Source organism: Schistocerca piceifrons, unplaced genomic scaffold (genome assembly GCF_021461385.2).
Source record: "Schistocerca piceifrons isolate TAMUIC-IGC-003096 unplaced genomic scaffold, iqSchPice1.1 HiC_scaffold_2510, whole genome shotgun sequence".
Lineage (NCBI taxonomy): Eukaryota > Metazoa > Arthropoda > Insecta > Orthoptera > Acrididae > Schistocerca > Schistocerca piceifrons.
This window is the reverse complement of record NW_025728455.1, coordinates 1,520,251-1,642,146: the sequence shown is the minus strand read 5'-3', so window position 1 is coordinate 1,642,146 and position 121,896 is coordinate 1,520,251. Positions and strand designations below refer to the sequence as shown.

At 42.7% G+C, this 121,896-nt stretch overlaps 1 protein-coding gene across 1 annotated transcript; it reads right to left on the bottom strand.

Annotated features, from left to right (window-relative positions):
- Window positions 1-440: 440 nt before the first annotated feature.
- Window positions 441-98,376, bottom strand: LOC124743681. The gene is made up of 4 exons (XM_047248857.1): window positions 98,209-98,376; window positions 56,585-57,161; window positions 46,313-46,504; window positions 441-813 (listed from the first exon to the last, which is right to left on the bottom strand). The coding sequence occupies exons 2-4, from the start codon at window positions 57,148-57,150 to the stop codon at window positions 441-443; spliced, it is 1,131 nt and encodes a 376-aa protein (XP_047104813.1). The 5' UTR covers window positions 57,151-57,161; window positions 98,209-98,376.
- Between the last annotated feature and the right edge of the window lie 23,520 nt (window positions 98,377-121,896).

The window sequence follows — 121,896 nt, the reverse complement described above, 5'->3', positions numbered from 1 at the left end:
GAGCGAGAATTCCGGTGATAGAACTGATATAGCATTAATCTCGGTATGTTGCAAATTAGAATAGTCTGATGCAGCACCTTGCTGACTGGTATGAAATACTTTTCAGCGATCAGATATTATAGAGCAGTTGTGATTGTTCACAATGAACTGTTGACTTTTGCCAAGTTTAGTCTGGAAGTTTTACTCGGGACATTTTTCTTGAGAGAAGGATTGTCCGTTGTTACCTGAATTATTTTGCTGTTATCTGGCGTTGTCTCAGTTTTGCTACAGCATTGCTTAGAGTATTTGTGTGCTGTATGTTAGTTGAGGAGGCCTGAAATTAGTGAGTCACAATAGGATTGACTTTTTTGGATCTTTATTTAAAAAATTATGAATATTGCTCTCGTACAAACTCTTTCAGTTCATGTTTTTTTTGCACAGAGTTCGCTGGACTGTCTGCCTCATGACAGCATCTCCACCAGCCTCCTGTGGTTGTTGTGCCTGGCGAGGTCCAGCGCTGTCCGCCCATCATCAGTTGTGGCCCCCCTGTCGGCCCCCGCGACGAGCAGCGCAGCCGACACTTCTGTGTGGCCGTTGGCTGCCGCAAGATGCAGCGGCGTCCACCCACTCAGGTCATCCCTGGCGTCCACCGCCGCCCCCGCCCCCACCAGCAGCCCCGCCGCCACGACGTCTCCCTTGCGCGCTGCCCAGTGCAGGGCGGTCTGCCCCCACACGCCCCTCGCCCCCACGTCGGCCCCTGCGGCGATCAGCGCCCTCAGCTCCCCCACTGCCGCATGGACCAGCCTCCTGTCCCTCTCCTCTGCAGAGAGGCTCCTGCACAAAACACACAAACTGCCACTCTCTGCTACAAACACACAGCACACAGAATGGGGAAAACAGCCACACGAGGAAACAACTGTTGCGAATACAAATCTGTCCTGAAACAAACCTACCGTATTCCCCCTCCCACAGTACAAAACAGTGCACAATTGTGTGTATGTATTAAACTACAGTACATCTGTTCTATCACCCTCATAAGAAAATCTTCATTCATCGTCCATTACAAATAGCGTTATACAACCTCTGAAAGAATTTCATTACCACATTTTGTCTCACTCATTCCTTCAAGTCACTTCCTTCGCTCTCGGCACGCAACACGTAACCAGTCGCTCACCTCCACTACAGGACAGGCTTCTTGCAGCCAACACTGGTCTCTGTCTGCAGCTTCACTGTCAGAGGTCACACACAACAAGTATCCCGTCTCCTGGTTTTCAAACAGACACTTTCCTGGTATGCAGGCAAAAAAATTTCACTGCAGTTAACGGCAGTTTTCTTCATTCAGCCTCACCAAACACTGAAACTTTCTGACACACAGACAACAATTTATTCAAAACATGTGAGACAAACACCAACTCGGCAACACCACCCCCATAAAAAAACTGTGTGTGTGTGTGTATGTGTGTGTGTGTGTGTGTGTGTGTGTCTGTCTGCGACATTTTATGGCCTTATAGCATACGCACATGTATTTAACATGTGGTATCATGCTCAAAATCATGTGAACGATCTCAGTTGTCGTCCATCTTAATGTTTTTGCGGCGTTAGGACTGTCCCATAAAGTTTGTGGCGTGCAGCCGCATAAATTCAGTGGTTCGGTCCTCGGGTTTAAAAGGACGGACCAAGTGCGGCAGCGTCAGTCACTTCGGCTCACTCTGGGGATGGCGGGACGGTGTTCGGCCGAAATATTAGGAGAAGAGGCTGAATTTGTGCGGCTGCACGCCAGAAACTTTACGGAAAGATCTGAATTGTGTTTCGCCTGATTTGTAATCAGTCCTCATAACATTGTTCCTCTGCTCTCTTTTCGGTACAGTCTCTGCCTGTACAAAATGTTCACTGCATCAGGCCACAAGAGACAACTGCTCTGTGCGACCATCAGTTTAGATGCAAACTGACACTTCGATGATGCAAATACCAGGAAACGTGTTATTGTACATTACACAGCCATTACGCTTGCATATTCAAATGTATTGTAATAAATGAAACCTCAGAAAGCAGCATCCTCCTTTAAATGACACGACGAAAGTTTTCTCACTGCGCTACTATCCGGGAATACAATCTAACAAGTAAAGAAGAAATACCTCAGGTATGGTTTCAGTCACAAGTAACAAAGAGTGTCCAAGTTGAAACTTGAAATGATCTGCCATAAAGTTTTGTGTTTCCCGGAGATTCGAATGCAGCACTTAATAGGATGGTTAACTAAGCACAATGAAACTCCAGAAATCGTCATTTTTAACCAGGAATGGGATGACAAAGAAAAACCAGGAGACGAAAGTGTTTTGTGTTATGCGCGTTATGCGCACTCAAACTCAGTACCTATCGACACTGACCTGTAGTCACGCGTAGACGTTCTACACTGATTTACTTCATTAGCAGCGAAATGTGCGCATTTCTGTATTGTAAATACAATTATGAAAATTTTCTGCTGACTAGCAATCGAGCCCTGCACACAGTTGTTGACTACATACAAAGATACCTCGACTGTACTATTTTCTCTTTCACCAGTAGCTAGGAGTGGCATGTTTGAAACTGACATGACAGGACGAAAAGCTGCCCGTCTGACTTGGGACTCTAAACCAGTACCACCATTATTGTTAACAAAGCCCAGAGAATAGTTAAAATCATAATAATATCTCACATGTATTTTGGTGTGCATGTGTTGCAACTTAAAGTGACATGCCAGGATTCGAACCCAGGGATGTGTCTTTTGTGAACGTCTTTACGACTTTTCAGACAACCAGAGACAATGAAGCACTGGAAATTCATCATCTGAAAGTGATCAAACGTGACGAAAAGGGAGATCCGAGTTCGAATTCCAGTCCATCGTCAATATTTTCCACGTCTCAGGCTCGAATACAGTAAGAGTCAAGTGCGCTGCGGCCTTGTACAGCAATTGGCTCATTGATTTAAAAAAATATCGCTTAAGAAAGGTGACTGGTGACAGAGTTTCGACCCGGCGTGACTTCCGCCTCTGTCAGGGCCCAACCTGTAGCGACTCTCCTCCAGGCTACCAGAGGCGGGAGAGATGCTGCTTATGCTTGGTAAAAATGATTGCCGGATGTGAGAAACGAACCCAGACGTTCAGCATATGTAGCAAGAATCATTTCAACTTTTTCTTAACTAGCAACTATTGCCACGAATTAAAATTCATGCGAGTTGCGGTATTCGAGTCCACTACATGCAGACTACAAACTCGCGCCCTTAACCCCTTTTATTTCATTTAATTTTTTAACCATTCCGAGGTCTGGCCACGACGCCTCCCCCATACCTGTCACAGAGTCGCTGCGCTATTTTCGCGCATAATCTTTTTATTTTTTTCATTTCTAATTTTTTTTATTCTTAGCACTTCATCCGAAAGACCATGTTTGCACACAAACTAACTCAGCTGAGAGCGACGCCTTCCAAGCTCTGTGTTAACGATGGTTTGCTTTACGATTTATTTCTCAACATCTTGTAACTCGCCCAATGCCTCTGTTCCCGAGGCTCGTTTGGAAAGTTGGTCTTCTGCCATCCCTGAGCACTGCACGCGCTGGAAGCTCCGTGCTGCGATTCTTGATACAGCGGTTGGCGATGAATGTAACGCAGAACAGCAGAAATCAGTGCAGTCGCTTCTGGTTAAAAGGATTTTTGAAATACAGAATGAAGTAAAATAAAGTGTACTAAAAAGTAGCATGTGTTCTGTCGTGAGGACCAGCTTTTCCTCCGAGATTCCTTCAACACAAAATATAGTGCTTCTGACCTATGTATTTCAAATTAGATTTCTGTTTCCTTAAAAATAAATAAGGCAGTAAGAAACACCGTTTAACACAAAAGAGCTTAAGGACGATTCATTGCGATGTTCTTGCGTTCACGCCTTTTTCTATTCACTTTGTACACTGTTTCACGTAACTGTATGTACTGAAACATGTTGCGAAGTTCCTCTCGCAGTTTCCCGCCTCAGCGACGCACACGCCGCCCCGTGGCCCGCTTGTGCCCGGCGTGGGTGCGGCGACCCACCCAGCGCCAGCCCGTCTCGCTTCCCTCTGCTGGCAGGTGGTGCGTTGTCTGTCCTCTTAGCCAGTTTACAGCATTCCTTTATTCACACGGCACGTCGCTACGATTCAAAAAAATTGGAAGGCAAGGTACTGGGAGTAGAGTTCGTGTTATTGTGGCTAACAATTGTCTGATAACTCACCAGATGTCCTTCACTTGAGCACGTACGAACCTCGCCCGCTGTCAGGCCGTAGTTCTCTCACGTGCTGCCGACCACCCAGGTGGACTGCCTCAAGTTTCGCTTTCGTTGCTACTTTCCTGTTTACTGCCCTCTACCTACTTTTCACACTTGTTGGTAGGTGAGGGGTGCCAATGTTTGTCCAGATGGCCCTCCAGCTGTAGTGCGGCTACTTTTGTACAGTCACGTTTCCGCTTTTGCTTCTCATTAATTCCACGCACATGTTCTTGACTTTTACCATGTTCGACGGCCAACTCTGGTTTGAGTATAACTGAGTTGGAATCAAAATTGTTCAAAATGATGAAAGCCATTGGCGATGTGCCGTACATCTGTGGGTGGATTCAAGACAGTGGGAGTAATTTCGTCTGGTAAGTGCGGCGTGAGGGTCGTCTGTGTCTTCTTCCGCATGTCATGTGTTGAACACACGAATAAAGTTTCTCACTTTCTCCCAAAGTCGGTGAGATTTAATCCCCACCCCTGTTTCCGCCTGAGATGGTCCGTGTCAAACTTTATCTCAAAAATATTGCCACGAATTAGAAAATGATTCGTAGCTGACAGAAATCTTGCTGCTGTTTCACGTGGTATGGGTAAAACATGTGCCACGCAGTTGACTTTAGAGACCATCTACATACAGTATGCGCAAAGTGTTCCGTTTTGAGGTCGTTAACTCTTCTCGCCTTATATTCTTTGACTCCAACTGGCATGCTGGCAAGCACTTTCTTAGGGTTTGCAGCTGCAGTACGATTTACGTTAGACCTGTAGTCCAGAGGCAGAACTTGGACTGAGGTCTCGCATGTTTCGCAAAGATATTCCGCACCCCACATTCATGACGTGTGGTTTAGTGTTGCTTAGCTTTGAACCTGACGCAAGTTCGGATTTGCTGGTGACCTGCAGTGCCTTCTCCCAGTCGCTGTCGCCAACGATCACTACATCCACGTCACCTGTGTGTGGCCTACACACGATATTCTGGCGGTATGTGTGTGTGTGTGTGTGCGTGCAGCCCTCGTAGCTGTTTCTGCAGAGCGGCTAGCAGGGCCTCAGCGGCAGTGGCGAACGAGGCCCTCCACACAGGACCACCTCTCGTCGCACACAACTCTTGAGTGCGAGCTGCCTGGTTAGCTGACCACTCACTGATCATGACTTGCAAACTGCTGTTCCTCAACCTTATACCAATTACCTTGACAAAATATTGCAGAAAATACAGTACGGTCATTGTTTCAAGAAAGCACTGGTGACTCACCCTATCGAAAGCATTCCCAAAATCGAGCGACATTATGGCGCATTCGAGAGTGTGAACTTGTGCTGCAGCTAAAATGTCTCTATATTCACAGACACTTTGAATACTTGTTCTGTCTCTAGCCACCGTAGTTCGTTAGGGGCCAGTTACCTCATGCATTATCATTTTCACTCTCCAGGCAAGAACGCGCACCATTAATTTTGTAACCACCATTCAGGGCAGTAACTGATCTCAAGAGTCCCTTTAGTCAGCCATAGTGCCAGCAGTGCTAGTGTTTTGAATACAGTCCTTAGACAGGTAGTGCTTTTTTCATTGTTTTCTACAACAAGTGTCTACTAACCACAGTTCAGTCAACAGACAGCCGCCTTTAGTGAATTAGCAGTCTAGTTAAAAGTTGATTAACTCTCTACAGTAAATTGATTTCTTAGGACGGATAGGATGTGTGACTGCTGTGTACGGACGCAGGGGGAGCTGGCCACTGTTCGCGAACAGCTGAGCGTGTTGATGGCCGCGGTCAGCCGTCTTCAGGCTGCTGCATCGGAGTGTAGCTGCAGTGGGGAGTCTGGTGCGTCGCAAGGTACACCCCAGGTGTTACATGCTTCACACACTGTCCCTGCTGTCGAGACATCCTCGCGGGTACCGGGCGCGGTTCGGCCACCCTCTCCCCAAAGGGAGTAGCTGCGTTCCCGGCACACGAGGCGGAGGATCAATGTGGAGGCTGGCCGTGTGGCATCGCCCACTCTGCCTGTGAGTGGACATGTGGCCGCTCCTTCAGCAAGGTCCGAGCAGGCACACGGGGGGAGGGGTTTATTAGTTATTGGGAGCTCCAACGTTAGGCTGGTGATGGAGCCCCTTAGGGAAATAGCGAGAAGGTCGGGGAAGAAGGCCAGTGTTCACTGTCTGCTTGCCGGGGGGTCTCATCCGAGATGTGGAGGAGGCCCTGCCGGCGGCGATAGAGAGCACTGGGTGCACCCGACTGCAAATTGTTGCTCGTGTCGGCACCAATGACTCCTGCCGTCGGTTCAGAGGTCATCCTCAGTTCGTACAGGCGGTTGGCGGAATTGGTGAAGGCGGAAAGCCTCGCTCGCGGGGTGGAATCAGAGCTAACTATTTGTAGTATCGTTCCCAGAACCGATCGCGGTCCTCTGGTTTGGAGCCGAGTGGAAGGCTGAAACCAGAGGCTCAGACGATTCTGCGGAGATCTGTGGTGCAAATTTCTCGACCTCCGCTATCGGGTGGAGGAATGTAGGGCCCCAAGGAATAGGTCAGGCTTGAGGAAGCGGCTACAAGGGTAGCGGAGTACGTGTGGAGTGCACATGTGGGTTTTTTAGGTTAGAGAATTCCCTCCCTAGGCCCGACAAGACCCCTCTTGAGACGCGACAAGGTAGTAGTAGGCAAAACGCAACGGGGAATAACAATATTAATAAGCTATTAGTAAACTGCAGGAGCGTCTATACAAAGGTCCCGGAACTGCTCTAATTAATAAACGGTCACAATGCCCACATAGTACTAGGGACAGAAAGGTGGCTGAAACCGGATGTAACCAGTAATGAAATTCTAAACTCAGATAGGAATGTATACCGCAGAGACAGGCTGGACAGTGAAGGTGGAGGCGTGTTTATAGCGATAAGAAGTGAAATACTATCGAAGGAAATTGACGGAGATACGAAATGTGAAATAATTTGGGTGAAGGTCACGGTTAAAGCAGGCTCAGACATGGTAATTGGATGTCTCTATAGGCCTCCTGGCTCAGCAGTAGTTGTGGCTGAGCACCTGAAGGATAATTAGGAAAATATTTCGAGTAGATTTCCCCACCATGTTATAGTTCGGGGTGGAGATTTTAATTTGCCGGATAAAGACTGGGAGACTCAGACGTTCGTAACGGGTGGCAGGGACAAAGAATCCAGTGAAATTTTTTAAGTGCTTTATCTGAAAACTACCTTGAGCAGTTAAACAGAGAACCGACTCGTGGCGGTAACATTAGACCTTCTGGTGACAAACAGACCCGAACTATTTGAAACAGTTAACGCAGAACAGGGTTTCAACTATCAAACTCGTAACTGCATCGAGGATTTCAGAGGTAGATAGAAATATTAAAAAAAGGTAGGAAGATTTTTCTGTTTAGCGAAAGTGACAAAAAGCAGATTACAGAGTAGCTGACGGCTCAACACAAAAGTTTTGTCTCACATACAGATAGTGTTGAGGATCAGTGGACAAAGTTCAAAACCATCGTACAATATACGTTAGATGAGTATGTGCCAAGCAAGATCGTAAGAGATGGAAAAGAGCCACCGTGGTACAACAACCGAGTTAGAAAACTGCTGCGGAAACAAAGGGAACTTCACAGCAAACATAAATATAGCCAACGCCTTGCAGACAAACAAAAATTACGTGAAGCGAAATGTAATGTGAGGAGGGCCATGCAAGAGGCGTTCAATGAATTCGAAAGTGAAGTTCTATCTACTGACTTGGCAGAAAATCCTAAGAAATTTTGGTCAGCGGTAGATGGATCAAAACAAATTGTCCAGACACTCTGCGACCAAAATGGTACTGAAACAGAGGAGGACAGACTAAAGGCCGAAATACTAAGTCTCTTTTTCCAAACCTGTTTCACAAAGGAAGACTGCACTGTAGTTCCTTCTCTAGATTGTCGCACAGGTAACAAAATGGTAGATATCGAAATAGACGACAGAGGCAGAGAGGAACAATTAAAATCGCTCAAAAGAGGAAAGGCCGCTGGACCTGATGGGATACCAGTTCGATTTTACACAGAGTACGCGAAGGAACTTGCCCCCCTTCTTGCAGCGGTGTACTGTAGGTCTCTAGAAGAGCGTAGCGTTCCAAAGGATTGGAAAAGGGCACAGGTCATCCCCGTTTTCAAGAAGGGACGTCGAACAGATGTGCAGAACTATAGACCTATACCCCTAACGTCGATCAGTTGTAGAATTTTGGAACACGTATTACGTTCGAGTATAATGACTTTTCTGGAAACTAGAAGTCCACGAGACTCAAGAGGTTCCCACGTAGATGCCGTGTTTCTTGACTTCCGCAAGGCGTTCGATACAGATCACCACAGTCTTTTAATGAACAAAGAGCATATGGACTATCAGACCAATTGTGTGACTGGGTTGAAGAGTTCCTAGATAACAGAACACAGCATGTCATTCTGAATGGAGAGAAGTCTTTCGAAGTAAGAGTGATTTCAGGTTTGCCGCAGGGGAGTGTCTTAGGACAGTTGCTGTTCACAATATACATAAATGACCTTGTGGATGACATCGGAAGTTCACTGAGGCTTTTTGCGGATGATGCTGTGGTATATTGAGAGGTTGTAACAATGGAAAATTGTACTGAAATGCAGGAGGATCTGCGGCGAATTGACGCATGGTGTAGGGAATGGCAATTAAATCTCAATGTAGATAAGTGTAATGTGCTGCTAATACACAGAAAGAAAGATCCCATATTATTTAGCTACAATATAGCAGCTCAGGAACTGGAAGCAGTTAATTCCGTAAATTATCTGGGAGTACGCATTAGGAGTGATTTAAAATGGAAAGATCATATAAAGTTGATCGTCGGTAAAGCAGATGCCAGACAGATTCATTGGAAGAATCCTAAGGAAATGCAATCCGAAAACAAAGGAAGTAGGTTACAGTACGATTGTTCGCCCACTGCTCGAATACTGCTCAGCAGTGTGGGATCCGTACCAGATAGGGTTCATAGAAGAGAGAGAAGATCCAACGGAGAGCAGCGCGCTTCGTTACAGGATCATTTAGTAATCGTGAAAGCGTTACGGAGATGACAGATAAACTCCAGTGGAAGACTCTGCAAGAGAGACGCTCAGTAGTTCAGTACGGACTTTTGTCGGAGTTTCGAGAACACACCTTCACCGAGGAGTCAAACAGTATATTGCTCCCTCGTACGTCTCGTGAAGAGACCATGAGGATAAAATCAGAGAGATTAGAGCCCACACAGAGGCATACCGACAATCCTTCTTTCCACGAACAATACGAGACTGGAATAGAAGGCAGAACCGATAGAGGTACTCAAGGTATCCTCCGCCACACACCGTCAGGTGGCTTGCGGAGTATGGATGTAGATGTAGATTGTTTCTATTATTTGTGAGTTGTTCAACGTAGCATACTCTGTCGAGAGTATCGCTGTCTCCAATTCAGTTCCAGTTCCAGCATTAATTACAGCGACATACCCCAAGAGATCGTGTAGCGCAGTGGCCGTTAGTCCCTGATGTAGAATAACATCAGTGTCTGCCACGTACATGAAGTGTTTCAAGCTACATAATTCTGGTTGTTTAAAGCTGCAATCCTGTAAGTTTGACACGGGTTCGTAATGTACCACGTTTCATAGATTCGACTCTTTCATCGAATACACTCAGTACAAAACCTATTGACAAGTGTGACAGACGCATCCGCCTCCTGCCACTTGGGTCTGGGTGAGGTAACCGTTCGTTACCGGAGACTGACAGGTGCGCCTCTGGAAGCTGAACGAGTTTCTGCCGTTTCCCCATCTGCCGCCACCTCGTCCGCGCAGTTCTGCGATACCTCTGTGGGGAGCTGCGCTTGCGTCTCGCTGTACTTCCGCGGGGGCGGCGGCTGGTGTGTGGATGACAGGTCCAGGCTGAGTAGTGCGACTGGAACCTCCCTCCGCAGTTTCATTTAAGGCCGGTTCCCACTAGGGCTGCCGCGCGTCAAAACCGCGCGTCAGCGGCGTGGTTGCCATGGAAATTCTGGACTGCTTGTTGGACCTTTTCGCGCTTCAGTCGACCAGTTCGTGTCTGCTGTGCGGAGCTGACTCATACTAGCATCTCCCGACATTCACTAAGACACAAAGACTGCAGCGGAGAGCTGCGATAAGCTCTCAGACTCACCGCAGCTCTGAGCAGAGGTCCGCACGCGGCGGCCGCTGAAGGCAGCGGAATGTGCGCGTGTCTGGTTTGGAAATGACACGACAAAAATTCCTGTGGCGACTGGGAATCGAACCCTGCACATACCGTTCAACTACATGAAAAGAGACACTGACACTCTTTTTCACCACTAGCCAACAGCCTCTGACTAAATCGAAACCCATACTCATTGTTATTGTTGACAAAGTACGGAGAGGCGTCAAAAATCATAATTTGTCACATGAAATTTTGTGTGTCCTTCCTACAAAAGACAGACCAAGATTAGAACCCAGTCATGCATCTTTCGCCAAGACGGTAACGACTTTGGAATCGTGGGGAAACAACGGAACGGTGGAACTCTTTTTTTGTGGTAAGGTCTTATTGGACCCAACTGCTGAGATCATCGGTCCCTAAGCTTACACACTACATCATCTAACTTAAACTAACTTACGCTAAGGTCGACACACACGCCCATACCAGAGGGAAGACTCGAACCTCCGACGGGGGCAGCCGCGCAGACCGCAAGGAGAACGGTGGAAAGTATCAACACAAAGCCGTCAGACGTGACGAAAAGGGAGATCTGAGTTCGGATCTCAGTCCAGCACCGATATTTTCCACATCTCATGTCGAAATAAAATAAGAATCAGCTGCCCAGTGATCTTGCACGATCAGTGGCACATTCATCAAAAAACACTCTCGCGTAAAAAAGCTCACTGGTGACTGGCTTTCAACCTGGCATGATTAGGCCTCCGCCATGGCCCAACCTATAAGGACTCTCGCGCAACAAGTAGCAAAGTGACGTCTCTTATGTCCGTTTGGAACCACAGTGCAACACTACATTTTTCAAATGACATCAGAGTGTGTTTGTACTTCTTAAATTGATTGCCTTATGTGAGAACCTAGCCCCGACCATCACAAGAATCATTCCAAATGAACACCCGTCTGCACAGAGCATTGGTTCATGACTATGTCGTAATGGAGGCCTTTCCGCACTAATGGAAAATTCCGATTCCGTGGGGGTCGATTACAACCTGTTGGAAACGTTTCTCTGTTGGTCCACATCGACAGTCACTGGCCACCTTGGCTACCTGAGGCGTGCTCCTGACTTGGTTCTGTTACCGCCGAAATGAGATCACGCTCAGGGGCAGCTGCACGAACGGCCAACACGGTACAGTGCGCAGATTTCTGCAGGATGTGCCTCTCCACTTGCGGTTCTACGCTCACAGTATTTCGGGTCTATTCACAAATTTGTGTAAACCCCAAGACCAGATATCGAACATATTCTCCTCTTTGGTTTCGAAATTGCATTTCGTCTCGCATAATTGGATTCCTGCAGCATTTTATGGGGAGAGTACTGAAGTATGTAAGCAACCAGGGTAGATTATACCTAAAAAACTGCACAAGTTTCTGTCAAAACTTAAATCGTGTTTGCAGCTGCTAGTAACATAATTGGTTGGATGAAAACGTGCACTTTTGAAATGCAGCAAAAACAGCTGAAACTAGCCAATAATGTGGATTTAAAAACTTCGTTTCAAATAACTTCACTGCCTCAGCGAGGAAGATTAATAAAAGCCAAATTTCTTTAGCAAACTGACAAAAATAACTATTGTTCTGCAAGGCGATTAAGGTCCGACTGTCAGGAAGGTGGAAATAAAATAAAATCTGAAACTAACAACATATTTTAGTCTACTGTACTCTCATCAGTGTATTTTACTTCGCTTGATAGCTCGCGGCCACAGAAATCAATTTTGTTTTCGTTTGACGTGAGAGCAATAAACGAAGAGGAGACATCACAATCACTAAACGTAAACGCAGGTCACGTGGAGGTCAGCCACCTCCCCACCACAACTCACAAGGAGACGGCACGACCACGGGGTCGGGGATTTGTCCGAAATTTTGCGTGGACCCCTAACACCTCACGTGGTTAAAATATTAGAACGCACTACTCGGAAAATCCCGAGAAAAATCGATCCAAAGTTTCTCAGGTGCCTTATGAGTATAAAATGTTGGTCCAGTGCCGAGCCGCCGTTTCGCCTAGTCATTGTGGTATTATTTTGTGAATAGGAAATTTTCTACGAACTCCAGACTACATTCCATTCATCTGGCTGATTCCCCTTCGCGTACCACTTGCAACCTGATTGACAGAGATGAACATCAATTTGGCTGTGGAAATGCAGATAATATATGGTTGTCAATCAGAAAGAAATTAGCAACTATGCAGAGAAAACCGCCGTATTTGATAACGCCAACGTGCCTTTTATACCCGGCAAAAGAATTATACCCCACCTCAAAGAAAAATGCCGCCAACTGGTTGAAGGGACACGCGGTATTTTACCTGCTGTCCAGTAAAGAAAGGAGCAAAGGAGATTGTTGGACGTTAATCTCCGATCAGCATCACAAGCTACTACGCATAAATAATTACTATGATACATACGCCAACTTCCTCAGAAGAAGCGTCATGTGAACTCCATTTTCGATTATGCGATTCAGAACATGAAGAAACGAGAGACAATTTGATCTTTGAAAACCAAATACGATCAAGTGACGAACATCACTATCTGGTTTAGGCCTTGATTTCTTCTAAAATGTCAAGGAACCTGTAATTAATTTTCGTTTGTTTTATTACTTTTAAATGTTAGTTGATAATTATGTACTACTGTGGAATGTTATGACCAATTTTAAAAAATGGTTAGGGCTCGGACTCTTATGCCAGAGGCCTTGGGTTCTTTTTCTTCTGATTTTTTCTTTTGTTATTCCACCAATTATTCAAAAAGTTTCTCAAACTTACACTATTTTAGCTCAAGAATGTAAAGTTTTTCATTCTGAAAAATATTCGTGCTCGTTATTCTATTTCGTTTCATGGGGTTTCGAGATTTAGAGGGGCTTTGTAAGGGCCCCCTTGGGATTGTAACGGCCATCTGGGCATAGGACTGTGCGCGAGCCGTGAGAAGTAAACGGCAGTTTGTTTTTCGACTTCGTCGTGAACAGACATGCCCGTTTCAAATTTCGACGTGTTATTCCGATCCGCGGTTAAACACGTCGACTGAAGAAGTTGCTGGCTCATCTGGAATAGGAGAAGAAATTCCTGAAGAATCCGTTCATAGTGACCTATCAAAATTACGATTGAAGGGCGCAGTGATGTATTATGAAAAGCTGTCGACGGAAAATATTTTAATTGCATCGACATCTTCGGAAGAAATCTCTCACGATGCTATGTTAGTGGCCGGAGAACTTTATAATAATACACTGGAACTTTTGGGTGCAAAAACATTCGTAACTGAAGAGGAATTAATTCACGCTCAAGAGGATTGTGAAGAATGTGAGGAGAACGACCGACATTTCGAAGTGCCACAAAATGATTCGTCTCCAGACGAATATAAACCGTCACCGAAAAGATTTAAAAGTGACATGATTCCCTTTGCCCACAAAGTCGTGAATTTTGTGGAAGCAAGACAGCAATATCAGCAAGTTGCGACAAAAAATTTAAGGCAATGGACATTGGCTGCGGCTGCACAATTCGTCGATTTCAAATTCAAGGCGTCTGATCGATAGGTCACGGCATTTAAACAGAAGCACAGAATTTCACAACGCAAGCTCACGAAACTGGTTTCGAAAAAAGAGGCGGCGTCAATGGAGGCCATCCAGGCGTCTGCGGAGGCCTTTCGTCGGCAGACGTGCCGGTTAATCCCTCAATACCACGACGAGGATCATGCGATAAATACTGACCCAACAGGTAAATACATGTTTTGTGCGTACAAAATGTTTTTACCGATGTAAAATACAATTCAAATTTAATTATAGAAAAAGATATTTACATACACATTCGAATATTGTTTAATATTAAAAATACTATTGTTTTAGGATACCAATATCAATCTCACTGAAAAAGTAAGTAAAACAGTTTTCGTGAAAAAGTCGGATTTGAATGAAGTGACGCATTCGTACACCGCACAATATTCAATAACATTATCCGGAAAACTGCTCCCACATGTCTTCATATGCTTACAAGAAGCGACCGGTCATTTCGGACCTCGTATTCACTAATTAATAGATGGCTATGGCAATACTTATACGAACGTCATCGTAACATCATCGCAGTCCGGGAAAGGAACAACAGTTTTATACATGGATTTTCTCCGCAAATATATAAAATCTTTCGTCGGGGAGAGTAAATATTTACTTCTCATTGACTTGGGGAGTTCAAACGATTCCGGAGACATATGATGCAATTTTTCAAGATGACGAAAATATGCCAACTTGGTCTCTAAAAGTCATACCTCAAAAATGCATTTCTTTGGTGCAACCTTGTGATGTTTACGTTTACAGGCAAGTTAAAAATTTCGTAAAGCGCTTGCACAACTGCAGCGCATTGTAACAGGAGAATCGTGAAATAATTCCCGGGAAGATTGCATCAAAATTCATTCTATAATTCTCCATCAATCATCGTCACCAATATTCCGAGACATGATTCAGTATGACTGGTTTGCCTCAAAATTATCAGGAACATTTTCGTAAATGTTAATGGGGCATGTTTTTCTACGGATTTATTGCAAACGCCCGTTTTCATTTGTTTCGCAAGATGTCGCGAAAATTGCTTTGTTTTTACGATAATTGTCACTGCAGTTCTAGTTTATAATTATTATATGCATAAAAATTGAATTTTTCCCAATCGACTTTGTTATTCTGATAAAAAACCAATGTTTCTCCTCACATACTTTACAATGGAAAATGGAAAACCCACTGCCATGATTTGTGTTGTTGGACAAAAAGAAAGAAATGACAAATGAGGTGACAGATAATTGCAGTCATAAATTACAACATTCAAAGAATGAGGAATCATATTCAGTCTTTAGCAGTAGCACAATTTATTTAGCACCTTCACTGTCTCCTTCAGCTGGCGGCAGTTCAGCACGGCACATTTTCTTCTTCTGCAGCCTGAGGTTCCTCATCATTTCCCAGACCCAAACTAATCATTCAGCAAATCCTTGACGTGTGTTCCTTCCAGAGTAAATTACGTGGACAGAGGAGCAGTCCCGAACAGCGACATCGCAAAGTCCTTCACTGCCTTGTTATGTTTGTCAGTTCCAGCCTTCTAAACGCATCCTTGGGGAGTTCAAGATCTTCCTTCGTATCAGACACCAGATGTTTGCCGTCATATTCTTGTATCTGCTGTACTACTGATTTATTTTTCATGTGCGACTTGCAGGTGAGGTTGGGAACGTGAACTCAACCCATTCCCTCTCTACTAGGAATCCAGTTTCTATCCAATACCCATTCTTTTGAAAACAATTCGGAGCATGTTACCACATTTCTTATTGTGATTCTGATATTTCAGTATTTTCTCGAATTCATTTTCCATATTTTCATGTTTCCATCTTTCAGCTAAAATCGCCTTTGCTGTAACTTTTTTGGAGTTTAAAAGCTTTTTGCTGAGATAACTTAGTTACAGATTATACTCCCTAATGTGTTTTAGCTTAAAACCTATTTTTTGTATATTTATCGGCGGCTTAAGTGGTTCATGGTGTGGGTTCCTGTAGTCATGTCCTAGTTCATGAACCACGGGCAACGTACGAGTGGCCAAGTAAGTGGTCCCGACAGTCGGGATACCAGTTACTTTGGAATAAGGCTGGGCGTCTCGGACATATTCTGAGTCGTGGTCACCTTTGTGCTCATACGGAAAAGACTACCAAATCCACCGGTTAGTCCCTCAGCCGTCAGTGGTTAAACCCAATGGGACTCGGGGCAAGTAAGGCTAGCAACCTGCTTCCCTGGTACTTTAAATATGATGCTGGCAACAATCAGACCAAAATGCCTCGGACCTTTGGAGGTGACGGAGTCCCACCTCTAATTGACAAACCAGGGACTCCTAAGATACGACTCGGCAAACAAATGGTAATGAGATGGGGAGCTATTAATATCAATGGGGGCTACTCTGGGAAGAAGGTAGAGCTGGCAGAGGCTGCAAGTAAGATGGGGCTGGACGTTTTAGCTGTTAGTGACATTCGGGTAAGGGGTGAGAAAGAAGAGGAAGTGGGAGAATACAAGGTCTACCTGTCGGGAGTCAAAGCAGGAATAGCACAATGGGGTGTAGGGCTTTACATCAGGAAAGAAATGGAACCCAGCGTAGTTGCAATAAGGTATGTAAACGAACGACTGATGTGGATAGATTTGACAGTGTCTAGCAAGAAAATTAGGATTGTGTCGGTATATTCGCGTTGTGAAGGGGCAGATCAAGATAAGATGGATAGTTTTTATGAGGCACTCAGTGATGTAATTGTTAGAGTAAAGGACAAGGACAGTGTTCTGCTCATGGGTGATTCTAACGCTAGGATTGGAAACCGAACAGAAGGGTATGAAAAGGTTATGGGTAAATTTGGAGAGGATATGGAGGCCAACAGGAACGGGAAACAACTCTTGGATTTCTGTGCCAGTATGGGCTTAGTAATCACAAACTCCTTTTTTAAACATAAGAACATTCACCGGTATACTTGGGAAGGCAGGGGAACCAGATCTGTCATTGACTATATAATAACAGATCACGAATTCAGGAAGGCTGTGAGGGACACACGTGTATTCAGGGGATTCTTTGATGACACTGATCATTATTTAATCTGCAGTGAAATTGGGATTGTGAGGCCGAAAGTGCAGGAGGTCAGGTCCATATGTAGGAGGATAAGAGTGGAGAAACTTCAGGATAAGGAAATCAAGCAAAAGTACATAACAGCGATCTCAGAAAGGTACCAGTTAGTTGAATGTAGTCAATTACAGTCATTGGAAAAGGAATGGACAAGGTACAGGGACACAGTACTAGAAGTGGCTAAAGAATGTCTTGGAAAAGTAGTGTGTAAATGTAGCTTGGTGGAATGATACAGTCAAGGCAGCCTGTAAAAGGAAAAAGAAGGCGTATCAAAAATGGCTACATACCAGAACATAGGTAGACAGAGAAAATTATGTTGAAGAAAGAAACAAAGCCAAACATAATTGCAGCATCCAAGAAGAAATCGTGGGAAGACTTTGGAAACAGGTTGGAGACTATGGGTCAAGATGCTGGAAAACCATTCTGGAGTGTAATTAGCAGTCTTCGAAAGGGAGGTAAGAAGGAAATGACAAGTATTTTGGACAGGTCAGGAAAACTGCTGGTGAATCCTGTGGATGCCTTGGGCAGATGGAGGGAATATTTTGAAGAGTTGCTCAAATGCGATTAGTAATGTTTCAGATTTCGAGGTAGAATGGGAAAGGAATGATGATGGAAATAGGATCACATTTGAGGAAGTGGAAAAAATGGTCCATAGATTGCAGTGCAATAAAGCGGTTGGGATGGATGAAATTAAGTCGGAACTCATCAAATACAGTGGAATGTCAGGTCTTAAATGGCTACACAGGATAACTGAAATGGCCTGGGAGTTGGGACAGGTTCCATCAGACTGGACAAAAGCAGTAATCACACCAATCTTTAAACATGGAAACAGAAAATATTGTAACAACTACAGAGGTATCTCTTTAATCAGCGTTGTGGGTAAAATCTTCTCAGGTATTGTTGAAAGGAAAGTGCGAGTATTAGTTGAGAACCAATTGGATGAAAATCAGTGTGTGTTTAGGCCTCAGAGGTTGTCAGGACCAGATCTTTAGCTTACGGCAAATAATGGAGAAGTGTTATGAGTGGAACAGGGAATTGTATCTATCCTTTATAGATCTAGAAAAGGCATATGACCGGGTTCCTAGGAGGAAGTTATTGTCTGTTCTACAAGATTATGGAATAGGAGGCAAACTTTTGCAAGCAATTAAAGGTCTTTACATGGATAGTCAGGCAGCAGTTAGAGTTGACGGTAAATTGAGTTCATGGTTCAGAGTAGTTTCAGGGGTAAGACAAGGCTGCAACCTGTCTCCACTGTTGTTCATATTATTTATGGATCATATGTTGAAAACAATAGACTGGCTGGGTGAGATTAAGATATGTGAACACAAACAGTCTTGCATATGCGGATGACTTAGTTGCGATGGCAGATTCGATTGAAAGTTTGCAAAGTAATATTTCAGAGCTAGATCAGAAATGTAAGGACTATGGTATGAAGATTAGCATCTCCAAAACGAAAGTAATGTCAGTGGGAAAGAAATATAAACGGATTGAGTGCCAAATAGGAGGAACAAAGTTAGAACAGGTGGACGGTTTCAAGTACTTAGGATACATATTCTCACAGGATGGCAACATAGTGAAAGAACTGGAAGCGACGTGTAGCAAAGCTAATGCAGTGAGCGCTCAGCTAAGATCTACTCTCTTCTGCAAGAAGGAAGTCAGTACCGAGACTAAGTTATCTGTGCACCGTTCAATCTTTCGACCAACTTTGTTGTATGGGAGCGAAAGCTGGGTGGATTCGGGTTACCTTATCAACAAGGTTGAGGTTACGGATGTGAAAGTAGCTAGGATGATTGCAGGTACTAGTAGATGGGAACAATGGCAGGAGGGTGTCCACAATGAGGAAATCAAAGAAAAACTGGGAATGAACTCTATAGATGTAGCAGTCAGGGCGAACAGGCTTAGATGGTGGGGTCATGTTACACGCATGGGAGAAGCAAGGTTACCAAAGAGACTCATGGGTTCAGCAGTAGAGGGTAGGAGGAGTCGGGGCAGACCGAGGAGAAGGTACCTGGATTCGGTTAAGAATGATTTTGAAGTAATAGGTTTAACATCAGAAGAGGCACCAATGTTGGCACTGAATAGGGGATCATGGAGGAACTGTATAAGGGGGGCTATGCTCCAGACTGAACGCTGAAAGGCATAATCAGTCTTAAATGATGATGATGATGATGATCTATACTTTCTGGCCTGACAATGTCGTATAGTTTTGCTGTAGTGCACCCTGGATCATTACACATTATGCCCCATGTTCGTTTAACATACAATGCCATCGCTTTATACTTTATGTCAGACCCATTCCTCCATTGCTTGGATCCAAAACTGCTGTCTTCACCGGCACTCGAAACAATTCCCCTTTCCACAAGAACTTTGCTAAGGTGGACATGATCGCCTTCTCCACCATTGATGGGATGGGGAGAACCTGTGCTATGTAGTAGGCATTGGATAAAATATACGTGTTGATAAACAGTATTCTCTGGAACTGGTCTATACTACGTTGACAGTTTTCAATCAAAGCTCCCTTGATTTTTCTTGCCAGCTCCCGTCAAATTATTGCAATCATTTTTAAAAGGGGAGTTGTCAATGCTATTCCAAGAGCTTTGCATTCATTAACATGGTTCACCCACTCAATGCGCAAGTTAGCAAGCCGCTTTATATTTAGAAATTTACTTTTGTTTTCATTTACCCTCGGCACCTGATGCGGAACAGTATTTTGCAAGTACCATCTCTAGTTGCGTCACATCTGTTTGGTCTCTGATGATTACGCCTGCATCGTCAGCGTAAGCGCCTACCACGGTCATGGTAATGCCTGTCAGCCTGTGCTGTGGCTGTCTCAGGGGAGGTTCCAGCGATATAACGAACAGGAGCATGGATAAGGGGCTTCCTTGGGTAACACCCCTTTTTATTTCAATTAGTTGTGTCAGTTGACAGCTAACGGAGATTTGTGCAGTAACACCCATAGCCACGTTCTTGAGGATGTCGATGGTTTTTGGCAGGAAGTCCATTCGACGCATTGTCTCTATCAGGTATTTGTGATTAATTTGATCAAACGCGTTATGGAAGTCTATGAAAAGCGCGTTATGGAAGTCTATGAAAAGCAGTCCACATTTTATGTTACTTGCCTGCGCTAGCGCAATGACATCGCGATACAAAGCCGCAGTTTGTAAAATCGTCCTTCTGAAAGCACAAATCCGCTGTTGGTCTATGACGTCAGCGGTGCATGGTGTAAAGTGCTTGTTAATTTCTCGAGCTATAATTTTATAATCCGAATTTAAAAGCGAAATCGGCCGTAGGTTGTTTATTTTTTTCAACAACGAGACGTCTTAAGTCTCTTGAGTAAGTGAAGTTGTGGATTTGATCCTTTCGACTCAATACACAATTAAAATTTCCTCCTATTAAGTTGGAGGCGGTTTTTCCTCAGTAAAGAAGTTACGCTTTGATTAAAGAATGTGGCTCTTGCAGCTTTATTACTGCTGCCAGAAGAAGCATGTAAACTGACTATAGTGACTCCTGCTGCGTTTATTCGAATACCTCACCCCGATTCTAATTTATCAACGTTATGTACGGGGACAGGGACATGTCCCTCGACATGATGTCGAGGGACATGAAAGGGAAGCAGTGGTTGGGAAGGGAGTAAGACAGGGTTGTAGCCTCTCCCCGATGTTGTTCAATCTGTATATTGAGCAAGCAGTAAAGGAAACAAAAGAAAAATTCGGAGTAGGTATTAAAATTCATGGAGAAGAAGTAAAAACTTTGAGGTTCGCCGATGACATTGTAATTCTGTCAGAGACAGCAAAGGACTTGGAAGAGCAGTTGAACGGAAGGGACAGTGTCTTGAAGGGACGATATAAGATGAGCATCAACAAAAGCAAAACGAGGATAATGGAGTGTAGTCGAATCAAGTCAGGTGATGCTGAGGGAATTAGATTAGGAAATGAGACACTTAAAGTAGTAAAGGAGTTTTGCTATTTGGGGAGCAAAATAACTGATGATGGTCGAAGTAGAGAGGATATAAAATGTAGGCTGGCAATGGCAAGGAAAGCGTTTCTGAAGAAGAGAAATTTGTTAACATCCAGTATTGATATAAGTGTCGGGAAGTCATTTCTGAAAGTATTCGTATGGAGTGTAGCCATGTATGGAAGTGAAACATGGACGATAAATAGTTTGAACAAGAAGAGAGTAGAAGCTTTCGAAATGTGGTGCTACAGAAGAATGCTGAAGATTAGATGGGTAGATCACATAACTAATGAGGAAGTATTGAAGAGGATTGGGGAGAAGAGGAGTTTGTGGCACAACTTGACTAGAAGAAGGGATCGGTTGGTAGGACATGTTCTGAGGCATCAAGGGATCACCAATTTAGTATTGGAGGGCAGCGTGGAGGGTAAAAATCGTAGAGGGAGACCAAGAGATGAATACACTAAGCAGATTCAGAAGGATGTAGGTTGCAGTAGGTACTGGGAGATGAAAAAGCTTGCACAGGATAGAGTAGCATGGAGAGCTGCATCAAACCAGTCTCAGGACTGAAGACCACAACAACAGCATGTACGGGGATGCCTTCTCTAACTAAAATGGCCGTGCAACACTCGTTTCAGTGGAAATATTGTAAAAATCGACGTAACTGGACAAATTTAATTGTGGGAATACCACTTCCTGTAGGAGAGCAATATCCGTCGCTGACTCATACAGAAACTGTTTCAGAGCAGCTATTTTAACATCCGACTGTATCCTATTAATGTTTAGCGTGGTAATCATATATGACTAACATAGGGGAGTGACCTCTTTTCCCGCTAGTCTATCATTTGATGCCACTCCATGCCGGATACTTCCTGAGAATCTGACTGGAGACCACCGTCCCGGTTTGCATTAGAACCTTTCTTTATACTTTTCTTGCGATTTGCATTGAGTCTGGCCTCCACCGAATGTCTGCTCCGCCCACCCCCTGAGCAGTTCTCCACTGAGGGCGGTGTCGGTGGATCTGAGGGGCAGTCGTGTGCCACCATCTCGTCTCGTCTGCCAAAGGCGGCGCAGACGCAGTTTGCAAACGTTCTTCCAACGCCCCGTCACTTCTATGATCACTTTCGTTTGCTGTTTGTGTGTTATTGCTGTAAAACTCCGCTTCTTCGCCTTGGGATTTGGGCTGTGACGTCGCCTGTTGTTGACAATCACTCGCTACCTCGTCACGTTTGGTTTCAGTTGCATCTGCGAGTGAATCTGTCTGCATTGGTTGACGTACGGGTACTGCAGCGCGGGGCTGTGGCATCACGAAGACGAGCGCATTGCCATCTACCGGCGCGCCCAGCGCTACAGAGTGGGGCTGTGGTGTCACTTTGACCTGTTCGGGTGATGGTGGCGGGTTCGATTTGTCTACTGATGCACTTGAGTCAAGAGTTTGAATCTATGCTGACAATATTGTCTGAAACAGTAGTTCCCAGTACTGTTTTCTGAACGTCACCTACAGCTTTCAGCGACAGGCTGGTATCTTCTTCATCTGTGCTACTGCCGTTAAAAGTTCGACGTCTCTTGTTAGTGGCTATACTACTTTTTCCAGCCGGATTGTCTGCAGTGTCTTTCCTGAGTAAAGGTGGAAATGCTTCAAGAGTATTTTGTGGCCTTTCGTCCACATTTCCCGTAATGCTGGAAAGGTGACCGCCCGTCATTCATTTTCGGTCACAAGATCAGCCAGTGATAACCTTTTACGCTGTAGTAAATTATTCTGCAATACAAACACTTTTTTTGGACAGTTTTGCCGGAGTTGCCCACTTTCATATGTGACAAATCAAAGTCTGTCCATTGTATATAACGTGCGCTTTGTAGCCACAAACCAAAATATGAGATGGAATGTTCTGTTTGACATGCATATCGACAGAACAAATCTATGCTGGCTTGACCATCGTTCATTACAAATTTGCCTGATGTCACCTAATTTAGATAATACGTCTCTTAAGTAGCAGTTTTCTACCTCAGGGGGGAAATTAAATTCTCTGACTTGTTTATAATCAACATCAGCATTTGAAATGGTAACTCTACTCACCGAATTATCGCGATGGCGGAATTCGGCTATTCCTTCAAATTTCTGCAAAATCCGTTTCAGCACCAACGAGGAAAGCAGCTTCACAAAAAAGCAGTATTGCTCCAAGTTATAATAAGCAGTGTGCGTCTGGTCCGAAGTAACGCCAATAACGTCAACGATCCAGTCACGAGTTTCCAGTTAACTTGGCTGAACATTACGGCCTGCTTTGTCAAATCCAAATCTCGGGGTAAGCTTTCTGGGAAACGTGGTTGCCATGTCAGCAGTTAACAGCTCGGGAAAACAAGGAAACTAAAATGCTGCATCACCAGAATCAGTTTTACACAACACTGTAACGCAGAGACTGAACGTAAAGTCGTAAAACCCAAACAGAGGCGCCACAGCGCGCCCGCTCAGGACGGCCGCAAAAGCCGCTATTCTGCTATTCTGGTCCCAGACAAACGAAACTTTCGTGTAATTGCTTGTCGAAAGGCTATGAACGATAATGGACACCGCCCAAAGCACAACTGTCCGTATCCAAATATATTTTTAAATTATTTAGCAGTGCGAACCAAACTGCGATCTCTGTTTACGTTGCTACGCAGAGATACGATCTACGATACAGGGGTTCACTGATGTCGCTTTGAGTACTAAAAACTCAACGGAATTGCCCATTGCTCTGCTTCTTTCGATGCGTTGTATTTATATTTGACTTTTTTTCTTGGAAGGGTAATCGGAAGTTTGCGTCAATGACAGAGTTACCGCCACAATCTTATCTTTACGGATACAGACTAACATCGAATTTACTTGCGTTATTGCAGTGCCTGTGGTATTCCGAATTACGACGCAAAGTTCCTGTGCACCTCCGAAGGAACGGGCGAAGCGGCGACTACAGGTGCTATGAAATACGAGAAACGCTTCCGCAGTCGCGAATACGGACAACCGTCAGATGTACAGTGGAATGACGACAGGGAAAGTTTGTGTCGGACCGGGACTCGAAGCCGTGTTTCCCGCTTATCGCGACCGGTCGCAATATCGTATTTACTCACCGACATCAGGCAAACGACTTGCAGGTAAAATGTCTCACCTGTACAGATGTACGAGCACACGCTGTAGCCGCCGTAGTGCCTGTTCCACTGGAGACGCAAGCATATGCAGCGGAACTTCGCACTGTCATTCGGAATAACACGGGCTCTGCAGTGTCGTATTCAGTATATTGTACAACAAGTACGTTTAGATGAAACACCAGTTGTCTTAGTAATGTTACTGGAACCTGAATAAGCGTTACTAATCCGTACAAATATAAAAATACCAGTTATTGCTATTATATACGCGTGCCCTAATTGCTTTGTACATTAGCATTTCCAACGACAGAGTCCAATGTTATTTACACTAATGGGAAATGTCTAATTTTTCTGGAATGAAAAATTTTGTGAAGATAACATTAACAGCTATAAATTGTTTGCAGGCACGTGTTTGAGATGGACAGTGTTATGTAGAAATTGTCCCCACAAATCAAAATCTTTGACTGCAGCTGTGTCAAACAGAAGAAAAAATTAAATTTGGTAATGCAAGCGGCCAGTCCTACCTCGTACATTATGTTCGAACTTCGTCCTACGCAGTACTGTGAGTATGTACTAACTTTTGAGTTTTTTAGGTCCTTGCGGGAGAGTTTAAAATTCCAACTTTCCTCGGCGCTAGCGGCAACAATCATTCGCTGAGGTAGCGACAAAGGTCTGTGGGCTGCATTACACGGGGAATTAACGGAAAAGTCAACTCGGCTTCTCCATTAGTACCACGTGAATTTGTGATTAATGTCTGAACGTGCTCACAATCAGTAATGTGTCACTATTCAAGTATGGTGCTGGTTTCGTGATTTTGTAGATAGTGTGCTGGCTTTCTAGTGACATGGCGGAATGAAATGAAATGATCATTTGGCATTGTTGGGCGGGAGGCCCCACGCGTGGGAGTTCGGCCGCCGTATTGCAAATGCTTTTCAGTTGACGCCAATGATGATGACATGATGATGGACACACAACATCGTGTCGAGGCAGAGAACATCCCTGGCCTCGTCGAAAATCAAACCCGGGACTCCGAGCGCGGGAACCGAGAACACTGCGGCAAGACCACGAGCTGCTGACGCTTGGCGGAACACAGGCGGACGCCCGGGTTGCCGGTCATTCAGTGACAATGCATAACGCACCTAAGAAATGAATAATTTAAGCAGTGCTGCTGGAGCGAGGTTTGCCATCCAACAACATTATAAAGGGCGCGGAAGAAGAGTTTGACGAAAAGTGTAGGGTGGATGGACAGCATGAAACATAGGAATTTGAGTATAGCAACTGCGGGATCGCAACAGCTTATTTTCGGCGCTACCGGAGCATAATCTAAAACTGTCACGTGGACCTCTTTACTCAAAATAAAAGGTAATTCCCAGAAAATGTATGCATAAACACAGTCTTTGGACTAACCAGCTGTCACGATGAGAACAAGATAAACTGAAAGCATCACATTCACGTGTATCGTACTTTGGACTTCTTCAGAAATGAAAACAGTCACACGACCATGTGTCACGTATTAAAAAGGTCAAAGTGGAAATGAGTGTGCAGACATGCGGATGTGCTGATCATGTGCGCACATGTGCGGCAGCAAACGACAGTCACATCTGTTATTAGACGTGTGTCCTAAATGAACGGCGGCGGCTCCACTTCCCTGTTTATGTGGTACAAGCAAGACGGCAACACACCCAGTCCCGTTTACCCCTGGTGTCCAAAACCTTGACAGAAGTACTGAGAAATGGCAGGTACTGCGAAAAAGCAAAGGACTCGCCTCATGGCGAGTGGCGGACTGCAACGCATTCGCGTCTCTCTAGGCGGAGGGCCAATGTGGAGGCTGGCCTCGCCCGTTCGTCCTGTCAGTGGACAGGTGGCCGCTCCTTCAGCAGGGCCCGAGCAGGCACACGGGGGCAAAGGCTTGCTGGTTATTGGGAGCACCAACGTTAGGCGGGTGATGGAGCCCCTTAGGGAAGCAGCGTACAGGGCTGCAAAGAATTCCAACGTGCACTCTGTTTGTCTGCCGGGGGGCCTCATCCGAGATGTGGAGGCGGCCTTGCCTGTGGCTATCGAGCGCACGGGGCACAGTTGCCTGCAAGTAGTTGCTCACCAATGATGCCTGTCGCTCGGGTTCTGAGACGATCGTCAGTTCGTACGGGCAGCTGGCGGATTTGGTGAAGACCGCTGGCCTCGCACGCGGGGTGCAAGCAGAGCTCTCTATTTGCAGCATCGTTCCCAGAGTGGATTGGGGTCCATTTGTTTGCAGCCGAGTGGAGGGTCTCAACCAGAGGCTTCGTCGTCTGTGACGGTCTTGGCTGCAGATTTCTAGACTTCCACTTTTGGGTGGGGAATTTTAGGACGCCCCTAGATAGGTCAGGGGTGCACTACACAAAGGAAGCGGCTACTCGGGTAGCAGAGTACTTGTGGCATGCACATGGGTTTTGTTTAGGCTAGGCAGTAGTGCGAGGTGTCCTGATGAACGCTCACCAGTCGACGTGCAGGCAGAGAAATCAAGACGCGCTCTGTGTAAAGACACTTCAGCTATCAAGATATCAGCAGTAAGTTTTCAGAGTGTTCAGAATAAAGTTCCTGAATTTACTACCCTCCAGGAAGTGTGTGGCGCGCAAATTATTCTCGGGGTTGAGACCTGGCTAAACCCCAAGACAGAAAGTTCTGAAATATTTAGTGAGAGTTGGAACATGTATCGGAAAGACAGATTAGACACCATACTAGGTGGTGTCTTCAATGCAGTTGACAAAAATATTGTGTCTACTGAGGTCGAAGTAGAGTGTGATAGTGAAGTTACTGGACACGTTTAACAGGGCTAGGGGAAATAAAGTTAATTGTGGGGTGTTATTATCAGCCACCAGGTCCCACCGTGACAGTTCTAGAAATCATTCAAAGGGAGTCTACATTCTGTATCGCAGAAGTACCCGGATCATGCAATATTAGTCGGAGGCGACTTCAACCTACGTAGTATAGACTGGGATCTCTATGGATTCATTACAGGTGGTACAGACAAGCCGTCGCGTGAATTACTTTTCAACACATTATCCAAAAACTGTCTTGAGCAGCTGAATCGACAGCCAACGCGTAATGGAAATATTTTAGATCTGGTAGCCACAAACAGACCAGACCTTATCTATGGTGTCAGTGTTGAGACAGTGATTAGTGATCATGATGTTGTCATTACGACTATGGTTACGAAAGTTAAAAAGTCCCTCAAGAAGGCTAGCAGAGTATATTCTTACTAGAAAGAGCAGATAAGCAGTTGTTAGCATCCCACTTAGTAAATGAATCGACTTCATTGACTTCCGGTACGATGGACGTGGAAGTATTACGGGCAAATTTTAAACACATTATAAATCACGCATTGGACAAGTGTGTGCCGAAAATGTGGGTTACGGACGGGAAAGACCCACCGTGGTTTAACAGCGCAATTCGGAGAATGCTCAGGAAGCAAAGGCAGTTGCACTCACGGTGCAAGAAAGATCGGGAGAATGAGGACAGGCAAAAGTTATTAGAGATTCGCGCTGCTGTAAAAAGAGCAGTGCGCAAAGCATTCAACCACTACCACCGTCATACCTTAGCAAAAGATCTTGCTGAAAACCCAAGGAAATTCTGGTCTTACGTAAAACTGGTAAGCGTGTCGTAGGCTTCCATCCAGTTACTCACTGATCAGTCTGGCCTGACAACCGAAGACAGCAGAACGAAAGCTGAAATTTTAAATTTAGCATTTGAGAAATCTTTCACGCAGGAGGATCGTACAAACATACCACCGTTTGAGTCTCGTACAGATTCCCATATGGAGGACATAGTGATAGACATCCCTGGGGTTGCGAAGCAGCTGAATGGGTTGAAAATAAATAAATTGCCAGGTCCTGATGGGATTCCAATTCGGTTCTACAGAGAGTACTCTACTGCATTGGCTCCTTACTTAGCTTGCTTTTATCGCAAATCTCTTGCCCAACGTAAAGTCCCGGGCGACTGGAAAAAAGAGTAGGTGTCGCCTGTATGTAAGAAGGGTAGAAGGGCAGATCCTCAAAATTGCAGACCAATATCCATAAAGTCGGTTTATTGCAGGATTCTTGAACATATTCTCAGTTCGAATATAATGAATTTCCTTGAGACAGAGAAGTTGCTCTCCATGAATCAGCACGGCTTTAGAAAGCACCGCTCCTGCAAAACGCAACTTGCGCTTTTTTCACATGATATCATGCGAACCATAGATGAAGGGTATCAGACGGATGCCATATTCCTTGACTTTGGGAAAGCGTTTGTCTCGGTGCCCCACTGCAGACTCCTAACTAAGGTATGAGGATATGGGATTGGTTCCCAAGTATGTGAGTACCTCGAAGACTTCTTAAATAATAGAACCCAGTACATTGCCCTCGATGGTGAGTGTTCATTGGAGGTGAGGGTATCATCTGGAGTGCCCCAGTGAAATGTGGTAGGTCCGCTGTTGTTTTTTGTCTACATAAATGATCTTTTGGATAGGGTGGATAGCAATGTGTGTCTGTTTGCTGATGATGCTGTGGTGTACGGGGAGGTGTCGTCGTTGAGTGACTGTAGGAGGATACAAGAGGACTTGGACAGGATTTGTGTAAAGAATGGCAGCTAACTCGAAATATAGATAAATGTAAATTAATGCAGATGAATAGGAAAAAGAATCCTGTAATGTTTGAATACTCCATTAGTAGTGTAGCGCTTGACACAGTCATGTCGATTAAATATTTGGGCGTAACATTGCAGAGCGATATGAAGTGGGACAAGCATGTAATGGCAGTTGTGCAGATGGTCATCTTTGGTTGATTGGTAGAAATTTGGGAAGATGTGGTTCGTCTGTAAAGGAGATCACTTATAGAACGCTGGTGCGACTTATTCTTCAGTACTGCTCGAGCGTTTGGGATCCCTAACAGGTCGGATTGAGGGAGGACATAGAAGCAATTCAGAGGCAGGCTGCTAGATTTGTTACTGATAGGTTCGATCATCATGCGAGTGTTACGGAAATACTTCAGGAACTCGGGTGGGAGTCTCTAGAGGAAAGGGGGCGTTCTTTTCGTGAATCGCTACTGAGGAAATTTAGAGAACCAGCATTTGAGGCTGACTACAGTACAATTTTACTGCCGCCAACTTGTATTTCGCAGAAAGACCACAAAGATAAGATAAGAGAGATTAGGGCTCGTACAGAGGCATATAGGCAGTCATTTTTCCCTCGTTCTGTTTGAGAGTGGAACAGGGAGAGAAGATGCTAGTTGTGGTACGAGGTACCCTCCGCCACGCACCGTATGGTGGATTGCGGAGTATGTATGTAGATGTAGATCTATGTTCTCAGTTGTTTAAAAATGACTGGGTACTGCAATTCTTTTTTGTAGCCATTGGTGAAAACTCGGTGTGTGCTGTGCCACCGAATAATAGGCAGCCAACGTAAGTTTTCAATTGAAAGACACTACAATACGTATCACAAAGACGAGTGTAGTGTACTCAACAGTGAAGAACGGCAAGCAAAATTAAATGTCCTTAAGAAAGTGGATGAGACACATCAACTCGATTTTACAGTACGTCAGAGTAGCTGATACTTCTTAGTTTCTTGTGTTACATTTATGTCTATTTTACTGTATGCTGTACAATGAACTGTTTTCAATTTTCCAGAATGACAACCACACTATATCTTCACTGCAAGCAAGTTTTAAAATCGCATTAAGAATTGCGCAATCTGGGAAACCCTTTTAGGAAGGGGAGTTTGTGAAAGGGTGTCTCACTGATGCTGCAGAACTTTAGTGTCCCACGAACGTTAGCAGGTTTCAAGAAATCAGTCTATCCAAACAAACAGTGACAAAGACGTATCAGTGCTATGGCCGGCGATGTGCACAGGCAGCTAATAAATAAGGCAAAAGACTTTGTTGCTTTCTCTGTTATACTCGATGAAGCAACAGATCTTACAGATACAGCCCAAGTTGTGATATACATACGAGGTGTCGATAACGCACTTTGTGTAACAGAGGACGTTTTGGACTTAGTACCTTTGAAAGGGACTACTACATGTGCGGACTTACTCCAAGCTGTCGAGCAAGCGATTGATGGCGTAGGTATGGATTGAAATTTGTGAGTCTCAGTGACCACATATGGAGCACCATCAATGCAAGGCCATCGGAGAGGACTCATAGCACGGATGCGCCAAAAGCTAGGGCGCACAAATGGGACGTATGAAATTCACTGCATTCTGCATCGAGAGGCGCTTTGTGCAAAATCAGTAACATTAGCAAACGTCATGCAAATTATTGTGCATACTATAAACTACCTGAAGACACATGGGCATAAGCATCGCCAGTTTCGGCGGTTCTTGGAGGAATTAGGAGCGGAGTACGGCGACATAGCTTACTATACTGAAGTAGGCTGGATCAGTTGAGGTAAAATGCTGAAAATATTTTTTGATTTACGTTTGGTCATAGTAACATTCTTACATGAGAAGGGAAAAAGTGAACCTATGTTGGAAGACCCTTGTTGGATATCAGACCTTGCATTTCTTGTGGACATTACGTCTCACATGAACAGCCTGAACATTAGTTTGGAAGGTGAAAATAATTTCTGACATGTTGGAAAAAGTAAATGCCTTTGAAAGGAAGCTTGCGCTTTGGGAGCGCCAGCTAATGACAGAAAACACTGCACATTTCCCGACTCTTGGACTGGTCCATGAAAGTGCTAGATTTCAAGAATACATATCAATAATTGTAAAAATTAAGGAACAATTTCGAGCACAATTTGCAGATGATACGAGTTTGTCTCCTGCCATTGGCCTCTTTGCTCAACCGTTCTCGTCGTCAGTTGAAGATGCTCCGAATGTTCTACAGAGGGAACTGATCGACCTACAGTGCAATACAAGACTGAAGGACAAGTTCTTTGAAGTGGGAAGTTCAAAAGAATTCTACGAAAATTTTTCACAACAAGAATTTCCACGCCTGCACAAAGATGCCGCAAGACTTATGTCCATGTTTGGGTTGACATATGTTTGTGAAAGGTTTTTCTGGGTGATGAAAATGAATAAATCAAGGTTTCTGTCAAGCATAAGTGATGAAAATCTACACAACTGCTTGCGTTCGTCAATGAGCTAATCTTTTACGCCCGATATTAACTATATCATTCCTCATGACCAGTGATAAACGTGTTTGGATTTATTCCTTTCATAATTAAAAATTATTGTTTACTAACTGTGCATTATTGCATCATTCTGCTCCATGGTACATTATTATCAGGAAAATTGCTCATTAAACCGATTGTTCCAATGTATACTTACATTTAGGGTTTTTTTAATGTGTGAAGGGCTACGCTCAGCTGAAGTCGATAAACAATAACCTTCATCTAATTGTCTGTTATTATCCAGATTTTAGACGGAACTGATAATAGTATTGAAATAGCAGGTGATCGAGAGGTCTGCGGTTATCATTCTGTTCAGAGGTCAGTGAGACAGAAATTATGTGGGTGTAACTGAGGGCACCGAGAATTAGTTATAGGAAACCTTGCATTAGTTTAATGTTATTTGAAATCATGAATAAGGTTCGCTGGAAGTCGCTGACTGCTCTCTTTCTTAAATACTAGATCAAAAACATTACGCGTATTTGCGTGCCGTCAGCCAAGCTGCCTTAATAAAAACCCACGGTTGGTAACTGTATTACTTGTCTTACTGGGTTAAACTGGTAACGTAAAAGTAGACGTCTCAATGAGTAGACTGTGACAGTATTTTAAATGTTTTAATACGCAAAATACCTCCCCATGGTTTGCTTGCAAGCTGTGGAAAGAGCACTAGAATGCGCTGGTACAGAGTACCCCAGCAAGTGGATAAAGCGACATCTGTGCATAGAAACGTGCACTATATGAACGCTGGCGGCTGCGGCATGCACGCTGTGACCCGGAAGTTGCACATGTGCAGGAGCACCGCACGCGTGCAGAATTTCTGGCCGGCCCTGAGAAAGCGGAATTTATTACTATCTTAGAAAGCAACAGTAGATCATTTTCGGCTAACCCGGACTGGCTCAAAATTTTGGATACTGTATTGCAACTCTGGATCCATTCTTTGTGGAACCGTATTCGGTACCTTTTTCTAAAAAACAGGCCGTACAGAATGAAACAGATAAGATTATGGAATGAGGAGTGATATAACACAGTAACAGCGAATATATCAGTCCACTTATCATTGTAAACAAGGATGGAGGAGTACATGTGGCCATTGATGCACAAACTCTAAACAAAGTAAAAAGAGAGGTGCACAGGCCTGAAAATCTGGACAAAATGTTGCAAAAATTTCATAATGAGGTATTTAACCAGTTTCGACATGACTGCTGGCTATTGGCAAATCCCATTAAGTCCAGAATTGCATGAATATAAAGCAATCCTGTTTACCGGGAAATGTTATCGATACAAAGTCAGTGTTTATTAGAGCTCTGGACTTTGTGTTAGGGGAGGAGTTGAGTTCCAGGTTAACTATCTATGTAGATGATTTATTTATCTACAATGAAAACTGCAAAAAAAGCTCCAAATTGTTGCTCTTCAAGCAGGAGGCATCACTTTAAAATTATAGAAATGTGAACTTGTAAAATTAGAAATTAAATTCTTGAGCCATATAATTACTACTACCGGCATTAATAAGGACCTGGAGAAAGCTACGTGCCTTAGAAAAATTTCCCCCACCAAAAAATAGCAAACAGTTGTAAGCCTTTTTAGGTTGGTGTGGATTTTACAGAAAATTTGTTAAGGGGCAACCCTTCAATAATCCACATTTGAACAATCTATAAAAAGATTTAGTGCTTTTGTTTGGACAGATGAGAGTCGGCAGGATTGTGAATCTTTAAAGATTAAACTTTGACATGATAATGTTTTACATCACCCAGTACTGTCAGAGACTTCCAATATGAATACTGACAGTAGCATCTATTGGATTGGTATTGAAATTTTCCAGGAGATAAATGGTACAGGAAATTTAGCACATAGAACTATAGCTTTTGCCAGCAGGGCATTGACAGGAAACAAAAGGAACCATACCATATCAGAGGAGATAGCCTTGGCCATATTATGGGACCTAAAGAAATTTATAGGTTGGTGGGGTTTTACGATCTTCACACATTGACCACAAAGCTCAAACATTCCTTAAAGGTTGTTGCCTTCTAAATGGCAGGCTCACCCAATGGGCTTAATACCTGGAACAATTTCATTATGAAATCTGCTATGTAAAGGGTACAAAAAATTATGTGGCAATGAATTGTCCCAATGGTACTGATGTACCCAAGGAATGCAATGGAGATGGAACTTTCCAAATTAATTACATGAAGAAGATCAGGCAAAAATGAATCTGAACAGATTTGCAAAACCATGCGATATCATCAAAATGAGCAACCAAATTGGAAATCTGTATAAGTAAATTTTGATTTTTAAAAGTATCTTGTATAAGAGGAAAGGCTTCATTACTGAAGAATGGATGGTGTGTTGGCCTACCCAATTTGATACAGATGTCAGATTATTTTCACTAGCATTGGGCCAAAGGAGTGTCTAGATAAATTGGCTAGTGTTATAGTGATTGCCAATAGTACGAGTCGAAAGGTAACTGAACGTATTAGGTCTTGTGACATCTGCCAGATAGCTAAGGTAACCAATCGAACTAATCAAGGCCCAATGCAGAACACGTTACCTAAAGATACCATGGATTTACTGTCTGTGGACCTGTATGGACCCCTCCCCACAACTTCTGGTAATTGTAAATGTATTTTAGTGATTTCGGAAGTATTTTCTACATTTATAAAATTGTATCTCCTGAAAAAGGTGACAGCAATGTCAGTATTCGATAGGATGATTCAGTATTTGAGAACCATTGGAAAACCCAGTGCAGTACTGCCCAATAATGGCCCCAATTTAATTTCAAAACCTGGAAAGATGGAATGGAGCAGAATGGTGTAGAAACTAAATATATTAATGAAGACGTTGCCTCATGGGTTTACCGAGTTCACACCTGGGGAAATTCTGCTCAATACAAAGAGCAAATGTTTAAATGAGGAAAAACTAGAGTTCCCACCGTTTACAGATTTGGGATTAGCCCAGAAGAAAGAATTGGTAAAAGAAAAAACAAAGCCGAAACGAGATCTAAAACGAGCAACCTGAAGTTTTCCATGTTCAAAATTGGAGACTATGTTCTTCTGAAGACCCATGAATAATCAGGTGAACTTAACCACGAAATTTCTAAATTTATGTATATATAATGGGCCCCCGAAATTTCTAAATTTATGTATATATAATGGGCCATTCACAGTACAAGACACACCTCACAACAATGCCTACTATTTAATCTACCCAGAGTCAAAGAAGCTCCTTGATGTCCATAATGTAGTGGATCTCAAACTGTATGTACCTAGGAATGAATAAATGAAAAAATCATACCAGACTAAAAATGTGTATTATGCTGTAGATGAAATAATGTATCTATCTTATGAAGCTACGATACTGTATTTAACTGTAATTTATGTTCCTATAAAAATGTTACCTATGTAAAATTGCTGTTACTATCTTAGAAGTTTCAGATTCTAAAACCTGTTGTAAAATATGTGAAACCCTGTACTGAAAGGGCTACAAGCAAATGTTGCCAAATTGAAAAGAAATGTGGAATGCCTTAAATACAGAATGGGCAGCATAGAAGACTTGCCAAAGTGGGGAAAAAAAAACTGTTTATAATAGACTGCCAAAACCCAATATGGGCAGCCAATTGATTAATGTGATATGTAATTTGTTAATGTTGTCAAATGCAATGCAAGATGCTATTGCAGGTAGCAAAATTATTTTATTTTCATATCTATTAGTGTTGTATGTGTTTTGCTACAGTTTTCAAAGAGGGACTGTGTTTCAAATAAAGGCAGTAAGAAAAGAATAGTAGGTTCAGTTTAAATATGTTTGTTTATGTAAATATCGAAGAATGGACTACTATTATTAGAATCAGCATTGATAGTTTCCTCCTTTGTAAATTCAAAATCATGCTATAGGATGTGTTGCATGTACAATGTCAAATTGCTTGTGATATTTGTAGAGTGTATACTTTTATGTGTATACCTACATTTCTTAATGCTTACAAAATGCTACTCAATATTCTTGGCAATACAGATAAATTTTGCTTACTACTCAACTTACTGTTTCACAAAATGAGAGTCAGATGTGACAGGTGTACATAATTGAATAATGTTGCTTATGTCTTGTTTTGATAATGAAGTGTATAGTGGTTTAATGTGTTTTGCAATGTATTCTTCTCATGCTCAGCTCTGGATGAAGTGATTATTATTTTCGACTGCTTGATACCATTAAGGTGTTATTGATGTTTGCCTAGCAGGAATCTTCAGTGAACCATGGGGCATATGTAACATCCATTTTTGACCTACTTTGTATTGATATTTCTATTTGTAGAGTTGCTTATGTAGAGTGCTGTATCTGTCATATGCAGAGTGTTTTACCTGTCACGGAAATTCTTAGACAATGTATACATATTTCAGTTATGTGAACTTTTTGAACAATGTTCAATTTATGCTTATGAATGTAAATAACTCCCGGAATGATTATTATATAATGTACTGTAAATGACTTGGTCCATAGTTAGGGAATGCAGGGTTGAATGTAAAAAATGTGGGGAATCCCTGCAGCTACAGAAGTAGCCGGGCAGAATGGAAAAGGTGTCGTTGACGCAAGCGGCAACTCGTCCCTTGCGACGGCTAAGGAGTCTGGCTTGAGCAGTGCTGTGGTTAATATCTCGCTAGCAGTAGCAGAACATTGAAGTTCATATTTTTGGAGTATTGAGGCAGAGGAACTTAAGAGTGTTACATATGGACCTCAGATGCTGCATTTGGTGATACCATGTATAAAGGCATTGTTTTTGGCCCTGCAAAAATATAATTCAGAAGGTCTATAACACGGCGAGGCCAACAGTACTGCCACGACTACATCGCTGCCATGTTAACAGCCACTGCAAATCATGCCACCAGTGGCAGTGCCACCAGCCTTCCAGCAAAATGTTTATATTTGGCACTCTGTAAATGGACCAGGTATTTGTGAAATTTGGTTGATTTTAATAATAATCACGGTATTGCTAAAAGCTCTATCTTGCACCTGTGATTATCCCAAATCACAAACCTCACCAGGAATCCTATCCTAGTGAATTTAATTCCGAGTGAGCTAATTTATTATGAAAAGACTATTCAGCAGCCGTAAAAATAGTTGTGATTGCTTTCTAATGTGTGGAGTTATTGTGTTTCAAGTTCAGTTTAATAGTTTGAGAAATACTCCACTTCCAGTGCATTTTTAAATTGATTTGCATTACTTTTCTTAAATACTTTGCCTTACTTAAAAGCTGTCCAAAAATAGTAAAGTTGTTAGTTAAAAGAATAATAATAGTGATTAGAAGTGAAAAAGATTATTAATTGTTGCATTTATGCACTTTAATCAGACTTACAAAGTTTTATTACCGTTCATTCCATGAGAAGGTGTTTGAACTTTAATTTAATGGTGTTGGCATTTGCCCACCCAACTATATTTTGAGAAGGTTAAAAGACTACTTTTCAAAGCACACTTGTTATTTGAGGAGTTATAGTTTGTTGTGCTTCACTTAATGAATAAATTATTGATGAGAATACTCACCATTTTCCGTACACACTTGTGAAGATTTGTTAATGAGCGTGGCTCTTCAAACCATGAAACTTTGAGGCACTCATGTGCTAAACTAGTTAGTTAATGAAGCAAAGCAAAGGTACCTCCACAGCTAGTGTAGTTAGATTTCCATTCTGTTTAATTGCTTCAAACTGAGCTCAATAAAGAAATATTTACTGCATTAGCTACTTTAATGCAAGGTGGTTAATGTAAAGGTACAGAGACCCTGTACTAGCAATGATGTTATATGGTATGATCATAATAGACCTCTTGATTTAAATCAATCATTTCATGCTCTGCCCTGTTTAGTATTGCTATTAGTATCATGTGTGTTGGTGACTGGTTCTATTAACTGCTGCATCTAGTTCATTCAAGGCAGGGCTTCATTTCTAAACTTTTAGGTGCCGTAAGGCGCCCCCTTCTACCACTCCCCCCACTGGCCATGGAGAGAGACTTGTGATAAGACTTACAATGAGAAATTCTTTTTTAGAAAATATAGTTCTGAAAATTCAGGTTTTTAAACCATAATATCTTATAATCAAAAACATAACACCACAAGGTTCCACCACCTGCCGTACCAGTGTCACTTTGCTCCATAGTTCTGCTTCACACGTATTGGCACCAAGTCATACTCACGACATCACGTTTTCAAATGCTGCCAGCCACAACGTTCAAACAGTTTTTTGTAGCTGCTCTATGAACCTGTGTTCAGTATTCATCAACAAGGCATTTAGCAGTTAATGACTAAGATATTCCTGCTCCATCTGGGTCTAGTACAATTTCGATTTCCCACGTCTTCACGCAATGTTAATTCTGTGAGCATTTTGTATTATAGCAGCTGATCGTTGCGTCACGCCTGAGTTGATAACAATGCAAGATAAAGTTAAAACATTTCCCCCTCCCACTTCCTCACCCTGAGGCTGCCGTAATCTTTCTCCTCTCCTCTCGTCTCCTCTCCTCCCCACATGTTACACTGCCATGGGAAAAACCTATATGTAATGTTCTTCAGTCAGATTTTGTCATTTGAAACTTTCATGATAGTGAGTGAAAAAGAAATCACAAGTTTTATTTATACAGGTAATAAATAAATTCCCTTCTGAATGTAAAATGTAACTAATAGACGAAAAATATCTATGACTTAACTTTTACACTCGTAAAAAATTTAGTTGTTCCTATGTTACTAGCCAAAGAGAAAGGTCTTTACCATTTAATTAACATGAGACCCTACGTGTAAAAATTGAACTGAAAAAACACTATTGTTCCCAGAATGAGATTCCCACTCTGCGGCGGAGTGTGCGCTGATATGAAACTTCCTGGCAGATTAAAACTGTGTGCCGGACCGAGACTCGAACTCGGGACCTTTGCTTTTTGTGGGCAAGTGTTCTTTATGTTATAATATTCAGGAAATGATAAACTCGTCATAGAGATGGCAGATTTGTTCTTTTCCATAAGCCCATAGTGTCTTAACTGAGAAAAACATACTTCATGGGTAGCCACTGCAAACTGAATATTTATTTATTAAACCACAAAAAATCAAAAGGGACCTGTTATTATAAATGTTAACACATTTGCTGCAATCTGACCGAAAAATGTTTTACATGTAGAATACATCTTGTAGGAAAAGCAATCAATGCATTTGGCATTGGGAGAGAATTATTACAAAAATAAACATGCACTTATATTAAAATCAGCTTCACAGTGAAGTCGACCATTTCAGTCAAAGTCGCACTTATAACAATCATCCATCTTTGGCGAATATTTTACAAAAATGTCAAAGATTCTTGAGTTCCATTATAGCTCTGTTAAAATTACTTTTTCATTTCCAATAACATACTGTGTATATAAAAAAATTAGTTTGTACGTTAAACCATTATTTAAACAATTTTACTTCAGCGGGCTGCACGAAGATGTTATACTGTTTCAAACAGCAGTTGAAACTTCAAGAATCCCACATCTCAGTAGATTTTTAGCTCGATTTGCCGTTCAACAATTAAACCGCTAATGACCAATAAACTGAATCGGTGGGATTGAGTATTGATCTGTTAACTCATATATGATAAAATTACAAATGATTCCAAATCAAGAATATCACATTAATAATAAATTGTACCGAGCGTTAATTTTGAGATTACAGTTTTGTAGTTAGAAATATGAATTTCATTTCCCTTCACTCATAAAATAACAAGTCCTGTCAACATGCAGTATATATCTTTGACCTAAGGGTATACAACTTTGTTTAAATATTTCCCTTTAAATTTTATTACACTTTCAACATAGTGCATTAACTTAAAATGACAAACATCTGTTATCCTGACAAAAGTCAGTGGCATATGAGGAGTCAGTTTATACAGAATATACATTGTGTATTTATTGTTAAAAAGTACCTTTTTAGGATGTATTATTAACTGAACTCATAGTTTTAACTAAGTTCATACTCAGTGGCTCAAATAAAGGAAGAAAAAGTAAGCACTGTGAAATTATTTGAAACACAATCAATGGAGATGGATTACGAAAAACATTTCCATAATACAGAATTATCCTCATTATACACTTTATCACTTCGTGCTTTTGACTGTGTAGCAAGTGCAGAATGATATCCCCTCGCCATCCAAGACGCCCATTTTCATATCCAGCTACAGGTGGTCCCAGGAGTCTGATGCGTAATGAACTACAAACAGTGCAGATGTAGAGCGACGATCTCAGTGGTGTCATAATTAAGTTCATTGCAGAAATGCCACGTTCACACTCTGCAATCGACACTGCAATGCTGTTTATTATTGATACAAAATTTTTGAACATTGGTGGCTGTACAAGAACAGTTGGCACTTCTCCACTTAGTAGTGGTTTCAGACCCTATTTGTACTCCCTGAAGTCCTCCATTATTTCAGAGGGCTATTAATCTTAAATCTTTCACACATTCGAAAAATCTCATTTTCTCCATAAGTGATCGATATGTTTTTAGGCCACAATTTCAGGTGAATGGCCTTCATGTAGTTCATATCATCATCGTAGCTTTCAGATGCATTCACTGTTGATAGCAACCTGGATCACAAATTATTTGCCAAGCTGCGATTAAACTGTTCATCAGGAATCTTAGAAATAATTGTTCTTTGAGAAAGTTTAACACATTGAAAGTTCATATTTTCCAGTGCAATGTTAGCTACATTTGCATGTTGTCCCATTGCATCAAACAGACTTTCAAACATTTTTAATAAAAGTGTAATGTCGTCGTGAGCTTGAGCAAGGTTAACACTTGATCTTTGAAGCTGTAGGGATAGATCGGCCAACTCTTCTAAGGCATCAGAGATTACAGCTAGGTTGGAGACGAAAGTTGTAGATGACAATGTATTACAAAGCCCTTTGTAAGAAGACCGTTGTTTTGAGTCTCGTTTCGTGTCCTCTGATACTTCTAAAAAATGACTGTACAGAGCCATGCAATCTTTCCACACAGCTTTTACTGCCAATAAACTGGAGGCCACCCAACGAGTGTCAAAACACATGACCAATTTTTAAATTTCTAGCTCCAAACCTTTAGCAGCAACTGCCAACTCACTGCTGTTTTTCGGGGAGCAGCTGAAGATATTGCTAACTTTATCCATGAATATTTTAAAGTGATTAATTCCCACCACTTCTTCTATCGTGTCATGCATGGTGAGTTCTGAACGATGATTCAAACAATGCAAGATGAATAAGTTTGGAAACATCAGCTTTGCAAGGTCAGACTTTTTTCCTAACACGACAGAAGCTCCATCGCAAGTCAAAGCGATTAAATGGTCTTTCAAAAACTCACAGCCTAGTCCTAGTGATTCTAACTGCTTTAAAAGTTCTTTCAAGATATCAGATGCTGTTGTGTCATTTAGCCCAAAAAGTCGCAAAGAAATTGTCATGGCGTTTTCCCTTTTAACAATGTTCTGAACTAGACAATCAAAGCTTTTTTGTGTGAAAGTGAAGTGGCTTTATCCAAAAGAAGTGAAAATTTGGAGTCACTTTTTATTAAATTATTTATTAGATCTGATGTCATCTGGTCAGAAATATGAATCACTATATTAGATCAAGCAACATTTGAACATAGTATTCGGCCCATATCCAAACCAATTTTAATTTGGAGATCAATTTCTGTCTGAAACTCATTAAACAGTCTATTTAACTTTGCTTGCTTATAAGCTGTCCAAAAATACGCTCAGTAACAACTTTTTGTTCCTTTACTGTGGAAGCGACGGAGTTCTGAATGTGATATTTTTCTGCGTAGTCTGGATTTTGTTTGCTAAACCGTGAGCTTCAAATGTGCAGTGATCAAACAGTTTTTTCCTAAGAGACGTTATTTGATCATGTCCCACATGAGCTTACAGTTCCTAAAAGCCATTGCTCACTCAGTTTTAACCGTTTTGTTTTTTCAGCACCTAGTGTATATCTACAAACTTGGCCTTTTTTTAATAATCAACCACGGGTTTTTAGCTTTATAATCTGTACATTGTTCGACAGACCGACAATCTGGCTTTTCATCATCATTACAATTATCAATACTGTCTATAGATGTTTTGTCTGTATCCATATCCACCAACTTATAGAAATTTTCATTTTGCAACAATGACATAGGAGAAGGATTGTCTGCTTTGTTGTTTGCATCTTCTTCTCCAGCCACAGCTGACGTCATGGATTCTACATCTAAACTGTAGTTTTCATTGCCCTCACTAACGTTTTGTCTTTTAGGTTTAAAGAAGTCACTAATTTTTGTAGAGATATACATTACTATTAAACTCTCCTGTCCACTGAGTCACAATGTGTAAATAAACACTACGAACAAACCAAAACAATGCTGTCGGTTCTGAGCAGAACAACTGCACTGCAAGCGATTGACGTACAGAGAGTGATTGAGTAATATTGTTGAACGTGAATTCCTGAAGTGCCTGTTGGATTGTTTGTTGGCTTCTCTGTGAGGCAGCGATGGCTAACAAGGTAAACTGATTCAAATTGAAAAAGCCATAGACACGACCTGTCTGAATCGTGGACTAAAAAGACTGAATTCACATAGAAACATACAGACAGGCAACTGTAATGCGAGAACCACTTATGGGATTTACTTGTTTCTTTCTTTAACTCACAGATATATTCATTTACTATCTATTATTATATATTTAGCTACTTTAGGTAGCACAAGAAATAAGCTGTGGCTATAATTGTAAGTCAAGTCGCAAGAAACTGGGCTGCCGTCGTGCTCCTTACACTATTAGAGCAAAATCATTTGATTTTTTAATGAATTGTAGACCTCAAAAAGAACCACAAAAAGTCAGCAAGAGCATATGTTTGTCTTTCACAGTTGAGTCACACTCAATTTTTCTGCTTTGTGGGTGTTTAAACAGCTGACTTCAGAAGACAAAAATCATCATTATTCTTCAACCTTAATCTTTTATTTAGGTACATCTTTTTGAGCTCTACAGTTTGGTACTACATAACGTGATATAGTTCTTATGGATTATGTAATGTATTTCAAGAGAGCATGCTGGCAGAAAACATTTTTACTTCACATAGCTGATGACATTTAAACGGCTGAACAGACTTTCAGAAATATAGCTAAGAACCGTCCCCATTAAACCAGCTTTCAAATAAAAAAACGGCTTTAAAATTGGAACTTTCGTTTGAGAACTATGTTGGGGCAGACAGACAGACTTAAGGGTCAAACATATACATGTCCGTTCTGCATTGGGAGTTCAAATTTGCCCCCTGTGGGAGCTCCCCTCTACTGTATAGCGTCAACCATGTTCTAACGAGGGTGCGGGCAGATAAAGACAAAGGTCAAGAGTGCCGTGGGCAAAGGGACATATCGGGTCGCAAGGCTGCCAACTCTTAGTCATGTTTGCTCCATTCGTACATATGATTTTTAGCTGTGACGTAAATTACAACATGGAATAAAATGATTTCGTGAAAGCACATTATAAAGACGTTCACATTCAAACATGGCTTACATTATTTCTCATTAACACACATAACATGAGATGTTGCCTTGCTACTACATTGCCGAGGTTGTTGGCAGTCGTATACAAAAGGCAATATGCACCAATCACAACTTTAGAATGCACACACACACACACACACACACACACACACACTCTACCCCCTGCCCGTCACATCATGTTGGCGAGCCATTGTCATGTTCACTTGTGCTGGTGCAGCGGAAAATTACGGTTACGGTTTGATTTAATACACATGTACTACTTCAAATCTCCGGTACTGTACTGTTAAAAAAAAGGGGGGGGGGGGGGGAGAAAAGAGAGAATTAGAAGAAAGGGAGTTTCTGGGAGGTGCCAGAATGCATTGTGGCGAAAATTAAGCCCTGATTCAAGGTACATGTTGTTGTTAGGCATATGCTACAGTTTGCAATCTTATTGGCCATTTGTTTGACCTCCAAATTAGTATTACATTTATCTGCAAGGTTACGTTGCTCTGGTGTAATGTGAACAGATATAAAGAAACAGGTGTGTGTGTGTGTGTGTGTGTGTCAAGGAAGGTTAGGTTAGCCTTAGCACTGCCTTCTGCTTTATTACATTGTTTGACAAGAATTCCTAATTAGGCTGGCGACTGATATTAATACATAACTAATATGTAATTAATAAGACTTGCTTTTGTGCTGGAGAACATCTGTTCCTCACACAAATGTTAAGTGTTGGTTATACTCTGCTGGAGTGTTTTGGAAACGAATCCCAGTCTGTTTGTCCTGTTCCCATTAGGTTATATTGTGGTCACAACTTTCTCAAAAATTTCTCACAGCGGTTTAAGGTTAGCACTGATTGCCTTTTATGGTTGGCCACATTACCGCTAAAAGCAGTCCCTTTGGAGGGGCCCTCCTGCACAATTCCACCACATGTGGGTGGCTGACTTTCTGCAAGGCTGTGCCCTGTATTCTGTGACATTTGTATGGCTGCTTCGGTATCTTGGCATTTTCAGCTCTTCAGGAGGAAGGCAGAGCTTTAGTTGGTAAAGACATTTCCAGCTGGAGTACATCACAACCAGACACACACTCTAGAATCAGGTATTGAATTGTAAGGTGTATCCAGCAACAGATGTGCACTCGGAGCACAATTCAGGTATGATAATGAGTGAACTAAATTTTAAGAGAACTGTTATGAGAATTCAGTGTGTAAATAAATAGGATAGCGAAGTACCCAGGAATGGAATGGGAATTTTAACTTCTACAAGGCTCTAGACAACGTGATAATGAACGGCAATCAAGCGAGTATCCACATTTGTCTGCATAATCCGTGAGACAGGAGTCATAGCAACAGAATGCCAGAGAAACACCATCCAGATACTACAGAAGCAACCAAGCACTTGTAAGTGCAATAGCTAAACAGCTCATGAATAGAGCTTTTTGAAAAAATAACAACAACATGAAGAAGAATGGAAGACAAAGGTGATTATCTGTTTGAGGAAGATAAATTTGGAGTAAAGGATCCAGGGATAGTGGATGGAATGTGTAAGAAAAATCAAGGTATCTTTATTGGATTTGAAGATCTTTACATGACATTTGACAGCATGAAATAATGAAAGTGTGTGAAATTTTTTTAAAAGGTACATATAAGATATATTGAACAGCAGGTAACATAGAATATGTACAATAATCAACAAGAATTGGTATTCTGAATTAAAGATTGTTAAAGATAAGGATGCAGGTAATCTCCACACACGTTCAGATGAACACTGAAGAATCATTTGTGGAACTGAAGAAACTTATAGCAATTTAATTAAAACTGAAGTTGAAAAGGATATCATTGATAAAATTCATTGGTGATATTTCTGTGTTCACCAAAAGTCAGACTGAATCACCAGAATTGGTGAATGTAATAAACAGTTGAATGAGTGCCAAATCAGGATTAATGAATGGAAGAAAGAGGAAAGTATTGGGGTGTGGCAGAAGTAACATTGGTGGCAAAGTTTACAGAATTAAGGACCACACAGTAGACCACTTGTACGGACTCTGGTACATGTGATGCTAATTTACACTGAGGGTCAAAGCACGGTTGTTATAAGGAATAATGTAGCATGGAAAAACAGGAGATTCCCCGCAAAACAAAGTTACTAATAACAAAGATATGCCTTAATTTGTATTAGACATACCTGAATGTATGCTTGGAGCAGAGTACTGCATAAAAATTAATCATGGATTATGGAAAAAACAAGAGGGGAATCGGAGCATTGTAAATGCGGTGCTATTGACGGATGTTTAAACTAGGTGAACTCATAACAGAAGAACTATCGAACATCTCTGCAGAATAGGTGAGGATAGTGTGATATGTGGAAAACTGTGACAAGTACAAGGGTCAGCAGAGTAAGTTATATTTGAAGGCATCAGGGAATAACCGCTGTGGAACTAGAGGTGGTTGCTGAGGTTAAAAACTGTAGGGAAAGACAGAGATAGGAAGGCATGTAATTGTGGACTCTGGGAGCTCATGGCACTGCAAATCTGCTGCTCAGACAGACAGACACATTGTCAACAGAAGGCACAGTTTCCCCTTTGCATGTCTGTGGTTACCGAGACTGGCTGTTACAGCAGACTACAGTGGGGCAACCAAGGTGGTGCACAACCTGGCAAGCTGAGGCTCTGCTGGCGTTTGCTTCTGTTTGGTGATTGCCGAGTATATTTCTTGTTACTAACAGAAACTATAGCAAATTATTGGGTTCTTTCTCCTCTCTCATTCCTGACAAACACCAAAAATGGTCTCATAAATGTGTGTGTATGTGTGTGACCTCTGCTAGACCATTCCAATACATCTAAAGTAATAGACATTTATCTCATCTGACAGTTTTACACATTCAGTGCACTCATACTCTCCCCATCACTAAATTTTCTGGGCATGACATTGTCTGAATTATTGAAACTTCCTGGCAGATTAAAACTGTGTGCCGGACCGAGACTCGAACTCGGGACCTTTGCCTTTCGCGGGCAAGTGCTCTACCAATTGAGCTACCCAAGCACGACTCTCATTCTGGAAACATCCCCCAGGCTGTGGCTAAGCCGTGTCTCCGCAATATCCTTTCTTTCAGGAGTGCTAGTTCTGCAAGGTTCGCAGGAGAGCTTCTGTAATGTTTGGAGGGTACGAGCCGAGGTACTGGCAAAAGTAAAGCTGTGAGGACTGGGCTTGACTCGTGCTTGGGTAGCTCAGTTGGTAAAGCACTTGCCCACGAAAGGCAAAGGTCCCGAGTTCGAATCTCGGTCCAGCAGACAGTTTTAATGTGCCAGGAAGTTTCATATCAGCGCACACTCCGCTGCAGATTGAAAATCTCAGTCTGAATTATTGTTGGCATTGGTTTGCTGGTCTTGATGAATAAGACACTGAACTGTTGACAATAACTATTTTTCCTACCAACCTATTCTTAACTAACCTCTCTTCCATGGTACTATGATCTAGTCGTGGGGATACCACCTCTGATTGTATGTTTTGATTTTATTCCCAGTTCACTTTGCTGACCTTCATTAAATCTAGACTGAGCATTTACACTTTGCTTTTCAGTATTTATATCTTATCTACCATATAATGTTGTGTGCACACGCGTGTGCGTGTGTGTTTTGAGGGAACTCACCGCATTTGAGAGACTGTGGCCTCATCAGGTGGAGGAGTCGTGGGCTGCGCAGCAGCAGGTGTCTGGCGAGGTGCGCTGGCAGAGGTGGCGGTGGCAGCGGTGGTGGTGGTGGTGGTGGTGGTGGTGGTGGTTCTGGTTGTGGTTGTGGTGCTGGTGGTAGTGGTGGTCCTCAGCTCTGTAACGACTGGTGCACTGCACATACAGAGAGGCAGGGTGTGAGCTGGCTAGGCGTGTCCTCGTGGGGATGTGGAGGTGGCTCACTATGGCCAGCACTGCTGAGGGACCATCCACACAGGGGATAGGGCTCCAGTTAATACAAATGAATTACCAGTAAGCTAATAACAATCAGTTGTACCATCCGAGCTTTCCACGGCAGTCGCTCAACCCCGTACAACAGGTAGTTCAAATCTAAGTGCAGCCAGAAGGTACATACAACGCCCAATACTTGCACAAAACATAATTACAGAATTACTGGACAGGTTAGCTCAGGTGCTATCGCCATCAAAACTATCCAAACGGCCTGAATTCCACTCCACCTAAATTGTATGATGATGATGAAGTCCCATATTCCTTGACAGAGTGTAGGGGAACGACGAATGCCCCCACATAATGTTACTGTCTTGTAGTTCCTCTGATCTCTTTTCGATATGGGCATTTCACTCTACAAAATGATTACTAAAAGACCCCACTTGAAGCAACTGATTTGTAACACTGAGTCCACAATCAGACTAATATCACGATAATGTGAATATCGAAACCTGTTATAATTAGATGGCAGCTTGTAAACTCAAGTTTATTGCAATAAGTGACTTTTTGGAAACTAAGTTTCAACTTGAAATTAAGTGACGAAAACATTTGTATTAAGACTACCATCCAGGATTCCAACTGAGCACCTATTGTCTCTGTTAACTAAGTACAAAAGATCTTAAATATCATTTCAGCCACAGGTAAGCATGTGTGTATGTGTGCATGTTGGAATGTTGAAATGGCTTCGCATTGTGTTCGATGATTCAAACCTAGCAACTAATAGGATTGTTAACTAAGTGCAGTAATACATTACATATCCAAATATAGCAATATGAGAATCTGAACTGTCGAGAAAAAGTATTTTGTTCCTTTACTGGGACCTGAATCCACCACTTCTCATTGTTTTCTAACCACAAATACATGTTAAACATCTGCTTAGTTTAGCTGTAGCAGGATGTGCCCATATATATACTGGAAATAACCTAACAGAACATTCTGTGTAGGGTGGGAATCTATCCCCGCGTGCTGCATGCACCATCGTTGTTGACTGCACACAAGATGATGATGATTATCGAATTCTTTTTCGCCACTTGCTACGAGGTACGTGTTTTAACTTTTCAAGCAATCATTTAAAGTTTTGTGTGACAGACTTGAAATCGACACCAGCTGTCATAGTTGACAAGACATGCAGAGGTGATAAAAATCAAAATTGCTTTTCTCCTCTGGTTTTATGTGCACGACAATGAAAATCATTGCAGACAACCATGAATACAATGGATGCTAATAACGATGGACATATCCGTGGGAAGAACTTCGTAACACAAAAGAGCTTCATTACACCAGATGTGTACTGTTACATTCTGAGGACTCACATTAGCCTCTGATTTTACGTTTTTTTGTCAGGACCAAACATTTTTGTTTTATGAAGGTAAAGCCAAATAGTTCAAATGCCCATCCAACCATCCTGTTTTAAGTTTTCCTTTATTTTCTTAAACTAAGCAATGCAAATACTGTGACCTTTCCTTTGAAATGGCACTATCTATTTCCTTTCTAACATTTGAGAGCTGTAGATTCTACTTTGTCTCTAATGGTCTTGCAGTCGATGGGATGTTTGACAATTTCTTCTTTCTTTCTTCCTCAACATTTCCTATTGAATTAAAGTGCCGCATGATGGCTAATTGGTCACATTTCAAAACATTTGGCAGTAATCGATTGAGCCATACTGGTAAAACCAACCAACTGAAAATGAGAAAATTATTTCCTGACGTAATTTCTTTGACACACTTACCACGTACGTGCACAAAATAATACAACAAAACAAACATTTCCAGAATACAAAAGGACTCACAAGCTGAAAACTTACAAACGCACTCAACAAACACACACTGAGAACACCACACAGAAAAGAACCAGATGGTACACCATGACCTACACACATAAACTAACACACATAAGCAGAGCCAAAATAAAAAAAATACCACACACACACACACACACACACACACACACACACACACACACACACACACATACACAAACAGATGACATACTTCAATAATTACACTCGAAAGTTTGGCAATAACATTCGATCTTTGGTAAAAACATTTGACAGTCGGCAACAGAAACCAAAACATTGCATTGAAACAATCTTTCAGTTCATAGTGCTGTGGAGTGTGGGAAAAAACTGCAAATTGGCATTCATAAGAAGAACACCAAAAATGCAATGGAAGTGTAATATGTAAGAAATTGTCCACACAACCTGTAAGTACAGTTCAAAACATTACTACTTAATAGGAAATACCAACCACCAGACCTGTTTATAACCTATAGGCACAGTGACAAAAATGTAAATTAAATAGCTAACATATGTACATATTCCAGGCCACTGATAACGTCTTGCACAAAATAAACTCAAAACGCGTATGGCACTAAAATTGTGTTTTATTCAGTTGCTGTCAGATGGTCCATAAGTAAAAATTATCAATATACTGTGACGCACAAAATACTTCATGCACCATTTTCGAAGGTTTAAACAACAATCCTCATGACCTTCAAGAGTACAATATTCAATAAGTCACTCCATGAATACTTTATAGCTACAAATAAAAAATTATGATTGATAAATATACTTATTCCAACATGCATGACAACATGTCAGACAAAAGTCTATGATATTATGCATGAATCTACCTGTTTCAGTTAAATTATGGGTGGTCCTTTTAGGCTACATGCATCAATGTAGTATGCTACATGAGGAAAATTTATGGACTTTCTTACGCACTTGCACGGTACATTTTTAGGCCTCCTTTTTCCACATGGAATTTATATGGAGGGATTATCTGTGCTACATGAGCTACATTTACTAAAGACAAGCCTCGTCTTTGCCAAGATTGATGGTGTTAATAGTAACGGAAGAAATTATAATAATGCATCTCTTCTTTTAGTAAAATTATAAGCCTCTATCACAATAATAAAGAACTAGAAAATAATTAACGTTCCTTGACACAATGGCACACTACTGCAGTTATAAATGTGACAATGGAGAACATTCTGGAAGTTTGATTGATACTTGTTGCTGAGTTTGTTTTGTACGATCTAGTGTTGGTGTAACTTAAACTCTTACAAGATCACAGCAGCTCAGGTGGGAAAAAACACTTCCTGCAGAAATTTCTGTAGCCTACAATAATGCCAGTAGTGCAGCTGACAATTATGTGATTTTATTTCAGTGATTACAAAAACAACTCTAAAGTACATATTAGGTAGCTGAGGCAACTAGTGGCCATTGATATGGATTAACAAGGAAAAGAATGTTTTGTAAAGGCTGTAATGAACCTCCAGGGAAACAGAACGCTCATCCAGTGACGAGGAAAACAGTGGCACTGCATTGAAAGTAGTTTGGTGGTCTGTTAAAATTTCTCTACCTTCATTTGCTTAAGCTCTGTGTTCGAGTCACTGATCAGCCAAACACTTAACAAGTATTAACAGACCCTCTTTGCCTCCGGTGACTTCTGTTGAACAACATAAGGTTCCACTTTCCTTCCTAATCTACAATAAAGCCGACACTCCTTCACTACCTGCTGGAGGAGAGTCGGTGTATGTTGGACCATGACAGAGGCAGACGTCCGGCTAGTGGAAGCTCACCATTAACCTTTCTTGCACCAGAAATTTTACTTCATCCCTGAAACAATTGTCATGTAAAGTCACAGCACACTTATTTGAACTTGCAATGTTGAAAATGTTGGTGCTGAACTGGGAATCTAACTTGGATATCTCTTTCTGCCATTTTGAACATTTTTCGGACAATACAGTTCCATCGTTTTGTTGGGTCCCCAACATTCCATAGTTATCCAGGTTTCAATGAAATGGGAAGGTCTGGTTTTAAATACTGGTTGGGTACAAAAATTTTCGCTGTGTGATTTCAAGTTGTAGCATTCGCACTGCAAGTAATATGTGGAAAGCAATTATGATTTTTAGCATTTGTGCATGCAATGTCAACAATAACAATTCGTGCCAATTTTGACCCTGAAACAGGCAGAGAACTTTTTATCCTATCATTTCAGATTTATAAATTCCAGTCCTAGTGGCTGGTGGAAAAGTATTTGACAGGTGTATAGCCAGTGGTGATAGCATATACAGGGTTAAGAGTCCCAGTCAGCACAGAACTTTTCCTCGCATAATTTCTAGTTCAGACATGAGCATATCTCACTGGTGGTGAAATAAACCGACATTGTGTATCTATATGTGGCTAGAAAACAACATGATATATGCTGGGTTCGAAACGCAGCAGGGGAATACTTTGGTGTATAATCATTTCAGTTTCATCATCCCTCTAGCGGTGAAAAATTTCGATACATAAAATTATAACAGTTTATTGAGCTTCATTCACAATCCCTGCCCAAAACAAAACTTTATGCCCCATCATATCAAGTTTGAAAAAGTGCATATGATGTCACATGCAGTTACAATGATAGTTAAGATCTGTAGTGACTGGATTGGAGTCCTGGATCGCAGTCCAATACAAAAGCATGTAGTTTGAAGCTGAATCTTGCTTTTTGAAATCTCATTTATTGTAATTCACTTCAGTTTACAAGCACTGAGGACCGTCATCTCTGGTAAAGGGCTTTCTGATATTTACATTACTGTGGTATTGGTTTTCATATGGACGATAATAGACAAAGTGCAAGAAAGTTATGTGGCTGCATACAAACCAGGTGGAACGCAGTTCAGGAAATTTGGCTGCTTCTGAGCATGTTAACACATGCATATAAATTTGACAGGCACGACACTCGTCTGATTGTCAAACATTTCGTATTGTAATTAATGTGATACTTTGATCATCAGACATCGTTCAAAGCCTGTCTTAAAACTGGTCTTTGAAAGGTACAGCTACAAAATGGTTGACAGCGTGTTTCAAATTGAGCTGGAGAAGGAATTCAGTACAGCGGGCAGTAAGGCACGGTGAACCTCGTGATTTGACAACAGAAAGAGGCTGTGGTTGTGCAACAGTTACGTGTCATAACAGTATTACCACATTCGTCTAAATTTCATTCATTAAATATGGTTGACAGGAATTTAAGTATTTTTCAAGTGAGCATCCTCACTTTGTAAGCACACATGAAACCATGGGGTAGTTGAAGTAAGCTGTGTCATTCCCCAGTGATGGAAAAACACACACTAATGTGTGTGTGTGTGTGTGTGTGTGGGGGGGGGGGGGGGGTGATGAGCAATGTTTGTGATTGATGATGTAAGTTGTGCTGTGAACTTGCTACTGAAATAAAATTATGTTTTGTCCTCCACATACAGTAGGTGTGAATGGTAAATTCCGTAAGAATTTGATGTCTATCTAGAAGGGCTGGCATGGATACAAGGGGGAGTAGGATGAACATGGGATAGTGAGACATCCTCCCCAAAAAATGGGAAAACACTGTATCACTTCACTGTGTGAAGTGGACACTGTATGAAGTAAAAAATAATTCTGCTTACACGTGGTTTTATACATCTTATTTTAATTATTGTTAAAATCATAGGCACCTGTCGTGTATAAAATTTGAGTGTGACACTATGTATAATTTTGAGAGGTTGGGGGGGGGGGGGGGGTTGAGTGGAATCATTGAAAGACAGAGGCAGTTCCAGAACCAAACATTGTGTATCTGTCTGTAAGTGACACCCAATAGTGTGGGAAGTATGAGGCAGTGAACTAGGTGAAGATCACGACAAGAATCTATTATACATCATGAAGAGAATTTTTAAAATGTACACAAAGATTACTGCTAGTAAAAAGATTCCCATTAACAAAAATTTTTTCAAACATAAGAGCTTGAGTAATTTCACACAGCGTGCATAACGAGTTTGGAATAATATAATGTTTTAAATTTTTTTCAAGAATGTAAACAATTGTAATATGTTTGTTGTTTAAACAAGGAATGTTGATGTTAATCTTTATTGAATAAAAGAGAAAGACACTGAATGATTTACAACACTGGCTCTATGTTCATTACAATTGGTTCAGGGAATGCACAGTGTCATCTCGAACACAAGATTTCTGATATGTCAAATAGCACATAAAATACTACATCATCATCATCATCATCATCATCATCATCATCATCATCATCATCATCATCTAAGACTGATTATGCCTTTCAGTGTTCAGTCTGGAGCATAGCCCCCCTTATACAGTTCCTCCATGATCCCCTATTCAGTGCTAACATTGGTGCCTCTTCTGATGTTAAACCTATTACTTCAAAATCATTCTTAACCGAATCCAGGTACCTTCTCCTCGGTCTGCCCCGACTCCTCCTACCCTCTACTGCTGAATCCATGAGTCTCTTGGGTAACCTTGCTTCCCCCATGCGTGTAACATGACCCCACCATCTAAGCCTGTTCGCCCTGACTGCTACATCTATAGAGTTCATTCCCAGTTTTTCTTTGATTTCCTCATTGTGGACACCCTCCTGCCATTGTTCCCATCTACTAGTACCTGCAATCATCCTAGCTACTTTCACATCCGTAACCTCAACCTTGTTGATAAGGTAACCTGAATCCACCCAGCTTTCGCTCCCATACAACAAAGTTGGTCGAAAGATTGAACGGTGCACAGATAACATAGTCTTGGTACTGACTTCCTTCTTGCAGAAGAGAGTAGATCGTAGCTAAGCACTCACTGCATTAGCTTTGCTACATCTCGCTTCCAGTTCTTTCACTATGTTGCCATCCTGTGAGAATTGCATCCTAAGTACTTGAAACCGTCCACCTGTTCTAACTTTGTTCCTCCTATTTGGCACTCAATCCGTTTATATTTCTTTCCCACTGACACTTTCGTTTTGGAGATGCTAATCTTCATACCATAGTCCTTACATTTCTGATCTAGCTCTGAAATATTACTTTGCAAACTTTCAATCGAATCTGCCATCACAACTAAGTCATCCGCATATGCAAGACTGCTTATTTTGTGTTCACATATCTTAATCTCACCCAGCCAGTCTATTGTTTTCAACATATGATCCATAAATAATAAGAACAACAGTGGAGACAGGTTGCAGCCTTGTCCTACCCCTGAAACTACTCTGAACCATGAACCCAACGCCTCCTATTCCATAATCATGTAGAACAGACAATAACTTCCTCCTAGGAACCCGGTCATATGCCTTTTCTAGCTCTATAAAGCATAGATACAATTCCCTGTTCCACTCATAACACTTCTCCATTATTTGCCGTAAGCTAAAGATATCTGGTCCTGACAACCTCTAAGAGGCCTAAACCCACACTGATTTTCATCCAATTGCTCCTCAACTAATACTCGCACTTTCCTTTCAGCAATACCTGAGAAGATTTTACCCACAACGCTGATTAAAGAGATACCTCTGTAGTTGTTACAATCTTTTCTGTTTCCATGTTTAAAGATTGGTGTGATTACTACTTTTGTCCAGTCTGATGGAACCTGTCCCGACTCCCAGGCCATTTCAATTATCCTGTGTAGCCATTTAAGACCTGACATTCCACTGTATTTGATGAGTTCCGACTTAATTTCATCCACCCCAGCTGCTTTATTGCACTGCAATCTATTGACCATTTTCTCCACTTCCTCAAACGTGATCCTATTTCCATCATCATTCCTATCCCATTCTACCTCGAAATCTGAAACATTACTGATCGTATTTTCACCTACATTGAGCAACTCTTCAAAATATTCCCTCCATCTGCCCAAGGCATCCACAGGATTCACCAGCAGTTTTCCTGACCTGTCCAAAATACTTGTCATTTCCTTCTTAGCTTCCTTTCAAAGACTGCTAATTACACTCCAGAATGGTTTTCCAGCAGCTTGACCCAATGTCTCCAACCTGTTTCCAAAGTCTTCCCAAGATTTCTTCTTGGATGCTGCAATTATCTGTTTGGCTTTGTTTCTTCAACATAACTTTCTCTGTCTACCTGGGTTCTGGTATGTAGCCATTTTTTATACGCCTTCTTTTTCCTTTTACAGGCTGCCTTGACTGTGTCATTCCACCAAGCTGTTTGCTTCCTCCTACTTTTACACACTACTGTTCCAAGACATTCTTTAGCCACTTCTAGTACTGCGTCCCTGTACCTTGTCCATTCCTTTTCCAATGACTGTAATTGACTACATTCAACTAACTGGTACCTTTCTGAGATCGCTGTTATGTACTTTTGCTTGATTTCCTTACCGTGAAGTTTCTCCACTCTTATCCTCCTACATATGGACCTGACCTCCTGCACTTTCGGCCTCACAATCCCAATTTCACTGCAGATTAAATAATGATCAGTGTCATCAAAGAATCCCCTGAATACACGTGTGTCCCTCACAGCCTTCCTGAATTCCTGATCTGTTATTATATAGTCAATGACAGATCTGGTTCCCCTGCCTTCCCAAGTATACCGGTGAATGTTCTTATGTTTAAAAAAGGAGTTTGTGATTACTAAGCCCATACTGGCACAGAAATCCAAGAGTTGTTTCCCGTTCCTGTTGGCCTCCATATCCTCTCCAAATTTACCGATAACCTTTTCATACCCTTCTGTTCGATTTCCAATCCTAGCGTTAGAATCACCCATGAGCAGAACACTGAAATACTGCATAAGTATTAAAATCTAAACGAAAAATAAATCATCATTTATCAGTGTTAGTGGCTATTAGACTTGTATGAACATATGTAACTGTAAGATGGTGCAGAAAAATGGTAACTCTGGTCGCACAGCCACTTTAAGCGTCACAGACTATCAGAGGTGGAACAGCAACAACAATGGATGGGATAGATAATGTCATAAGGTGTGCCACAGGAGAATGGAAGCCTGTAGTGTTCACTGGGTGGCTATAGTAAAGCCATAGATCCACTGAAACACACACACACAGGGGTGGACACCTGTTCGTCGAATACACAGTAAGGCACGGTATTCTGTGTGTCACAGAAGGGAACGTATCCAAGCACTGCGTGAGCTTTATGTAATGCTGAGTACAGAGGCGAACAAAATGAGGTGGGAAGACTCAATTTTAATGGACCAGCTGGAACTGCTGGTAGGTCTGGCCTGTGATCCTGCGAGGTGGTCTGAGGCTGCAAGAGGTGTGAGCAGCCAGACACTGGGGCCCCGATGCTTACTTCACCTGGTTTTCTGAACATCTTCCATACAAGCCCTCACAGCAGAGCATTCTTTTATATTATGCGCCTTTAGAGCAATTAACATCTTCCGTGTACTGTCTGGATTTGGAGAGAACTAAGAATTATCTTGGAATAGTTACTGGTATATGGCTTGCACGTGGAAAGAAAGTGACAGACAACTACGTAACAGCCAAAGCTGTAATACTAAGGTGTGAATAGTGATTACTCTGATAGTCTCCTTTACTACATGAAGAAAATTCCACAGGTCAACATCAGCAATATAAAATTGTAGATAAGTTGCCGCCCTCCTCTAATCATTCTGCAGTACACTACCTTTCTCGAGGTGTCGGCTGTAAGTGACTTACTCGGTCATCATCTTCATGCAGTGTGGCACTATTCAAAGGTGTCTCATTGTCATCAGCCACAGAGGCAATGGACAACTTTAGAGACCACTTCATGGGAACAGGGCTACAGCAACCAGTACAGGCTGCCGGTTGCAAACTACACCCATCACTGTGTCTGAGCCTGTGCTGGGCAATACAGCTTTGTGTTCACAGCAGTCTGGGTCATGCTCTATTCACACAGTGAGTGTACCCTCTGTCATGACAGTTGATGCTAAAACCTAAACAACCACTTTCTGTATAGATGTAGTTTAGTATAATGCCTACAAACTGGCTCTTTGATGATTTTTGTTAGCTAACATACCTGGTAATGAACACTGCTCAGTTTAGGGGTTCACTGAAACTGCTACACGAGGGTAATGATAGCATTGTGAGCTATCGTGAAATGACTGTCTATGATGGTGTATTTTACAGCAGACACACATCTACGAAAATTCAGTGGGAAAAATTATACAGTTGGAAATACACACACCTAGAACCGAGAGACACGAATGAGTGGGTTGTCTCACACTTACCTGGTTTGTGGTGGTGGATCGTACAGCAACCGGCTCACTTCGATCAAGTCTTCCGGCTGCTTCCGCATGGCATCTGCCCAACCCTGAGTGGCCATCACCTCGTGGGTACGTGCCTTAATAAATTCGATGGCGGCTCGCCTGAGGTCACTGCAGGAGTGGCGGACTGCGAGGACGGCCGCGGCCGCCGCGGTCTCCACGGTCAGCTGAGCGGCCACCTGCCGCTCGCACTCCGCCTTCAGCCGCGACGCCCCGTACTTATCCGCTGCAGTCAGCAGCTGGGGGGCCGTGCCGGGCAGCTGGGGGGCCCGCTGGGTGTACAGGTAGGAGACCAGCTGCCTCAGCACCGAGCCCCCGATGTCGGCAATCCTCACCACGCCAGTGCAGGCCTCGAGGGTGTCGTGGGCGAACATCGCCGCGAACACAGGGCTCCTGTCCGCCAGGACGGCCCTGTGCACCACCAGCCGAGTCTCACCTGCCTCGAGTATCACCATGGCGTCGTCCCCGGCGTCCAGCAGGTCCCCCAGGTCGACAGCCACCGTCTCTGTGATGTCCTTAACTGCTTCCATTGCGGACGATTCTGAAACACGGCAACACGGAGCAGCCGTTTCAGCATACAGGTGACTGACGATACCTCTACGAGTGACAGCCACACCTGTCTCCAGCGACAGTTGATAAATACAGGGTGAGTCACCTAACGTTACCGCTGGATATATTTCGTAAACCACATCAAGTACTGACGAATCAATTCCACAGACCGAACGTGAGGAGAGGGGCTAGTGTAATTGATTAGTACAAACCATACAAAAACGCACGGAAGTATGCTTTTTAACACAAACCTACGTTTTTTTAAAAATGGAACCCCGTTAGTTTTGTTAGCACATTTGAACATACAAACAAATATGTAATCAGTGCCGTTTGTTGCATTCTAAAATGTTAATTACATCCGGAGATATTGTAACCTAAACTTGACGCTTGAATACCACTCCTCTGTTGTTCAATCGTCTGTATCGGAGAGCACCGAATTACGTAGGGATCCAAAGGGAACAGTGATGGACCTTAGGTACAGAAGAGACTGGAACAGCACATTACGTCCACACGCTGACACCTTTTTATTGGTCTTTTTCACTGACACACATGTACATTACCATGAGGGGTGAGGTACACGTACACACGTGGTTTCTGTTTTCAATTGCGGAGTGGAATAGTGTGTCCCGACATGTCAGGCCAATAGATGTTCAATGTGGTGGCCATCATTTGCTGCACACAATTGCAATCTCTGGCGTAATGAATGTCGTACACGCCGCATTACACCTGGTGTAATGTCGCCGCAGGCTGCCACAATACGTTGTTTCATATCCTCTGGGGTTGTAGACACATCACGGTACACATTCTCCTTTAACGTACCCCACAGAAAGAAGTCCAATTTATGCGTCCTCCACGTCCTATGAAACGCCCGTCGAACATCCTGTCAAGGGTCAGCCTAGTGTTAATTGCGGAATGTGCAGGTGCACCATCATGCTGATACCACATACGTCGACGCGTTTCCAGTGGGGACATTTTCGAGGAACGTTGGCAGATCATTCTGTAGAAACGCGATGTATGTTGCAGCTGTTTGGGCCCCTGCAATGAAGTGGGGACAATGTTTCAAGCGTCAACTTCAGGTTACAATATCTCCGTATGTAATTAACATTTTACAATGCAACAAACGGCACTGATTACGTATTTGTTTATATGTTCAGATGTGCTAACAAAACTAACGTGGTTCCATTTAAAAAACGTTGGTTTGTGTTAAAAAACTTACTTCCGTGCATTTTTGTATGGTTTGTAGTAACCAATTACACTAGCCCCTCTCCGCACGTTCGGCCTGTGGAATCGGTTCGTCAGTATTTGATGTGGTTTAGGAAATATATCCAGCGGTAACGTTAGGTGACTCAACCTGTACAGTCCATCCTTAGTCGGTTCCAGCAGTATCACACCCTTTATGTCCGACTGATGCCATTGGTGAATAACAGCAGATCTTTAATAATACCATTTTCAAGCTTTACCTTTTCTTTCAGCATATTTCATTTGTAGAACAAGCTCCAGAAGCGGCAAGGACATTATTTCCATCATTTTTTCTACAGTGCAATGTTATTTGGTATGGAAATGGTTTGAAATAGACGTCTACCAAAATACTAAATAGGCTGTACAGAACTATAGTATTACTCTATTCAACGAGATGTTCTCTTTACTTCTCCTGTTATTCAAGAAAACAACACTGTTTTATGACCTTAATCTGTATTATTCGTCATTTAACAAGCAGTCATGCGTGTACCCTTGCAGGAGTTGCTTCACACAGCGGATGAAGCCCGTGTGTCGGGAGACTGACTCGTGCGTTCACAGTGAAAGGTCGTGAAGTGGGTTCAGCCGAGTACGCAGTTCAAATTGTCATCCACCAGGGTACAGTAGCGGACAGACACATTCAAGAAACAGTGAATTGTACTGTTTATTTCTTGAAGGATTTTTCTTTTATGTTTGTACAGTTTTGTGTATGTTTTTAGTAGTGTGGATGATGCGTGAATGTGGTCTAAAGTAAATATGTAGATCATTGTTATAGCGACAAATGCCGTACGAAGTAACGTGAGAAATTCTTAATACACTGAATGAAGACGACGGGGAATTTTGTATTATAGTGTGTCAAGTAAGTTTATGCTGAAGGGAAGCTAATTTCAGTATAAATGAAAAAAGTTAAATAATGTAAAGTATAAATAAAGTATCAGAATGTTAAATATTTTGGAAAAAGTACAGTTCGAGTGTGTTGTTTATTGATTTGTTAGTCAAGAAAAAACCGCGCTAACACAGGAGAACAATATTTTTGTATTGGCCTTAATGTAGACTGAGCAATCAGAACAGAGTATTCTTCACGCATCTCTTCTCTTGCAAACGGAGAATGCTTACACCAATCTAAGAAGTCTGAGCCCAACCTTTCAATGGTACGGTCGTGTGTAGTATGAGCTCCGAAGGAAGTAGTTGTTTGCCAGTTTCGTGTCTACATGTGCTACATGTCACAACAGTGCTTTACAGTGAAGGTAAATAAATTCATTCATAGCGGTATCAACGAGCAGCAATACGGCAGGGCAGCGCTGCCAACTTACACGACGAGCGGGGACCCTGAAACTGGGACGGCGGCAGACGGAGGACGTCTGACACTCAGTTTCAGCACGCCGAGGCTGCAGCATTCGACGAAAGATAAGTTTGTTAGAACTGTTGTGTGTGTGTGTGTGTGTGTGTGTGTGTGTGTGTGTGTGTGTGTGTGTGTGTGTGTGTGTGTGTGCGCGCGCGAGCTGCGGACTGAGTAACATGGTAAGTGATAAAGATTTTGTAAATACGAAAAAAGGATTCTCATTCAGTGGAAGTGCTTCACAAACTAGCACGCTTGAACAGAGAGGAGGAGTAGATGTTAAAGTAAAAGAGGAGGTTTTTGAGGATATTTCTTTGTTATTTACAGACGGTGAAGTAGACTCTGCTTCAAGTACGTCAGTTAATGTAACTAGTGGAGACAATGAAGATCCTGAAAGTCACATTAAGCCGGCCAGAGTGGCCGAGCGGTTGTAGGCCCTACAGTCTGGATCCGCGCGACCGCTGCGGTCGCTGGTTCTTCCTACAGGACACATTACGAGCTTTCCACAAATAACTTACTGTAACAGAAAACGAGTACTTCTGAACATTTTCATGTATGACATCGGTAGCACCTATTATCACAGTGGGTAACGCAAAGTTGTTCAATGCGCTAACAGTTTCGCAAACTGTCGACTTTTACACGCATGTTCGGCACAAACTGTTCTCCTGGTTCACCGATGACATTGTAATTCTGTCAGAGACAACAAAGGACTTGGAAGAGCAGTTGAACGGAATGGACAGTGTCTTGAAAGGAGGGTATAAGACGAGGATAATGGAGTGTAGTCGAATCAAGTCGGGTGATGCTGAGGGAATTATATTAGGAAATGAGACACTTAAAGTAGTAAAGAAGTTTTGCTATTTGGGGAGCAAAATAACTGATGATGGGCGAACTAGAGAGGATATAAAATGTAGACTGGCAATGGCAAGGAAAGCGTTTCTGAAGAAGAGAAATTTGTTAGCATCGAGTGTAGATTTAAGTGTCAGGAAGTCGTTTCTGAAAGTATTTGTATGGAGTGTAGCCATGTATGGAAGTGAAACATGGACGATAAATAGTATGGACAAGAAGAGAACAGAAGCTTTCGAAATGTGGTGCTACAGAAGAATGCTGAAGATTAGATGGGTAGATCACATGACTAATGAGGAGGTGCTGAATAGGATTGGGGAGAAGAGGAGTTTGCGGTACAACTTGATTAGAAGAAGGGACCGGTTGGTAGGACATGTTCTGAGACATCGAGGGATCACCAATTTGGTATTGGAGGGCAGTGTGGAGGGTAAAAATCGTAGAGGGAGACCAAGAGATGAATACACTAACCAGATTCAGAAGGATGTAGGCTGCAGCAGGTAGTGGGAGATGAAGAAGCTTGCACAGGATAGAGTAGCATGGAGAGCTGCATCAAACCAGTCTCAGGACTGAAGACCACAACAACAACAACAACAACAACAACAACACCAACTAGGAAAATATTGTTTCGCTAGCTGTCGATAACTCAAGAAATTAGTACCAATGGAGTCAAAAAAATAAGAACGGAAGTATAAGTACTGAAATATCGCAAAAGATAAAGTTCCCTGTGTTAGCAAAATATTCTCCTTGTGTGCTATCATTCGCCAATCTTTCGTTTCGATGTCTCGAGCGGTTTAGGAGATAAGAGAGATGTTGCGAGTATTTCATTCTCGCGGGCGTGAGACTGGAAGTGAGCGCGCCACATAGGATCCGTTTTCTCGAGATCGGAGAGCTCCTCCCAAGTCTAAACAAAAATTCAACATGTTGGCTAAATTTCAAACGCAACAACATATGGTGTAACCAAACGCAAAATCATAGCGACCCGTATTTTTCATTGCAGACTTTTCGAAGTTTGCGTAGCGTCTTACTATAATGTGTATACCGCAATAAGTATGACAATTGGCGAGATGATGGGCACTTGGCCACGAAGCTGCCATATAACGCTACAAGCAAGTAAAAAATGAAATATTTTTACTGAGTAGTTTCTGTAAAATCGTTTGAGAAAGATTACAGTGTGCGCGCGCTTCGATTCTGTCAGCGGAGAGCGCCGTCAGCCGGCGCGTGCAAAACACGTGCACGCGTCTCGACCTGCGTTGGTCACGCGCGCCACGCGTGATTCGTGCGCGTCGCGCTGTAGCCTCGTGTCGCGCCTCAGTCCGCGCCCAGGCCTAAAGACGGCCCTTCCTCAGCAACGGGCGGGCTGGCACCAGCGGGGCTCTGGTGGGAGTGTCGCGGACTCGGTGGCGGCAGGAACGCTCTGCGGAAGCGTGGAGCAGGAAAGAGGACGCTGGCCGCCAATCGACGAACCACAAAACCGTACAATTTGTGTTGTCAAAGTACGCCAGCATGTAAACAATTATATTATTTATACGAACTGAAGGGAACTTGTTCCACCCGTAACCCGTAAATTTTAAGTGGTCCCAGTGTTTCCCGTTACGAATGTACCGGTATACTCTCATCTGCATAATTGTTAATTCGTTACATCGCCCCTTACCCGTAGCAATCAAATCTAAACATGAAGTACTAAAAACTAATATTGCGATGCATTATGTAGCAGGAATGAGTTACCACCTGCACTTTACGGTGTGTGGTGGAGGGTATTTCGTGCACCGAGGCCATTCTACTCTGCGCCTCGCTGGCTTCCCGCCCACCCCCGCCAGTCAAATCGACTATCACCAGCGTGGCCGCGTGACGTCACCTCCCGCCGCTGCCGACCCTGGACTGGCGACACGCACTTATCTGCACCCACCGCGCGGACGCCCGCTTCCTGCCGACAAACCGCAGTGCCGCAGTGCAAGCGTGTCTCCTCGACGCTTTCAGGCCTGCAGCGAAATGAGCGAGACGAGAAAATTCGAGAAACTGCAGCCTACACACGGGCTTACCGACGATGACGCCAGCCACGTACCACTCGCGAGCGGCACAGCCAAGGCGGATGGGAGCAGTCAGTGGTACCCTCTGCCACACACTGCCACGCGGCTTGCCGGCACGTACATACAGACTTAGGTCTTAAAGTTTGCTGAAAGTCCTACAGCGGCATGAGGTACACTGCACAGGTCTCACAAGTCTCACAAGTCACATCCAGTATAAACCCCACCCCACGCCCGATTCTGTCAAGACTACAACTCGCACTTATACTGCACATGTAATCTATTACTTTACAAATGCGCCACTGTCTCGAATATTTGACGTTATGCATGGAAGCGAGAGAAACTTTTGAGAAGGTTTGAGATAATGTTCAAACTTTGTTGCAAGTTGCCAAGTGCTGTCATTCCCAGACAATGGATGAACGTATCGTGGGTTATTTGGGCTCCACGAGATGCGATGGCAATCTCCGTATCTGTCTCGTTCAGCGTAATACTTGTCTCGCTGTAAGAGGGTTTTAACACAAGTTTCTACCTCTTAGCGAGCAGTTTACGACAGAACTTTTAAATTCGCCGGATAACAGAGTGAAATACTGAGAATAAAATTTTTGTTGCCTCCAGAAGTCGTTTGAGGCGCCTTAGTTAACGCCATAGGTTCACCTACGTAACTATTTGTAAGAGGCTTGTACAAACGACGTGGCCCATTTCTAGTTTGATGTAGGCTTGTCGATATAAACGAATTTTATTTAGTCAAGACGGAGTCCGAAGTATCCTACTTACTTCACCAGAGTACTTTCAGTCAGAGTTTCACTTCTAAACATGGAATAAAATTTCCAGAATGAAATTTTCGCTCTGCAGCGGAGTGTGCACTGATATAGAACTTCTTGGAAGATTAAAACTGGGTGCCCGACCGAGGCTCGAACTCCCGACCTCTGCCTTTCGCGAGCAAGTACTCTACCACTTGTTTTTTTTTTTTTTTTTTTTTTTTTTTTTTTTTTTTTTTTTTTGCAGAGGCCATACAGCCCTCTGACCGAATACGCTGAGCTACCGTGCCGGCTTACCTGAGCTACCGAAGCACAACTCAAAACACCTCCTCATAGCTGTACTTCCGTAGCAGAGCACTTGCCCGCGAAAGGCAAATGACCCGAGTTCTCGACTCTCGGCCCGGCACACAGTTTTAATCTGCCAGGAAGTTGCGTGCAATAAAATTTGTTTCGCGAGAGGCCGTGTCTGAGGGAACAAGTAATTTTCTTTCATTTCTATTCTGTCACTTAGTAGCAAGCTGAGTTTATTGCACCTAAATGAGATGTGAAATGCATCTTCCTGCCTTTTCAGATCACTACAACGAGAAAATTAATTTGTTTGAGATTAAACTGAGTACATGCAGTCAATTATTACATCTGTCTGTACTTTGCGGCTCTTTATACTGAATTCAACTATTAGTACCGGCAATAGTTGCAACATTTTTTGCAAACAAATCTTGCACTCTTCAGACAGCACGAGGCGATTGCGCGTCGTCCTACCTGCTGCTGCTGCGCCCACACGCAAACTCGCCCGCCCTGCCGTAGGAAAGCGACTGAGCGCCGCCTCGCTGCCCCACAAGCGGCGGGGCGGGCCGGCCCGGGGCAGCGGCTCTCAGGTCACGTGACCCCCTCCGCCGCCAGCAGCAACGAAAGCCGCAAGCCACGACCTTGGCGCTTCGTGGCAGCGTTTCATTCCCTTCTCCGAGAAGCGAGCACACGCAACGCTTACTGCGACAGAACGCTGCCTAACGAATAAACAACTCCGTCGCTCGCTTCTCCCTACGTCATCGCCTGTATTTTCCGTAGTTATTTTGATTTCAGTCTTAACCGAGAAGCTCATAGGTCACAAGAACATAACGTAATTAATTCGCATGATCTGGCCATTCATCTTATAGCGTTTCAGTTGACTGCCTGCTGCCTTGGTGTCCATGCAAGAGCTTAAAATTTTCTGTCTGCTCCTATGTACTGCGCAAAGTACGACGGTCGAAATGTTTATTTTGCAGCAGCAGTTTTTGCAGTAAGCGGTAGTAATATTTAACAGTTCGTAATAAGAGGGTGTCATCTGTGCTGTGATTGGCTGAGGCAGAACACACTGAGCAGTCGTCGTATCCGGTTTCATACTATCGGCGCTTTGGTGCCACATTTGCTCACTTTGTATTGAAACTTACGTCCAAAGCAAAAAAGGCCACCGAACACTCGATATACCTGCGCAATTTCTTACAATACAACGGCACAAAATAACCGAACACCAAAACGTTATCCCCGTAAGCTGCAGTTACTTTAGGGTCAAATACCAAGTTTAATTTCCGCCGCTTCAGTGTAAGGCCAACACTGTGGATCACCGCACAAAACTGTTGAGGTCATAGTAGTTTTCTATACTCCTGTCTGAAAAATTTCGTTCCAGAAAAACCACGTTCATAAACTTTTGCATCAGCTGGAAACACTGTACTATTCGTCATGTAAAGAGTGGGTATTGCATAATGCAAGAAAAGACCCTACCACACCAATTACTACACTTTTTTCAAGACCTTCCCAGTGACCTCTGCTCGTGTTGAGACAGTATTTGACTGCCGTGTCCTTTACTGAGTCCTGACTACTGGACCGACGTAAGGGGTCGTGGGTTCTCTCCCAGCAGTTGCTTTCCTGCTCAGAAATCCGCGCCCCGCCGTGGTGTGTAAGAACGTGGCGGTATCTGCTGGACCGCGGACACACAGAACGGGCCTGGGAATTATTTTTGCATTTTTCATTATTATTCACTATCGTTGTTGGTTCGAGTGTTTAGCTTTGCTGCCACTCGTTCTCGGCCGACGATAAACTGCTACAAAGATAATAAACCTCAAATAAAAATTTGATTAATAAAAAGATAAAAAATCAGCTCCTTATTCTCATATCAAGTCGACAGACTTTCACCCCAATTCTGAGACGACAGATAAAGTACGACAGATAAGACTGCTTACTTCCAAAAGTGATGTACATCGAAGATATCCCTAAAATATAGATAGGCTTCTCGTCCAATTTCGCATCGAGAACTTACATTTCACCATACAATATGCAACAAAGTTTTCCAGACTAATCATTCACAAAATTTATGCCACCCAACATTTTCACCGTGTACATGATCGTACCCGTGGTCTAGGGGTATCGCCTTTGTTTCATAATCAAAACGTCTTCGGCCCCGGGTTCGATCCCCGCCACTGCCTAAATTTTGATAAATAATCAGCATTGGCGGCCGAAGACTTCCGGCATAAGATGTCAGCCTCATTCTGCCAACAGCCTTGTCAAAGAGGGCGGAGGAGCGGATAGAGGTTCAGGGCACTCTTGTCCTAGGGGTGGGAAATTGCCCCTAAAGGCGGAAGAATCAGCAATGATCAACGACATGAGGATGCAGAAGGCAATGGAAACCACTGCATTAAAGACACGTAATGTGTATCCACAGGACATGTGGCCTGTAATTGAAGAAGTGTCATGATGGTCTCTCCATAGGCAAAAGATTCCGGAATAGCCCCCCATTCGGATCTCCGGGAGGGGACTGCCAAGGGGGAGGTTACCATGAGAAAAAGATTGAATAATCAACGATAGGATAACGTTCTACGAGTCGGGGCGTGGAATGTCAGAAGCTCGAACGTGGTAGGGAAACTAGAAAATCTGAAAAGGGAAATGCAAAGGCTCAATCTAGATATAGTAGGGGTCAGTGAAGTGAAGTGGAAGGAAGACAAGGATTTCTGGTCAGATGAGTATCGGGTAATATCAACAGCAGCAGAAAATGGTATAACAGGTGTAGGATTCGTTATGAATAGGAAGGTAGGGCAGAGGGTGTGTTACTGTGAACAGTTCAGTAACCTGGTTGTTCTAATCATAATCGACAGCAGACCAACACCGACAACGATAGTTCAGGTATACATGCCGACGTCGCAAGCTGAAGATGAACAGATAGAGAAAGTGTATGAGGATATTGAAAGGGTAATGCAGTATGTAAAGGGGGACGAAAATCTAATAGTCATGGGCGACTGGAATGCAGTTGTAGGGGAAGGAGTAGAAGAAAAGGTTACAAGAGAATATGGGCTTGGGACAAGGAATGAAAGAGGAGAAAGACTAATTGAGTTCTGTAACAAGTTTCAGCTAGTAATAGCGAATACCCTGTTCAAGAATCACAAGAGGAGGAGGTATACTTGGAAAAGGCCGGGAGATACGGGAAGATTTCAATTAGATTACATCATGGTCAGACAGAGATTCCGAAATCAGATACTGGATTGTAAGGCGTACCCAGGAGCAGATATAGACTCAGATCACAATATAGTAGTGATGAAAAGTAGGCTGAAATTCAAGACATTAGTCAGGAAGAATCAATAAGCAAAGAAGTGGGATACGGAAGTACTAAGGAATGACGAGATACGTTTGAAGTTCTCTAACGCTATAGATACAGCAGTAAGGAATAGCACAGTAGACAGTACAGTTGAAGAGGAATGGACATCTCTAAAAAGGGCCATCACAAAAGTTGGGAAGGAAAACATAGGTACAAAGAAGGTAGCTGCGAAGAAACCATGGGTAACAGAAGAAATACTGCAGTTACTTGATGAAAGGAGGAAGTACAAACATGTTCCGGGAAAATCAGGAATACAGAAATAGAAGTCGCTGAGGAATGAAATAAATAGGAAGTGCAGGGAAGCTAAGACGAAATGGCTGCAGGAAAAATGTGAAGACATCGAAAAAGATATGATTGTCAGAAGGAGACTCAGCATACAGGAAAGTCAAAACAACCTTTGGTGACATTAGAAGCAACGGTGGTAACATTAAGAGTGCAACGGGAATTCCACTGTTAAATGCAGAGGAGATAGCAGATAGGTGGAAAGAATACATTGAAAGCCTCTCTGAGGGTGAGGATTTGTCTGATGTGGTAGAAGAAGAAACAGGAGTCGATTTAGAAGAGATAGGGGATCCGGTATTAGAATCGGAATTTAAAAGAGCTTTGGAGGACTTACGGTCAAATAAGGCAGAAGGGATAGATAACATTCCATCAGAATTTCTGAAATAATTGGGGGAAGCGGCAACAAAACGACTATTCACGTTGGTGTGTAGGATATTGAGTCTGGCGATATACCATCTGACTTTCGGAAAAGCACCATCCACACAATTCCGAAGACGGCAAGAGCTGACAAGTGCGAGAATTATCGCACAATCAGCTTAACAGCTCATGCATCGAAGCTGTTTACAAGAATAATATACAGAAGAATGGAAAAGAAAATTGAGAATGCGCTAGGTGACGATCAATTTGGCTTTAGGAAAAGTAAAGGGACGAGAGAGGCAATTCTGACGTTACGGCTAATAATGGAAGCAAGGCTAAAGAAAAATCAAGACACTTTCATAGGATTTGTCGACCTGGAAAAAGCGTTCGACAATATAAAATGGTGCAAGCTGTTCGAGATTCTGAGAAAAGTAGGGGTAAGCTATAGGGAGAGACGGGTCATATACAATATGTACAAGAACCAAGAGGGAATAATAAGAGTGGACGATCAAGAACGAAGTGCTCGTATTAAGAAGGGTGTAAGACAAGCCTGTAGCCTTTCGCCCCTACTCTTCAATCTGTACATCGAGGAAGCAATGACGGAAATAAAAGAAAGGTTCAGGAGTGGAATTAAAATACAAGGTGAAAGGATATCAATGATACGATTCGCTGATGACATTGCTATCCTGAGTGAAAGTGAAGAAGAATTAAATGATCTGCTGAACGGAATGAACAATCTAATGAGTACACAGTATGGTTTGAGAGTAAATCGGAGAAAGACGAAGGTAATGAGAAGTAGTAGAAATGAGAACAGTGAGAAACTTATCAGGATTGATGGTCACGAAGTCAATGACGTTAAGGAATTCTGCTACCTAGGCAGTAAAATAACCAATGACGGACGGAGCAAGGAGTACATCAAAAGCAGACTCGCTATGGCAAAAAAGGCATTTCTGGCCAAGAGAAGTCTACTAATATCAAATACCGGCCTTAACTTAAGGAAGAAATTTATGAGGATGTACGTCTGGAGTACAGCATTGTGGTGAAACATGGACTGTGGGAAAACCGGAACAGAAGAGAATCGAAGCATTTGAGATGTGGTGCTATCGACGAATGTTGAAAATTAGGTGGACTGATAAGGTAAGGAATGAGGAGGTTCTACGCAGAATCGGAGAGGAAAGGAATATGTGGAAAACACTGATAAGGAGAAGGGACAGGATGATAGGACATCTGCTAAGACATGAGGGAATTACTTCCATGGTACTAGAGGGAGCTGTAGAGGGCAAAAACTGTAGAGGAAGAAGAAGAGATTGGAATACGTCAAGCAAATAATTGAGGACGTAGGTTGCAAGTGCTACTCTGAGATGAAGAGGGCGGGCCGCATCAAGCCAGTCAGTAGACTGATGAAAAAAAAAAAAAATGATTACGGCGCGATTCACTCTTAAGAGCCTGGCAGAAGGTTGATCGAATTACCCTGCGACTAATTCTTTCCCGTTATACTTTCCCACGAGCGCGCGAGAAAAATGCACACTTCAAGACGTTCCACGACAACTTTAATTCTCTTGTTTTATTGCGATGGTCATTTCACTATGCAGCAAAGTATTCTTGTATTGGCAGGACAAAACTGGTGACTGAAATTTCGTGAAAAGATCTCGCCCCGACGAAATGGCCTTTCACTTATTGTCATCGCAACTCGCGTGTCATATCCGTGACACTTTCTCCCCTACTTAGTAATAAAACAAAACTAACTGTCCTTCTTTGGACTTTTTCGATGTTCTCAGTCAATCGCATCTGGTAAGCATCCCTTCACCACAGCAAACATTCCGAACGAGGAGACGTCAAGGGATCACCAATTTAGTAATTTGGTACACGCGTGGTGTCGGCCGTCTCTCCAGTAGCTCTATTGTATCTACTAAGTGTTCTGCCCATAAAATGCGCTCTTTGGTTCGCCTTCACAACAACATTTTCTGTGTGTTCTTTCCAATTTAAGTTGTCCGTAATGGTAATTTCAGACGGTTTTGCATAAAGCTTAACACGTCATTATGTAGGATCAGTTGCCAGTATTCGTACAAACAAGTTACCGTCTCCAAATCATTTTGCATTTGGTTTCGATGATCTGCTGACCTTACCAGACGGTAAATGTCATTTTATACAGTCTAAAATGGCTGCTCACATTATCTAGTAAAGCAATTACGTACGTCAGGAACGGCAGAGGGCCTTCAACACTTCCTCGGAGCACCATAGATGCACCTTCTGTTTTACTCGATGACTTTCCTCGAATGGCTACGAACTGCGACCTTTCTGCGAGGAAATGACGAATCCAGTCGCACAACTGGGAAGGCACTCCCTGGACACGCCGTTTCAAATGGTTCAAATGCCTCTAAGCACTATGGGACTTAACATCGGAGGTCATCAGTGCCCTAGACTTAGAACTACTTAAACCTAACTAACCTAAGGCCATCACACACATCCGTGCCCGATGCAGGATTCGAACCTGCGACCGTAGCAGCAACGCGGTTCCGGACTGAAGTGCCTAGAACCGATCGGCCACAGCGGCGGCGACACGCAGTTCGATTACAAGTTGCATGTGAGGACCGCTGTCAAGAGCATTCCCGAAATTCATAAATATGGAATAGATTTGAGATCCTCTGTCGACAACGCTCGTTATTTGGTGTGAAAAAGAGCTAGTTGTGCTTTACAAGAAATTTTTTCTGAACAAATCGCTTTCTTTGAGGTAACTCATTTTCGAAATTATTCTGCAGATTGATTCCAGTGATACGAGGCTGTCTTTCATCCCATTACTGCCATTTCCTTTCTTGAGTATTGGTGTGACCCGTGCGACTTTCCCGTCTTTAGCTACGGATGTTTCTTCGTGTGAGTGGTTGTACGGGGTCCATCGGACGAGCCTTGATGCTGACTATTTACTTTACCAAAGTAGAATATTCAACAAGTAGAAGATTAATCACCTCTAAAGTATCACTGCACTGTTGTGTTCCACAACAACGTCTGAAGCAAGAGATCAAACTGGTAACTGTATCTTTCAGCATCACTCAGTACGGCTGTAAATACATATACAGAGGCCGGCAGGTTATGTGAGGGCTCAGCATGAAAATATCACCAGCGGCTGTCTTGAGCACCAGTGGGCAGAGTTCGGCAGTACTGTGCGACACGCTTCCGGCACGGGTGCGCCGGCCAGAGTGGTGACGGAGGGCCGACACCCGCCGAGGTTCCGCACCAGCGTTAGGAGGCAAACACAGCTCCACTGCAAAACTACGCGCGGCCAAAACCCCACAGCAGAACTAAATTAGAGTAAGGAGAGCCTTATGTGCAGCATTCAACGAATTTAGAAGGCAAATCCTGTCTACCAACTTGACAGGATGTACTGGTACCAGGAAGTTTTAGTCCCACTTTAAGTGAATAAATAGGTCGAAACCATCTGTCCACCCCAACCCCCCTGTTTTACACTTCCCTCCACTACTAAATTGGGGATCCCTTGCTGTCTGAGAATGTGTCCTGTCAACTGAGGCCTTCTTCTAGTCAGGTTGTGTCACAAATTTCTTTGCGCGGCCATTCTATTCAGTATCTCATTACTTACGTGATCTACACATCAATTCTTGTGCATTCTTCTGTAGCACTGCAATCTAAAACCTTTGTTCCTTTCCTGTCTGAACTTTTTATCGTCGACATTTCACTTCCAGAAAAGGCTACCACTAATACTGTCAGGAAAGACTTCTTAATATTTAAATTTATATTCGAATTTTAAACATTTCTCTTCTTCGGAAACGCTTTTCTCGCCCTTACCAGTGTGCATTTTATATCTTCTCTACTCTGTCTACCATCAGTTAAGCATAACTAGGAAAGGTCACCTACTACTTTTAGCGTCTTTTCCTAAACTAATTTCGTCAAAATCGCCTAATATAATCTGGCTACATTGTATCGCTTTTGTTGATGATCTTGTATCTTCCTTCCACGACACTGTCCATTACGTTTAACTCTTCATCCAATTCCTCAGAAAACCTCAAAAACTTGGATTACAGAGAAAAGCCCCAAATACTAAACGTCCTTTTCCAAAACTGTTTCACTGACGAATATTAGTCCGTAGTTCCGCCTTTAATAATCGCACAAACGTCAAAATAGCAGATACCGAAAGATGCGAGCATGTGATAGAAAACCAAGTGGAATCTCAAGAGAAAGTGCTACTGCGCTTTTTCTGAGAACTGTCTTGAGCCGCTATTTCGGGAACCCACACACATTGGGAACGTTTTAGACGATTAAACTACAAAGTGACCTGACTTTATAGATATTGCAACTATAAGGACAGGAATTGATGATCTCTATTTCAACGTAGGGACGATGGTTACTGAAGCTAATACATGCTTCACGAAGCCTAGGAGAATATCTATGATGGATATAGTAGATAAGCAGGTATTAGTATCTTAAGGCAATGAATAGGCATCATTTAATTTCGATGTGATGGACGTGAAGGAATTATGGACAAGGTGTAAAATAATTGGAAATTGCGCTCTGAAGCAGTACGAGCCAAGTGAGTGGATTAAGGGCAGTTTAATCACAAAATTGCGGTAAACCCAAAGCATACAACTTCCATGTCATAAGTCACTTTGGCAAGTACCTGAGAAAATTCTAATCCCACGGCACAGCTGGGGTGTGATCCAAAAGGAGAAAGTAACCTACTTCCAGCCGCTTTACGGTGTGTGGTGGAGGGTACTTTCAGCACCAGGGCCTTTCTGCGCTCCGCCGGCGCGCCGCCTTGTCTGCCGCACATTCCCCTTCCCCCCCTCCCCCCCCCTTCCATCAACCACTACTGCCAGTACTTTTCCGCGTGTGTGGCCGCATTGCGTCAGCTGCTCGGGGAAGTCCCGGCCTCTGTGCAGCCCGGGCTGGCCGCAGCGGACGCAGAGGTCTCCACCGGCGGACGGCCGCTCCCTGGCGGCAGACCGCTCTCTCCCGGCGGCTTTGTGTCTCCCCAGTGTCCAGGCTTGCGGACACAGTGTTTACTTCCGCGCCTGTCTGTCAACAGGACGCCAGCCGCACCCGAGTATTCTGGCTGTTGTGTCGTTTGTGCCCCGAAAGAGGCTTCCAGCGCGGAAGCTTCACTCTTGCCAGCTGAGCTAGCCGCCCACGCCTTACGACACAACTTTAAACATGTCCAGATACGCAAGCTTCATCTGTCGTGCGTCACAAAATTAAAATGGCAGCAAGTTTTACAACAGTATACGCAACCCTGAAGCGTTCACGGTTCATTCTGTTACCTCCTTTATACGGAAGATATGCAAGCGTCACATCTGACACACTAAAAAAACTTACAAAATTGCAATTTGTGATGTTTTTCCGATAGACAATCTGTCTGCGTGTGAGAAACATAACCTCAGTAGAAACGTTACCACCGATCTGTGGTTCATCTAGCTTGGAAAGAGTTTTACATTTATTGTGAAATTTATTCAAATTTCGCGAATCCGAATTGACGTCCGCTATTCGCGAAACATGAAACGTTTTGCCGGAGCGGGACTCGAACCCAAATCCCGCACAAACTTCCATGTGCCACAAACGGCTCACGTAAATCCAGATTCGTGAAATGCGAATCCATTTCGCTTTATTTACGCAGCTGTAATCGTGAGACGAGAGTGTATGCATCTCCCAAGGGCAGTATAATGTGATACAGAGATGGTATTGACACAGCCATTGTAACCATCGAGTTCTATTTGTTTCAGAATATCTAGGCGTTACATTAGCTCGATTAAGGATCTAGTTGAATACACTGGAATATGCAGTTGGAACTATCGTGCACTGACGGAGACGGAGACTACTGGGTTAAGATTTCCCACAGCAGTCTTGTCAGGGCGCGAACAAGCGGATAAGTCTGTGACGTGGCCCACTTGTACTTTGATAGCGATTTGTCTCTACTTCGAAATTACGCTGTCTGCTTCGCGAGCGGTAGTTTCAGCTGTCATTCCTTGCACAGAAGGAAGGACGTTTCTAAGGCAACCTGTAATTTTCTTTCATTTCCATTCCGAGCTCAGCAGCAAACTGCACTCGTGAATGGCGCTAGCAGGGCGGTGTCGTACACATTGATGTCTTCTGATGTCACTTAAACGATGTGAAAGCGGCGTCTTCCTTACAGGTAAAACACAGCACATGTCGATAATTTTGAAATTCGTCTCTGCTTGTACGTATTTAAACTGATGTCTGCATATAACTACCGAAAACAGGAATCACGTTTTTGTGAATATAGTTAACACACTAGAGAGAACAAGACGGGCTGCATGTCGTAGAGAGAAGTGTGCCCGCCGATATGCAGCATCTAACACCATAGCTCTAATGCTGTACTGATTCATTTTGCCTTTTGTTTTATTTAATGTCAGATCGTTGAGTTTCTGTAAATGATGTTTGATTGAATCGATGACAAAATTGTATAGTCCTTTCTTTGTAAAAACTCTGATGTCATGGTTTGATTCTATGCAATGTAGTGTATCTATCATTTAAATTCTTTGTCTCATTTGGAGGGAGACAAAACTTGATGTACATAATTGTAATTTTGTTTAAATAATTTTTTTGTAGAAATGTCAATATATGCTAATGTTCTGTTTTTTTTTAACGTTTGTTTGCTGTTATGTAAACTGCTGACCTTCACTTAGGGTTCTTAAGTTATTTCATATGTAAAAGGTGTTGTGGTTCCCCTCGGGAACGCAACTCCGTAGCACGCGCTAAACGTGGTGGGCATGTACAGAAAGGTGGAACCAAGAGTCAGTCGGGACCGAGCTACCAAACTGTCAACTGCTCATGTAAAAGTTGTGTATTGTGCTGGTACTGAGAGAGGCTTTCCGTGGCGCTTTCCAATGCCTCGGATGGATGGATGGATAAAGAGCTGGAGCTATTCTTGAATTGGTATCTATCATCGCCACCAAGAAATGACAGTCCAGCAGTTCTACCTGCAAATCCACCTACCTAGATGCAATCGCCACCACATTGCGCAGCCACTGAAAAGGAACCAAGGAATAGTAGAAGTGTATGGTGAAGGATCAGCTCACTGGATGTTTTAGTGCGGACAAATACAAGGTAACTTATACTCGAACTCTTATACCTACCTTGATTTTTTTATCCTTAGTCACACAACCTCTTAGGGTCCTTCCCACTCTAAAGTGATTACCGAGTGTCTTTATTGAAAGAACATTTGAAGCTCAGTGTTTGAGCAGAACTGAGTAATACAGTAAATAATGCTTGCTGAAAATAATTTCTCTATTAAAACTGCTTATTAAAATTTTATTGCCAACTTCTAAAGTGAAAGTCCTCAAAACTGAGGCTTATGAAGTTTGCTTAGTAAATGATGACAGTGCAGTCTGTTGAAAATCAACCAAAGGCGAGCTATTGTCTTATAACCACATCGAGTTGTGTTCTACTGCAGTAAGAGTTGAGAACTAATACTATTGAAGGTTACATGTTCATACTTGTTAAGGCCTTGTTTCTTTAGTGTATTGAAATTGTGTTTAGTATGCTCTGCTACAGTGGTCATGATTAAGGGCCCCTCTCCACTCAAAGTAGTTTCTACTATTCTTGCTATTCAAGTGAAATTCTGTACAATATTGGGTTCCTCTTGTGTATTAAAGGTGACCATTAATGGTGTAACAGGAGCAACAGTTTGTCTATTGTGCCCATGCTAGATAACGATTCATAGAAAGACCACTATCTATGAAAACAATAATTTCTTTATTCAAAAGATAGTGAGGAGTAATCTGTTAGTTAATTCCATTTAATTTTCATTTTAAGTAGAAAGGTGCTTAGTAGCGAAAGACTAAATCTACGCACAGTAACTAAATTTGCTGTGGACCATATCCATATTTCATGTCAGATAGGTTTAATATTACTTTTCAAACAAATTCCTATGTCCAATTTACGATTCTACAGTGAATATTAGTAGTAACGATATTGAGAGCACTAAGTCTTCAAGGTAATAGTATGTTTTGTTATCTGTTATATTTATGGAAATAGTTTGTTCTGATTTGGTAGCTCCAACCTTAACGTGAAAATGCTATATTCAGATGCCAGAGTTCATTGCACTCGTGTGTGGCAAAGTATATGTTGTGTTGGTCCGTTACAGTTACTCTCACCTATTTTGTTGAACAAGAATGTCAATCATTCTCTTGCCTAATTAGGCTGGCGACCGCTTTCTTTATTCTTTGAACAGTGTAGATAGGTAAGATACTGTTTGTTACTGTTTATATATATACGTAATTTTGTGTTTCACTTCCGATAAACCACCTCCGTTAGGTACAACACGGTCAACATAACGAAATTCCTCTCAGAGGGTAACACTGCTCCGTTGCTTTATACTATAATTGCTTGAATACAAATAATTTCATTATACGAACTGGGTCCAGTTTTGAGGTTATGGTATAACAGTAGGTGTATTTGACAAAAGTGTTATACGTGGCTTTTCCGGGACAGGACTATTTGCTCTTTTGGGGCATAGCACGTAATATACCAAATTTGGTATGATTGCACACGCTACGTACAACCGGTTGCAGTGTTACAAGCAGCCTGCGTCGGCAGCTTCGGCAGCATTTGGTCTGGACTGGGGACACGGCACGACGCTGCAGAAACAGTCTGTGTGCGCCTCGCGCCGCCCTGTACCACCTGTGGGGCAGTCGCCAACGGCACTCTTAAACCTGAACTCCAGAAAGTAAGTTGCTCATACACGAACGCTACTGAAGAAGACATGAGATAATGTTTTCCTAGCAGAATATATGAATCAAAATCAACTGACAAAGTATTGGCGCATTTGTGGACGTCACGGACACACGCACTCTGAGAATAGAGATTGGCCAATGGCGAGTGTCTCAGAAACAGCCACTCAGCAGCGATCCGGTAACATTCTCGCTCGCCACCCTGTCGTGACACGGGAATATTACTATCCGTGAGTTCAGCAGCGCAATTCGCCTGGAAGAGCTGAAGAAACTGGCACTCGCGACCCCACTGCGTGGTTCGGCCTCTGCCAGCCCGACTGCCGTCCCTCCACTCCTGAGGGCGTGGAGCGGCTCCCACTCCCTCCCTCCCTCCCACAGCACGTCTCTGCGCTCAGCGTCCCGGGCAGTTTCCCCGTCGGCGCTATGCGACACGGCGTTTTACCGCGGGGGAAAATGCGCGGTTTGCCGGCAGGGGAAGCTGTCAGGGCGTAGGCGGGAGTGCGCGCATTTCCCGCCGCGGGCAAATTGTTCGTACGAAGCGCTGTTCCACAGGACACTTTCTCCCGGCAGAAAACGCGCGGATTTTCGGTGGCAGAACCGACTGTCAGTCTGCTGTGTGGAGCGGGACAGGGTGGACGACGACGTCGTTTGGCTGTCGCTGTGCGCACTTCCGGTTCTGAAACTGTACGGCTGCTCGAGCAAGAAGAGGAGGAGGACACCAACATTTTCGACGAAGAAATGGCTGCAAAGAAGAGAGGATAGTCTCTCATCCAGAAATGTTGCCAGTTTTAGAGTGTGGTGATATCGACAATTACCTAAGAATGGATGGAGAAACTTACCAGCACTTGCTCCCCCTTCGTGAGCCCTTTACTACAAAGACGGGAGACACAGATGGGGAGAGCTGCGGCACCGCATGAGAAATCAGCGCCAACATTAAGGTACTTAGCTACTGGCCCTACATACCGTCATCTGCACCACTGTGTTGCTATTTCAAAACTGGGTCTCTCGAAAATTATGCCAGATACTTGTGCCGCAATTTTCTATGCTTTGATAAATGAACACATGGAGGTAGGTTGTAAATTAAAAAAAAAGGTTGACGTTATATGTAGCTGTGTTTTTCCTTCCTATGTTACAGTTCCCAAGGTCTCAGGATGGATGGATTTACAATGCAGAAGAGTTCCGAAATGTCTTGATCATATCGACGGCGAACACGTGCGCATTAATCGTCCCTCCTCCTGGAGAGTGGTAACTACAATGGCTACTGCAACATGGTGCTGCTTGCAACAGTAAACGCAAATTACGAGTTCACTATGGAGGCTTTGGAACCAGACGGGATACCTGATGGTGGCGTTGTGCGAAACACAGTATTTTGCAACAAACCGAAGAAAAGTAAGTTAAGAATACCGTGTGAATCTTGTGTCATACGTCACAAACTGCCGTATGTTTTTGCAGGAGAAATGCCTTCTGCGTAAGGCACGATTTTATTGATCCCTATAGTCTCAAGGTACTAAATTCTGAGAAGGTGGTTTGCTATTATCCCCAATCCCGTTGTCGAAGAACTGTGGAGAACGTGTTTCCGACTCTCTCTTCCACATTCCAGTCCTTTAAAAATTGATGCAGAAAATATGCAGAATGCGGTGCCTGCCTGCTGTGTACTCTGTAACTACTTACGACGAAGATGCGGCCAGCTCTAAGCACCACCAAGCACGTTTTACGCACAAAACCCGGAGGAAAGTGCTTTTGCTGAAGTAGAGGTACCAAGTTCTGAATATTGCCACGATTGGATGTGGGGAGCAGTCCCTTCAGGAAAACTAATAACAGAGTAGTCTACGCCTAATCTTGCCGTTATTGCACTGGAAATGACAAAATTCTACCGTCGTTGTAGGCTGGACGTGAAAATTTACGCTACTCTTTAATCGTGTCATTTGAACCTCAACTAAAGAAGTTTGTAAGTGACAGCGTCAGTCGTCCATTCTTTCGTAACAAAGGATGCTATTAACGCCCAAGCACGACTGCGGCAAATTTTTTGCACAAAAAGCCACACAGAACTCGAGGCGTTTCGGAGAGATCCCTTGTGCTTTGCTTTGTCAGCACGCCATGGACTTCTCACGCAAATTTTAACACAAGAACAGCCAAACAAAGCACTGCAGCGTTGCATAGTACAAAAAAAAGTGTTGTGTCTCATAGCTTCCGTTTCATCAGCTAATCTCAAAGCAGGAGACGTGACGTCACAGATGAAAAGAGAAATATGCAATATTTGATTTCACGAAGCAAAACATCACGACAACACTTCGAGAATTCGCCCGCTGCTAATCCAGCCTTCGCCTCAGTCTAACCGAGGCGCAGGGGAGCGCAGCAGGTCTCTCGCTCACCACAGCGTTAGTTCCATAAAATTGTGAAAATACCGAAATGAAGAAGGTTGTATACAAAGAAGAATCCTGGAGATACTAGAAGGTATCAGAAAGATTATATAATGGTAAGACAGAGATTTAGGAACCAGGTTTTAAACTGTAAGACATTTGCAGGAGCAGATGTGGACTCTGACCGCAAGCTATTGGTTATGAACTGTAGATTAAACACTGAAGAAACCGCAAAAAGGTGGGAATTTAAGGAGATGCGACCTGGATAAACTGACTAAACCAGACGTTGTACAGAGTTTCAGGGAGAGCGTGAGGGAACAATTGACAGGAATGGGGGAAAGATATACAGTAGAAGAAGAATGGGTAGCTCTCAGGGATGAAGTAGTGAAGGCATCAGAGGACCAAGCAGGTAAAAAGACGAGGGTTAGTGGAAATCCTTGGGTAACAGAAGAAATATTGAATTTAATTGATGAAAGGAGAAAATATAAAATGCAGTAAATGAAGCAGGCAAAAAGGAATACAAATGTCTCAAAAATGAGATCGACAGGAAGTGCAAAATGGCTAAGCAGGGATGGCTAGAGGACAAATGTAACGATTTAGAGGCTTATCTCACGAGGGGTAAGATAGATACTGCCTACAGGACAGTTAAAGAGACCTTTGGAGAGAAGAAAACCACTTGTATGAACATCAAGAGCTCAGATGAAAACCCAGTTCTAAGCAAAGAGGTGAAAGCAGGAAGGTGGAAGGAGTATATAGAGGGTCTATACGTACTTAAGGACAATATTCTGGAAATAGAAGAGAATGTAGATGAAGACGAAATGGGAGATACAATACTGCGTGAAGAGTTTGACAGAGCACTGAAAGACCTAAGTTGAAACAAGGCCCCGGGAGTAGACAACATTCCATTTGAACTATTGACGGCCTTGGGAGAGCCAGTCTTGACAAAACTCTACCATCTGGTGAGCAAGATGTATGAGACAGGCGAAATACCGTCAGACTTCAAGAAGAATATAATAATTCCAATTCCAAAGAAAGCAGGTGTTAACAGATGTGAAAATTACCGAACTATCAGGTTTAAGTCACAGCTGCAAAATACTAACGCGAATTCTTTACAGACGAATGGAAAAACTGGTAGAGGCCGACCTCGGGGAAGATCAGTTTGGATTCCGTAGAAATGTTGGAACACGTGAGGCAATACTGACCTTATGACTTATTTTAGAAGCTAGATTAAGAAAAGGCAAACCTACGTTTCTAGCATTTGTAGACTTAGAGAAAGTCTTTGACAATGTTGGCTGGTATACTCTCTCTCAAATTCTAAATGTGGCAGGGGTAAAATACAGGGAGCGAAAGGCTATTTACAATTTATACAGAAATCAGATGGCTCTTATAGTCGAGGGGCATGAAAGGGAATCAGTGGTTGGGAACGGAGTGAGACAGGGTTGTAGCCTCTCCTCGATGTTATTCAATCTGTATATTGAGCAAGCAGTAAAGGAAACAAACGGAAAATTCGGAGTAGGTATTAGAATCCATGGAGAATAAACAAAATCTTTGAGGTTTGCCGATGACATAGTAAATCTGTCAGAGACAGCAATGGCCTTGGAAGAGCAGTTGAATGGAATGGACAGTGTCTTGAAAGGAGGATATAAGATGAACATCAACAAAAGCAAGACGAGGATAATGGAATGTAGTCGAATAAGTCGGGTGATGCTGAGGGAATTAGATTAGGAAATGAGACAAAGTAGTAAAGGAGTTTTGCGATTTGGGGAGAAAAATAACTGATGAATGTCGAAGTAGAGAGGAAAGCGTTTCTGAAGAAAAGAAATTTGTTAACATCGAGTATAGATTTAAATGCCAGGAAGTCGTTTCTGAAAGTATTTGTATGGAGTGTAGCCATGTATGGAAGTGAAACGTGGACGATACATAGTTTAGTCAAGAATAGAAGCTTTCGAAATGTGGTGCTACAGAAGAATGCTGAAGATTAGATGGGTAGATCACATAACTAATGAGGAGGTATTGAATAGATTTGGGGAGAAGAGGAGTTTGTGGTACAACTTGACCAGAAGAAGGGATCGGTTGGTAGGACATGTTCTGAGGCATCGAGGTATCACAAATTTAGTATTGGTGGGCAGCGTGGAGAGTAAAAATCGTAGAGGGAGACCAAGAGATGAATACACTGAGCAGATTCAGAAGTATGTAGGCTGCAGTAGGTAGTGGGAGATGAAGAAGCTTGCACAGGATAGGGTAGCATGAAGAGCTGCATCAAACCAGTCACAGGACTGAAGACCACAACAACAACAAACTGAAATGAACGCAAGTGCTGCGTTTCATCGCCACAACCATGTCGGGATGACGTCACGGGTTCTGATTCGCGAGTGGATTACAGGACACGCAATGCCGACACACGAAATAGCGCCCGACGACTGGTTGCTTTATAAATGAGTTAACGCGTGTGATATCCTACGTTACGCATGTATGAGAGGAGTTTGGGAACGGTTTGAAATTATTCTTAACGTGTGTTCGATGTGGACAAGTGCTCTCATTCTGAAACACAGCTGGATTACAGTGTGGCTAGTTGACACTCCTTTTTAAACAAAAGGAAGTCTCTCGCGCGACTAAATGTTCGACATGCCAATCTCCCGGTGCGCGCGCATGTTTATGTGCGTGTGTGCGTGTGTGTGCGTGTGTGTATGTGTGTGGGGCGGGGTGACATTAGGGGAAATTATCTCAAGTGTTTGAAATGTTGTCTGAAGTTGGTTCCGGGTCGCTAACTGCCATCATTCTGAAGTACTGGGTGAATGACGACCATGTATTTCAGAACTGTGAGTTACGTCATCTCGAGACACGCCAAGTTTCCAGCTGTGATACATCCCATTTTCTTAGCAATCACGGAGACCACAAGAAGAACTGCACCACAAGATGATTATTTCTACACCAAGCCAGGTATTTCCATTGCAGCTCTTCAACATATATCAGAACAACCATCAGATTTCATAAAACCATACTCAACATTAAGTTCAATAAACTATGTTTGGCTTATAAAATTGTACCTAACTATATAACAATAACTAAACAACATGTTACCAGCAGCACAGCAGACAAAACGTAAAGCAGAAATCATGTGAATAAAGCAAGAAATCCGGTCTCTGTATTCCAAAAAACTGACTCTGAATATTGAATTATACAGATTGCATATAGAACTAGCTAATCACATAACACACCCACCATTTTTTGATGAACTAATGTACAGGGTTAGAGCATACACAGATACCATAATAGGCAGGAAACAGACAATCCAACAAAAGCAACTCACAAAAATGTTAAATCACACAAACACCCACCATTCCCACCACCGATACAACAAACACACCTTTCACAAAGGAGTGATTAATCTAACAGACATAAAATTATCTGAACAAGAAAGCAGCCTACTTGAAAAGGGTCCCAAACATAACATTAACACAGTGGTGTCACACAGGACAGTAGAAAATATAACAGAAGCTGAAAACATCATAAAGCAACAAGAAAGACTAAACACACCTGTATTCAATGCAAACCTAACAAGAGACCTAATTGCTGAGGAAATAAACATAATCAAAGAGAACAAAACCACCATAAAAGAAAACACTAGGACTCCTGAAGAAAAAACCTACAGAAAACTACAGAATAAATTAACACAAGAAAATGCCATCATCACAAAATCTGACAAAGGTAATTCAATAGTAGTCATAAACAAACAGGAATACATTCACAAAATATTAGAACTCATCCAAAGCAACAACATCACAGAATTAACCAGTGACCCAACAAACCGATACCAAAGTGAGTTACAGAAAACCCTGAGAAACAGAAACAATTTTCACAGAAAAACAGATTAAAAAATGATACAGTAAAATCCCAAGGCCCCCACCCTAAAATCATTGCCTTAAGTTCACAAACCCAGAATACCCATATGTCTTAATAAACTTCACCAAACACACTCTGCTACAGACAATATACAAATACACTGACAACAGAAGTCTTAGACAAAGTAAGAAATGAAAACATACCAAACACAGCAACATTGGTTTCATTTGATATAATTTCAATGTACACACACACCCCCCAACAGAAGAAACCATCAACATAATAGAAAGAAACCCCCAACTGCAAGGAGACATACCCACAACAAACATACAAGAAATATTATCCATACTCAGGCTCATCACAGAACAAAACTACTTCACATTCAACGACAGATTTTACTCTCAACAAGATGGACTACCCATGGGATCCCCAATCAGTGGCCTACCTGACATTGTCCTCAGTCAGATGGAAAAAACAAATCTTTGACAAAATAGTAATACCAAAACAGTACAAAATAATACACTCCTGGAAATTGAAATGAGAACACCGTGAATTCATTGTCCCAGGAAGGGGAAACTTTATTGACACATGCCTGGGGTCAGATACATCACATGATCACACTGACAGACCCACAGGCACATAGACACAGGCAACAGAGCATGCACAATGTCGGCACTAGTACAGTGTATATCCACCTTTCGCAGCAATGCAGGCTACTATTCTCCCATGGAGACGATCGTAGAGATGCTGGATGTAGTCCTGTGGAACGGCTTGCCATGCCATTTCCACCTGGCGCCTCAGTTGGACCAGCGTTCATGCTGGACGTGCAGACCGCGTGAGACGACGCTTCATCCAGTCCCAAACATGCTCAATGGGGGACAGATCCGGAGGTCTTGCTGGCCAGGGTAGTTGACTTACACCTTCTAGAGCACGTTGGGTGGCACGGGATACATGCGGATGTGCATTGTCCTGTTGGAACAGCAAGTTCCCTTGCCGGTCTAGGAATGGTAGAACGATGGGTTCGATGATGGTTTGGATGTACCGTGCACTATTCAGTGTTCCCTCGACGATCACCAGTGGTGTACGGCCAGTGTAGGAGATCGCTCCCCACACCATGATGCCGGGTGTTGGCCCTGTGTGCCTCGGTCGTATGCAGTCCTGATTGTGGCGCTCACCTGCACGGCGCCAAACACGCATACGACCATCATTGGCACCAAGGCAGAAGCGACTCTCATCGCTCAAGACGACACGTCTCCATTCGTCCCTCCATTCACGCCTGTCGCGACACCACTGGAGGCGGGCTGCACGATGTTGGGGCGTGAGCGGAAGACGGCCTAACGGTGTGCGGGACCGTAGCCCAGCTTCATGGAGACGGTTGCGAATGGTCCTCGCCGATACCCCAGGAGCAACAGTGTCCCTAATTTGCTGGGGCGGTGCGGTCCCCTACGGCACTGCGTAGGATCCTACGGTCTTGGCGTGCATCCGTGCGTCGCTGCGGTCCGGTCCCAGGTCGACGGGCACGTGCACCTTCCGCCGACCACTGGCGACAACATCGATGTACTGTGGAGACCTCACGCCCCACGTGTTGAGCAATTCGGCGGTACGTCCACCCGGCCTCCCGCATGCCCACTATACGCCCTCGCTCAAAGTCCGTCAACTGCACATACGGTTCACGTCCACGCTGTCGCGGCATGCTACCAGTGTTAAAGACTGCGATGGAGCTCCGTATGCCACGGCAAACTGGCTGACACTGACGGCGGCGGTGCACAAATGCTGCGCAGCTAGCGCCATTCGACGGTCAACACCGCGGTTCCTGGTGTGTCCGCTGTGCCGTGCGTGTGATCATTGCTTGTACAGCCCTCTCGCAGTGTCAGGATCAAGTATGGTGGGTCTGACACACCGGTGTCAATGTGTTCTTTTTTCCATTTCCAGGAGTGTATATTGGTACAGATACATAGATGACATAATTTGCTTAATAGATGAACCACTGTCTCGCATAAAAGAACTTCATGATAAACTCCATCCACCCACAAATACAATTCACCATAGAAACACAAACAGATGAAAAACTTCATTTCTTAGATCTCACTATACACAAGAGAAACAACAAACATGAATTCACAATCTAAAGAAAACCCACACCCACCAGCACCATTATTCATAACCAATCCAATCACCCCATATCTCACGAACAAGCCAGCTTCAGATATTTACTTCACAGGCTGAACACAATACCCACAAACAAGCATGACTACACACAAGAACTGAACACGATAAAGCAAATTGCAAAGGAGAATGGATATGACGCAAAGAGACAAAATAAACCAGAAAATACAGAAACAAACAGCACATAACCATCAAACACACACATCACACAACAAATCAGCAGGCAGTAAGCAACAAATGGCACATGATGACTTGCAACAACAAGGTCACACACAGGGTGGGTAATATACTAAAGAAACAAGGACTGAACATAGCATACAGAACCAACAACACAATACAGAGCAGACTCGGAAGAAATATCACCAACACTGACAAATACAGCCAGTCCGGCATCTACCAACTTACTTGCAACTGCTGTCAATCTGTATATGTGGGCCAAACATGCAGGACCTTCAGAACCAGATATAATGAACACCTCAGAGCATTGAAAAGCAATAGCACACACAACATTTGCAGACCACCTGGTAGCACACAACCACCACCCAACAACTGACCTTCACATCCTAAAAACTAGCAGCAGCCTATACCAAAAATTAGCTACAGAAGAAAACTACCACATCCAAAAATCAAGAGCCCAAGTAAGTAAAGTACTCAGTAAATACACATCACTGTGCAACAAAACCCTCTTCGCTACAACAGAAGAACTATACAAGTAACACACACACACACACACACACACACACACACACACCACTAACGCCAAATGTAATTGAAGCTCGCGCGCCTCACCCAGCAGAACACGCTACGAAACAAATGAACGCCACAGAGCCACAACAACACGTAATGGCAGCGAAAACTCCGCCCATGTTTTGACAAACTGCATTGCCACGCGAACAAAGGCACAGAAGTAAGCCTATTTACTGCCCCAACAATACAGGGAAACGTACCACAACTTCAAAACTGTAAGTTACGGAAAGAAAACGCGATACAGTCTTATTTCCGTTCGTAAATGCATAACAAACAAAAAATCGTAAGACAACACACAAATGTAATACTTACTAATATAAATCCACCCGATGACGGAGGTTTAAACCTTCGAAACGCGTCGTGGAAATAAATAAAACGGTGACTGGTAACAGTGAACTACTTGTTTCATTTAATGTCAGCAACAGTCACGGTAAAGCCTAACCTAAAAATGTTCGCATTTAAAATAAATTACGTTTTGCTGTTTGCAGATGACAAGTTGTATATTGTGTAGCAAAACAGCTACCAAAATAAGTGGACAATAATATCATGTAACGCATGTTACTCATGATTACACCCACTTTTCGCCAATTAAGTTATAAATGCAACTTTTACATAATGTTGTAAACGACACAAATGTTAATATGTTAAGAACAAATTTACAGTTCAAAATGGTTCAAATGGCTCTGAGCACTATGGGACTTAACTTCTGTGGTCATCAGTCCCCTAGAACTTAGAACTACTTAAACCTAACTAACCTAAGAACATCACACACATCCATGCCCGAGGCAGGATTCGAACCTGCGACCGTAGCAGTCCCGCGGTTCCGGACTGCGCGCCTAGAACCACTACAAATTTACAGTTAAAAACAGACATAGAACCCACTGACTAAAGCACAAAAGTGCTGAAACATGTATGTGTGAAATAAAGAAAAAAGGTGTCTTGCATAAGGCCGAGCTTCTCATCCCATTTTCTTAGCAAGCACGGAGACAACAAGAAGGGCTGCACCACAAGACGATTATGTGATACTTTCCTTACTGCGTGTCAGATTATACCTCTTAATCAGTACATTACAACATTTTAGATGTTTAAAGCCGGCCGAAGTAACCGAAATACGGAAGCTATAATTAACGAGTTCCCGTTATCAGCTTTCGTAACTAGGGCGCCATTATTCTCCAGTTTACGATTAAAACTTTTCACGGTTCTATAACGTAATGCTTTGATTGAGCGACAGACAATTCATTTCCTAAGATTTCACAGAATTCTTAGCCTAACCGCGTTTGAACATTCTTTGGCGTTTTGGTACACTCCAAACCTAATTTAAGGCCTGCTATGAAATTGTCTACCACGTGTGGTTCTTTAATCGCAGGTGCGATATTGAATTTCAGCCCTTTGGACAGTAACTGGGTCTTAGCTGTTGGAAATATAAGTTTTACTAATAACGCGTTCACAGAACGTGGGTTTAAAACTTTATTATTCGAACATCCTTGTTGGTCACCTCTGATAACACCCTTACACAAATTTGACGCTTTTTCGCACGACTTGCAGCGTGTTTCTTCTTTCTGTTTACCAATGAAATCATTGGCCAGTGCCCAAAAATCATCTATTCGATAATTTTAAGACTTCGAATAGTGCATCAATATTTCAAGATACAACAAGTAAGCTTTCTCGTTTAACCCATCTTTATTTGTATAGAATTCCGCAATTCTGTTATTGAGGATCTGAGCTATGAATTTCTTTTTGAAAGTAGGCGATTTGTAATATAATTTTCCTACATAATTGCGAGTACTAGCATGGCCATTTCATTTATTAATAAGTGTAAACAGAATAACGTGACCCCGAAGCTTGTCAGCGGATATTCGATGCCGCAAAACACAATCTTTCTTTCCGTTGAACGGACAGCACGGCTCTTATCAGAGACCCATCTGAGAAGAAATTCGCATGTTCTAGGTCAAAATGCGAGTAGATTTTTGTTTTGTAGAACATCTTCACATCCCCCCCCCCCCCCCCACAGAGACAAAACGCGACGTTGTTAAGGCGGTAATGAACGGAAAAATTTCGAAACACTGACTACTTCTAGCAGGAAAGAGAGGCGGTGAGCCCCACACAGCGTATCCCAGACCGACTCGTGTTCACGGTCGGTGCAGCGGTGTCCGCAGTCCGTGGTTAGCGTCCCAGGTTCGATTCCCGACAGAGTCGCTAGTTTCCTTCTCTCGGGGTCTGGGTGTTTGCGCCGCCCCCGTAACTTCGGCTCATCTCACCGCCGAGCAGATGGGCCAAGTCGAGTGAAACGGGACGGCTTTCTCCCACCGGCCGAGCAACCCCGGGAGCAAATCTCCCGGCCAACACCGCCACCTCATTCTGTTTCCATGGCTCCGCAGCTCAGTCGGTACAAACTAAACTCTTGTAGGACCACTCGTGTGTGTGTGTGTGTGTGTGTGTGTGTGTGTGTGTGTGTGTTCGCGCCAGTCCACAGACAACTTTTACTATATCTAAACAGGAACGAAAAATTTATACAATTACTGTTGTCAAATTATGCCAACATGTACACTTCTGTATGATTTATACAAGCTGAAGGAAACGTTCTTCTGCCTGAAAACTTCCTGTGGCGTACACATTTTACGCCCCAGTGTTTTCCGTATCAGCGTGAAACATCTTTCAAACGATATGAACCACACAAAATGCACCGCAATGAATGTACCTGTATACCCTCATGTGCATAACCGTAATACGTTATAGCGCTCTTTTCCAACACACTTCTCATGTATGAATCAAATCTAAACATAAGCACCACAAAATTAATGTCTTGATGGGGCATGCAGTAAAACTAAGTAACCACCTACAGATTCAAACCTCACACGACTTTGCGGAATATGGAGGAAGGTACTTTGTTCACCGAAGCCGTTCTTCGCTGCGCCGTGACGTCAGTCTCGCTGCTGCCCCCCCCCCCCCTTCCTGAAACTGTGTTTCTCACTGCAGCCGGTTTCCACCAGCCTCGCCGCGTGACGTCACCCGCTGACCCTGGACTGGCGACCCGCAGTTATCTGCACTGTGCGGACGCCCGCTTCCTGCCCACAAACCGCTGTTCCGCTGTGCCAGCGCATCTCCTCGAAGCTTCCAGGCTTGCAGCGAAATCACAACGACGAGAAAAATCGAGAAACTGCGGCCAATAAAGACGCCTTACGGAGGATCACCCTACCCACGCGCCATTCGTGGGCGGAAGAGGAACCTAAATTTTTCCTGTCTGTTCCGTTGTGCTGCGCCGAGTACGATGGCCAGAAGTTATTTTATGGCGGCTGTTTTTTGCAGTAACCCTTATATATTTGCGCTGGTCACTTTCAGCGGTTCCCAGTAAGTGGCTGTTGTCTGCGCTCTGATTCGTTGATGCAGAGGAGACTGACCGGTCGCCGTATTCGGTTTTATACTACCGGAGCACTGGTGCCACATTTAGTGGCTTTGTACTGAAGAAAGAGCAAGGAAAAAAATCCCTCGAAATCCCTTAGTTAAATATACGAATTCTTACAATCTAACCGCGTAAAATATCGTTATATGACGTCATCCCCGCAAGCTGCAATTACTTTAGGTTCAAATACCAAGTTTAATTTCTGACGCTTCAAACTAAGCACAATAAGAAACTAACTACAGTAAGGTCCGCACTGTGGATCACTACACAAAAACTGCCAAGAGTGGACGCCATCGTTTTCTTTAGTCCTGTCTGAAATATTTCGGTCGAGAAAAGTCACGTTAATAAATCTTTGCGTGAGTTTATAAAAAACTGCACCGTTCATCATGTAATGAATATATTTTTAAAGCACCTACATGAAAGAGGCTACAAAGATGGTAGTAATTCTCTTTTAGCCAATTTAGAGACTAACCGTCCATAGATATATTTTTCATGTTTTACGTCCATCTAGGTGGTAACGATTATTCGCATATTTTTAAGTAAATAAGTAAAAATGAGGAAATAGTTTGTACACGCGGTAAGTATAAAGAAATACGCAATACTAATTTCTGTAAGAGAAAAAGAAAGAGAAACAGCTGTTTGAAACTCAGATAAGGAGCCAAAAATCCCTGACTTGCCGGTCGTCTTGTTTCCTTGGAGTAGGCAAAATTCACACGACAAAAGAAAGAAGGCATGGAACGTCGGGGACATATTTTGATGAACAGTAAGGAGAACGATATTTGCTATCAGCAGATTTGCCCAAGTATTAAGCATTTTAATCGTCAGTAAACGAGAGACGGAATTATTCGTGAGTGGTAACGAAAATTCATTGTATCAGCTGTGCAACTCAGAGACAAGCAAAGGTCCTGCAGTGCTTTAGAGAGGGCGTTACTTCACCTACTGTGGCATTTCGTAACTTGTAATCGCAGTTTTACGTACGGAAAGGAACGACGCTTCAGTGACACTAAGTGAACTAAGGGTAGGTAGGGCGTGAATTACAAGTTAATGAACAGCAACACTGACAGCTCACCATACACTAGGTATTTACGTGTTAGAAAGCACTTGTGTATAAATTTCTCAGCATTATTTTGAAAGAAGAATAAAGCCACTGATGCATTGGTTTCCGTACTTGGCTCTCCACATAACGAACTTCTACATCCAATTTTAGAATTCAAACACTTACACTCGACGTATTAACGATACCTGCGTCTTCGTATACGTCAGTTACACGCGGAACTGCATCGGTTACATGTACGTACATAATTAACTTGTGTACCACGGAGGAGTAATATGGGTTCAGTAGAAGTAGGCATATACTCATCGTTTACGTACATTATCTTTCATTGCTTACGGAAAGATTCCCGACACTAAGGTACACAGTGTATGTACTGGGATTAAAGTCAGCACGTGAAGTGTAACCAAGCGCGTTCAAAAAGTAAGAGATTCTGTGAATTAAAATTAGGCGCTGCAGTGATTAATTGTAAGGGCACAGAAGTACTTTGATGGTTAACATTTCGCGGGTGTTCCTGGAGGCACATTACGTGCACAGATATTACGTACGTTATTGAAATAATTCGTAAATGCAATGTTGTCAACCAGACTGACTAAGAATTTAAAGACTTCTTGGCCTTGTGTAAAATGAGCAAGGGGATCGAGACCATGAGTTGGGCTGCTCAGCACCGTACTGGTGTAGAAACTGAAGACGACGGGTAAAAGGCGAGACAGAGGGCTACCATCAACGATTCACTCGTTTCCAGAATTCGAATTTTTCCGCAGTATTAGATGTACGAATATGATTGCATGCCATTACGAATTCAGCGCCTTGCCAAAATGCCGACAAGGCAAGGGAAGACTTTTCGTGTGTTGTAACATGCGTGGTATTTGACCAAATGTGGCAGGTGCAAAAAACCGTGTAAGGGGTGGGGGGCTGAACGAGATTTTTGTACGCAGTCCACACAAGTCAACAGCACGCAAAAGCCACGAACTCTGAACACCGCAGCAAAGTGTGTGGAAGACAGTGCGTCGGCGGTTACACTCCAAACCGTACCGTCTGGATCCCTTACAACAATGAAAAGCGGACTGTTACGGCCGGCGCCTCCACATTTGCGCCACATTGCAGGGATCAATTGAGGATGGACATTTCGCCCCCACGCTGATATTCAGCGACAAAGCAACTAACACTTTACTGAAAAAGTTTACCTCCGCAATGTGAGAGTGTGCCGTACTGAAAAACCTCAGGTAATTTCGGCGCATGAAGGAGATTCGCCGAGGGTTAATGTATCCTGTGCTGTGTGACAGGCGAAGCTGAATGGGCCGTTTTAATACTGAGAGACAACTGTGCCGGGTACATCTTACCTCGATATGTTGCAGTTGTGGTTGTTTCGACTACTCATTCCTTCAGGGAGCATCGATGTTTGTTGCTACCTAAACGACGAAATTTCGCATCGCTGCATTGGCCGTAGGCGGTTAACGCAAGTACTGATCAGCTTGCAAAAGCACTTAGTGGATGCTTGAAAATCTGAAACTGGTCACGGGTTTGTGTAATTAAACTGTGTGTGTGTGTGTCGTAATTGCGGTTGGCTCCTATATTGAAGTTATAATGTTTATAATTCTACTACAGCCCTATTTCTCTAAATGTTTATTTTCGAAAATCTAGCGATTAAAATAGGGTTTCATTGCACTGTGGCTGACTCAAATGAACTTGAAATATTAGCAGAAGGCCACTCCATCACTGACTACACAAAGTAGAGGCCATAATGGATGTTACCGAGAACTCGCGCCACAGGTATGTATGCACGATGATCTTCAGAGCCATTTTGTTTCTGTTTAGACCACTCGGCCAATGGGCTTGCGAAAATTTGAAAGGGCGCGAGACACAGGAACGTAACAGTGAGACGCAGTACAAAAAACAGACAAAAAAACACCGCGGGCGGGAGAGCGCCGTCTGCGCCCGTCCGGAGAGTGGGGGCTGCCGCTGTCTGCCGTGCTCACGTGTCGGCTGGTCGGCCGGCTGCACAGGTGTGGACCTGCCTCCACACCAGGGGCAAGCGGCGCCCAGCACCGAACCTGCCGATTCCAACTGTGCGTCACCAAAACGGACATACAACACTCTTCGAAAGCTAACATGCGTGAAATACGTGCCACACAAAAATTGTTACTGTAGCATTCCGTTTCTTTGGCTCCGCTGAGTGACAACCATACTGTAACCTGACAACCTGTACCAGAACTCTGGCCAAGCAACGGATCACTTCTCCACAACACTCTTTACAGAAAATAATATAGCAGCCACGCGTTCTGTTGTATCTGTGAGTGTGTGTGACGTCACGCAGCACACCATTACGCCACGGGTCAATGTCGACGGCCGCTATCAGCAGCTGCGAGCTGCTCCAGTTTAGGCAGCCGCCTGTACTGGAAATACGGGTACTGGCAGAGCCTTGATGCTTTGAGAAAAGTGAAACACACGACGGAACTCTGAGAAAACTGCAGATTTTTTTAACTGATTCACTACTAAATGGTTTATGACCACATGGGCCACGAAGGCGACAGCGAAATTTTCTCGAACCGTTTTTTTCTCCGTCTGAGACATTCAAGTACCGGGTGCTCGTAAGTAAAATGCAGCTACTGACCCAAGTCCACTGTGGTCTGTGAGTATGGTAAGGCAGCGAAACACTGTAGACATGGTAATGCGTTAACGCGAAACCAGTTGGCGCCGGAGGAAATCAATTCCAATGTTGGTTACCAGGTGCGAATCTGTCACTGTGCAACACCTCGCGGAAGTCTCCGGTGCTGATACTGAACAAGTTCAGCAAGTGGCGGTTAATAATATCGACATTCTGCCTTTCTCACTTGTTTGTCCCTTCCTGTCCACATTCCGTTCCCAATGCATTAGATATGGGAACATTTCTTTCCAGTGTAAATCGGTTCCGCAAGGGCGCATTAGCATACCAAGTTTCGCCGCCATACAGCAGTTACAGCCCACGATGGACCTCTGTGAGTGGCTCTTCAGACTACAAGCACACAGTGGTACAGCGAATGACGGACATTAGCCACGCTGGACATTTGCCACACTTGCCCCTCCGCCAGGTAGCTTGACTAGCGATCCCTCAGGTTAGGGACGCCCTCGTACTACTTCTGTCCGCTTTCAAACCGGCGTCTTCCCATCTTACTCGATGCAACCAGTACGTAAGGGGGAAATACAGAGCTGCTTCTCCGAAATCGAAACATTTATAACATTTGGGAAACGAAAGCAATACCGACGACTAAGTCGGTATGTGATTAGTTGTGCCAAGTATAAATACAGATCCCTCTATCTGTACGGGCCGGCCGGTGTGGCCGTGCGGTTAAAGGCGCTCCAGTCTGGAACCGCGTGACCCCTACGGTCGCAGGTTCGAATCCTGCCTCGGGCATGGATGTGTGTGATGTCCTTAGGTTAGTTAGGTTTAATTAGTTCAAAGTTCTAGGGGACTGATGACCACAGATGTTAAGTCCCATAGTGCTCAGAGCCATTTGAACCATTTTTTTTTTTGTCTGTACGGTAGCTTCCTTTCACGCTTACTTATTGAGATAGAAACAGTCTATTGCCATGGGAACAACAAGAACGGAAAGATGTAAAAGAGAGTGCGAATGTACGCTAATCATTTCTTTTTGGTCACTGCAATGTGCCTACTTTAATAACTACAACTGCATGCCCAAAAGACAATAAGGAAAGAAGAAATGGGTATGTGAACGTTTGACAAGAAGAACGACATACTCCATATTAATTTACTCTCTAAAATCTTGTGAAGAACATTAACTACTTGCTTCTCGCCATTAACGGTGTTCCACCCGCGTGTTTCATTACGAAGCAGGAAGCAGTGTAGTCCATTTTCGCGGTACGTATGAACAGCGAGACAATCAGAGCACAAGTACTGGTTACAGAGACACTGACTGTACACAATTTTTAAGGTAAAAGTTACGTAGGTAAAGTACGATTAAAATAGACGTTGATGGCTGTTAATACGTCAGAATGTCTGACAGGTTCATCCACACTGACATAGTAGTAAGGTATCGAACACTTAAGTTGGACCTACTTCCAAGAGCGGAGCACCACCAGTGGTAAGAGAGCTACGGCTGCTGACCAGTCAGCGCGCTTGCGTTTGTTTACATCTGGTTTGCTCTTATGCTTAAGTACATGCTACATACGAACCCCGTAGCCCCACCCTTTATTTCGCATTCACGTTCATTGTCCTACCCGTCTCACAGCCATACCACCTTACTCCACACCAACCTAGATCTCTCGCTGTGCTACGGAGTACTGAAAGCTTGTTCCCAACAAATAAGTAGGAGCCTCAGCCAGATATGTATTTTTCCTGATAGACTGAAATACGCTGTTGTTCAAAAACTGCGTAAAAATGAGGGGTCGACAGAAGCGTCCGATCCCACGCGTCGGCTTTGACCCGTGACGTAAGGGTGTCGTGTGTGACGTCACGACGGCGCAGAGTTTGGTTTGTGAGTGTGGCGTGTTTGTAGATGTCGTCGTGTTGTGGTTTGTTGTGCTCTCTGGTGGTGTGTTCAGGGTTTTCGTTCGTGTGGTGTAATGGGCTCAGTTTGCTTTTGTTCATTATCCAGAATTGTTCGAGTGTCGGCTGTGTTTGTGGTGGAATTCGTTTCAGTGAGTTAACGATTTTGTGTGAAAGTTAATTTAGTGTTCGCTGTACATCGTGTGGTAATTTTAGTAAAATTAATCGGTTGTTGTTTTTGTTCAGGAATGGATATGACGGATAAAATTAACAGTGCACAGGTCAAGGGAAGTGTTCGATCCCAATGTGTGGCTGCGTATGTTGCTATTGGTATCGGGAGATGTTTTTCGAGCTATATAGGCCAAGGAAAGTGTTTGATCCTCATTTATGGGATCGGGAGCTGCTGTTGAGCTATATAGGTCAAGGGAAGTGTCCGATTCCAGATGATATTGTGTTTAATGGTATTTGGAGAGTTTTGTGTTGTTTTGTATTGGGGTGGGTGTCTAAATTAGTTTATATTTAGTTTGCCCCCACCCAAAAACACCCCATTTCCCGCGCTTGTCCCGTTAGTCCCATTAGGCTTTTTGTGGAAAGTGTGTGTGTTTGTTTTTCGATTTTCGTCCTCATAATGTGTACGTAACGACTTTATATGCGCCATATTGGAATCGTGGTTTATGGTCGTTTCCGCCATATTTGTGACGTCAAAGCAGATGGGCGGGATCGGACGCTTGCGTATTTCCAAAATGGGGATAGGTCTGATGCTAACAACTACCAGCCAGTCTCACTTCTGATAGCTTTATTCAAAAGTCTTGAAAAAGTAATGTATTCAGGAGTAGCATCACGTACCTGTAAAAATGAAGTACTAACAAAATGTCAATTTGGTTTTCAGAAAGGATTTTCAAGAGAAAATGCTATAAATATGCTTTCACTGATCAATATTAAATGCAGTGAATAATCAAACATCACCCATTAGGATATTTTGTCACCTCTCAAAGGCTTTTGATGGTGTGAATCATGAATTTCTTCTACACAAGCTTAAGTATTGTGGCATGAATGGGACAGTGCACAAATGGTTTAATTCATATTTAACTGGAAGAATGCAGAAGGCTGAAATTAGCACTACAGATTGTCTGCAAAAATCAGCAGAGTCCTTTAACTGAGGAGGTATCAAGAATGGTGTCCCACAGAGTTCAGTCTTGGGTCCCTTACTGTTCTCAATATATATTAATGACTTGCTACTCTATATTCATGAAGATGCAAAGCTAGTTCTTTTTGCTAATGATACAAGTACAGTAATCACACTCAAGGAAATTATAAATAATGTTTTTCACAAAATTATTAAGTGGTTCTCTGCAAATGGACACTCATTAAACTTCGAGAAAAAACAGTGTATGCAATTCTGTGCAGTAAATGGCGTAACAACATTGATAAATATAGGCTATGAAAGCAAGTTGTTGCTAACGCAAAGTATTCAAAATTTCTGGATGTGTACACTGATGAGAAATTGAATTTGAAGAAACATCAATTATCTGCTGAAGTGATTAGGTTGAGCTACTTATGCTACTGGGGTTATTGCAAAATATTGGTGATGAACATCATTAAATTAGCCTACTATGCCTATTTTCATTCACTGCTTACACATGGTATCGTATTTGGGGGCAATTCGTCACTAAGAGGAAAAGTATTCATAGCACAGAAGGGTGTGATCAGGCTAACAGCTGGAGCCCACCAAAGATCACGTTGTGGACATTTATTCAATGAACTTGAGATATTCACAGTACCTTCGACATACATATATTCATTTATGAAATTTGTCATTAATGACCCACCCCAATTCAAAAATAACAGCAAAGTGCATAGCTACAACACTAGAAGAAACGAAGATCTTCACTACTCTGGATTAAATCTCACTTTGTCACAAAAAGGTGTGAATTATGCTGCCACAAAAATATTTGGTCATTTGCCAAACAGCATTAAAAATCCAGCAGATATCTAAACAACATTTAAAAGAAAAAAGTATTCCTGAATGACAGCTCCTACTGAATAGATGAATCTTTAGACATGAAGTATTAACTATAAAAATATTTACTATTTTGTATAAAGAAAACTTATGTTAAAGTGATACATCCCACATCATTACGAAATGTATTAATGCGCTATGTAACAAGGATCAATGTATGTATGTATGTATGTATGTATCTATGTATGCAGACCAATTTGTCAACACAACCCATATTTCAGGGAGGTGGCTATCGTTATCAGCCCTTCTTTGTGGAAGTTTGTCTACAACCACCTGCATTGCTATTTTTCATTTACTTCCACAAAAGACGATGAAATTACTCTTAACGTATTAATGTCAAGAGATCTGCTTGCTGTGATATAAACTGTGTATTCCTTCCTCTACGCAACAGCAACACACTTCATACTGTAGGCAACTACAGATGTAACAATGCGTTCTTCTTAAAGCCTCAACAGTTGAATAATTGTTTGTCCTAATAAAGTATTACTCAGCAGCACCCGTTTGGTTTCAGTTTCTCCCAACTTATGTTTTGATGAAACAGTCCACAGGTGAACTGCCTGTTCGTAGTGTCCAACGTGCACGCTATGAACCGAAAGTACAGCTATGGACTGTTCCATCAAGAATATATATAATAGTTGAGTTCTGCAGTGAGATTTGTAACTGATACTCTGTATTTTGATATCGTTCTGAGCAATGACAAACACTTATCAGAAAAGATTCTGAGGATGGCTGGTTTTACTGCAAAAATGTTTGAGTACTGGTCCTTTACGTGGGATACTGCTTCACTCGTCCAGATACCCCCTTAGCAGAAAACCGACTATTTTTTTGGGAAGTGTACGGCACAGTCACTGCCTGGAGATGCACGATTATTAACAGAAGTGAAGACTAAGCCCCTAACGCCGGGAATTTTGACAACTTTTCTAGCAAGAGGATCAATTTTAGGTCATCGTAAGAATTCATTAATTTCTCCACTTACACGTATAGAACAAAGATGAAATGGAGGGTAACATTATCTGTCTTACTGAGTAACCAACAGACTACGTTGTCACCAAAAACATTATTCTAGAAAAGTAAAAATATCGAAATTCAATGGAACAGCGTTCTGTACTAAAACACATTTGCGTGGCTTAACGTGCTGACGATTGCTAATGCAGGACTGGGAGAAAGAAGCTGACATATCAGTTGTACTAAATTCGGCAGTTTTCGTGGAGCTGACTGCTTCGGAAAATACCGGATTCAATGCTCCACTATCGAACTGTCAAAATGCGTCTAGCTTGGTTTGATTTCAAACCATTAGGAATAGGATCAGACTGTCCCTAGGTCTACGCAGTATCCTGACGGAAAGGAATTGTTTAATTTCTCAATAGTCGAAGTTGCCATAGCATCTTATCTACTTGTACATGCAGTGTTCCGTCATTGTGTTCTGTTATTCCTAATACGCAGAATAATCCTTTTATGGATCACATGTGTACAAATACGAACCTATATTTCGGAAAAAAAAATCAACAAAATGGCGCGAATACGAGTAGAAATCTCGTCCGAGCCTATGCTTTTTCTCTCATGCCTAAAGTCCGTAGAACAGCAGAATTAATAGGAATGTCGGTAGGACTTTAAAATAAGATTTGTAATACGAAATTCGTTAGTATTTTGAGAGTGTAATAAACGAACGCGGTTTGCTTTATAAGCGATAGTCTCCATAGTGAACGTAAATGAAACCTCACAGCTATCGTGACTTTGCAAAAACAAACCAAAAGAAAACAAACAAAATAATTCAACACTACAGGAACGCATGAAAACAGTCGTCCTTACCTTATTAAGGGTGTGGGTGTAGCAGAAGAAATTCTCGGCGCAGCAGCAGCACGAAATCCCAACGCAGAACGTCACACTGGACACGACTGGCTACAAATGCGACAGACGCCTGAAGCGGCAGGGCTGTGGCACGCAGTCAGTGCTGCCAACGGCTGCGAGGCCGGCAGGTACCAACTGCAGCCTGCTACGGGGGCTTCACACAGGGGGCAGCGCTTCCAGGGACCCCGCGCAGAACGTGCGAATGTAATACGAAGACTTGTCGTCCTAATTTTGTTATTGCGGACAAGCTGAAAAAAATAAAGTAACATGTTTGTGAAAGTACTTTTCACTTAATGTAATCCAATTCTACGCTCACTGTGACACTGCTGTGGCCACTGGAGTACCTCTCAGAAAATTATGCCCGCATCGGGGTAGAGGGAACCAGCGGCTGTGAGACGGACGCGCCGCAGCAGTATCTGTGCCAACACACGGCCGCTGCCCATGCGTCAATTCCATTCATTGCTGCTCGCTGCCTCTCTGCGCCATTTCTAGTCATTGCTGTGGATAACAATCAAGCATTAGATCCCACCCGTCAGCAGGTTGTTTCCCACAGAATGATTTTTTTTATTGTCGTCGGTTTAAACATATGCCTGACGTACTTTCCCACTTCACGTGTTGCGTTTGCATTGTGTGTGAAGATACAGTGTTTTTCCCCGCCCCGTGGAGTTCAAAGTGCGAACAGGGAAACGTTTCGTGATAGGACAGGTTTAAAAAATACGATTCACGTGCTCAAAAGATCAAGAAAAAGCTACAACTGAACAGTTTTTCAACTCACAAGAAGGCGCTTCCGAAAAATTTCTCCGACCAACAACGTCAGACAGTGAGAGTTAAGCGTGCTTAAAAGGCCATGTCCTTAACAGCAGCCTCTCATCGTGTGGTGCTTCAGATGCAAGTGTACACAAGCACTGGAATACGGACCCCCAGCTGTCCCACATTCGGGTAGGCCTACTGCTAGCAGTTGTGAAGCAATCACGAGTTTGGACCCAGGCACTTGGCCTAATAGGTTAACATCCACAATGATAAAAGAAATTTTACATAAAGGCCCTACTAAAATTGTAAGTTTTGAGTATCCTTTAAACGAGAATGGAAGAAAATTGTCAACTCATTTTTAATATAAGAAGTTTGCCAAATTGAGAAAAACAATGATCGTAAATGGCTTATGTATTCGAAACCTACCGACACGCTCTTTGTTTTTATTGTAAACATATTCGATCTCCTTCAAACAAGCTATCAGGTGATGGACTCTGTGACTGGCTTCATTTAGGAAATCGGCTTCAAGAGCATGAACAATAATTTAACAACATAAACACTACAAGAAAGTGGATAGAATGCGAGGTAATTTGAAACAACAAAGTGTTATTGATCATACTGACCTTGAACTACTGGAAAAAGAGAAAGAACATTAGCGTCAGTTTCTAAAATAAATTATACTCACCGTCAGGTACCTACTTCAAAGCAATATTGCCTTAAAGGGAGGCAGCGACAAGCTCTATCAGGGAAATAATGGTAGTTTTCTTGGTTTGATGGAAATGACAGCAGAATTAGACCCTGTTTTGCAGGAAGATTAGAGGTGGCTAAAGGCTCAAGTAAGTCTTGACCATTTTCTTGGAAAAAACCATTCAACATGAACTCATAAATTTGCTTGCCAACAAAGTAAAAAACAGCATTCTTAATTCTGTAATCGAAAGTAAATATGTTTCTGACGTACTTGATTGTACTTCCGACACATGCCACAAGGAACAAATTCCATTTCCAGGAGTGTATGTAGTAAAAACAGAAGAAAATCTCCCGTTTCGTCTTTTGTTTCGTAATGACGTAATGACTGATCGTCACAATTGTCGCCCTTCTCTCAGAAACGTTTACATTTATCGTTTGGAAACTTACGGCTTGTGCTGAAGTTTTCGATGGCACTACAAGCAACAAAACAGAGCCTTCTGAGTTGAAGCAATCGGCAAGAAAGAAGTGGTAAAATTAATGTTTTGGTTTTCGAAAATTCAATTATTAGCCGGAGTTAGTGCCTTGCAGTTGACCGAGGACCTTGAGGTTTTGCATGAACTGAGGTCTCACCGCCACAGAGCTTGAGAAAGTGTGAAAAGTGTTAATATGTAGTACAAACGGAAAAAAATCTCCCGTTTCGTCTTTTGTTTCGTAATGACGTAATGACTGATCATCACATTTGTCGCCCTTCTCTCAGAAACGTTTACATTTATCGTTTGGAAACTTACGCCGTGTGCTGAGGTATTCGATGGCACTACAAGCAACAAAACAGAGCCTTCTAAGTTGAAGCAATCCGCAAGAAAGAAGTAGTAAAATTAATGTTTTGGTTTTCGAAAATTCAATTACTAGCCGGAGTTAGTGCCTTGCAGTCGACCGAGGACCTTGAGGTTTTGCATGAACTGAGGTCTCGCCGCCACAGAGCTTGAGAAAGTGTGAAAAGAGTTAATATGTAGTAAAAACGGAAGAAAATCTCCCGTTTCGTCTTTTGTTTCGTAATGACGTAATGACTGATCGTCACAATTCTACATCTACATCTACATCTATACTCCGCGAGCCACCTTACGGTGTGTGGTGGAGGGTACTTATTGTACCACTATCTGATCCCCCCTTCCCTGTTCCATTCACGAATTGTGCATGGGAAGAACGACTGCTTGTATGTCTCCGTATTTGCTCTAATTTCTCGGATCTTTTCGTTGTGATCATTACGCGAGATATATGTGGGCGGTGGTAATATGTTGCCCATCTCTTCCCGGAATGTGCTCTCTCGTAATTTCGATAATAAACCTCTCCGTATTGCGTAACGCCTTTCTTGAAGTGTCCGCCACTGGAGCTTGTTCAGCATCTCCGTAACGCTCTCGCGCTGACTAAATGTCCCCATGACGAATCGCGCTGCTTTTCGCTGGATCATGTCTATCTCTTCTATTAATCCAACCTGGTAAGGGTCCCATACTGATGAGCAATACTCAAGAATCGGACGAACAAGCGTTTTGTAAGCTACTTCTTTCGTCGATGAGTCACATTTTCTTAGAATTCTTCCTATGAATCTCAACCTGGCCCCTGCTTTTCCCACTATTTGTTTTATGTGATCATTCCACTTCAGATCGCTCTGGATAGTAACTCCTAAGTATTTTACGGTCGTTACCGCTTCCAATGATTTACCACCTATGGCATAATCGTATTGGAATGGATTTCTGCCCCTATGTATGCGCATTATATTACATTTATCTACGTTTAGGGAAAGCTGCCAGCTGTCGCACTATGCATTAATCCTCTGCAGGTCTTCCTGGAGTACATACGAGTCTTCTGATGTTGCTACTTTCTTGTAGACAACCGTGTCATCTGCAAATAGCCTCACGGAACTACCGATGTTGTCAACTAAGTCATTTATGTATATTGTAAACAATAAACAATAAAGGTCCTATCACGCTTCCTTGCGGTACTCCCGAAATTACCTCTACATCTGCAGATTTTGAACCGTTAAGAATGACATGTTGTGTTCTTTCTTCTAGGAAATCCTGAATCCAATCACAAACCTGGTCCGATATTCCGTAAGCTCGTATTTTTTTCACTAAACGTAAGTGCGGAACCGTGTCAAATGCCTTCCTGAAGTCCAGGAATACGGCATCAATCTGCTCCCCAGTGTCTACGGCACTGTGAATTTCTTGGGCAAATAGGGCGAGCTGAGTTTCACATGATCTCTGTTTGCGGAATCCATGTTGGTTATGATGAAGGAGATTTGTATTATCTAAGAACGTCATAATACGAGAACACAAAACATGTTCCATTATTCTACAACAGATTGACGTAAGCGAAATAGGCCTATGATTATTCGCATCTGATTTATGACCCTTCTTGAAAATGGGAACGACCTGCGCTTTCTTCCAGTCGCTAGGTACTTTACGTTCTTCCAGCGATCTACGATAAATTGCTGATAGAAAGGGGGCAAGTTCTTTAGCATAATCACTGTAGAATCTTAAGGGTATCTCGTCTGGTCCGGATGCTTTTCCGCTACTAAGTGATAGCAGTTGTTTTTCAATTCCGATATCGTTTATTTCAATATTTTCCATTTTGGCGTCCGTGCGACGGCTGAAGTCAGGGACCGTGTTACGATTTTCCGCAGTGAAACAGTTTCGGAACACTGAATTCAGTATTTCTGCCTTTCTTCGGTCGTCCTCTGTTTCGGTGCCATCGTGGTCAACGAGTGACTGAATAGGGGATTTAGATCCGCTTACCGATTTTACATATGACCAAAACTTTTTAGGGTTCTTGTTTAGATTGTTTGCCAATGTTTTATGTTCGAATTCGTTGAATGCTTCTCTCATTGCTCTCTTTACGCTCTTTTTCGCTTCGTTCAGCTTTTCCTTATCAGCTATGATTCGACTACTCTTAAACCTATGATGAAGCTTTTTTTGTTTCCGTAGTACCTTTCGTACATGATTGTTATACCACGGTGGATCTTTCCCCTCGCTTTGGACCTTAGTCGGTACGAACTTATCTAAGGCGTACTGGGCGATGTTTCTGAATTTTTTCCATTTTTGTTCCACATCCTCTTCCTCAGAAATGAACGTTTGATGGTGGTCACTCAAATATTCTGCGATTTGTGCCCTATCACTCTTGTTAAGCAAATATATTTTCCTTCCTTTCTTGGCATTTCTTATTACACTTGTAATCATTGATGCAACCACTGACTTATGATCACTGATACCCTCTTCTACATTCACAGAGTCGAAAAGTTCCGGTCTATTTGTTGCTATGAGGTCTAAAACGTTAGCTTCACGAGTTGGTTCTCTAACTATCTGCTCGAAGTAATTCTCGGACAAGGCAGTCAGGATAATGTCACAAGAGTCTCTGTCCCTGGCTCCAGTTCTGATTGTGTGACTATCCCATTCTATACCTGGTAGATTGAAGTCTCCCCCAATTACAATAGTATGATCACGAAACTTCTTCACGACGTTCTGCAGGTTCTCTCTGAGGCGCTCAACTACTACGGTTGCTGATGCAGGTGGTCTATAGAAGCATCCGACTATCATATCTGACCCACCTTTGATACTTAGCTTAACCCAGATTATTTCACATTCGCATTCGCTAATAACTTCACTGGATATTATTGAATTCTTTACTGCTATAAATACTCCTCCACCATTGGCGTTTATCCTATCCTTGCGGTATATATTCCATTCTGTGTCTAGGATTTCGTTACTGTTCACTTCCGGTTTTAACCAACTTTCCGTTTCTAATACTATATGCGCACTATTTCCTTCAATAAGAGATACTAATTCAGGAACCTTGCCCTGGATACTCCTGCAGTTTACCAATATTACGTTAACTTTTCCTGTTTTTGGTCTCTGAGGACGGACGTTCTTTATCAACGATGATAATGTCCTCTCTGGTAAGCCGTCAGGTATTTTATTGTTTCGCCCAAGGGGGGGTCCCTCTAACCTAAAAAACCCCCGTGTGCACGCCACACGTACTCTGCTACCCTAGTAGCTGTTTCCGGTGTGTAGTGCACGCTTGACCTGTCTAGGGGGGCCCTACAGTTCTCCACCCAATAACGGAGGTCGATGAATTTGCAACCATTATAGTCGCAGAGTCGTCTGAGCCTCTGGTTTAGACCCTCCACACGGCTCCAAACCAGAGGACCGCGATCGACTCTGGGCACTATGCTGCAGATATTAAGCTCAGCTTGCACTCCGCGTGCGATGCTGGTTGTCTTCACCAAATCAGCCAGCCGCCGGAAGGAACCAAGGATGGCCTCAGAACCCAAGCGGCAGGCGTCATTCGTTCCGACATGTGCTACTATCTGCAGCCGGTCACACCCAGTGCGTTCAATAGCTGCCGGAAGGGCCTCCTCCACATTACGGACGAGACCCCCCGGCAAGCACACCGAGTGCACACTGGCATTCTTCCCCGACCTACCCGCTATTTTCCTGAGGGGCTCCATAACCCGCCTAACGTTGGAGCTCCCTATAACTAATAGGTCCGCCCTCTGTGACTGTCGGGACCTTGCCGGACAATCGGCCACTGGCCCAACAGGCGAGGCATCCTGTGGTGGCTCGGAAACGATGTCATCACCACTAGGAAGCACCCCGTACCTGTTGGAAAGGGGTAAGGCTGCTGCCACGCGGCCAGATCCCACCTTCGCCTTTCGGCCAGGCACGCGCGAGCCCACCACTGTCCGCCATTCACCCTGGAATGATGGCTGACCGATAAGATGCTCACTGCCGGAAGACGCAGCGACATCAGGGGTTCCATGTGATTCCAAGGCCACCGAAGTAGGCATAGGTCTCACCACAGTTGCCCCAACGCCACTACGAGCCGACGCCTGCGCCTCGAGCTCGATGAGCCTAACAGACAAAGCCTCCACCTGCCCCCGAAGAGTGGCCAATTCTCCTTGCGTCCGCTCACAACAACCACAGTCCCTACACATGACTATGTTTACCCTATCCTATACGGTGACAAATTCCCAAGATAATCTTCTGATAAGCTACTCTGATAATCAAGAAACACTCACTGAAACACGAGACGCGAAAACTACGCTAGGTTTTCCCAGAAAAACTATTTAAAAGCTAAGCGCAGCAAATAAGTACAAAAACGCTTTATACAAACAGTACTCGCTGCTGCTGGTGCTCTCGCTCTGGCTGTCACAAGACAACTGCTGATTCAAGTTACTAGTGGCTAACGGCCGCGAAACAAACAAAAGACGGTTTTGGGGCGCTTTCTGTTCTAAACGATCAAGAAAACACTAAGAAATCTAACACGAAAACTACGTAAAGATTTATCAAGAACTGTTACTATGCAGAGCAGATAAACACAAATAGAATCCCTTCCTTAATGGAAGGTCGTAAACAAAATGCAAAGTAAACGCTTTATACAAACAGTACTCGCTGCTCCTGGTGCTCTCGCTCTGGCTGTCACAAGACAACTGCTGATTCAAGTGACTAGTAGCTAACGGCCGCGAAACAAACAAAAGACGGTTTTAGGGCGCTTTCTGTTCTAAACGATCAAGAAAACACTAAGAAATCTAACACGAAAACTACGTAAAGTTTTATCAAGAATTGTTAGTTACTATGCAGAGCAGAGCAATTGTCGCCCTTCTCTCACAAACGTTTACATTTATCGTTTGGAAACTTACGAGGGGTGCTGAGGTATTCGATGGCACTACAAGCAACAAAACAGAGTCTTCTAAGTTGAAGCAATCAGCAAGAAAGAAGTAGTAAAATTAATGTTTTGGTTTTAGAAAATTCAAGTATTAGCCGGAGTTAGTGCCTTGCAGTTGACCGAGGACCTCAAGATTTTGCATGAACTGAGGTCTCACCGCCGCAGAGCCTGAGAAAGTGTGAAAAGTGTTAATATGTAGCAAAAACGGAAGAAAATCTCACGTTTTGTCATTTGTTTCGTAATGACGCAATGACTGATCGTCACAATTGTCGCCCTTCTCTCAGAAACGTTTACATTTATCGTTTGGAAACTTACGGCGGGTGCTGAGGTATTCGATGGCACTACAAGCAACAAAACAGAGCCTTCAAAGTTGAAGCTATCGGCAAGAAAGAAGTAGTAAAATTAATGATTTGGTTTTCGAAAATTCAATTATTAGCCGGAGTTAGTGCTTTGCAGTTGACCGAGGACCTTGAGGTTTTGCATGAACTGAGGTCTCGCCGCCACTGAGACTGAGAAAGTGTGAAAAGTGTTAATATGTAGTAAAAACGGAAGGAAATCTCCCGTTTCGTCTTTTGTTTCGTAATAACGTAATGACTGATCGTCACATTTGTCGCCCTTCTCTCAGAAACGTTTACATTTATCGTTTGGAAACTTACGGCGGGTGCCGACGTATTCGATGGCACTACAAGCAACAAAACAGAGCCATTTAAGTTGAAGCAATCGGCAATAAAGAAGTAGTAAAATTAATGTTTTGGTTTTCGAAACTTCAATTATTAGCCGGAGTTAGTGCTTTGCAGTTGACCGAGGACCTTGAGGTTTTGCATGAACTGAGGTCTCGCCGCCACAGAGCTTGAGAAAGTGTGAAAAGTGTTAATATATAGTAAAAACGAAAGAAAATCTCCCGTTTCGTCTTTTGTTTCGTAATGACGTAATGACTGATCGTCACAATTGTCGTACCTCTCTCAGAAACGTTTACATTTATCGTTTGGAAACTTACGCCGTGTGCTGAGGTATTCGGTGGCACTACAAGCAACAAAACAGAGCCTTCTAAGTTCAAGCAATCGGCAAGAAAGAAGTACTAAAATTAATGTTTTGGTTTTCGAAAATTCAATTATTAGCCTGAGTTAGTGCCTTGCTGTTGACCGAGGAGCTTGAGGTTTTGCATGAACTGAGGTCTCGCCGTCACAGAGCTTGAGAAAGTGTGAAAAGTGTTAATATGTAGTAAAAACGGAAGAAAATCTCCCGTTCGTCTTTTGTTTCGTAATGACGTAATGACTGATCGTCACATATGTCGCCCTTCTCTCAGAAACGTTTACATTTATCGTTTGGAACTTACGGCGGGTGCTGAGGTATTCGATGGCACTACAAGCAACAAAACAGAGCCTACTAAGTTGAAGCAATCGGCAAGAAAGAAGTAGTAAAATTAAGGTTTTGGTTTTCGAAAATTCAATTATTAGCCGGAGTTAGTGCCTTGCAGTTGACCGAGGACCTTGAGGTTTTGCATGAACTGAGGTCTCACCGCCATAGAGCTTGAGAAAGTGTGAAAAGTGTTAATATGTAGTAAAAACGGAAGAAAATCTCCCGTTTCGTCTTTTGTTTCGTAATGAAGTAATGACTGATCGTCACAATTGTCGCCCTTCTCTCAGAAACGTTTACATTTATCGTTTGGAAACTTACGGCGGGTGTTGTGATATTCGATGGCACTACAAGCAACAAAACAGTGCTTTCTAAGTTGAAGCAATCGGCAAGAAAGCAGTAGTAAAATTAATGTTTTGGTTTTCGAAAATTCAATTATTAGCCAGAGTTAGTGCCTTGCAGTTGACCGAGGACCTTGAGGTTTTGCATGAACTGAGGTTTCGCCGCCACAGAGCTTGAGAAAGTGTGAAAAGTGTTAATATGTAGTACAAACGGAAAAAAATCTTCCGTTTCGTCTTTTGTTTCGTAATGACGTAATGACTGATCACCACATTTGTCGCCCTTCTCTCAGAAACGTTTACATTTATCGTTTGGAAACTTACGGCGGGTGCTGAGGTATTCGATGGCACTACAAGCAACAAAACAGAGCCTTCAAAGTTGAAGCTATCGGCAATAAAGAAGTAGTAAAATTAATGTTTTGGTTTTCGAAACTTCAATTATTAGCCGGAGTTAGTGCATTGCAGTTGACCGAGGACCATGAGGTTTTGCATGAACTGAGGTCTCGCCGCCACAGAGCTTGAGAAAGTGTGACAAGTGTTCATATGTAGTAAAAACGGAAGGAAATCTCCCGTTTCGTCTTTTGTTTCGTAATGACGTAATGACTGATCGTCACAATTTTCGCCCTTTTCTCAGAAACGTTTACATTTAACGTTTGGAAACTTCCGGCGGGTGCTGAGGTATTCGATGGCGCTACAAGTAACAAAACAGAGCCTTCTAAGATGAAGCAATCGGCAAGAAAGAAGTGGTAAAATTAATGTTTTGGTTTTCGAAAATTCAATTATTAGCCAGAGTTGGTGCCTTGCAGTTGACCGAGGACTTTGAGGTTTTGCATGAACTGGGGTCTGGTAGCCATATAGCATGAGAAAGAGCGAAAAGTGTTAATATATAGTAAAAACGGATGAAAATCTCCCGTTTCGTCTTTTGTTTCGTAATGACGTAATGACTGATCGTCACAATTGTCGTACCTCTCTCAGAAACGTTTACATTTATCGTTTGGAAACTTACGCCGTGTGCTGAGGTATTCGGTGGCACTACAAGCAACAAAACAGAGCCTTCTAAGTTCAAGCAATCGGCAAGAAAGAAGTACTAAAATTAATGTTTTGGTTTTCGAAAATTCAATTATTAGCCTGAGTTAGTGCCTTGCTGTTGACCGAGGAGCTTGAGGTTTTGCATGAACTGAGGTCTCGCCGTCACAGAGCTTGAGAAAGTGTGAACAGTGTTAATATGTAGTAAAAACGGAAGAAAATCTCCCGTTTCGTCTTTTGTTTCGTAATGACGTAATGACTGATCGTCACATATGTCGCCCTTCTCTCAGAAACGTTTACATTTATCGTTTGGAACTTACGGCGGGTGCTGAGGTATTCGATGGCACTACAAGCAACAAAACAGAGCCTACTAAGTTGAAGCAATCGGCAAGAAAGAAGTAGTAAAATTAACGTTTTGGTTTTCGAAAATTCAATTATTAGCCGGAGTTAGTGCCTTGCAGTTGACCGAGGACCTTGAGGTTTTGCATGAACTGAGGTCTCACCGCCATAGAGCTTGAGAAAGTGTGAAAAGTGTTAATATGTAGTAAAAACGGAAGAAAATCTCCCGTTTCGTCTTTTGTTTCGTAATGAAGTAATGACTGATCGTCACAATTGTCGCCCTTCTCTCAGAAACGTTTACATTTATCGTTTGGAAACTTACGGCGGGTGTTGTGATATTCGATGGCACTACAAGCAACAAAACAGTGCTTTCTAAGTTGAAGCAATCGGCAAGAAAGAAGTAGTAAAATTAATGTTTTGGTTTTCGAAAATTCAATTATTAGCCAGAGTTAGTGCCTTGCAGTTGACCGAGGACCTTGAGGTTTTGCATGAACTGAGGTTTCGCCGCCACAGAGCTTGAGAAAGTGTGAAAAGTGTTAATATGTAGTACAAACGGAAAAAAATCTTCCGTTTCGTCTTTTGTTTCGTAATGACGTAATGACTGATCACCACATTTGTCGCCCTTCTCTCAGAAACGTTTACATTAATCGTTTGGAAACTTACGGCGGGTGCTGAGGTATTCGATGGCACTACAAGCAACAAAACAGAGCCTTCTAAGTTGAAGCAATCGGTAAGAAAGAAGTAGTAAAATTAATGTTTTGGTTTTCGAAAATTCAATTATTAGCCGGAGTTAGTGCCTTGCAGTTGACCGAGGACCTTGAGGTTTTGCATGAACTGAGGTCTCGCCGCCACAGAGCTTGAGAAAGTGAGAAAAGTGTTAATATGTAGTAAAGACGGAAGAAAATCTCCCGTTCCGTCTTTGTTTCGTAATGACGTAAGGACTGATCGTCACAATTGTCGCCCTTCTCTCAGAAACGTTTACATCTATCGTTTGGAAACTTACGGCGGGTGCTGAGGTATTCGATGGCACTACCAGCAACAAAACAGAGCCTTCTAAGTTGAAGCAATCGGCAAGAAAGAAGTAGTAAAAGTAATGTTTTGGTTTTCGAATATTCAATTATTAGCCAGAGTTGGTGCCTTGCAGTTGACCGAGGACCTTGCGGTTTTGCATGAACTGAGGTCTGGTAGCCACATAGCATGAGAAAGAACGAAAAGTGATAATATATAGTAAAAACGGAAGAAATCCCCCGTTTCGTCTTTTGTTTCGTAATGACGTAATGACTGATCGTCACAATTGTCGCCCTTCTCTCAGAAACGTTTACATGTATCGTTTGGAAACTTACGGCGGGTGCTGAGGTATTCGATGGCACTACAAGCAACAAAACAGAGCCTTCTGAGTTGAAGCAATCGGCAAGAAAGACATAGTAAAATTAATGTTTTGGTTTTCGAAAATTCAATTATTAGCCGGAGTTAGTGCCTTGCAGTTGACCGAGGTCTTGAGGTTTTGCATGAACTGATGTCTCGCCGCCACAGACCTTGAGAAAGTGTGAAAAGTGTTAATATGTATTAAAAACGGAAGAAAAACTCCCGTTTCGTCCTTTGTAACGTAATTACGAAATGACTGATCGTCACATTTGTCGCCTTTCTCTCAGAAACGTTTACATTTATCGTTTGGAAACTTACGGCGGGTGCTGAGGCATTCGATGGCACTACAAGCAACAAAACAGAGCCTTCTAAGTTGAAGCAATCGGCAAGAAACAAGTAGTAAAATTAATATTTTGGTTTTCGAAAAGTCAATTATTAGCCGGAGGTAGTGCCTTGCAGTTGACCGAGGACCTTGAGGTTTTTGCATGAACTGAGGTCTCGCCGAAACAGAGCTTGAGGAAGTGTGAAAAGTGTTAATATGTAGTAAAAACGGAAGAAAATCTCCCGTTTCGTCCTTTGTTTCGTAATTACGTAATGACTGATCGTCACATTTGTCGCCTTTCTCTCAGAAACGTTTACATTTATCGTTTGGAAACTTACGGCGGGTGCTGTGATATTCGATGGCACTACAAGCAACAGAACAGAGCCTTCTAAGTAGAAGCAATCGGCAAGAAAGAAGTAGTAAAATTAATGTTTTGGTTTTCGAAAATTCAATTATTAGCTGGAGTTAGTGCCTTGCAGTTGACCGAGGACCTTGAGGCTTTGCATTAAGTGAGGTCTCGCCGCCACAGACCCTGAGAAAGTGTGAAAAGTGTTAATATGTAGTAAAAACGGAAGAAAATCTCCCGTTTCGTCTTTTGTTTCGTAATGACGTAATGACTGATCGTCACATTTGTCGCCTTTCTCTCAGAAACGTTTACATTTATCGTTTGGAAACTTACGGCGGGTGCTGAGGTATTCGATGGCACTACAAGCAACAAAACAGAGCCTTCTAAGTTGAAGCAATCGGCAAGAAACAAGTAGTAAAAGTAATGTTTTGGTTTTCGAATATTCAATTATTAGCCGGAGTTAGGGCCTTGCAGTTGACCGAGGACCTTGAGGTTTTGCATGAACTGAGGTCTCGCCGCCACAGAGCTTGAGGAAGTGTGAAAAGGATTAATATGTAGTGAAAACGGAATAAAATCTCCCGTTTCGTCTTTTGTTTCGTAATGACGTAATGACTGATCGTCACATTTGTCGCCCTTCTCTCAGAAACGTTTACATTAATCGTTTGGAAACTTACGGCGGGTGCTGAGGAATTCGATGGCACTACAAGCAACAAAACAGAGCCTTCTAAGTTGAAGCAATCGGCAAGAAAGAAGTAGTAAAATTAATGTTTTGGTTTTCGAAAATTCAATTATTAGCCAGAGTTAGTGCCTTGCAGTTGACCGAGGACCTTGAGGTTTAGCATGAACTGAGGTTTCGCCGCCACAGAGCTTGAGAAAGTGTGAAAAGTGTTAATATGTAGTACAAACGGAAAAAAATCTTCCGTTTCGTCTTTTGTTTTGTAATGACGTAATGACTGATCACCACATTTGTCGCCCTTCTCTCAGAAACGTTTACATTAATCGTTTGGAAACTTACGGCGGGTGCTGAGGTATTCGATGGCACTACAAGCAACAAAACAGAGCCTTCTAAGTTGAAGCAATCGGCAAGAAAGAAGTAGTAAAATTAATGTTTTGGTTTTCGAAAATTCAATTATTAGCCGGAGTTAGTGCCTTGCAGTTGACCGAGGACCTTGAGGTTTTGCATGAACTGAGGTCTCGCCGCCACAGAGCTTGAGAAAGTGAGAAAAGTGTTAATAAGTAGTAAAAACGGAAGAAAATCTCCCGTTTCGTCCTTTGTAAAGTAATTACGTAATGACTGATCGTCACATTTGTCGCCTTTCTCTCAGAAACGTTTACATTTATCGTTTGGAAACATACGGCGGGTGCTGAGGCATTCGATGGCACTACAAGCAACAAAACAGAGCCTTCTAAGTTGAAGCAATCGGCAAAAAAGAAGTAGTAAAAGTAATGTTTTGGTTTTCGAATATTCAATTATTAGCCAGAGTTGGTGCCTTGTAGTTGACCGAGGACCTTGATGTTTTGCATGAACTGAGATCTGGTAGCCACATAGCATGGGAAAGAGCGAAAAGTGTTAAGATGTAGTAAAAACGGAAGAAAATCTCCCGTTTCGTCTTTTGTTTCGTAATGACGTAATGACTGATCGTCACAATTGTCGCCCTTCCCTCAGAAACGTTTACATTTATCGTTTGGAAACTTACGGCGGGTGCTGTGATATTCGATGGCACTGCAAGCAACAAAACAGAGCCTTCTAAGTTGAAGCAATCGGCAAGAAAGAAGTAGTAAAATTAATGTTTTGGTTTTCGAAATTTCAATTATTAACCGGAGTTAGTGCCTTGCAGTTGACCGAGGACCTTGAGGTTTGCATGAACTGAGGTCTCGCCGCCACAGAGCTTGAGGAAGTGTGAAAAGGATTAATATGTAGTGAAAACGGAATAAAATCTCCCGTTTCGTCTTTTGTTTCGTAATGACGTAATGACTGATCGTCACATTTGTCGCCCTTCTCTCAGAAACGTTTACATTTATCGTTTGGAAACTTACGGCGGGTGCTGTGATATTCGATGGCACTACAAGCAACAGAACAGAGCCTTCTAAGTAGAAGCAATCGGCAAGAAAGAAGTAGTAAAATTAATGTTTTGGTTTTCGAAAATTCAATTATTAGCTGGAGTTAGTGCCTTGCAGTTGACCGAGGACCTTGAGGCTTTGCATTAAGTGAGGTCTCGCCGCCACAGACCCTGAGAAAGTGTGACAAGTGTTAATATGTAGTAAAAACGGAAGAAAATCTCCCGTTTCGTCTTTTGTTTCGTAATGACGTAATGACTGATCGTCACATTTGTCGCCTTTCTCTCAGAAACGTTTACATTTATCGTTTGGAAACTTACGGCGGGTGCTGAGGTATTCGATGGCACTACAAGCAACAAAACAGAGCCTTCTAAGTTGAAGCAATCGGCAAAAAAGAAGTAGTAAAAGTAATGTTTTGGTTTTCGAATATTCAATTATTAGCCAGAGTTGGTGCCTTGTAGTTGACCGAGGACCTTGATGTTTTGCATGAACTGAGATCTGGTAGCCACATAGCATGGGAAAGAGCGAAAAGTGTTAAGATGTAGTAAAAACGGAAGAAAATCTCCCGTTTCGTCTTTTGTTTCGTAATGACGTAATCACTGATCGTCACAATTGTCGCCCTTCCCTCAGAAACGTTTACATTTATCGTTTGGAAACTTACGCCGTGTGCTGACGTATTCGATGGCACTGCAAGCAACAAAACAGAGCCTTCTAAGTTGAAGCAATCGGCAAGAAAGCAGTAGTAAAATTAATGTTTTGGTTTTCGAAAATTCAATTATTAGCCGGAGTTAGTGCCTTGCAGTTGACCGAGGACCTTGAGGTTTTGCATGAACTGAGGTCTCGCCGCCACAGAGCTTGAGGAAGAGTGAAAAGGATTAATATGTAGTGAAAACGGAATAAAATCTCCCGTTTCGTCTTTTGTTTCGTAATGACGTAATGACTGATCGTCACATTTGTCGCCCTTCTCTCAGAAACGTTTACATTAATCGTTTGGAAACTTACGGCGGGTGCTGAGGTATTCGATGGCACTACAAGCAACAAAACAGAGCCTTCTAAGTTGAAGCAATCGGCAAGAAAGAAGTAGTAAAATTAATGTTTTGGTTTTCGAAAATTCAATTATTAGCCAGAGTTAGTGCCTTGCAGTTGACCGAGGACCTTGAGGTTTAGCATGAACTGAGGTTTCGCCGCCACAGAGCTTGAGAAAGTGTGAAAAGTGTTAATATGTAGTACAAACGGAAAAAAATCTTCCGTTTCGTCTTTTGTTTCGTAATGACGTAATGACTGATCACCACATTTGTCGCCCTTCACTCAGAAACGTTTACATTAATCGTTTGGAAACTTACGGCGGGTGCTGAGGTATTCGATGGCACTACAAGCAACAAAACAGAGCCTTCTAAGTTGAAGCAATCGGCAACAAAGAAGTAGTAAAATTAATGTTTTGGTTTTCGAAAATTCAATTATTAGCCGGAGTTAGTGCCTTGCAGTTGACCGAGGACCTTGAGGTTTTGCATGAACTGAGGTCTCGCCGCCACAGAGCTTGAGAAAGTGAGAAAAGTGTTAATATGTAGTAAAAACGGAAGAAAATCTCCCGTTTCGTCCATTGTAACGTAATTACGTAATGACTGATCGTCACATTTGTCGCCTTTCTCTCAGAAACGTTTACATTTATCGTTTGGAAACTTACGTCGGGTGCTGAGGCATTCGATGGCACACAAAGCAACAAAACAGAGCCTTCTAAGTTGAAGCAATCGGCAAGAAACAAGTAGTAAAATTAATGTTTTGGTTTTCGAAAAGTCAATTATTAGCCGGAGGTAGTACCTTGCAGTTGACCGAGGACCTTGAGGTTTTGCATGAACTGAGGTCTCGCCGCCACAGAGCTTGAGGAAGTGTGAAAAGTGTTAATATGTAGTAAAAACGGAAGAAAATCTCCCGTTTCGTCCTTTGTTTCGTAATTACGTAATGACTGATCGTCACATTTGTCGCCTTTCTCTCAGAAACGTTTACATTTATCGTTTGGAAACTTACGGCGGGTGCTGTGATATTCGATGGCACTACAAGCAACAGAACAGAGCCTTCTAAGTAGAAGCAATCGGCAAGAAAGAAGTAGTAAAATTAATGTTTTGGTTTTCGAAAATTCAATTATTAGCTGGAGTTAGTGCCTTGCAGTTGACCGAGGACCTTGAGGCTTTGCATTAAGTGAGGTCTCGCCGCCACAGACCCTGAGAAAGTGTGAAAAGTGTTAATATGTAGTAAAAACGGAAGAAAATCTCCCGTTTCGTCTTTTGTTTCGTAATGACGTAATGACTGATCGTCACATTTGTCGCCTTTCTCTCAGAAACGTTTACATTTATCGTTTGGAAACTTACGGCGGGTGCTGAGGTATTCGATGGCACTACAAGCAACAAAACAGAGCCTTCTAAGTTGAAGCAATCGGCAAAAAAGAAGTAGTAAAAGTAATGTTTTGGTTTTCGATTATTCAATTATTAGCCAGAGTTGGTGCCTTGTAGTTGACCGAGGACCTTGATGTTTTGCATGAACTGAGATCTGGTAGCCACATAGCATGGGAAAGAGCGAAAAGTGTTAAGATGTAGTAAAAACGGAAGAAAATCTCCCGTTTCGTCTTTTGTTTCGTAATGACGTAATGACTGATCGTCACAATTGTAGCCCTTCCCTCAGAAACGTTTACATTTATCGTTTGGAAACTTACGCCGTGTGCTGACGTATTCGATGGCACTGCAAGCAACAAAACAGAGCCTTCTAAGTTGAAGCAATCGGCAAGAAAGAAGTAGTAAAATTAATGTTTTGGTTTTCGAAAATTCAATTATTAGCCGGAGTTAGTGCCTTGCAGTTGACCGAGGACCTTGAGGTTTTGCATGAACTGAGGTCTCGCCGCCACAGAGCTTGAGGAAGTGTGAAAAGGATTAATATGTAGTGAAAACGGAATAAAATCTCCCGTTTCGTCATTTGTTTCGTAATGACGTAATGACTGATCGTCACATTTGTCGCCCTTCTCTCAGAAACGTTTACATTTATCGTTTGGAAACTTACGGTGGGTGCTGAGGTATTCGATGGCACTAGAAGGAACAAAACATAGCCTTCTAAGTTGAAGCAATCGGCAAGAAAGAAGTAGTAAAATTAATGTTTTGGTTTACGAAAATTCAATTATTAGCCGGAGTTAGTGCCTTGCAGTTGACCGAGGACCTTAAGGTTATGGATGAACTGAAGTCTCGCCGCCACAGAGCTTGAGAAAGTGTGAAAAGTGTTAATATGTAGTAAAAAGGGAAGAAAATCTCCCGTTTCGTCTTTTGTTTCGTAATGACGTAATGACTGATGGTCACAATTGTCGCCCTTCTCTCAGAAACTTTTACATTTATCGTTTGGAAACCTACGGCGTGTGCTGAGGTATTCGATGGCACTACAAGCAACAAAACAGAGCCTTCTAAGTTGAAGCAATCGGCAAGAAAGAAGTAGTAATAATAATGTTTTGGTTTTCGAAATTTCAATTATTAGACGGAGTTAGTGCTTGCAGTTGACTCAGGACCTTGAGGTTTTGCATGAACTGAGGTCCCGCCGCCACAGAGCTTACCAAAGTGTGAAAAGTGTTAATATGTAGTAAAAACGGAAGAAAATCTCCCGTTTCGTCTTTTGTTTCGTAATGACGTAATGACTGATCGTCACAATTGTCGCCCTTCTCTCAGAAACGTTTACATTTATTGTTTGGAAACTTACGGCGGGTGCTGTGATATTCGATGGCACTACAAGCAACAAAACAGGGCCTTCTAAGTTGAAGCAATCGGCAAGAAAGAAGTAGTAAAAGTAATGTTTAGGTTTTCGAATATTCAATTATTTGCCAGAGTTTTTGCCTTGCAGTTGACCGAGGACCTTGAGGTTTTGCATGAACTGAGGTCTGGTAGCCACATAGCATGAGAGAGAACGAAAAGTTGTAATATATAGTAAAAACGTAAGAAAATCTCCCGTTTCGTCTGTTGTTTCGTAATGACGTAATGACTGATCGTCACAATTGTCGCACTTCTCTCAGAAACGTTTACATTTATCGTTTGGAAACTTACGCCGTGTGCTGAGGTACTCGGTGGCACTACAAGCAACAAAACAGAGCCTTCTAAGTTGAAGCAATCGGCAAGAAAGAAGTATTAAAATTAATGTTTTTGTTTTCGAAAATTCAATTATTAGCCGGAGTTAGTGTCTTGCAGTTGACCGAGGACCTTGAGGTTTTGCATGAGCCGAGGTATCGGCGGCACAGAGCTTGAGAAAGTGTGAAAAGTGTTAATATGTAGTAAAAACGGAAGAAAATCTACCGTTTCGTCTTTTGTTTCGTAATGACGTAATGACTGATCGTCACATTTGTCGCCTTTCTCTCAGAAACGATTACATTTATCGTTTGGAAACTTACGGCGGGTGCTGAGGTATTCGATGGCACTACAAGCAACAAAACAGAGCCTTCTATGTTGAAGCAATCGGCAAGAAAGAAGTAGTAAAAGTAATGTTTTGGTTTTCGAATATTCAATTGTTAGCCAGAGTTGGTGCTTGGAGTTTACCGAGGACCTTGAGGTTTTGCATGAACTGAGATCTGGTAGCCACATAGCATGGGAAAGAGCGAAAAGTGTTAAGATATAGTAAAAACGGAAGAAAATGTCCCGTTTCGTCTTTTGTTTCGTAATGACGTAATGACTGATCGTCACAATTGTCGCCCTTCTCTCAGAAACGTTTACATTTATCGTTTGGAAACTTACGCCGTGTGCTGACGTATTCGATGGCACTGCAAGCAACAAAACAGAGCCTTCTAAGTTGAAGCAATCGGCAAGAAAGAAGTAGTAAAATTAATGTTTTGGTTTTCGAAAATTAAATTATTAGCCGGAGTTAGTGCCTTGCAGTTGGCCGAGGACCTTGAGGTTTTGCATGAACTGAGGTCTCTCCGCCACAGAGCTTGAGGAAGTGTGAAAAGGGTTAATATGTAGTAAAAACGGAATAAAATCTCCCGTTCGTCTTTTGTTTCGTAATGACGTAATGACTGATCGTCACATTTGTCGCCCTTCTCTCAGAAACGTTTACACTTATCGTTTGGAAACTTATGGGGGGTGCTGAGGTATTCGATGGCACTACAAGCAACAAAACAGAGCCTTCTAAGTTGAAGCAATCGGCAAGAAAGAAGTAAAAGTATTGTTTTGGTTTTCGGATATTCAATTATTAGCCAGAGTTGGTCCCTTGCAGTTGACCGAAGACCTTGAGGTTTTGCTTGAACTGAGGTCTGGTAGCCACATAGCATGAGAAAGAGCGAAAAGTGTTAATATATAGTAAAAACGGAAGAAATCTACCGTTTCGTCTTTTGTTTCGTAATGACGTAATGACTGATCGTCACATTTGTCGCCCTTCTCTCAGAAACGTTTAGATTTATCGTTTGGAAATTTACGGCGGGTGCAGAGGTATTCGGTAGCACTACAAGCTACAAAACAGAGCTTTTTAAGTTGATGCAATCGGCAAGAAACAAGTAGTAAAATTAATGTTTTGATTTTCGAAAATTCAATTATTAGCCGGTGTTAGTGCGTTGCAGTTGACCGAAGACCTTGAAGTTTTGCATGAGCTGAGGTCTCGCCGCCACAGAGCTAGAGAAAGTGTGAAAAGTGTTAATATCTAGCAAAAACGGAAGGAAATCTCACGTTTCGTCTTTTGTTTCGTAATGACGTAATGACTGATCGTCACATTTGTCGCAATTCTGTCAGAAATGTTTACATTTATCGTTTGGAAACTTACGGCGGGTGCTAAGGTATTCGATGGCACTACAAGAAACAAAACAGAGCCTCCTAAGTTGAAGCAATCGGCAAGAAAGAAGTAGTAAAATTAATGTTTTGGTTTTCCAATATTCAATTATTAGCCTGAGGTGGTGCCTTGCAGTTGACTGAGGACCTTCAGGTTTTGCATGAACTGAGGTCTCGTGGCCACATTGCATGAGAAAGAGCGAAAAGTGTTAATATATAGTAAATACGGAAGAACATCTCCCGTTTCGTCTTTTGTTTCCTAATGACGTAATTATCGATCGTCACAATTGTCGCCCTTCTCTCAGAAACGTTTACATTTTTCGTTTGGAAACTTACGCCGTGTGCTGAGGTACTCGATGGCAGTACGAGCAACAAAACAGAGCTTTCTCAGTTGGAGCAATTGGCAAGAAATGATTAGTAAAATTAATGTTTTGGTTTTCGAATATTCAATTATTAGCCGGAATTGGTGCCTTGCAGTTGACCGAGGACATTGAGGTTTTGCATGAACTGAGGTCTCGCTGCCACAGAGCTTGAGAAAGTGTTAAAAGTGTTAATACGTAGTAAAAACGGAAGAAATCCCCCGTTTCGTCTTTTGTTTCGTTATGACGTAATGACTGATCGTCACAATTGTCGCCCTTCTCTCAGAAACATTTACATTTATCGTTTGGAAACTTACGGCGGGTGCTGTGATATTCGATGGCACTACAAGCAACAAAACAGTGCTTTCTAAGTTGAAGCAATCGGCAAGAAAGAAGTAGTAAAATTAATGTTTTGGTTTTCGAAAATTCAATTACTAGCCGGAGTTAGTGCCTTGCAGTTGACCGAGGACCTTGAGGCTTTGCATGAACTAAGGTCTCGCCCCACAGAGCTTGAGAAAGTGTGAACAGTGTTAATATGTAGTAAAAACGGAAGAAAATCTCCCGTTTCGTCTTTTGTTTCGTAATGACGTAATGACTGATCGTCACATTTGTCGCCTTTCTCTCAGAAACGTTTACATGTATCGTTTGGAAACTTACGGGGGGTGCTGAGGTATTCGATGGCACTACAAGCAACAAAACAGAGCCTTCTGAGTTGAAGCAATCGGCAAGAAAGACATAGTAAAATTAATGTTTTGGTTTTCGAAAATTCAATTACTAGCCGGAGTTAGTGCCTTGCAGTTGACCGAGGTCCTTGAGGTTTTGCATGAACTGATGTCTCGCCGCCACAGACCTTGAGAAAGTGTGAAAAGTGTTAATATGTATTAAAAACGGAAGAAAATCTCCCGTTTCGTCCTTTGTAACGTAATTACGTAATGACTGATCGTCACATTTGTCGCCTTTCTCTCAGAAACGTTTACATTTATCGTTTGGAAACTTACGGCGGGTGCTGAGGCATTCGATGGCACTACAAGCAACAAAACAGAGCCTTCTAAGTTGAAGCAATCGGCAAGAAACAAGTAGTAAAATTAATGTTTTGGTTTTCGAAAAGTCAATTATTAGCCGGAGGTAGTGCCTTGCAGTTGACCGAGGACCTTGAGGTTTTGCATGAACTGAGGTCTCGCCGCCACAGAGCTTGAGGAAGTGTGAAAAGTGTTAATATGTAGTAAAAACGGAAGAAAATCTCCCGTTTCGTCCTTTGTTTCGTAATTACGTAATGACTGATCGTCACATTTGTCGCCTTTCTCTCAGAAACGTTTACATTTATCGTTTGGAAACTTACGGCGGGTGCTGTGATATTCGATGGCACTACAAGCAACAAAACAGGGCCTTTTAAGTTGAAGCAATCGGCAAGAAAGAAGTAGTAAAAGTAATGTTTAAGTTTTCGAATATTCAATTATTTGCTAGAGTTTTTGCCTTGCAGTTGACCGAGGACCTTGAGGTTTTGCATGAACTGAGGTCTGGTAGCGAAATAGCATGAGAGAGAACGAAAAGTGTTAATATATAGTAAAAACGAAAGAAAATCTCCCGTTTCGTCTGTTGTTTCGGAATGACGTAATGACTGATCGTCACAATTGTCGCACTTCTCTCAGAAACGTTTACATTTATCGTTTGGAAACTTACGCCGTGTGCTGAGGTACTCGGTGGCACTACAAGCAACAAAACAGAGCCTTCTAAGTTGAAGCAATCGGCAAGAAAGAAGTAGTAAAATTAATGTTTTGGCTTTCGAAAATTCAATTATTAGCCGGTGTTAGTGCCTTGCAGTTGACCGAGGACCTTGAGGTTTTGCATGAACTGAGGTCTCTCCGCCACAGAGCTTGAGGAAGTGTGGAAAGGGTTAATATGTAGTGAAAACGGAATAAAATCTCCCGTTCGTCTTTTGTTTCGTAGTGACGTAATGACTGATCGTCACATTTGTCGCCCTTCTCTCAGAAACGTTCACATTTATCGTTTGGAAACTTATGGGGGGTGCTGAGGTATTCGATGGCACTACAAGCAACAAAACAGAGCCTTCTAAGTTGAAGCAATCGACAAGAATGAAGTAAAAGTATTGTTTTGGTTTTCGGATATTCAATTATTAGCCAGAGTTGGTGCCTTGCAGTTGACCGAAGAGCTTGAGGTTTTGCATGAACTGAGGTCTGGTAGCCACATAGCATGAGAAAGAGCGAAAAGTGTTAATATATAGTAAAAACGGAAGAAAATCTACCGTTTCGTCTTTTGTTTCGTAATGACGTAATGACTGATCGTCACATTTGTCGCCTTTCTCTCAGAAACGTTTACATTTATCGTTTGGAAACTTACGGCGGGTGCTGAGGCATTCGATGGCACTACAAGCAACAAAACAGAGCCTTCTAAGTTGAAGCAATCGGCAAGAAACAAGTAGTAAAATTAATGTTTTGGTTTTCGAAAAGTCAATTATTAGCCGGAGGTAGTGCCTTGCAGTTGACCGAGGACCTTGAGGTTTTGCATGAGCTGAGGTATCGCCGGAACAGAGCTTGAGAAAGTGTGAAAAGTGTTAATATGTAGTAAAAACGGAAGAAAATCTCCCGTTTCGTCTTTTGTTTCGTAATGACGTAATGACTGATCGTCACATTTGTCGCCTTTCTCTCAGAAACGTTTACATTTATCGTTTGGAAACTTACGGCGGGTGCTGAGGTATTCGATGGCACTACAAGCAACAAAACAGAGCCTTCTAAGTTGAAGCAATCGGCAAGAAAGAAGTAGTAAAAGTAATGTTTTGGTTTTCGAATATTCAATTGTTAGCCAGAGGTGGTGCTTGGAGTTTACCGAGGACCTTGAGGTTTTGCATGAACTGAGATCTGGTAGCCACATAGCATGGGAAAGAGCGAAAAGTGTTAAGATATAGTAAAAACGGAAGAAAATCTCCCGTTTCGTCTTTTGTTTCGTAATGACGTAATGACTGATCGTCACAATTGTCGCCCTTCTCTCAGAAACGTTTACATTTATCGTTTGGAAACTTACGCCGTGTGGTGACGTATTCGATGGCACCGCAAGCAACAAAACAGAGCCTTCTAAGATGAAGCAATCGGCGGGAAAGAAGTAGTAAAATTAATGTTTTGGTTTTCGAAAATTAAATTATTAGCCGGTGTTAGTGCCTTGCAGTTGACCGAGGACCTTGAGGTTTTGCATGAAC

Coding starts and splice junctions, on each gene's coding strand:
- LOC124743681 (XM_047248857.1), bottom strand. CDS start 57,150: ATGGAAGCAGTTAAGGACATCACAGAGACGGTGGCTGTCGACCTGGGG. Junction 46,505..56,584: donor GATCCACCACCACAAACCAG/GTAAGTGTGAGA, acceptor CTGTATGTGCAG/TGCACCAGTCGTTACAGAGC. Junction 814..46,312: donor GCCACAGTCTCTCAAATGCG/GTGAGTTCCCTC, acceptor TGTTTTGTGCAG/GAGCCTCTCTGCAGAGGAGA.